This window comes from Lissotriton helveticus, chromosome 3_1 (assembly GCF_964261635.1).
Source record: "Lissotriton helveticus chromosome 3_1, aLisHel1.1, whole genome shotgun sequence".
Lineage (NCBI taxonomy): Eukaryota > Metazoa > Chordata > Amphibia > Caudata > Salamandridae > Lissotriton > Lissotriton helveticus.
In genome coordinates, this window is record NC_136061.1 from 346,958,289 (window position 1) to 347,102,467 (window position 144,179).

At 45.3% G+C, this 144,179-nt stretch overlaps 1 protein-coding gene across 2 annotated transcripts; it reads left to right on the forward strand.

Annotated features, from left to right (window-relative positions):
- The first annotated feature begins 8,732 nt into the window (after positions 1-8,732).
- On the forward strand, positions 8,733-70,074 carry LOC144824537 (uncharacterized). Of its 2 annotated transcripts, XM_078683595.1 has the most exons (5): positions 8,733-8,893; positions 9,123-9,474; positions 26,220-26,324; positions 66,103-66,172; positions 66,951-70,074. In XM_078683595.1, the coding sequence occupies exons 2-5, from the start codon at positions 9,175-9,177 to the stop codon at positions 67,247-67,249; spliced, it is 774 nt and encodes a 257-aa protein (XP_078539721.1). In that variant the 5' UTR covers positions 8,733-8,893; positions 9,123-9,174; the 3' UTR covers positions 67,250-70,074. The 2 variants fall into 2 exon arrangements, with proteins under 2 accessions (XP_078539721.1, XP_078539722.1); XM_078683596.1 differs by lacking the exon at positions 26,220-26,324 and having other exon boundaries at positions 8,759-8,893; positions 66,951-67,407.
- Positions 70,075-144,179: the final 74,105 nt, after the last annotated feature.

Sequence of the window (144,179 nt, forward strand, 5' to 3'; positions counted from 1 at the left end):
GCCCTCCTGCTGCCGTTCGCAAACCTGTTCTCCCTCGCACCCGGAGTCACCTCCTGGTGCCTGCACGACGTGGACACTGGGGACAGTCCTCCTGTCCGACACCGGGCGTACCGAGTACCGGATCGGGTACGTACATGCATCCAAGAAGAAGTCTCCAAGATGCTCGCCCTCGGGGTCATCGAACCTTCGGACAGTCCCTGGGCCAGCCCGGTCGTCCTGGTCCCCAAGGCCGCGGCCCCGGGCACCACACCTGAGCTCCGATTCTGCATCGACTATCGGGGGCTGAACGCGGTCACCCGAACCGACGCTCACCCTATCCCCCGAGCAGATGAACTAGTCGACCGCATGGGGGCAGCCCGCTACCTAAGCATCTTCGACCTGACAGCGGGCTACTGGCAGATCGGCCTCACCCCCAGGGCCCAAGAACGTTCCGCTTTCTCCACCCCGGATGGGCACTACCATTTCAGAGTGATGCCATTCGGCATGAAGAACGCTCCAGCCACTTTTCAAAGACTGGTGAACCAGGTATTGGCGGGCCTCGAAGAATTCAGCGCCGCCTACCTGGACGACATCGCGGTATACAGCCGCCACTGGACAGACCACCTCCACCACCTCCGAGAGGTCCTGCAGGCCCTCCAACAGGCCGGCCTCACCATAAAGGCCAGCAAGTGCCAAATCGGCCAGGGGTCCGTGACCTACCTCGGACACCAAGTGGGGAGGGGTCTGGTGGCCCCCCTCCAACTCAAGGTAGCTGCCATTCAGTCCTGGCAACCCCCCGAAACACAAACCGAGGTCCGAGCCTTCCTGGGGCTCACCGGATACTACCGGCGGTTCGTGAAGGACTATGGCAGCATTGTGGGGCCCCTCACGGAACTCACGTCTAAGAACCACCCAAAAAGAGTCAACTGGACTCCCGACTGTCAAGCGGCCTTCGAGAAGCTGAAGGCCGCCATGTGCACCGCTCCTGTGCTCCAGGCCCCCGACTACAGCCGCAAGTTCATCGTTCAGACCGATGCCTCCGACCATGGTATTGGGGCCGTCCTCTCCCAACTGAACCCCGAAGGAGTCGACCAACCAGTGGCCTTCATCAGCAGACGCCTACTGCCCCGAGAACAGCGCTGGAGCACCATTGAGCGAGAGGCCTTCGCAGTAGTATGGGCCCTCAAGAAGCTCCGGCCTTACCTCTTCGGAACCCACTTCCGGGTACAAACAGATCATCGGCCCCTGCAATGGCTCATGCAAATGCGGGGGGAGAACCCCAAACTATTGCGATGGTCCATCTCCCTGCAGGGGATGGACTTCACTGTAGAGCATCGCCCTGGTCAAGACCACGCCAACGCGGACGGCCTGTCCCGCTTTTTCCGCCTCGACGAGGAAAGTCCCCAAGAGGATGGGTGACTCTCCCCGCCTTCAGCTGGGGGGGACGCATGTTGGACAGGCCCCATGAAGGGCTCGCTCCCTCCCCGCATGACAGGGCCCTGGTACCGGCCTTCCAGGTACTACCCGCAGAAGCAACCCCCAACCCGTCCCCCATGGGACGTCTGCTCCCGGGAATCCCTGTGTCCCTGGCCTGGGCCACCGTCAGCAACCTTGTCCGGACCAGCCGCCATCTTAGACACTGCGCCACGAGGCCGCGTGGCCTCAGCTCGACCCCAACCCCGGGCCTGGCCAGGTCCCGACATCCTGGCACCACCATCCACCCAGGAGGTGAACGGACCACTTGGCAGGTCAATGGGAGTAAGAAGTGTCGATGGCTCTCTCCCGCCAGGTGCCGATCACCCCCAGCCTCCCCGGGCGCTGGCTCCACCCCCCTGCTGGGTGTCTGGACTCCCTCATCCCGGACCTCCCGACCTCCAAGAGCGAGGGTCCGGACATCAAAGAGCGCCAGACCTATAACTGAGGCAGCCCCAGAACAGGAAGGCAGTTGTATCCTGGAGTCAAGAGACACCGCGACGAACTCATCCTTGACGGACTGCTGGCGCTGCTGCAGCCCTGCCTTGTGAACTATTGTCCTGCCTGCTGGCGCTGCCGCGGCCTTCTGCAACCTTCATCCTCGTGGGACCTGCTGGCGCTGCCGCGGCCCGTTGCAACCTTCATCCTCGTGGGACCTGCTGGCGCTGCCGCGACCCGTTGTAACCTTCATCCTCGTGGGACCTGCTGGCGCTGCCGCGGCCCGTTGCAACCTTCATCCTCGTGGGACCTGCTGGCGCTGCCGCGGCCCGTTGCCACCTACGACCTCTTCGGGACCTGCTGGCGCTGCCGCGGTCTGACCCGTCCGAACACCGAGCTCGAGGATTGTGAGCTATCACCGTTCCACCGCCGTACCTACGGGTACCAAGACTGTCCCGCTACCCCCTTCCCTAATAGAGACTAGAATTGAGAGGATCATCGTGTCCTGATCTCATTGTATCGTACTACCTTACTTCAAGAACTGCCTATAAAAGGTGTTAATCTGATCTTCGTGTGGTGTCCATCTGTGGGGGGGAAGTTACTTGTCTGTACGATCGCTGGGGACGGCCCTCACCGGAGGCCTCTCCCCTTGTGCTCGGCCGACCCTCCAGGTCCCCGTCTAACAGTAGCACTAAAGAAATACTATTTTACGATCCAATACACTTTGTTGTGAATAGGCCCCAAAATTGAGCTGGGCAGGGCCGGACTGGCCGTAGCGGGCACCGGACAATCCCCCGGTGCACCGCATGGGTGGGGGCCAGTTTTGGGCCAGTGGGGGCGTTTTTGTTACAGAGCCGTTTTTGCAGCATAGCTGCAAAATCAGCCCTGTAACAAAATTGGCCGAAAACCGGCCCTGACAAAAAGCTCGGCGGTACCCCCAACCCCAACCCCGGGGGGCATTGGGAAGGGGGGGCGGCCAAGCACTTTGCCAGGGCCGGTTTTGATCCCCAGTCCGGACCTGGAGCTGGGTGAGCGACTGAAAGCTCTACGCAGGCTCGAGTCTGAAGCCTGGTTATGGCTCAGCTAGAAGTCCTGTTGGAACCTCAAGCCCATAATGCACAGAGCTTTCATGTGGCTTCTGCCTGCCTCCCTCACTCTCCCCAGGATGTAGCATTACAGTCAGAACTACTGACTGTGGAACTGGGGCTCAACTTCCTGTGATTGAGGGCAAATTACTTAATCTCCCTATGCCTATAAATAATACATGTGACCTTGTGTTGTGTAACTGGTGCTCATGTAAAGTGTTCCAATACCTTTGGGTTGAGTTTGTGCTATATTTTAAAAACTGCAGAACAATGCACTAAGACATAAAAACAAAGCAATAACATAAGGAAATACAAATAGATACCCATTTAATGGCTAATTTTTACAAAGTGAAACCAGAAGACCTGTATAAAAACCTGTGATAATTGTGTCATCTTAGTCAAATACATTATTTTGCCCAAACACTTTTTTTCTACATTATTGTGTATGAAAGCACTCTCAAATATGTGAGTTCAAACTACCAGGGGTAGTATTACATATACAGTGACATTTCCCTGTTTGCACCACCGCGCACCTTTTAATAGGTGCGCCATGGGCAAAATGGGAAAGGGTGCCATATTACAGTAAATGCCCTGGCACTACATGTGTGCCAACACTATCTGTATTACATTAGGGGACCCACATGCGTCTGCTGCCGCTTCTGTAATGTGAAAGTGCTCTGAGTGCACACAAAACAGCTGCACATGCCTGTTGGCCCCAGGGGCACTTTCTGTAATTTGGCCCCAGTTGTACAAAACTATCACTTTTAGTAAGTACTTCTCAGTGCAGAGATATAATGCGCCCTATTGATGTCAAAGCTTCCACATGTTAGAGAAATACACTTTTTGAATGCTAAAGAGACTATAATATTTTAAGTGATGCTTGTTGAACGATTGCCATAACAAATAGTTTCAGGGTTCGGCATGTACACAGGCTCTAAGATCTGAGCCAGACCCTTTGCTCGACTTTGGCTCTGCTCACCCTGTAAATTTGTTGGCTCGCCCACCTCTAACCCATAACATCTAACTCCCCATTAGTAAAAATGCAAAGAGGGCAAGTTGCTTCCCATTTGAATTGTACATGAAAATTCTCATTTTATTCCCATGTTTAGATGTTTTAGAGACAGCATTAAAAGTAAGTATGGGTGAATTTTGCGGATTTGCGGTCCGCAAATTCACGTGAAATTGCAAAATAATCCGCGAGTTCGCGAAACAATTCGCGAACTCGCAGATTTGCAGTTTTGCACAAATAGCACTTACTGATTAGCCAGTAGAAGTACTTTCTGTACTTCTACTGGCTAATCAGTAAGTGCTACCTCTTTGGGTAAATGTATAGTGCTTTTCCTACACTACAGCTGCGTAAAGTGCCAGAAGAGTTGTCTTTAGTGACCATGTGTGTGTTACTATACCATCGTGCCGCAGGGCGCAGGGGTCCCTGGAGTGAGCTGTCCATCATAGTGGGTAAATGGCGGGAAGACGGTTCACACAGTGGGCGGGGCCAAACAGCATGCAACAGTGGATATAGAGCAGGCCCACTTTTTGCTAAAATTATTAAAGACGCCCCGTCGGTTTTCCCGATTCTAGAAATACAAAACATGAAAGGTGACACTGCTGGTATCCAATTAGAAATAAACATTGCCTTTAAAAATTACTACGAGAAGTTATACGGGAAGCAGACAGAATTTGATGATGCAGATTTGGAGACCTTTTTTGACGATCTTCAACGCCCGCAATTATTAAATGACCAAAAGGTGGACCTAAAGAAGCCAGTTACTAGCATGGAAATGAAAGGGGCGATAAAAGCTCTGCCTCGTAATAAAGCACCAGGTAGTGATGGCCTGCCCATCGAATATTTATGCAACATACTCGTACTTACTGGCTCCTCACTTACAGCGGTTGTATCAAGCCTCATTTGATACTGGTACACTTCCCCTTCCCACGTTGCAAGCAACAGCGGTCTCTCTCCTAAAACCAGGCAGAGATAGTACAGTACTAAATCTTTAGTATGTTATTTTATTAGCTATTAGCTAATAGACTTTGTCAGTTTATTCCACAATTGGTACACATTGACCAATGCGGCTTTGTACCAGGCAGATGTACGGCTCTTAATATCAGGAGATTGCACCAAGTAATGACTCACACACTGGCAATACATCAAGCCTTTGACTCCCTACACTGGCAATACATGCTATACACTCTTTCGAGATTTGGCATACTGGAAGAATATGTAAATTGGGTGGGGCTACTGTACACAAACCCCATGTCGCGCGCACGTACAAGAGCACATATTTCGCAGCAATATAGCATAGCGCGCGGTACAAGGTTGCCCGCTGTCACCCTCATTATTTAACTTGGCTTTAGAGCCTCTCCTGCATAATCTCCGAAATCTGGCGTGACGCAATGGGATAACAATGGGAACTACTATACATTTCATCTCAGCGTATGCGGATGATTTAATATTATATCTCAAGAACCTAGATGAGGACTATAAACCCATACCTACTATTTTTGATACATTCCAAAGGCTTTCAGGTCTCTCCAAATGTGAACAAGTCCTATGCCTATTACTCCAAAGATGCGACACGTAAAGTCCCTATACTCTTTGGTAATTGGACGTTTCAGCCAGCACCTGTTACCTTCAAATATCTGGGAATTCAGATATACAGAGAAACAGTGGATATTTTAGACGGAAACTTAAACTGCGCTATAGCTGAGCTCAATCCCCAAATAAAATTCTGGACCTCCCTGCCCCTATCGGTGGCGGGTAGGGTAGCCATTGTCAAAATGGTGGTGCTTCCTAGGTTATTATACTACTTCACTAATTTACCCATGATCATCCCAGCGCAGGTATTTAAATGATTAGAATCCCTATTGATATAATTGATATGGGGGACGGGTCGCAGGCGAATTGGACTCGTGAAACTACAATTGGACATGAAACAAGGCAGAATGAAAGCTTATTGTTATGCAAGCCAATTACAATGGCTGGCATACTGGATTGCAGGCCGTAACGTACAAGAGATGTCTATGACTCGACAAACGTGGGAACGCGGAGGTTTGCATACACTCTTTATACCTAGCAAGATTCCTCAAACCGTGCCCCACTTACTTAGAGTTGCATTACTGTACTGGAGAAGTGCTTTACGGTACACGAAAATAATGGCCCATTATGCCCCTAATATTCCCCTTTTGGGAAACCCTTCCCAGTTAGGAACTGTTACAAATATAAGAATATTGGCTTGGGGACACGGGAGTGAACACAGTGGGCATTTTTTTCTACGCGGACGGTGCCCTGATGACACATGATGCATTTGTACCAGAACATGGGGTGCCTAATACACTGTTCCTTCTGCATGCAAACATTTCTCGCTTCATCCACACCACTTGGGTCCCAGAGGGTACAAAACCATTAACACACGCTCTACTCAATATGCAGTATTTGATGGGAAACTGTAGCCATTTGACAATATGGCTATACCGAGGGATTCCCACGGTTAGAGTGGTGTCACTTCAGCCCTTCCGTGACAAATGGACCATGGACCATGGACGTAGGTTGTGCACTTACCGATAAAAAATGGGATACACTGTTGGAATATCCAAGGAAAGTTTCCAGGAACCCTATATTTTAATTTATACAGCTCATGATTATCCAGAGGGCCTATTTGACTCCACACAGGCTGAATTCCATGTTTCCAGACATAGCAGATAGTTGTCCCCGTTGCCACTCAGCGAATGCGGAGTTGATACATATTTTGTGGAGTTGCCCCAGATTAAGACAATATTGGTCAGCAGCGTATAAAATACTAAATGACGTAGCCCCGATGCGAAACAATGACTCACTAGAATATTGCCTATTGGGGTTGGGACCAAGAGGAAAGAAGGGAGGCCCTATTAATAAATTTGCTAATCTGGCCCTAATCCTAGCTAAGCGAAACATTACTATGAGGTGGAAGACCGCTAAGCAGCCATCAGTACTAGAATGGTACAATGAAATGATTAGATCGGGTAGAACAGAAGGTGCTGAGCTAAAAAGGGAAGAACACAGGGGATCGCGTAAAAGACCCATCTCCATGGAATGGAATGCTATGTTGGAAGAATGTATAGCAATAGATGTACAAGCATATTGACAGAATTATTACAAGCTCACTTGAGCCCCTTACTGAAGTATCTTGCAAATTAGGCGATACTTGTGCATACAAAATTTCATGGGAAGTACATGAATATAGTGTATTGCTGGGGGTCATTCAGTTGTGGGAGTTCCTGGCAGAGTCTGTAGGGGCGGGGGGGGGTTGGGTGAACATAGTTGTTAGTTTTAGTGTTAGGTTACCAGGGATTATTATTACTGTAGGATATGCCCCATTGCATGTTCATTAGAAACAAGAACATATTGTACAATGACGGACAATAGGTGTTGAGATATGGCTACATGTTATTGCCAATGTTGATTAATGATGTGGTTGATTATGAGGCACGTTACACTATTTCTTTGATTGCACTTAACTTCCCTATGGGAACTAATATGCTGTCATGCAAGCGATACCAGCTAATGTCTCCTGGCTTGGTTTGTTATGTAAAATCAATAAAAATATGTTTTTTTTAAAAACTTAATGAAAGATAAAAAAGATACTTATTTACTGGCTGATTTGTACTGAGTGAAACTAGAAAATCTGGATAAATCGCAGCTTTGCTGCTTAAATTGTGTGATCTTTGGCAAATACTTTATTTCACCAAAACTGTTTTTTCTTCATTATCATGTATGAAAGCACATTAAAATATAAGTTTAGACTATCAGTTGTACAATACTAGCACTTTTAATAAGTACTTCTCAGTGCAGTGTTATACAGTGCCCTACTAATGTCAAAGCTTCCACCTGTTAAATACATATACTTTTTTTTAACTTTGAAGAGACTTTATCGAATTTAGGTGGTTTGTTGTATGATTCACATAACACATATTGTAAGGGCTCGGCTCGTGTATGGTCTCTAAGAACCGAGCCAGGCCCTTGTTTCGGCTCTGCTTTCCTCATTCATTTGGTGGCTCGCCTACCTTTAGAGCCTCATGGTCTGATGGGATCTGAAATACCTTCTATCTGGGTTTATGTCGTTATCTGGCACTGAATGTGCATGCTTTTTACAGTTTTTAGCAGTGGCATCAAACAATCTGCAGAATATAACAGCATTGTTTGTGATATTCTTTCCCACTTCTCTCCCACACTCCTGTCATCCCTTTTGTATGTTCGCTCCCACCCTCCTATTGTACGTGCTGCCCCCTCACACGCCATTAGAAAATAGTGCTATAACGCATAACATTTTTTTTCTAACGTTTAGCCATGCTGCACAGCCACGCTGCTGTAGATAATGGTTAACATACTTTGTCAAAGTCAATAGCTCTCGCATAGGCGAGACCTGTAGGCTTTGCCAATACTTTTTCATTTAACATGACACACATGCTAGTTATTTTAGTCTTAAGGCTGCTGTATGTTCTTTTTGAGGGATCATCCTTATTTTTTGGAAACATGTTGACACAGCGTGCACTCCATCTTGAACATTCTTACATCAGCTCCAGGGTACCTAAAAGGTTCGTTAAAGACATCTCACATGTAGCTCCCCAGCCTATTGATGCAAGCCGCAGAAATGTGCTTGCAATTTCCGCAGTACTCGATATGGTCGGCAGATGGTGGTATAGAACCGCAGATCTGCAAGGTATGTGGCTCCTCTTGTTCCCCGTGAGGTCTCATTCCTCCTCGTAGACGCCTTGCCTGGTTTCCTGTTTTGGTTTCACTTTAGTAGCTGTGGAGGCGCGTGTGTTGTGCAAGGCGGTACAAGGTGTACCAGGCTCTGAAGGGTCAGGAATGCAGTCACCTGTACTGGATTCGATGCGTCCAACACTGCTTGACGTTAGGAAGATCGCTCACTGAAAAGGTATTATTTGCTGCAGCAAGATGATTGAGTAAATTAGGCTGTGATTGTTCAGAAATTATTTTTAAAATGCAATGACCTGCAAACTTTTAGAATCAGGCTACAAAAAAGTAAACGAGATTGTTGTCAATTTTTTAATCAACAGTTTGCTGATTATACACATTTGCTTAATAAAACATATTTTTTATAAGGGTGGATAATGCTTACTGCTAATGAACTCTGCTTTGCACAGGACGGCAGTATACTCTCAGGGCTGCGCCAGGTGGGCGGAGGGGCTGCAGGGCATGGCCGAGGCAGCTGACCCCCTTCGCTGGCAGTCCCTAGAGGACCGGAAGCACTGCGGGCAGAACCTGTATTACCAGCTGTACCGGCAGACCATGGAGCACCTCCCTGGCGATGCCCACCGGTTCTGCGACCCCGAGCTGCCAGCACCCAGGAGGAAGGAGCTGATCCGCCTCCTCCGGGGCCTGGATGATGACTTCAGCTGCCAGCGCCTTCAGATCCTCTTCGCCTTCTCCGTGCCCAGCCCCGAGGCGCTACAGCTCATCTCAGATCTGGGCCTTCCACTGGTGTCTGCAGGAGCTGTGAGTTTCTACTGTTTCTTAAGTTCCATGGCTGACCCAAAATAATATCCACCAAATCTGCGATCGAAGTGCGTTAAAAGAAAAGTATGAGAACTGTGATCCTGCATGCAATGGGGGCGGGGCCAAAGGTGTGGCTAAAAAAAAAAAAATATTCTGGACGTGTTTTGGTCTTTCACCATCCGGTGTCAACATATAAAATGTCGTGCAGCTTAAATGAAAACAATGTTTTAAAACGTTTTTACTCAGTGGGAAATGCTCTATAGTATCTTATGAAACCTCAATTAGTTAATGCACTGAAGGTCTGTGTGTAGCCAGAGAGCCTCAGAATCACATTTTGGTTGGAGCAATGGAGAATAGTGACTTGTGTATTTTTGTGCTAGGAGGTCGCAGCCTCTGATAGAAAGCCCTGTGAATATGTAAGTCATTATGTTAAACTTGTATTACACACAGTATAAGCATAAGGCACTTTTCTCATACAGACAAATCCAAATGGAAGAAAAAACGATGTTAAAAATAGATCAGCTCATCAGGTAAGAACAATTAGTAAAAGAAAAGTACTAAACAGGCTTGTGCAAGGTACTCTTCTATAAACAGTGGTGTAATGAAAGACTTTCTTTTATTTTTGTAGAAAGTGCAAACCATGGTAAAATTCATCATGTTCTAGGCTGACTATTTGTAGTGACTACCTTAGCAAGAGGTAAAACCTTGAGAGCTGCCATATTACACACAGTATAAAAGAGACTGATACAAAATGTGCAAAAAGGTTTAAGATAAAATGATGCTTCCAAAATATAGATTTTAGTATTACCCAGACTGTATGTAATGCAAATTGTTTTTTACATATCTGTCCCTTCAACACCTCGTATGGGGTAGTAAGCTCTATATAAATACAATTACAATTAAAAGCACACCCTTCACAACTTAGTTGTTAACTCTACCACTACCACTGAAAAGAATAAATCTTAGTCATCACAATGCTTTCAGTGATTTGATCAATTAAAGCCAGTATCAACTCCCAATCATTTTTCAAATTTGCAGTTTACCCTTTACATGTGCAGATTAACTCGGTGTGGACATTCACATTTCTTTCAGGCAAGCAGGCACCCTGGCAGGAAGGCTTGTTTAGCTGTCTGCCTTGGCTTTGGTTTCACAATTCAAGCGACTGTACTGACACTTCAGCTGAAGCATTTCAGCTATCGAAATTAACCGTCCTAGGACGGTTGTCTTTTTACAGAGAGTAGGGGAATGATTTTTCATACATCAAAAAAGTATGGGCACCTCTTGCCCCTCTGATCCTACCCACTTTGACCTCTGCACTTAATACTTTTTACATACCTAATATTTTAGCAAACAAAAACAGTCAAAGATAGTTTTTACATTTAGCCAAGATCTGAAAGAAATATTCTGTATGCTATTTGTAATAGCCAAAGGCATGGAATTTTGATGATCTGCTTTTAGAGGCTCATCTAGATTTACAGGTAGTACAACCTTGCAAGGTCCATTCCCATTATGTGGATAGATAGATAACAATGTGCACACTACCACATCCCCTGTGTGTGCAGGCCACCCACAGATGGATTCTGGCAAGTCGGGGAACACTGAAATGCTACAGCCCTGGTCCTCAACCACTGTGCTCCTCTGGACTCTCCCTTTGCCCCTTGTCTTGTCACTGGCTCGTCCATTCCATGCCCAATGCCAAGGTCATGATCCTTGGTTTATGCCTCATTCTGAACTCACTTTAACACTTCAGGTCAACCTAGATGCCAGTATTTGTTTCTTTTATGTACGTCACCTTAAAACAATAATGGCCTACTTGACCTTCCTAAAAGAAAGTGGACAAGTTGGACTATTTTCAGTGGCCATGCCTACTGCCTGTCTGGTAGAAATATCATATGCACCACATTGGAGGAGGAATGTTTTATGTTAAGATGGGCCCTTGACAACAGAATATATCCCACACGGTGACTTCCATTGCCAGAGCCACCTTAAGGGAGAAACTGAGTGCAAGGAATTCCAGCTTTGTCTGTTCGGCATGTTGGAATTTCCATCAGCATAGGTGAGTACTAAAAAATGTATTCTTAAAGTGGCGATACATTGCCATGAACATCCTTACAAGTGTCCAAGACATGCTGGTACCGTTCTTCCACCATGTCAGGGACACTTGGCTGAGCACATTGTGAAACATCGGCATGCATTCAATGCAATCTTAGCTGAAGTTGCTGTGGCTTCGCATAGTGGTGGGACAGCCACCAAATATTGGGCTACTGATTAGGCATCATTTATGGTAGTGGAGTCAAGTGAGGTGCAGCTAACCAGAAGACTACTTTCTGCCTCATGATAGGTCACAGGCAATCAGAGGAGAGTGGACATTAATTCTACCATTGTTTGTAGAAGTCCCATAACTGTGCTCCTCTAAATCAGACCCAAAGTCACAAGCATGACTCCACTAACATCTTAGGTCCCCTACTGTGCATCTTTCTGAGGCCCCACAGGGTCTAAAGTAAGGGTTCTTAACCTTTTGACTTCTGTGGAACCCGGGGACCCCCACTGAGTCATTAGTGGAAGCTGGATATCCCAGCCTAGCATGATTTGAACTGCAAAAAAATTCACAAAAAATACAGAATCAAACATTCATCGAACAAATACACAAATTATGAAGTATGTAATTTAATTCACAAACAAATATAAAAATCAACATTTTAATTTTAATTGGAAGGTTGACACTTTTCTAAATTCAATTGAGGCCATTCATTGCCCAGACTATTCTGTTTGAAACACTTGCATTACTCCTACAAATCAATCTGAGGATCCTAAATAACTTTTTAGCTTCCAATTTCAAATTTCTTAACATTTACAGAATGTTGTATAATTTTATATTTTGCATCTTTATTTATATACATCTTATTAATCTGTTTAATATCATTTATCTTTCCAAGCAGTTGAGAGTTAGCTTTGCTGACCCAAGAGGGGTCCCTGGACCACAGGTTAAGAACCACTGGTCTAGAGTTCTGTGTCCCATCTCTTGCTGAGACTCCAGGAACAAGTCCACAAAACTGCATCCATTGCCTCTATGCACTGGTTCCCTGGTAAAAGGACATGCAGCTTAGATCTTTCTGCATTATGCCCTGGACCTACCTCCCTTCCCATGTAGCAGCTGGAACACATCACCGCTGTCAGACCCTTTGGCCCACCTGCTGTGCCTTTTGACATTTTAAAATGATGAAAGAAATGTATTTAAAGGCTTTGTGCATGACCGTCTCAATGGTTAACCCCAGTGGAGTACTCCAATCCCAGTGCAAGAAATGTATGTGGTACCTTAGGGCTACTAATAATGGCTGGTAATCCTGAATTTTCAAAAGGCACAGGCATAGGAAGGCAGAAGCAGGACTTTTCAGTTCCAGCATCAAGTTTCTACTTTGTTTCCTTGCCAGAGACTACTGAGGACTAGTCAGTCTTCAGGCAGACACTTTAAACACATCTGTTCTCGGCCAGGATCAATTGTGTGTAGCATTCCATCTCATTGCAACTCACTTATTTTCAGGTCAATCAATCAAAACATCTTTAATCAGCAGGGAGACCCGTAATATAAGTAGTTTAAAATTCATGCAACAACAAAAAAAATGAACATCAACGGCGACCAACATGTATCATATAGAACTTGAGTAAAAGCATTCCATGCATAGGTAAATAGTTTTAAAAAGTACAAGAATTGCATAGTGTTTCTTGAAAGTACGGCTGCCTTCAGCAACAAACGTATGCAATAACTGGTTTCATTGTCCGTTAAATCTTGCAGACACCTAAAAGCTTGTATTTATGATAATTTCCAAGCCTTAAGAAAGGTATTAAATACATTCTCGTAAATAATTGATAGTAACCACAGAAGAAATTAAAATGAATCCTAGTTTGCTTAGATACATTATTGCATGGGCAAACTCGTGAGCTCAAGTAGTGCTGGAAACCTCGCGAGAAGCAGAGGGAATATTTGAGGGTCCCTGCTCTAATTCAAATAGAAGCGAGCGCATCCAACTCTCGGTTCTATTCATCAGGTAATCAGTTGGCATAGCACCGAAATTAGCAAGTAAGTAATCCCCAATAGTGGGTTTCTATGATTCCTCATGCAACCTGATGCCTTGCAATTTTTCTAACAGGGCCTTTGCTTGCTTTCTGCTGGGTATCGCACCTGTAGCTGACTCAGAAGCAGCAAACCTTACACCAGTCTCTTTCAGTGACTTTTTTTAGTGTAGGACAGTCAACGAATAGAGAGCATTTAGTCACAGGCCAGGCAGTCAAAAAGTATCTTTCTAGTGAGTGAGGCTTCCACAATGCTCATAACAGAGAGCCACAACAGCTCAGGAGGAATGGTCACATAAATAATTTAATGCTAACTCCTTTTGGCAAATAAAATGTGAGGTTGATTCAGGTACCATTAATAAATGCCTGCAAAAACGACTTTCCTCCATTTGCAGTGGCTGCGGGTCACTAAAGCCCCATACTCCTGCCTCATAAGTAACAATAGGTGCACACTGAGCAGAATATATTTGTAGCAATGAGACCCGGGCCCTCCCTCCTGGTGATGATGGTAAGCTAAGGAGGGAACCTACTGCCTTCGAAAGTTTTATTCTATTCTGCACGATTTGGGATGTCCATGAACTGGAAGTGCTAAATTCAATCCCTAGATCTGTAAAAGTGCTGGTGTGCAGTAACATTTTCGGCCCTACAGTGATGGGTGAAGATCGTATGTGCTTTCGGCCGCAAGACATAGTAAACGATTTAGAGAAATTAGTCTTTAGATCCAATTTCTCCATCAAATCCACAAAGGAATTAACAAAAATACATAAGGCTTTCGGGGTGCGGGCCATAAAATACAGCATCATCCACATATAAAAGTACTGGAATGGATGTACCGTTTACCATGGGGACATCAGTGGTTCTATTTATAAGATCCGAGCTGAGGTTATTTATATATAAAATAAATAACAAAAGGGCAAGCACATACTCTAGACACACACCCCATCCAACATTAAAAATATCAGACAATTACTTATTTTCAGGTCTATTCAGTGCCATGAGGTCTTTACCATACAAATTGTGTGCTTTATGAAAATGCTAAAATTACATGGCAATTTGTTGTATGGCTGGGGTTTTAACCTCTCTATCTTATAAATAGTTTTGAAGGCAGTTCTAATGTCTGCTTCAGATATGTCCATTTATTTGAGAACGCCATCTTTTAGGCAGTTTTTGTGAGTCAGTAAGAAGCCTAGCAACAGCCGTTTTATAAAGTATCCCCCACCCCAATCATCACATTTATTTTACCAGAAAAGTGTCCGTATTGAGACCTTAGTCTCATTTGCTGATATTGTAAGAATCTTGTTTTTTAGATTGCCTGTTTCATTTGCATTCCTTCAAACACTACCAGGCCGTCTTCATTAAATGGCTCCTCAATGTGCCGAATATTTGTAGCTATAAATTGATTTGTAATCCTATTCTCATTCATTTTTTATAAATCCGCATTATACAAGACTGGCAAATGTTTGGTTAGGAATATATGCAGCTCACATATCTTAATGGCTTTTGTATAATGGCTCCATCTTTTAAAACTTTGTTTTTTTACGTTTTTAATTTTAAACTGGAATGGGTAATCCGATGTATCTGCTTCAGCAATTAGATATTCCTACTTGTTTTCACATATAGTGAATGAAGGTTCGGAAAATGAATCTCTGTCTTTTCATGTTTATATGATACCGTTAAAGCCAAAGACCAGCCTGATCGGTAAGTAAATATCCTTTATAGGAGGAAGTACTAAAAGCAACAGCTGCTGCTTCAGACCACAACCATCTACCCCAAGTCAACCGACGAATTTATGATAAAGTAATCCCATAACTCCAGAAAACCCCTTCCACCTTAATAGGGCAAAAGGCACAAGATGTTACATATACCCTAACAATTTTCTGAAAATTGTTGTAGTTGCTTCTAAAGCCAGAATAGGTTTCTCTGAGCACAGGGTATATGCTGATTAATCAATGACTGACTATGTATAGAGAAAAAAAGAAACTAGAAATATTGTGCAATGTTACCTAGTCATCTCCTCAAGGATGTAGAAATCTGCTAAAGTTTCATTTCGGGAAACGGAGGCACTCCACACAGACACTTGTTTCATGCAGGCTCTAAAACGTACCTCCCCCATATGTCTGAGATGTTGCTACACATACTACAAATTAACACAATTGAATCCGGACCTTTTTGCGCTACCAAACAGACAATATATTCTCTTTACCATTCTCTTCTGCATGTCCCTGTGCACTATTCATTATGGAGAGTGGACAATTAGGATATTCTGTTCTGTTGGGAGAAATCTGTGAAAATAGTATCAATCAACGATTTTAGAGTGAACATTCCCTTCCCTATTTTGTAAAGGCATCAGTTCAAATAAATATAAGTCTGTTCTGTAATGACTCTAGAGAAAGCCACAAAAAACAATTGATCTCCTGAAGAGGGCGGTAGGCTACCACCTTTACACTCGCTTATAACTTCCTATATTATCAATAGTAGTTCTAATCAATCCTTCTTGCACATTTATCCCACTTCCCACCTTTCTAATTATGCAGAAGATTTTTAGTTACCTGAGCAGCTTTGTTTTATTTGTGGCTATTAGTGTTTATGCCTAATTCTGTTAATTTGACAATTTGTATTTTAAGTATCTAATCCAGAGTGTCCAGCAAAGATCCAGAAAGGCCAGATATATTTTCAGAATAACCAATGACTGCGTAGATGAGTTCCATTGAAATTGACTGTATGTAAATATACTCTGAGTGGGTGGCCTTGGCTGAAGCCCCGGGCTGGCCCACCCAGCCCCTATTTACTACTTAGGCCTCATTGTGTTTGATAATCATCCAGCAAGGACATCGCCTTCAGCCACGCCACCGGACTCCACTGGGCGGACCACAGCTGCGTCCACTTCAGCTTCAAAAGGACCACAATCCACCACCAACAGCAAAAGGTTGCACGCAGAATCTGGAACAAGATCACAGCCGACCAGCTCGCAACTTCCCTGAGCAAGAACCCACCCACCAGCACAACGAACCCCAGCCAAGCGGCCACCAACCTCACGAAGTGGATCAGCAACTGCGCAGACGACCTCGCCCCTCTGAGGACCCCGCCTAGCAGACCCGGCAGCAAGAAAGCCCCATGGTTCACCGACGAACTCAAGAACTCGAAGAAGAACTGCAGAGCCCTTGAGAAAGCCTGGCGCAGAGACCCAACACCGGACAACATGACTGCCCTCAAGCTCGCCACCCGAAAACACCACCAACTGATCCACACCACCAAGAAAACTGCATTCAAGGAACGACTGGACAACAACGCACACAACAGCAAGGAACTCTTCCACATCGTCAAAGAGCTCTCCAACCCCAATGCCGGAAACAACAACATCACCCCTTCGCAAGACCTCTGCAACTCCCTCGCCTCCTACTTCCACAACAAGATCGCGGACATACACAACAGCTTCAGCACTCAACCGACGCACGCCACGACCAACCCACCGCCCCCCACCACCACCCTCCGCGCCTGGACCCCGATCAGCACCGTAGACACCGTCCGCACGATGAACTCCATCCACTCCGGATCTCCGACCGACCCTTGCCCTCACCACGTCTTCAACAAGGCCGACGCTGTCATCGCACCCCACCTGCGGGACATCATCAACACCTCCTTCAACACCGCCACCTTCCCGGAGAACTGGAAGCACGCCGAACTCAGCGCCCTACTAAAGAAGCCATCAGCCGACCCCTCCGACCTCAAGAACTACCGACCCATCTCGCTGCTCCCGTTCCCCGCTAAAGTCATCGAGAAGACCGTCAACAAGCAGCTGGCCGCCTTCCTCGAGACGAACGGATCCCTCGACCCCTCGCAGTCTGGCTTCCGGGCCAACCACAGCACCGAGACCGCCCTGATCGCAGCCACCGATGACATCCGAGCTCTGCTCAACAACGGAGAAACAGCGGCCCTCATCCTCCTAGACCTCTCCGCGGCCTTCGACACTGTCTGCCACCGTACCCTAGTACAGCGCCTCAGCAACGTCGGAATCCAGGACAAGGCACTGGAGTGGACCATCTCCTTCCTCTCCGGAAGGACACAGAGAGTCCGCCTCCCCCCGTTCAGATCAAAAGCCACCGAAGTCATCTGCGGCGTTCCTCAAGGCTCCTCGCTCAGCCCAAACCTCTTCAACGTCTACATGAGTCCCCTCGCAGCCATCGCACGCCAGCACAACCTCAACATCATCTCCTACGCCGACGACACCCAGCTGATCCTCTCCCTCACCAACGACCCCGCCACCACCAGAGCCGACCTACACGAAGGGATGAAAGAGGTAGCCGAATGGATGAAGAACAGCCGCCTGAAACTGAACTCGGACAAGACGGAAGTCCTCATCCTGGGATCCTCACCCTCCGCCTGGGACGACTCCTGGTGGCTCCCCGCCCTAGGCAGCGCACCCAAACCAACAGACCACGCACGCAACCTGGGCTTCATCCTGGACTCCTCCCTCTCCATGACCAGACAAGTCAACGCCGTCTCCTCGTCGTGCTTCAACATCCTACGCATGCTACGCAAGATCTTCCGGTGGATCCCCACCGAGACTAGGAAGACGGTCACCCAGGCCCTCGTCACCAGCCGACTGGACTACGGCAACTCCCTCTACGCCGGAACCACCGCCAAACTCCAGAAGAGCCTTCAGCGGATCCAGAACGCCTCAGCAAGACTCATCCTGGACATCCCCCGTCGCAACCACATCTCCGGACACCTGAGAGACCTGCACTGGCTCCCCGTCAACAAGAGAATCACCTTCCGTCTCCTCACCCACGCACACAAAGCCCTGCACAACCAAGGCCCAGGATACCTCAACAGCCGCCTCAATTTCTACGCTCCCAAACGCTAGCTTCGATAGACCGGCCACGCCCTCGCCGCCGTCCCCCGCATCCGAAGAGCCACCACAGGGGGAAGGTCCTTCTCCTACCTCGCCGCCAAGACCTGGAACTCCCTCCCGACCCACCTCCGCCGGACCCAGGACCACCTCGCCTTCAGGAGGCAGCTCAAGACCTGGCTGTTCGAGCAGTAGCGGACCCCCCCTCCCCAAGCGCCTTGAGACCCTCCGGGTGAGTAGCGCGCTATACAAATGCCTGATTTGATTTTGATTTGATTTGATAATTTAAATTATTACCTGCGGCTCGCACCCAGAGTAATCAGAGAATGACAAAGTCTTGCTGTCACGCTGCGCTCTCTGCTTGCAGTACAGCGTACTTTTGCGCTCTGCGAGGTGGTCCAGGAGCACTATAAGATGCCTGACTAATGCATTTAATTGTGGTGATGCGGCTACCAGCACTAAATGCGTTAGTCTAACGCCTAATACGTGGTACTTGGCAGGGCAGTGCATATCCTGAAAATCAGGCATCGATGTAGCTCTCATGAACCTACGTTAGACACCCCATTTCTGGCATAAAGGCTGATAACATTGAGCCCCCTAAATCTAATTCTACATAGATTACCCCAGGCCATGTGTCAGATGGCACCAACTGAGCAACAAACACAAGGCCAAAGTTAGAACATTGGTTCTGCAAAAAAGTTTGACTCTTAGTGAATGAACGAGTTGCTGTGGTGCAGTTGTGCGTTTATGAATGTGTTAGCGCTGATGTGAATTTGAAGCCAGAGCAAATGTAGTTTTTAGAAAACTATTGCCTACAAATGTGAAAGAATAAAAAAAATATATTAAAGTACAACTTTGAGCTTTGCAGTTTCACGTTTAGTTTTTTGGAGTGATTTGATTCCTTCTCAACACATAAACAAGCATGTTATTTATGCAGCACAATATCCTTGGTACAACAACATCAACTATTGCATGGCTAAACACTTGGGACCTTATAAACACTTATAAGGTCCCAAAGGCGAGACCTATTGGCTATGCCAATGCTTGTTCCTTTGGTTACTCTTCTCTCTATTCTACACGTTTTTCATCTTTATCTCTTTTTTCTCTTCTTTACTCCTTTCCATCTCTTTAACCTCTCCCCTCATATCCTTCCTTCCCCAATGTCTCTCCCTCTCTCTTCACCGGTCTCCCTCTCCTCTCTTTCTTGTCCTCGCTCCCCGTTCCCCATTTCCCTTCTTCTAGAGCTCCCTCCCGACTCCCCAATATCTGCCATGTTTCCCCCTCCCCCTGCTCTTCCCCCCTCTATCCACTTTTTGTCCGAATCATACTGTTCGTCGCCTCCACTCTCTGCCAGCCTCTCTCATTCGCCTCTTTTTTGTTCCCCACGTCTCCTTCTTTACCCCATGTCCCCTCTCTCGTTGGTTTTCATCCTATTCATCTTCCTTCTACCCCCCCGCCTCATGTCTTTTCTCTCTGCCTCTCCCCTCTTTTCCTCCATTCAGTCACTTCTCCTCACCCCTTCTCCCTTCGTTGCCCCTCTGTCTATCTCCCTTTCTCTCCCCCTCACCTTTCTCCCCCCTCGCTCCCCACTTCCTTTAAAAGTTGCATGCAGTCCCCTTCCTTTCTTATTTCCCGCCTTCAGTTTCCCTCCCCAGTCGCCATATCTCCAGTCCCCCCAACTCATGCCCCGTCCTCTAACTCTCTTTCTCTCTGCTCTCACCCTCCTCTCGTCTCCCTTCCCCTCTCAACTTTTCCTCTCGACACCCCTCTTTTCCCCATTCACCCTTCTCTCTCCCCTATTCCAAGCCACGTAAATTCCCTTTCTCTCTTCTTCCCACCTCTGAACCTCTCTCCAGCCCTTTCATTCTTGCCTCTTGTCCCAGTGAGAGGAACGCCACTTCCCCAGTCATACTTTTTACGCTGGATTTGCAGATCTGATGGGTGTGCATGTGTGTGAGGTGCGGCGAGGGGGGGCACTCACCGATCTGAATTATTATTATTGTAAAGCCTCATATAGCGCACTGTCAGCTACCACTGGTTTCCCAGCACTAGAATCTCTACGCACAGACTGTGTCTGGCATTACCTGCACCTTCGCAACACGTGTGCAATTTAAACCCCCTCCTGTTCTCTCTGCTGTTGCATCTCCAGCTGCAGGTCAGCACCTCCCTCACCCTCCCCAGTCCTTATGAAGGCAGAGAGATGGTGACAGGTCTACTGTCTGCCCAGATCCCTCGGCAGGAATCTGATAAACTCGTCTTGTGCTGGGGGATAAATATAAATAAATATCCATCTTATCTGGTCAAAAGTATTCACAGTTTCAACAACGAAAGCGACTAAATGACATAACGGAGACAGGAGACGGCCGGAACAATGAAACCTCAGAGAGGTCAGAAAGAGTGGATCTAACTGTTAACACTATGAAGGCACAAACACAGAATGAAGAAAAAACGTGGCCACATCAGGCTACTACGCCAGTAACTCTAGGGAATGATGAAAAGAAACTGGCTAAAGACTCTGGAGAGAGAAAAGGTCTAGCGATAACTCAGGAGAATATGACACCGCAACAAGAAGGTAGAGAAGAACTAATGATTGCACAGAAGAAGAACCTGCACCCACTGGAGATGCCCCTGCATTGTAACAGTGCAAAAAAGATGATCAATACGCCAAATGTTGTAGAAGATAGCATACAGGCAACACCATCCCGGAACGGTACACAAAGGATAACCAGGAATTCACTTAACGTGAGCCTCGACTACCTGAATGATAAAGTCGAAACTAGGAGACTGAACACCGTGAATACACCAAACCAGAACATGAGAGGAACAAGTCAGACTCAGACACAAATTAACAGCATGGCACGGGATATCCGGATCACCATGAAAACAATAGCAAAAATCCTAGAAATCACGACAGTTACACAATTGAAAGTTGACCGTATTCAAGAATTAATGCTGGAAACACCAGGACAAAGGAAAGAGAAGTCCATGCCAATGACAGATCGATATAATAGACTGGAAAGAATCTGGAAAATGAAGGAGAAGTCCATGCCACTGACAGACCGACATAATAGACCAGAAAGAAACCTCAAGTACATAACAGAAGAAGAAACACTTGCATTATTAAAGACATACGAGCCGCCAGATCAGGATGGAGGAGAAAAAATCAAAACAGTTCCGATCAACATTAATAGAACTTCGAAACAGAAATTAAGGAAACCAAACCTCAACAACCTACAACAAGTCCAGTTATCCACCAACATGAGGGAGAGAGATGAAAGCGCTACAAAAAATCAGTTGAAATGCTTACTGCTCAACTGCCGGTCCGCAGTAAAACACGCGTCAAACATTGCTGCATTCATTATGAACAAGGAAATTTACCTAGCAATCCTAACAGAAACATGGCTGGCGGAATCATCCTCTCCTTGCATAGATCTACTAGTGCCCCCACACTACAACATAGTGAGGCTAGATAGACCAAAGAAGAGAGGTGGCGGAATAGCCTGCATCCACCGATCAGAATTTGAAATAAAACAAATACAATCAGATCCTCAGGAATCTTATGAATATCTAGGTCTTAATATAAATTCAATAAACAATGAAAGATGCACCCTGCACGCTATGTACCACCCTCCAGGAAAGAATGAAATCTTCATAGATCAACTGATGGAGATTATAACTGATAACAATAACATTCAGTCTAATAACATATTCCTGGGCGACTTCAACTTGCACAAGGAAGACATGAAAGATAAACAGATCATCGCTCTAAAAGACTTCCTGAATGAACTAAACCTTTCCCAAGTCTGCACACAGCCAACGCACGCAAAAGGAGCCACACTGGACTGGATTTTATCTAGAAATAAGAACATAATTGTCCAATCAGTCACGCCGTGCGATTGGTCGGATCACCATGCCATTATCTTCCTGATTCCTACACAGGAGAGGAAAAAGAAAGCACAGCCCGTCAAACAAAAAAAGTGGATTCGGAATACGAAAGTACCAAACATGGAGCAATTAGTTGAATATTGTGAGAAAGATCTGAAGCTACCAAACAACATGAGGAATGTGAATGATCTAACGGAGCACTACACTAAATCTGTAGCAAACATAGTTAACACCACCATGCCACTAAAACTGAAAAGAGTCTCGGAAAAAGACAAGAACCCATGGTTTAACGAATCACTGAATGAGGATAGAAGGAAACTAAGAATGGCCGAAAGAAAATGGAGAGACCACCCATCAACACATGAGCTGAATTCACTCAGAAAAATCAGAAACGAATACAACAAAAAGATTCTTAGGGTCAAAAAAGAATACATTAGATTGGAACTAGACAACGCCAAAAATAGACCACGGAAACTATTTGAAATTCTAAAGCAGCAATCTAATAAATTAGCAAAATCGGCTCAAGAAACCACTAAAACGAAGTTAAGCTGTGAAGAATTCTCAAAGTTCTTCACCGAGAAGGCCACCAAGCTGGAAGTAGAGCTCAAGACGGCTGCAGAACATCTGCAAGGAAAACCACAAGATCTGACCATCGCCACAACTACACTCAACCACAACGAAGCGAAAAATAAAGCACATTGGGACACCTTCGAGAGGTATGATCAGACAGCCATCGCCAAAACTCTGGCGGATATCAAACCGAATAACCACTACAATGACCCACTCCCCGTCAAATGTCTACAAAAAGTAAACCACGTCATCGTCCCAATATGGACTAAAATAATCAACGCCTCCCCATCGCAAGGGATCCTTCCAGACTGCTTGAAAACGGGCCAAGTTGTCCCGATCATCAAGAAACCTACAATGGACCCAGCAGACCCTAACAACTTCCGCCCTGTTACCAATATTCCACTACTGGCCAAACTAATTGAGAAGTGCATACAGAACCAATTGAGCCAACACATCACAAAGTTCAAGTTGCTGGACGACTGTCAATCCGGATTCAGAGCAGGACACAGCACAGAAACTGCGATCCTGCACATTGTGGACGACGCAGTACAGGCCCTTGACTGCAATAGGACGTGTTTACTAGTCCTCCTTGACCTGTCAGCGGCCTTCGACACCGTAAATCATGAAAAATTGTTGGAAAGACTTCACAACAGGATGGGAATGTCAGGAACTGTGTTGAAATGGTTTGAATCATTCCTACATAACAGATCACAAAGATTCTGGGTCAACCAGATGCTATCCTCGTCATGCCCGAATTCAATCGGAGTCCCCCAAGGATCGACACTATCACCCTCACTTTTCAATTTGTACGTCGAACCCCTGGCAGAAATCCTACGAAAAGCTAACATAGCCTATCACATGTACGCGGACAACACGCAAGTATACTTAAAGTTAGAATCCCTGGAAGACGTAAAGTTAATGAATGGAGCACTGAAAATTACTTTAAGTTGGCTCACAAGTAATCACCTGAAGCTCAATGCACAAAAAACTGAATCCCTTTTAATTGCATCCGCAAAGAAGTATCTAGAGGCAAAAGAATGGACCAATCTGATCACAGCTCTAAACTGCACCCCGACGTTAGTGGACTCAGCGAAATCATTAGGGATCACTTTAGACAAGAACCTAGACATGAAAGCTCACATCAACTCAATGGCAAAGAATGCTCGCTTTCACTTGAACTACCTAAAGAAAATGAAACCATTCATCGCATCGGCAGACCTCAAACTAGCAACACAATCGTTAGTAATCTCAAGGATTGAATACGGTTGCACATCCCTAGCAAGCCTACCAAAAATCTCTACAGCCCCGCTGAAAGCATGCCTCAATGCGGCAGCTAGACTCATTACCGGATCGAAGAAATTTGACCACATCTCCCCGCATCTAAAAGCATTAAACTGGCTACCATACGAAGCCAGAATCCATTTCAAAATGGCATGTGTCACCCACAAAGCTCTTCACTTCAAAACACCTAAATACCTGGCCCAGAAGATTGAGCTGTCTGGAGGAGACAGACCAGTAAGGAGCGCTAATATGCTGATGCTGAAACCTCCTATATTCAGGAAAAAGAAAACGTATGACAGAGCGTTCACAGGGGCAGCCTCCAGAATATGGAATTCGCTCCCTCCAAGTATCAGAAAAATTACAGACACGACAAGGTTCAAAAGGGAAACTAAGATCTTCCTAATGAGCAAGTTCCTGACATAAGTTATTTCTGACCTAGTCGTCACCAAGAAACTGGAGGAGACTCAGTCCCCTGAGCCGGGAAGAAGAGTACACTAATAAAGAGCGATGATGAACGCGCTGTACAGGAATACTGACTATCCCATACAAATCTTTATTCATATGCCAGGAGTTTCTATTGACTTATGCCGACACTACCTCACCTCAACGAGGAATGTTTATATTTAGCTCGACAAGTGTTTACAGTATCTATACTCGTAACGTCTTGATATACGACATTTATGTACCTCATGTAATATTCATTGATAATGTTTATCTTATTCTAGTATATGACACCCTAGACTTATCTACCCCACGCAAGTTAGTAGCTTTAATGTTTTTTTTTATGTGAATCGCATATTTACAGAATGTATAACTGTATGTGAAGCGCTCTGATACCCATGGGTCACGTTCGCGCTATATAAAACTCTTTAAATAAATAAATTAAATAAATGTCAAGGTAAATTAGGATCACTGGTATCCTTTTTTCCTGCTAGAATGTTCTACTAGATGAGTAACGCAACCGATATTGTTAATGGTTTGCCGATCTCCTATAATTCCTAGCGGATCCTGAACAAAGCAGTTTAGGGAACAGGTCCTCTTAATATGTTTACCAAACATTGTGGACGTGGCCTAGCAATTCATGCGGGGCTGTTCCTATGGGACAGAACCATGGTTGATTCAGATATGGTTTGCCCTCTGTGTGGGCACAGTGAGAAAAAAAACAATGGACTTGAATGTGGGTGGATATATCTTGTTTAACTACCTCTGTTGATGTGTTTCCTTTGGTGCCTGTACTTTGCGGGAACTGTGCATGTAGTTAGCAATCTTGTGCATTCAGGTGTGTACCATCACCTGTATACTTTGAGTAATAGAAATCTTTGAAAACATTGTCTCCCTTCCTATGTCCCATGTCATTTAAACAGTGAGGTAACGCTTTGAGAGTGTTTAGTTGGAACTCTTATCACAAGATTCTACCCACTTTTTTTCCATGTCTAAGGGCTGGCTTGATGGTGCAGCTGTCCCAGACAATTGTGTGAGAATCATAAGGAGAGAGGCTCCACCCACATGTTGGAACTAGGAGTACATGTTTTGATTGGGCAGAATGTGTGTGCTTCCACAAAAAAGTGCTTGCCCTCTTCATAGGGGGTGATCATTTTATTTATTTCTCCAGCTGCCTAAACTTGAACTTTGAAGGGCACACACAACATTATAAATCTATTAAAGTGTCTTAGCTAACTAGATTACTTATGGAGTTTTTTTCTAGCATCAGTACAGATAGAAGGAGGGCAGTCATTAACCTAAATGGATTTTTAGGTCTGGCTCAGCAGTGAAACTGTCACCTGACCGTTTAACCCACACCACTATCATTCTACAGTTCTTTGCTTCCACACAAATATATATATCCATTCCCATGCTATCTACTTGTAATGCTTCACATTATCATACAGCATTCCTTTAAAGCCAGACTTACTGGCTATACCAATGTTTGTCTAGTAGTACGACTAGACATTCAGGTTTTTATCTTTTTGAAGTAGCTTCTGAAGGAAGTGAGTGTTGTTCCGAAGGCATCCCGGCTCATGTCTCTGAACGTCGATGGTATATTTTTTCACTGTTATAACATTTGCTGGTCTTATTGTCTTTTTTTCAGGGAACTGGTTACTGGGAGTTTCTGCTTCAGAACCGTGGTGTGGATGTGGTGGCATTCGATGAGAATAGCATTTATCCACAGGAAATGAGATACATTGAGATGTTGGTAAGAGGCATCATGAACTCATGTTTCGATTGTCCATACGGGTATAGATTAATAGCGATGTAAAGGGATAGATATTGCCAGGTCCCACATACTTACAATTCTTGTGTTTTCAACTGAGAGTTCTGGACCTTCTTACCAGCACTAGTAAACCTTTAGTACTGCGGTTAGTGCCGTCACCGATGAATTCACATGCCGATACAGGACGCTACCCGTGAAATCGTCTTTAAAGCGAGTGTACAACGCTGCTCCATTTAAGTGCTTCTTGAGAATTGGCCAACTGATGTGGTCCGTTTTCTCTAAATTCAAGTTTTCACTTCGATATCGTGCCCAACTATCATCTAATTAATGTGGCTACAGTTTCTCCATTTGTAAGTTTTCACTGCGATATCGTGCCCAACTGTCATCCAATTAATGTGGCTACAGTTTCTTCATTTCTAAGGTAGTATTTTCTGCAATGAAATATTCTGTCCTGATGATGGTCTACATGACGATTGCCCTCTAGACCGAAACGTCGACACTTCGTCCATCATCTCCAGTCACGTTGCTTAGGCACTAACATACGACCACTCTTTATTAATTAATTTTGGTTGTCTGTTTGATCCACCAGGAGTTGATGTTTTTTGTTATGAATTGTAGTGAAATTACTGTTTACCTCTGTTCATAACTATTGCTTGGATTTATTTCATGTTTTTGTCTTCCCGACCTTTTGAGTAAATATATATCTCTCTAAACTTCCATCTCTGTGTGTTCTATTGTTACCCTTCCACTGATTTATTTCATATGCACATTTAGTTTGATATCCTGTGGATTCTTTTGAGTGTGTTACTTTAGTACAACTCACGACTAAGTTTAATTATTGGTTGAAATATGTCCCTTGTAGCACACCTTGACTTTAACCATACAGTGCCCAAGCCTACAAGGGTTGATTGGGTTTCCCCTGCTTACAATACTTCTCAGTATCAACGCAGGCACTATGCATTCCATCCATACATGTAAGGTACTGCCTCACATTGTTTGGTGACGAATGACTGGTCTTCACTCCACATGCACCAAGGTCTTATGACTTACTGATTGGCTAACATTAATTGAGGAAAGGTTGCCTTAGCCCTTGTGCTACTGCTACATTTTGTAAGTGTCTGATTTATATTAGAAAATAAGGAGTGCCAATGAAGATATGTGACCTATTTCTTGTTTGAGACATATCGGTTTCAAGCTACAATTCTTAACACTCAGCATTTAGAGAAAATGTAAGCTGGATGTTTGGGTGTCAGCCGATTGTACGACTGAAGCTCAGGCCTTGGAGATTTGTGAGGGTAATCACTAAATATAACGAGTTGTACTCCACTAAAGGCTTCCATTTACATAATGCAGTGGGAGAGAAGTGAGAATCTCAGACGCCTCAAGAGAAGGCCTGGCACAGTAACTTCAGAAGCCTGGCTATGAACTAAACATGAGTTGGGCTGCTTGGGCCTCGTCATAAAGCCATTGCACACATGCACTTGCAAATGTCTTTATTGATGAGTGCAAATTCAGGTTTGGAATTGACAAAACATGAATTTGTATGGTTTATTCACAAGTAATATGTGCACCTGTATGGGGAGGAGTTGCCCCAAGGTAGAGATGTTTTTAAAAGTCCCACCCTGTGACCGGCAGGTAGGATGCATAGGAAGGAGTTTCTCCATAGAGAAGAGTATTTCCCTCTGTAGTAACTGGACACACAATTGCTTTAATATGCGGTCATTATCACTCTGCCAGTTTTACACTGTTTACAATTACGCTTGCAGAAATGGCTTCACATAACTGCAAATGGAAATTCCTAAAAGTTTTCAAGAAGTGCGTGCATGAATACTCGTGGAGACATTTGTGCATCTATTATTTGAGAAAATCTACTCTGAAACGTAGAAAAATCTACGCAGCCTTTGACACAGTGAACCAACATCTGCTAATCCAAAGACTTAGAAAGGCAGGAGTTGCAAGAACAGCGTTAAAATGGCTACAGTCCTTTTTAGAGGACAGATCTTTTGTAGTCTTTGAAAAGGAAATCACATCAAAGCGAATGCCCTTAGATGTGGGGCTCCCCAGGGATCTTACCTGAGCCCCACTCTATTTAATGATGAAACCCAGTTGGTGGTTTCGCTTAACCAACGGGATGAATCGGGCTCAGAGCTAGCCGTATGTCTTGAAAAGGTGTCGAGTAGGATGGACAGCTCTTGCCTGAAACTTAATGGAGCTAAGACTGAGCTGATGCTCTTGGGTAACTCAATGATGTTGAGCATAGGCTCATTCTGGCCTAGCTGTCTGGGGACACCACCTGTCCCAAGAAAATAAATTAAGAGTCTGGGTGTATGGCTGGACCGCAATCCTGATTTTTTTTAAGAGCAAGCACGTTAGGTTGCAGCCTGCTGCTTTGGGATTTTAAGAATGTTAAGAAAGATCCTTCCCTTGCTACCCTTAACTGCTGGAAGATTGCTGATCCAAGCATTGATTCTGCCATGCTTTGACTATGCTAATGCTTTATATCTGGGATCCCCACCCACTACTACCAAAAAATTGCAGGTAGTGCAAAACTCTGCAGCACGTGTGCTTATGGATACTTCCAAGCTCCTTTCAGCTAAGCCTGCGCTTGCATCGCTTCATTGGTTGCCCATTCATGAGAGAATTCAGTTCAAGGCTTTGTGTATTACACGCAAAGCTCTCTCAGGTAAAGGTCCACCCATCATCAGCTCCATTATTCAACCTTTTCGCTTGAATAGGTCTTTAAGGTCAGATCGTGAACAATTGGCGGTAGTTCCAAAAATAAGAAAAACATGAAGCGGTGGGCATCGCTTCTCGTACAATGCCGCTAAACTGTGGAATCTTCTGCCTCCGGGTATTCGCCTCGAACCAAATTACCTGACCTTTCGTAATCTGTTTAAAACTTACCTGTTCTCCTAATACTGTCTGTGGTTGAAGCTGCACTGCTACTAGCGCTGGGATGCCCCCGGGTAGCCATGCGCTTGAAATGCCTCTTCATTCATTCATCTATGAGTGTTGATGTTCACATTTCTTAGAGAACTAGCCCCCCCCCCTTTCTTAATGCAGTCTGAGGAGTCAGTAATTTTACTGGGCACTGTGCTGGTGTAGAAGCCAATGATCAAACTCTCATACTCCCTGGCATGCTTCCTCAAGGGCCAATGTGCTAATTTAGGCAGGTCATGCACTGTTTACTGTTTTTCTGAAACACGCCACCAGCTGCACTTACCACCTGCACTTTGGGGGATGGGTGAGGGGGTTAGATGATGTGGATGGAGTTGTCCTTTCACACTAACTTTACTCTTTATTGTGACAGACCTTAGAGACTGGCATAGCAAGGTCCTCAGTACAGCTTGGCTCCGACAGCCATGGCAAAACACTTTATTCTTGACCTCTGAGCAGCCTACACTCTTATGTCCCATAGGAAGAAAGAACACCGTCTCTTTGCATCTTAATAGAAAATAAACCTTTCAGCTCCATAACACATTGATCTGTGAATTGTTGTCTCATAAATGCGAGTGTATCTGTCCACCACACAATTTTTGATCTACAGTTTTGTTCTCGACCTCCCAGGGTCAGACTGGTACAGAAAACAGGCCTGGACACCAAAATTAAAGTGGCGATCCATTAGCGAATCAAACGGCTAAAAACATGGCCAACATTCTGCAAGCTGGAGACAATTTGAATTTTTAAAGACACACTGCACATATGTTCTGCAAGATATGGGAGACTGCATGCATTTTCATATATGCCAACTTTTCAAAACTTGGACGTGGGAGATTTTGAAAACAAATGTGGGAATTTATTCTCCCCAGTAGAGGTAATTTCAGGCGTGAGATAGTTTTTAAGAAAAGCAATGTGTGGCTTCAAACAGTCTTCTTCCTGATTCTGGTTTGTTGGTGTGGATGTATTTGTGAATGCTACAGGGACTGTTCGTGGTAATATCAGGGAAATCAACAGTAAAATACCAGTCCATAAAACAGGCAAAAAAACGCCACACACACGTTGATAATCGCTTCCGATACTACCAGATTGCCCTATCGGCTAGTCCAATCCTTCCTACTACATGGTTTTATAAACGATCAAATTATCTTGTAGTCCTGAGTCTCTTGCCCATTTCAATCCTTCGTGTCCATCTAGTAGCAGTCCAGTGAAATGCTTCTCAAAGCTTTTTAAACCAATGCATTGTGTGGCCAGTACCACACTTGTGGATGCAATACAGTCCACACGCAAGTGCTTCGAAAGCGCCAATTGGACAACTTCGTTCATGATTCTCGTTTTTTATAGAAGGATCAGACAAATGGAGCTCAATTGGGCCATTTTTTCGCACATCTTTGGCAACTTTTTTGTTGGGTCGTCATTGGCTGACCTCTTTTTTTTCTGTCTATGTTAAGTCATCTCTGCTCATTATGGTATGTATATTTGTACGGCGTATAACTCACCTGGGAGGGTGTTGTGGTGCTTAGCTGGCACTTAATCAGGTTTTTTATTAGCCTTTTTCAACAATACACAAATCAAAATCAAAATCAATGGTAGCCCACGCCAAAATGAAGACCTTATATTGTGCTGCTTGTGAAACAATTCTTGGATGCAAAATAAAAAAAACTGTCAGGTGTCGAGGGTGTCATGCAGTCTACGGTGATGCGTTGCGTTCAGTTTACTTAGTAGGGGGCACTGTTCATTCTCGAAAAACTTGGGTAAATTATGCCAACCTGGTTACACTGTAATTACCTGATTACAGTAGAGCCGGCGTCTCCGATTAGCTTGTGTGCTACCAGTAGCTCTCCAGCTCCTTATGAGTAGTTATGTGTGCAGCCCAGCAACCTACAATAGACATTTTTGCTTAGTCGAATTATTATTTGTATGGCAAAATTAAAAAGCATACATTTGAGATGAAAACGTGTGTTTTTGCAGAACTCACAAGCTGAAAAAAGTGTTTGAAATTTCAAAATATATTTAAAGCTATTATTTGAGTTGAAGAGATGTATTACTCCTGCTATTACCATGGCGCCGTGGGTACAGCTATGTATTAGCTATGTAGAGGGGAATTTACGGGTTGCCCTGCTTAATGCACTGATGTGATCGCTGCTGACAGTCTTGTTCGGGGGGCGACTCCTACATCACTGATAATAGTAGCTCGGGATGTGTTTCACCCCTGAAAAAGTTGGAGACCCCTGTTGTACTGGCTAATTTACTGCAGTACAGATGCTAGTACAGATCACATGGTGAGATCTAGTTTTTATTTTTCACATCTTCATGACAAACGTCCCAGCCTCTCTCTCACATCTGCAATTTAATTTTTTATATTTTTTATTTTTTATTTGCTTTCCTGCTTCATCTCAGAGACACTTTATTTAGATATACATAGTTTAAATTCACCATTAATTGGAATTACTGTTCTTTTTTAATTATATTTATGCCTCCAAGGACAAGGCCATTGGGGTTTTTCCATGTATTTGCTAAATGGAATACCTCTGTGGTGGCTATCTTGTACTTCTAATGATCCTGGACCATATGACCATGTACTGGGCAGAGTCCTACATGAATCCAAAGACAATAAAGAATTATGACGTGAATGGCAGGTATAGCCCAGCTACGAAGGACTATAAGGCTATTAAAACATTCTGTCACTAGAGGGCAGAATGTTCTAACAAATAAAATAAAGGCCTCTCGCAGGGGGTTTAAATCCCCTCGGGCTCCAAGAGGCCTTTGTAAAACAACATTGGAATGTTGCTTTTCGGCTTTTACCAGCCGTGCACGCTCGGAGCACTCCATTGTATTCAAAGGAGTGCGCAACATTCCAATGTTCTAATAAAGCATATTCCTACCTTAAAAAAGACCAGGACTGCGGGCAGCAGAGGGTAACATTTGTGTTGGCTGTGGCTGTCCTGAATGGGCCAAGCATTTTGGGACGGATTTAGAGTTTGCAGAGGGAGTTTACTATGTTGGGATGATGGAATGCCAAAAGACATTACCTCCACAATCCCAACAGACCTCTGCCCACCAAATGTTGAGCTATCTACGGGCCCCACGATCATCCTCGTACATTAACAGGAACCGCTGTCATGGCAGTTCCTGTCAGTGTAGAAAGCATTTTGGCAGCATCAGCCATGAGGGCCGGCCGCCAAACTTGCTTAAAGTTTTTTGTTCTTCAAATGTGGTTTGAAAAATAAAAAAAAATCCAAGGTCCCCATGCCTTTAGAGTTTTTTTCTTGAGTGCAGAGGTCATTTTGGATATTTTCCTAGAAAAAAACAGGAAACAAAGGCTTTACACTGTCCATCCTAAATAGGGCAGATGGTGTAATGCCCCTCTTCCAATGGCCCTTATGCTGCTGGACGTGTTCAATTGGCATAGCCAACGGGGTATCTACCAATGGAATACTTACGGTCTGCCCCTCACAAAATGAGGTGGGTGGACCAAACGTTTGGCGGGCAGACCACTCCATTGCGCTTGCAACAGAGTACTCTGACCGCCAAACTCTGGATCCGGCTCTTTGTCATTGATAAAAATCCATTGAAGAGGAATAATACAAGTGAAACCACGCTCATGCTGGTCTGCTGAAAAGAAATATTGTTGCCTGTGGTTTAGTGATTGTCATTATTTAACGTAGTTGTTTGCATTCCATTTGATATATAGTAGGTCACAAATAATGGATACAAATTTGGCACTGACATTGTGCGACCTGCTTGTCATTTTGCCTCTAATAGGTCACATGGCAAAGTGCCCATTCAGAGGGGGTTGCAAAACAACCTGCCTTGTAACAATAAATTAGTCAGGGAACTGTATGAGCACTGTGATTGCTTACATGCACATGGATTGGTGTCTTGCAAGGGACAGAAGAACTCCATCCATGCGTTTGAATACCACATTGTTTAATAGCAGCCTCTGTCTCTACGAGAGTCAAATTCTGCTTTAAACAAATGTGTCCTGTTTGTAAAGATGTCAGGGGAGGATACGCTGGTCCCCTGGCAACATAAGGCACCACAGGACTGGGCTCTATCATTCAGCATGACTTGCTGTGGAAGCGGATTTGGCAGATGTTGAAGGTTTCCTGGAAACGAAAGATAATGATGGAAGGCAACGGGCCTGGAGAGGTGGCATCAAGGTAATGTACAATAAAGTTTCTACAAAACGAAAATACATTGAAAAGGTTGGTGCAATGTAAAAGGATGTCACTAGAGGAGGGATATTGTATGTTTACTGGTGCACATTGTACATGTTTTCAAGCCACTGAAGGAGATATTGGGCTGTAATGTCTGTGCCTTTATAATCTGAGAAATTCCAGTTGAAGTATTCCTTAGGTATAGAAGATTGTCAATACATGAAATTGTCGAGCCTTTTCCTCCATGGGAAATTTAGCTAAGGCGTGGAGGAGTTCTGCTGGTCGACCGAAGATTAAGCTTCTGTGTTGCAGTGTTTGTCAGTGTCTATTGCATTTTTGCGAATTAGGAGGACTGTTGTGTGTTTTTTTCCCTGTTGGGCAAAGGGCCATTTTAAATAGGAAAAAATAAAGGATAAATAAAGGACTTGTTTATAGTCCTGTTTGAAATAACCAAAAGAGAATAATCATTCCCTGCTTTGTTGTACGGATTTTAGATGAAGGGCGGATAGCTAGGTCGACTCCTAGACTGGAAACTATTAGCCTAAACTTAGTAGCAATAGCTATAAAGCGATTTTCAACAAAGGTGAATGCAGAGGAAGGATAGCATGTGAAAGATATCTTATGCACGCCGGGCAAGCTTTGCTGGTGAAAACAATCACTGACAGTTTTTATTTTTAATTTTTTTTTTTATAAATCTTTTTTATTAAACATTCTCGACGTGAAGGTACAGATGCACAAAATCAGTAAATGAGTTACGGTGAAATCAAGTTACGTACAGATACAGTAGCAGAGTTCATTAAAAATCATGGGGATGGGGATCATCACCATAAGCATCACGCGGAGGGGTACATATATCGCCACGATATGCATTCCAGGGGGCCCAAACCTTGGACCATTTGCAGGGCATCCACAGGCCACATAAACTGTTTTTTCTCTTAGCATACTCCAGTCAAGATCTCGCTCCTAATCTGTGACCGTGGGTGGGTGTGGGGCTCCCCAGAGCTGTCCAATATTTCTCTTGGCAATCATGCATCCAAGCGTGACCCATTGCGCAGTAGAAGTGTTGCGGTCGGTAGGTTCCCAGATATTAAGGAGACACCTGGGCGCTTCCGGTTTTATTTCTACCCCCAACACTTCACTCATGATTATGTGTATTTTGCGCCAATATTCATGGATCTGTTTGCAGTGCCATACTATATGTATGAATGTACCCAATTGTGTGCATCCCCTCCTACAAGAGCCATCTGTCAGTCCACCTATGTGTACCAGCTGGGGACCAGTTATATATATTCTATGAAGGATCTTTAGTTGCACCAGTCTTAGTCGCGCCGAGATAGCAACTGTTTTGGGGGAGGAGACTGCTTACTGCCAAGTTTCATCATCTAACTCTATTCCATCCTCAGTCCATTTGTCTCGCAATTTCAATAGGGGGTTTTCAATGTTATTGAGGAGTTTTCGATATGTCAGGGAGATGCCCTTGTCAGGCAGGTGGCCATTAAGTAGTCTATCCTCTATGGGGAGGCATCTGGCCGTGTGGAGTCACCGGGAAATGCTGTTTGTAGCGAGTGTCTGATTTGTAGGTATCGATCGATCGATCTCAGAATCCGCCAGGGCATATTGAGTTTGGAGAGCGTTAAAGGGTTTCACACCCTCTGCACACCAAAGGTCCTTAACTTGGGAGATTCCTATTGGGTCCCATTTATCAAACCCCTTTGAGTTTCCCATGTATCCATGTTTTTGTGAGTTCCACAGAGGCGTTGCGAGAGTTAGCTTGTTTTGCCAGCCGAGTGATTTAGTTGCAGAGTGCTAGATTTTGACTGTGTGGTCAGTGGGGCCGTTGAGTGGGAATTTGCTTGGTATTGAGTATAGCGCCTGGGAGAAAGCCCAGTTGAGTAGAAGTCAATGATTCATAAGAAACCCTGGGTTGTCAGGGCGACCATATGTGAAATGATTGATAGCTGTTAGGTGCGCGGCCCAATAATAATTTTAATGTTGGGTAAGCCAATTCAGCCATCGTACCAGCTAAGTGTCAGCTTTTTCAGAGCTATACCCATTCTACCTCCCCATAGAAGGTCTCGCAGGAGCCCTTCAAGATCCTTAAAATACAAATTTGGGACAGGGTCGGCTGAATTCTGCAGGGCGTACAGGAAACGCGGCAGAGACATCATTTTAAATAGTGCAGCTTTGCCCAATAGTGAAAGCGGGAGTGACTTCCAATTTATTATGTCACTTCTAAGCCTTTGCATTGGGGGTATCAAATTACATGCGTACCGAACTGAGGAATCGAGAGAGATAAATATGCCTAAGTATTTGAAGCTTTCTGAGACTACTGGAATCGGGTAGTTTTGGGGTAACGGGGGGGGGGGGCTGGGGTTTCCCCCAGAGGACATATAGAAGTGATTTTGCCAATTGATGCGAAACACTGACTTTTTTTATTGTTGTTGTTTTTAAGTTTGCAAACATAGAAGGTCCTACAGCCATGGGAATCGAATCACATTACTTTCACCCGCCCAAATTTTAGAAGCACTTTGACTAAGAAAGTACAAGAATAAAGCATAGTTTGGACATTTTAGGTAAGAAGGTAAAGGACAAGAATAGTCATATGTTTCGATATCCTTAGCCTGATAATATTTTAATGTCTATTTCATCTGACATTAAATTCACGCGTAAAGGAGAGAGAGGTACATGCTACCTACATGGTGAGTATTTTGATGAGATTTTCATCTGGTCTGACAGAACTCTGTCTGTGTCCCTTGATACCGATGCGGCCCAACATGATTTTCAAAGGGAAAGCTGTTTCAGCTTCTCCTTTCTGAATCATGTACCAACCCAGCCAGGATGTTACTATCTGAAAATGGTTTGCAACTGCAATTACAGTTCCAAACCAGTGATACATGTCATTGTGAATAGCAATGAGGAATGGATACCCTATCACACCGTCCCCTAATTGCATTAAGGATGAGTTACAGAACCTCTTTTGTGGGTCATAGAAACGTCCTGAATTTGCAAAAGGAGTTTGTGCATCTACAAAAAAGGTATTTTGCAGTAAGGAGTCCTGTGGTTTTGTGAATCATAGGCTTTGGAGCAGCAAAATCCTTTTGTACATGAGGCCACATGGCGGACAGGGGCTACGGGCCTCCAACCATAATGGTTGTTTGCCACTGGTATGAGTGCTGACAGGTACACAGACAAGGCAGTTACAGCCTCTGGGCTGATGTCAGCTGTGATGTGTCTTCAGCATTTGCAGCCTCCATGACAGTTCAAGCTCAACTGCAGTGGCAATGCAGCTTATCTTTTCCGGCATCAGTTGTGGCTTGCAAACCCACAACAAATGCCAGTGGACATGCTAGCATCTGTGCTTCTAAAATCTTAGTCTGGTTCTCAAGTGTACCCCTTTCAGATGGCCATGGGGCCCAACCAAGGTCTTTTACTCCTTATGTCCCAGGCCCCAACCTGCTATGGATCCTGAGCAACTGTGCCAAGTATCCCTTCTGCACTTGACTCTCAGTGGTAACTGGATGAGCAGTCAAGCCCTCCTTAGGAGGGTGCGGATAAATGTAGGTACAGGTCGATATAGGACAGTGAACATAACTCTAACTCAAAGTGCAAATAGGACCATCAGTAAATCAATTTCCAGTCAAATACTTGCTTTAATAAGAAAAATGTATATTTTATTTCTAACAACACATGCAATGGAATAACAATATTCTTAAGCAGTAACACAGCTCCCTTGAGGTAGGGACGCTAGTAGTTGTCAGGCACATCCATGTCCCACCCTCTTTCTTGTAAGCGTGCTCGGGGTTATTCCCCATTCACTAATGGTTCTCAAGAGTTCCTCTTTGATTTTTCAGGAATTAGTCAAAAGAGTCTATATTTAGTAGCGAGCCCAACAAGCCCAGTTCACATCTAACCTTTGCCTGCAGCATGGGAAAGTTCAGTGTTGCAGCGAGTGTCCTTAGTGCGGACACCTGTGAGCTCTGATCTTGCTCAGAGAAGTCTGGCTGCTTGCAGTCCATTCAGCAGCACCGAGTGGCGCAGGCTGTCCTTCTTGAGCAGTGCTGCCAGCTTTTCCAGTTATCGTAGAATCTCCTGGCTCAGGAAGACACAGGAAGTCAGCGTACCCCAGCAGGAGGGGGCCTAATCCTTTCTTCCATTGTCGCCCGTGGCAGTCAAAAGCAGATCTCTTGTTATGGGGGCTCGACCTGCCAGGTACAAATTCAGTCTTTTGTCTCGGGTGATGGCCCAAACTTCTGAGATATGTAGGTACCAGCAGCCCGCCTAGCATACAGTCTTAAATCAGACACAGACTCCTCTGGTGTAAGACTCTTCTGGTGTAAACGCCTCCACCACCGTTGTTACGAGTCTCAGCACTCCTTCTGCAACAACTTCATTAGTGGATCCTCCACGCATATGGGGGTTACCGCAGCATGTCGATACAGGCTTAGCAAGACCCACACAGCGCTTTACACACAGCTCAGTCCATGGCGGTCCTCTCCTAACATACGAGGGTTGCCGAACTGACTTCACACGGGCAAATACCTGATTGGTGCACAGTCATTCCATCTCACCTCACTCAGGGAGTCCTCTTGACAGACCTCCCCACTGGACCTCTCTCCCTCCATAGCTCTCCGCTTACTCACAGGGCTGACTGGTCTTGGCAAGCAGGCTGGCTCTGGTGCTCCAGGGCAGGTGGTCTTAGTTTTCCTAGGTTATGTCCCTCACCCAGCAGGGAGACTAGCAGGCCTTTGACCCCAGTCCTGGTCACAGGCAGAAGACTTGCAGAGTTTTCCCTTCTCACATAGCTCGTCTGACAAAGTTTGGGGTCTCAACCTCCCCTTCTTATAGTCAATTTCCAGATATCAGATTGTGATTAAGGGTCCGAGTCTTTGAAGTTTTATGTTGTGGTTCTGCTTTTTTTGAAGTGTCTATTTCTCTTTTCTTCTTTCCCCTTGAAAGAATGTCTGTCACAGCAGGCAATACCCCAAAGCTGATTGGCCCACAACACAATTCATGGGATTGACCAGAGTTCACACCTGGATGTCCGCCTTAGTTATATATGCATCAAAAGGTTAACCCTAGGTTTCCAGTCCTAGTATGTATGATTCCCTTATCAGCCCCATCTCCTTACCTGAGATGTGTCCAGGCCCCTTCCATGTAATCTATCACTGAATCAAAGAGCAAGCTTAAGTGTATGAAAGGAAGTCTCCCTTACTCCAGTGTGTTGCACACAGCTCACAGGAATACAGCAGCGCACAAATCTGGGGGTATCCCTCTGCTCTTCATGTTTTCACCAGGCGGGTCTGGGCTTCCCAAAATGGAACCCAGGGTCCTCCGTAATGTACCAATTCAGGCACAAACACTCAGTGTACAGTCACAGCAAACTTACTGTCCAGCACTGTTACTGCCATGCATTGTACCATTACAAGTACACATACATTCAGTACACACATTCAGACTGTGCACACTGTTCAGCGCTGAAGCTTTTCAATACTGTATCAGGGTGTTTCATTTGCAAACACACAATCGGCCAGCACACACACTCACCATGTGTGATCTGTACAACACTTCACCCTTCATGTATTGTACTTCATGTTAGCACACATACACTCAGCATATCATTTAATTGCTCACGCACTGCACAGCACTACATCTTCCATGTCATGAATTTCTTGCAGGCATTCCTACAATGAGCACATGTCCTACACAGTATTGTACCCTTCCCAGGCACCCATAAATCCAGCGCGGAATCACTACTCTTGCACTGCACAGCACTTCACCTCTACCTGATGTAGTCAAGGGTGAGTTAAGCACACAGCACACTTTTTTTTTTAATGAGTGTGCTTGTAGGCCTCACTCCTGTGATACAGGGTAATAAGGTCCTGTTCACTATTACTGATTATTACTCGGTATACTGCCACCATCACAATTGTTCTACTTAACTCCTGGTGCATGTGGTAGCACCACAATGAGGGTATCGCTTTGGGCCTGGTCCAACAAGACCGCAATCCGCGAGACAGGCCTGTGTCATGGCACACGGGCATGATCGGTGTTTACCTCTGACAAAACAATCTGCATTAGGGATCCAGGAAACAGTCCAGTTTGGGACAAAGAGAAGCGGTGCATGCCTTTAACCATGCAGAGCACTTTTCCGTTTCCCACAGACTCCAAATGAAAGACATACTGGATAACGGCTCACCAATTGGCAGAGCAGAAGGGAATAAATGACATCACATTTTTAGACATAGAAGTGTGCTGGCCTGTGGTACTGTTTGTGTATATCTTTGCCACCTTAGATATGGCCACGCAAAGTCATGCCTTTATAGTCGGATGCGGTTGACACATTCTGCAGACCCGCAAATGGAAGGGATGGGAGTGTTATTCTGATGAATCTCCAACTTGATGAATGCTAAGTTGGAAGTTAACAAATGAAGAACTTGATGGTGAACAGGTTTGTGAACATGCTTGAACTGCGATCAGACCCAAGAACTCCATATTGAATTGGTAATGCTGGTACGCCATGGCAAAGCTGAGCATATGCCTGTGGCTTTGATATACTAGGATGTGAAAACATACATACTTTAAGTGCACTGACCACCACCAGTGGTTTTGCTGAACTGTTAAATGTGTGCCTTGATCAGAATCTTGAATATCTAGATTGACCTGCATTCAATAGACGGATGGTTGGAAGTTATCTGAGCCCCTAGGAAGTCTTTGTGATTTTGTGGGCATCCAATGAATCTGCGTCTCATCTGTTGAAGCGTTAAAAAAGGTAACTATACTTTTAGCATCAACTTTATAACTTTGTCATGAGCCCTTTAATATCAAAGGCTTCAGCCAAGCCTTGCACATCATGCATTGCTAGTGGTCATGGGATGCGCAGCAGTGTTGATCATCTACCAGGGCACCAGCCGTTTCTGCTGAGCCACCTTCTTGCCAAGTTGTAGAATGCATCTCTACTCATGAACATGCTTGGGTAGCAAAGGGGAAACCCATGCTATACGTTCATCCCAGTGCTTCCCACACTCACATGAATCTGCCAGAAGGAGGGACCAATGGAATTGTCCCCTCTAATTTGCCAGACGTTTTGCCTCAATATTCACATACAAAGATGAAACCTTGCTCCTTAAGGATGCAACTATTAACTCAAATACTGAGTTTGGGGGATGGTCTAAGTAACAGCCATTATGATGACCTTGGAAGCCCTCTGTTACTTGTCGCGCAACAGCGTACTCCAAAATGCACCACTGGCCACATAACACACCTCTACCACTCTCCCACGGAATGGGTGTGGCTGACTCGCTGTACTTGTTACTTGCACAACATTTGTATTTTTCACGATCCCATAGCGTGGATGGTAGCACCCCGCGCGGACAGCTGATCCAGTACCACTGGGGTGGCCTCCACGGTGCAGGGGCCTTGGACAGGATGGCCTTATACTGGCCGCTGAGGAGCGTGGTTCCATGCTCGCTTTCCAGGACGGGGACACCTACCTCTACATACGTCAGAGGCAGCTCTTCAGAGACTGTCGCCCCCTCGTGGCACAGAGCATGGGCTACCATCACTGGCTCGTTGTGGCAGGATACACAGTGTGAATGGGGCTCAACTGCTGCAAGCTGCCTGTGGTGCAGTGTGCACGGAGTGAGTCCAGGGTGTTGTGGTCTGTGGTATTGGCTATATATATGTAGTGTTGTGCGCGTGTCTTGTCTCGTGTGTATGTTAGCGCGTGGGTGTGTGTGCACGTGTAGTATGTATGGAATGTGATGAGTAGGGAACGTAGCGGGGAGAGACAGTTGCTGAGGGAGAAAGGTGGAGGTTGCTGTTGTGTTCGGTGTCGCTGTGTAACCTGTACTCCTGGATTAAAGAAGAAGTACGGAACTTGAATCAGCCTACGAGTCTTCCTTTCTACATATGGCGACGAGCGGGATTTGAAATTTGACAGCGGCACTGAGCACAATTCCGGAAAAAAAAAAAGGATTACTAAAGGATCACCGAATTATCTATCCTGGCATTTTTTTGGGCGTCTAGTCAACGGAAATCCTGTGCGGTAAACAACGCAACGTGTAATATTAATTTCCAGCAGCCCACCTGTTATCTGATGCCGTTGTGCTGTGCATTTTTTAAGTAACCTGCACGGGTGGAGTTGGAATCCGCGCGAGTGATTATCCGTGAGTGCTTCATTAATGCGGCTGGCTGTATGACGTGCTCTACATTCCCTTGAGCTTCCGTAGCAGCGCTACATCGTCATCACGTCTGGCAATACAACGTGGCAGCCATTTTTGAAGCTAACTAATGTATCCTAGCAACGGACAACACCGAGTGCCGATTCCAACGCTATTGGTCTTCTTCGTATATTAATTTGACAAGAAGCTCCAAGTAAGCATTATTGTGTAACTCAGTGTTCTTGAAAAAAATTTTTGACAACCTCTACACTTGGATTAAAAGAGACAGTTAAATTAAGTTTTGATGATGAACTCTGGTGAAATTTTTGCCCAAACTAATAACATCTACAATACAATATGAACATTGGTGAACTTTTTGCGCAAGCATCATATTTAGTGGGAATTTTTTTTTTCTTCTTTTTGGATAGTTTTCTGTTGTGTATTTTTTGTTTCCCTTTGATTCATCATAATGTCTTCAATTCTTCCACCGTCATTCTTCTTGGCAGAATCTGGCGAACCTCCCATAGCATGGGATTTATGGCTTGATATGTTTGAAGCTTATGTTGAGGTTTTAGCCGAAGAGGAATCTTCTCAAGAAAGGAAGGTGTCTTTACTTAAGCACAGACTCGGTGCAGTAGGGTTAAGGGAGTTTAAAAATTTACCTAAAATTGATGATGCTGGTGACATGGGTGTTTATCAGTGTGCTGTTAAACAAATGCAGGAGAGGTTTGGGAGGAAAATTAATGTAGTAATGGAGAGGTTTAAGTTTTACTCAAGAGCACAAAAAGTGGATGAATCAATTGATCAGTATGTTTCAGCTTTAAGGGGTTTAGCCGTTACGTGTGAGTTTGAGAGTATGACCTATGACCAAGTTCTACGTGACCAGATTCTTATGAAAACCAAATCTAAAAAGATCCAAGAGAAGTTATGGTCATCAGGGAGTACTTCATTAAAAAATGCCATTGAAGTAGCTAGGGGTGTAGAGATTTCGGACCAGTGTATTCGTGAAGTTAGAAATGAGAAAAATGATTCCGTGTCTGGTTCAGTTAATGAGATAAATAAGGGAGAAATATCCAAATCCAAAAATGATAATAAGTCATTAACTAACTACAATAATAAGAAAAGCAATGAGAAAAGTTATGAGAAGAGGAATGAGCAAAAGAAGTTCTTGTGTTATAGGTGTGGGTCTTCCAACCATTTAGCGAACTACAAATGGTGCCCTGCACTTGACAAAGTATGCACAAATTGTAAAAAGAAAGGTCATTTCACTAGAGTATGTCACAATTTTAGGGCTAAAATTAATTGCATTCAAGAAGATGATCAAGATGACATAAATTATATCCAAGAAGACGATACTTTTCAGGTTGTAGGTGAAATTTACAGTGTACATGATAAGTCTGTAAAGATGAAGGGCAAAGTTAAAGAGCTACCATCAACTGTTGTCAACATTGACGGTTTAGAAGTTAAGGTAATGGTAGACTCTTGTGCGTGGTACACCATTATGGGCATGGATCAATTTAAGTCACTTTGGCCGAAACGATTATTATTAGTTCAGGATGTACACCCTGGGGGCTATACTGGACATAAAATACCTTTGGAAGGATTCATATTAGCTAAAATTACTTTTGGACAAAATTCATGCCAAGGCAAAATATATATAGCTACCAAAGGTGCAACTATTTTAGGATGGCCACACATGTTTGATTTGGGCATGAAGATTGATCCTCGTTTAGAGTGCCCTGTTTATTCTATTCAAGATGATTGTCATGGAAAGAATGATTATTCATTTTTGAAGGAAAAATTTCCTGATGTTTTTTCAAATGGCATCGGCAAGATGAGTGGATTTAAACATAAAATTATTTTAAGAGAAGGCACATGTCCTGTGAAGCAAAAACTGAGAAATGTACCTATTAGTTATAGAGAAAAATTAGGTGAAATACTTAAAAAATTGTGCAAGGATGGAATTATTGAACCAGTTGAGAGTTCAGATTGGGTTTCGCCAGTCGTAATTTCTCTTAAATCCAATGGCGATTTGCGTTTATGTGTTGACCTGAGGTGTTTAAATGAAGCCATTTGGGTTGACACATTTCCCCTTCCAAATTTGCAAGAGCTTACATCTTCTGTTGGTGGATCTTCTTGGTTTTCCAAGATAGATTTGACAAATGCGTATCACCAAATTGTTTTAGATGATGATTCGACACATTGCACTGCTTTCATTACCACAGAGGGAATGTTTAGGTATAAACGTATGCCATTTGGCCTTGCAAGTGCGTCTGCAGTATTTCAAAGAGAGATGTGCAGGATCTTACAAGACATTAAAAATGCTAGAGTATTTCAGGATGATATTTTAATATATGGAAGCAACAAAGAATGTCATGATGAAAGTTTATATGCCGTTCTAAACGCACTGAGGAATAATGGACTGACTATCAAAAATGAGAAATGTGTGTTTGGGAAACCTGAAGTGGAATATTTAGGACACATTATATCCAAAGATGGTATCCGACCTAAAATTAGTCATGTTGATGCTATTCTAGCTGTTCCTGAACCTGCAAATAAGGAACAATTAATGTCGTTCCTGGGGTAAACAGAATTTTATTCACGTTTTGTTGAAATCTATGCCTCGAAAGTTGAACCATTGAGGTCAATGTTAAAGAGAGGTGTGGTGTTTAAATGGGGTGAGCATCAGAAAATGTGTTTTGAAAAATTGAAGAAAGAGATAGTTACAACGCCATGTTTGAAGCCATTTTTGCCAAATACTGAATGTATATTATCTGTTGATGCGTCTGGTTACGGCATTGGTGCTGTATTTTCTCAACATGTCAAATCAGAAAAGTGGGTGGTGGCGTATGCTTCACGCACGTTAACGAAATCAGAACGCAATTATTCCGTAATAGAGAAGGAGTTATTGGCTGCTTCATGGGCTGCTGAGAGATTTAGGATGTATGTGTGGGGGAGGAAATTCAGAATTTGTACCGATCACAAACCATTGGTTAATATTTTGAGGCCTGAAGGTGGGAAGAATTTGACTCCTAGATTAGCTCGTTTAGCTTCAAAATTACAAATGTTTAGTTTTGATATAGAATACATTCCCGGTAGAGATAATGTAGTTGCTGATGGACTTTCAAGATTACCTAATGAGGATTTAACAGGAAGTGAAACTAATGGTGATGGTGAAATAGCTTTCACCATCAAGGATGTATTTTTGATCAATGAAAAGGATGTTAATGGTATTGTTTCTGAGGTATCTTGGATGAACGAGATGGACAAGGATGTTGTTTTGAAAGAGGTTAAATAGTTCATAATTAGTGGGTGGCCAAGAGAATCCAGCTTACGTGGTGAGAGTGCTGCATTTTCGAAGATTAGAGAGGAGTTGTGTATTGTTAATGATATAGTCCTAAGAAGTGACAGAATTGTGCCTCCAGTCGGCTTAAGAGAGAATATCATCGAGAAGAGTCACATGGGGCACGGCGGGATGTCCAGCACTAAAAGAAGGGTTAAGGAGTGGTTTTGGTGGCCAGAGGTCGATTCTATGGTGGATAGATTAGTAAGGAACTGCAAGGTTTGTGGTGCCAGTGATAAGGTTGCAAAGCCATTGAATATGCCTTTAACCATGGTGAAATTACCTGAGTATCCATGGCAAAAGGTGGCAATTGATTTCATAGGTCCATTTTCAGCCATGTCTGCAAAAGATTGTTACGCTATTGTGTTGGTTGATTACTATTCGAAATGGCCCGAAGTAAGAATGGTAAGTGGGATGACTACGGAGGTGGTAATTGAGTTTTTGGAAGATGTGATTTCAAGAGAAGGTGTCCCAGAAATTTTAGTTTCGGATAATGGACCTCAGTTCGTGTCACAAAAGATGGAAGAATTTTTGATGGTAATGGGTATCAAGCACATCAAGTCATCGCTATATCATCCCGAAAGTAACAGTCAAGTTGAGCGCTTCAACAGGGTGGTTAAGGAAGTGATTGAATTGGCATTGAGCGCAGGCTTACCATGGAGGAAAGCTCTACTAGAGAGGCTAACTGCATATCGTGTTACTCCGCATTCAACCACAGGGAAGACACCTTTTGAGGTTTTGAGAGGTAGGAAACCATTTACTGGGTTAGTCCCTTGGTGGTTGAGAAAAAGGAATGATAGAATGCAGTGTAATAACAATGACATTGATAAAGAAATTAGATCTGAAGTTAAGAAATATCAGGATCGCAGTTTGCAATGTCGTGGAGGTAAATGTAATTGGCCTTCGGTGAAAATAGGTCAAATGGTTCGGGTAAAGAATCCTAGGATTGTGTTGAAGGGTGAAAGTGTATGGTCCAAACCCTTGAGAGTAATGAAAGTGTTTAGTGGTGCGGCAGAATTGGAAGATGGTAAGAGGTGGAATTTTCGACAATTAAGTTTTTGCAATGAGAGGGATGGTGCGGTAGGTTCACATTTTGATTCACATTCTGGAGGAGTTGATGAGGAGACGTGTAATGGGTATATGTTAGGTGATGATTTTGGATTAATGAAGGATGTGACGTCCACTGGTAACACAGTTGGTTGTAGTGCTGGGCGTGATACAGGAAATGATGTTAGAGACGTTGTTGAGGAGGTTTCATCTTATTCTAATATTGGCGTTGAAAGTGGTAACTTACGCCGTGGTAATAGAACAAGGAAGTTGCCAGCTCGGTTCTCTGATTTTAAGTTAGGGTAATCCTTGTGGTGGTGTCTCAAGTTATTGAGGAGGAGGGTGTGTGGTATTGGCTATATATATGTAGTGTTGTGCGCGTGTCTTGTCTCGTGTGTATGTTAGCGCGTGGGTGTGTGTGCACGTGTAGTATGTATGGAATGTGATGAGTAGGGAACGTAGCGGGGAGAGACAGTTGCTGAGGGAGAAAGGTGGAGGTTGCTGTTGTGTTCGGTGTCGCTGTGTAACCTGTACTCCTGGATTAAAGAAGAAGTACGGAACTTGAATCAGCCTACAAGTCTTCCTTTCTACATGGTCCATGTGAAGAAGTAAATAGTGTCCGAGAAACAGGTAAAATGGCAAGAAATTAAGTGGTGCACAACCCCTATTTGAGTGTGAAAGATGCATATTCCAACCCAGACCTGTCAGTGGACCAAGAAGGAACTGGTGGAGGTGTGCGCTGGTGCCTGCGAAATGGCGGTCCCCGAGCTGGTTATCAGAGCTGTTTATCCAGACCTTGGCGCAGCTGGGCTGTGCAGGGTGTGTTTCACATGGATAACCTCCCAGTTGCATAGCTGCATCGACAACCTCGCCGTGAGCATCTTTAAAGCGGTCTGTAGGTGTGACGAGTTTCACAACTGACGGAAATGGTGGAGATTAGCTAGAACCGCAGAATTAGGTTCATTCCGCTCCCACGCCCTGGTTTGCTCTTATTCCCAGCCTGTCGCCAAATGTCACCGGGAGAGAACGGAGGAAAAGAGGCGCTGCATCAGCGAATAAACCTCAGCAAACAGATGTCTCAGGACCTTGGCTGGTCTACCTATCGTCCTGGGATGAAGTATCTGGAGCGTGATGTTTCAAGCATGCACGTGGACCCAGGTCACTTTACTACACACGGCATCTCTCTCTGACAGGAACACAAGTGGAGAACTCCCACCAATGGCACTTAGCTCCGGTGAAACGTGCAAGGACATCTAATGTACGGGATGCCCTGTGTAAGGAAGCAATACGTTACTTCAGCCACTAGATGGCAGTGTACCCATGGATTGGGAAAAGTACAGCCTTCAACCCGAAATGTGTTATTCTATCTTTTTCCAGTGAGATAGGTTGTCGTTAGACAACTGCTCATTACTTACTAGTAATCTTCATTGCTCTTAGTCCAAAGCTTCCTTAGTGAAGCTCCTGCAAGAATGAGGCGAGTCTTCACCCTGGAGACAGGCAACCAACCCACTTGATCCCACAGAACATACATCCATTAAAAACGTATTGTTTATTTCTAAAATTGTTTTTAAAGTGTACCTTCCGTGAAGTTACTTGGGATTCTCTCAGTCTGATCATACCAACCACATGTTTTACGGGGCCAGATTTGGGCGTGAGGGCTGTGAGGCCAAAGCTTCACTGAGGTTTATGATGTGATCCTGGGAGCTCTCTGCTGCCTTTTATGCAGTGTTAATACTATGCAAATACCACATACATACATACATACATAAATACAAATATATGGCTGAGATGGTCAGCATGCCAATTCATCATCCCGGCAAGATAGGCCTCTGTCAACAAGAGTAGATTTAAATCCCAGAGCACAAATCCGCGTGGTTACTTGTGCTAATGTTGAACATCTTGTCCGTCCTGCTTGCTTGCCTGCTTGCCCTATTAGCTTTGGACACCTGGTAGATTTTGCATTTGAAGATCATTTGACTTGGTTGTATAGGGTAAAAGTCAGGAGAATCTTACAAATGACATTCACCTCTGTTCAAATGGACGGCTGGTAAACTTCATCTGACCACAGTTCGTATGTCGCATGATTCCTCAAATCTTTTCCTTGCAGACATCAGTGACGAGAACCAGGAGGGTAGAGAGGCAGAGGGTATCCAGTGAGAATATAGTCTAACACTTGCCACTAGAGGAGGGGCCTCCAGAATTCCTTATGGTAGAGATATCATGTCATGGGACACAGTATGGCACAAGAGAAGGCACACTTGGAAGAGATGGCACACAAGACAATGCAAATTACACCCTTTGGCACGCAAAACTACAATTACCAGAGTCAAAGTTGAGACTCCAACCACTAGATGACTGGTACACACACACACACACACACACTTGCTCCTAAGTCACTAGTGTCAGTCAGAGTAGATAGGCCTGGCTCACAATGAGCTCACTTGTTTGGCAGCAGCATTTTTGTGACTACTCACATTAGTTTGCACACAGCTTGACATCTTCTTGCACCTTCGTTTTTTCCCTCCTGTGTGGCTCCCTCAGTTTCCTTCTTCCCTCTCCTGTTGTGCCTTGTTATGTTCTTGCTTACCCTCTAGTTTACTTTGTATTTCCCACCCAATCTCCCTCCTACCCAGTCCTGCAGTGGTCTTCATCCTCAGCTCCTGTGATGAATTCATAGTACACACGGGGCTTGGTATAGCAGACCATCTGTATGCACCAGATAAGTACCAGTCTGTGGTATTAGTGTCTCCTAGTAATTTCTGTTCTATCACATGTATGTGGGGACCTAACCTTGATAAGTCTTGACTCAAGATGCTGTGCCTAGGAATCCAGTTGGGATCTTCCAAACAACCTTCAGGAGTCTCTCTCTCTCTCTCTCTCTCTCTCTCTCTCTCTCTCTCTCTCGCTCTCTCTCGCTCTCTCTCTCTCTCGCTCTCTCTCTCTCTCTCTCTTGCGCTCTCTCTCTCTCTCTCTCGCTCTCTCTCGCTCTCTCTCGCTCTCTCTAATCCTCAGGATTCATTCCCATACCTGACCTCATACAAGGGGATGTGTTGACCACTTGGAGGAGAGGGAGGGAGGGACTGGCTTCAACACCATCACACTCGCAGCACTAAATCCGTGAAAGCTTGCCAGACCACAAAAAGATGTAGCCTAAGGTCAATATAATACAGGTCATGGCACAAGCGATCAGCAAGATCCAAGGCAATCTTGAAGTTGCACACAAAGGGGTCGATTCCGATTCGGGAAAAACTGCTCCGAATAGCCGTTCGGAACATTTTTACCGTACGAATCGTACCCTGCAACATCCCGCGTACGTACGTCGAAGTACGATTCGTACCAGGAGCCGAACTCCGTACAAATCGTACAGAGCCCGTACGACTCGAATCCCTGTATGAGTTTCTGTCGGAACCCGCTGTATGCGACATCTGTACGGCTCGCGGCTGGTTTACACGACCCAGCAAGTACGATACGTGTCGGGTACGCACTGTACGACCTTTTTTTTACAGGAGCTGAAAACAGCTGTAAAAGCAGAGTTCGCGCCGAAACAGGTTCGGAACGCCCCCCCCCCCCGGTACTGTGCGTACCCCCCATGATCGCAGGGGTGCGCTTTGTACACCCAGCGTACATGGGGTACGGTGCGTGCCCCCCATGATCGCAGGGGTAGGCACCGTACCCCATGTACGCTGGGTGTACGGGGCATACCCCTGCAATCATGGGGAGTACGCACCGTACGGTGTGTATGTGATTGTGCGCTTTTCCGTACGAATCGCCCTTACCTGATGTGGACCATACGGATCGCGTCCTGATGCTCCGGTCCGGATCGTACTCGTCGGGTCGTACGGCGTGTGTACGAGTCGTACGGAGAGGGCTCCGAATACGATTCGTACGGACGTTTTTTTTTACTGGATCAGAATCAACCCCCAGGAGGATTCCTGCCTATTAGAGAAATTGAATCAGCCAATTAATTTGCCTGGGTCATCCAGTGAAGCTGAGTTACTCCCACTACTCCCCTAATCTACCAATATTGATTCTGGCTGGAGTAGCATAATGACCGCCATTGCAGTTGGGCCTCAGTATGTCTCCTCTGTTCTGGTGCCACCAAGATGGGTACGGGAGAGCTGTATCTCTTTCAATGCCAATTACATTTTCTTCCAAGGCCACAGGGATTTGCAAATGACCAAGCAAAAGTTTTTTTTATGTTGCCCTATTTGAGTAAAGATGCATTGCCTGGGCGACTCCTTTACTTTTAAATCAAAGCCCGTGGCTATTTAATTTTTGGACATTCATGCAGCAGTTTACTGCTATTTTTTGAGAAAGACAATGTTGAGCCTCTGCATGTGCAGCACCATTCGCAAAGGAAAAGAAGGCCTAGTATCTTATATGAGCCGGTACCAGCAGGTCACGGCATAAGCTGATTGGATGGATGAGGTAGTTATCAGCAGCCTTCTATCAAGACCTACAGGAAAGGACTAAAGGAGATCCTTTGTTTAGTTGTGAAACAACCCACTACCAGTAGAGCGTGTATCGATCTCATGCTACAGATTCATGCTCAACAGACGCAAAGACAACAATAAATATGACGGATCCCTGCTAAGGTGCTCATTCTCTCTTCTTAAACGCTCAAAAAGAATTCTAGCTCTGTAGAGGAATTGATTAAACTCAGAAATAATTATAAACCATTAACCACTGCAGAAAGGGAACTTGGAAGGCATGAAGGACTATGTGTGACCAATTTTCTAAGCCACCAAACATAAATCTTTCGCCAGCATCAACCCTATATGTATTGATCTTGGCAGGGGTACCTGAGCTAAGGAAGGGCCAGACAGAATCTCATCAAGAGTTAAAAAATAAAAGCGTTCACTGGTTAACTAACCATAGTGATTTTGGATACGTAAACCCAGAAGAGATTTTATCCACTAGAAGGGTGGGCTGGATTGGTGCACGTCACAAAGATATCCATGGTAATTGCATAGTTATTAATTTTAAAAATCCTGCAATTACAGAAAGAATTTTAGCATCAGTGTTAGGTTTCTTTTATCCTCCCAGAGCACCACAGTGGTATGAGCACTGCAATCAAACGAGATGGAGATCTCCAAACAGTAACTACTTCCCACAAAACACTGTCCAAAACTGGAGAAACCAGTCCAGCTTTAACATACCCACTGGAAACAGATTTAGCCCCCTTGAAGGGGTAGATTGACTGATGGTAAACCCAGTACTGGCATCGGAGGTTAGGCTGATAAACTTAGTCAATCCCTACAACGGGGTGCGTCGCTCTGAGCCCCATACCCCTAGACAGGAAGGTCTGGCTGGAGAGTACTCGAGCGGTTCCCGAACCAGCCCTTTAATAGGGGTCGGGTCTGCATTGCCAGCAGGCCCTCCTTGTCCTACAGTTGTGAGAAGTATTGATAAGGTAGATCCACAAGCAGCTTTACCATCAGGAACTAAGAACTTCCATCCCTGGGCTCTGAAAACGGGTAATAAGATATCAGTTAGTGAGGATATTACAAAAGTCTTATCCTGGAATATAGCAGGAATTAATAGTAAACTAGATGACCCGGAGTGGAGTTCATTTATTGCAGAACATGATATATGTATGCTACAGGAAACATGGGCAAGAGGAGAAGTCACTATGCAGGGGTTTGCCTCCTTCTATACTCCGTAAAGAAGGGGTGGTAACCCAATAAACCCTTGCGAGTTTGGGCAGATAATATATCACACAAAAAATTGCCAGCAAGGGATTTGTTTCACACTTTTGTATGCAGCATTCGGGATTTCTAATAAAAAGAGTTTTTAAATCCTAACTGTACACATCAGTTGCTGTATTGTATTTAAAAAGTCCAATTATTTAGGAAGGCACAGAAATCACAATGTAAGGATACCACACTAGCCAAACCAAAAGAGAAGAAGAAGAAGCAACACAAAGGAATTATGTAACACAATTGTTATTATTTTTTTGAAACAATTATAAGGGTTATTCATCAGTTGATAGAATGAAACATAAAAAATTCAAATGTACAAGGAAAACATTCATTGGTCCAACAGTACAAAAGAATACGTCCCAGCTGTTACATATGATGCAATGACTACTGCTAAATTCGCAGTAAGGCACTGAACGCAAGATGTCAATGCTAGCAGGAGTGGACGTGAAGGTCGACGTTTCGGTCTTATCAAGATTAATTACAAGACCATCATCAGGACAAATTTATAGGTATGAGCCGATGACCCTTGTAAAGGATAGAAGAGAAACCCGTTATAGCCAACTGTCACGTTTGAAAACATTTCATAAATTAGATTTCATTGGTGGCAGGATTTCACTGAACGACTTCAATGGGGTTTCTGGATCAAGATTCTATCTCTCTAGATCAACATTATATTCATGGAGGATCTCTAGAATATTTGTTCGTCTCTTCACTGAGGTCGAAAACAGACGTGCTTCTACCGGTCAATTCACGGAGAGGCTAATTGACCGGTAGAAGCACGTCTGTTTGAATTTTTTATGTTTCATTCTATCAACTGATGAATAACCCTTATAATTGTTTCAAAAAAATAATAACTGTGATACATAATTCCTTTGTGTTTCTTCTTCTTCTTCTCTTTTGGTTTGGCTAGTGTGGTAGCCTTACATTGTGATTTCTGTGCCGTCCTAAATAATTGGACTTTTTAAATGCAATACAGCAACTGATGTGTACAATTAGGATTTTAAAACTCTTTTTATTAGAAATCCCGAATGCTGCATACAAAAGTGTGAAACAAATCCCTTGCTGGCAATTTTTTTTTTGTGATATATCCTTCTATACTCCGGCAAACTCCGCTGGTGTAGGAAGTCCTTCGGGGGGATTAATCGTATGGGTAGGCATCCATCTAGGCTGCACGGCAGTTAAATTAGATACATCCTCTAGAGATATACTATATGTTCAATTGCAGTTTCCTCATCTTAGTCCCATCACATTATTTAACGTATATTCAAGACCTACACTTAGAGGAAAGGAGTCTACTACACTTGAGGAGCTTGATATAGTTTTATCTAGTACTCCTACAAATTACATGGTTATAATAGGAGGGGATTTCAACTGCCAGTACGAGCCCCTCGAGGGCTTGTATTGCGATAGCACTCCCAAGGAGGATCTTCTTTTTGAAATCCCGTTGCCCATTGGTGACCAAATGGACACCTTTGGTAATATGATGAATTGTCTTACCCTAAATCATTTACTTAGAGCATGCAACGGCAGATCGCCTTCTGAAACATCATGTACCTCCATGTTCCATAGCAAGGACCGAGCGTTTCTATTGGACTATATCCTCCTAAATACTAATCACTGGGATAGGATGCTTGATTTTAGAATCCTTCCCTGTGTTGATAGCGACCATGATGCATTAGTAGTCGACCTCCATACTGTATCCCCTAAGGTATCGCATTGTGTCGATTCCCCTGACGATCATGGGATAACTGTCTCAAATTGTAGGAGGCGAGTACGACGGGTTAATTTTATTCAATCGCAGGAAAATATGAGCACTCTCTATGATGCTCTATTACCTGTGTTTTTAGAAGTGTCTACCCTATATAATTCAAATAGGGATTTTATGGATAAAGAGGCGATTGGGCAAAACCTTGAAAAATATTTTTTTTTACTAGAATACTTTTTCCCAAGCAAACCAAAAAAACCTTGTAGGCCTGTGCCCCACCCGTGGTATAATACACTCTGTCGGAAAGCAAAAAGTGCATTGGTGGCCTCAATTAAATTAAAGGATCGCCCCCAAATGAAAAGCCTGAGAAGGGCTTGTAAGGAAGCTGTCCAGGGAGCTAAACATAGGTGGGAATTGGAAAACTGGGACCTACTTAAAACTTCTCTTGGGGAAAGAGACATGAGAACTTTCTGGGGAGTGGTAAACTCAGGCTCGACGGTACCAAGAAGAGCGCTAGAACCGACTTTAGGATAAGAGGTTTGGCGGGATCATTTTGAATCTTTGTAAAAGGAAAAAAAGGGAACTCAGAGTTGCCCCCATGCGACCAATATTCGGTTGACACCCTTGGTCCGACCATAACCCTACAGGAAGTAAAGGCTGCAATAGATAAAATAGCCCCAGGCAAAGCCCCAGGTCTGGATAAGATCCCTGGGGATCATTTTAGGAGCGAGCCAGCCATTTGTACCCCGTATCTCTGGGTCCTCTTTAATGCAATTCTGATGGGTATGAAGATCCCCACGAGTTGGGCTGGCGCAGAGATAATTCCAATTTTTAAAAAGGGTTCCCCTTTATTAGCAAGTAACTATAGGCCAATCAGTCTAATAGACATCCCACAAATTTTTTTTGCTCGAGTCCTACTACTCAGACTTCAATCCTGGATGGATGAGGAGAGTATTCTCTCTCCGCTCCAGGCAGGGTTCAAGGAGAAACTGTCAACCCTGGATCGAGTATTAAGATTACAACTACTCCACTGGAAGATGGTTTGTCTGGAGGGGGCAGTTTGTATCTAATATTTGTAGATCTGAGGTCAGCCTTTGACTTGGTGCCCAGGGAAAAATTATGGTCTGTCTTACTTGAGCTGGGGGCCCGGTGTATCTTATAGACCTCATCAGATGCCTGCATGATAACAACATTGCACTAATTAGATTCTACAGGGATGGTAAATTGTCATCACCTATATCAATTAAACGTGGTGTACGCCAGGGCTGTGTACTCGCTCCTACATTGTTCAGCCTTTATATTAACGGTCTAATCAACGCATTGTCGCAAGAAAGAGACCTTGATGCCCCCAAATTAGCTTCACGAAAGATCTCAGCTATGATGTTTGCCGATGACACACTCCTGGTGTCTAAATCTCCCATGGGGATTCAAAGGGTGTTGGACAGATTTCAGTTGTTCTGTGAAGAAAGAGGGCTTGAGATCAATCTCCAGAAAACACAATTCATGGTTTTCAATAAACCAAAGAGTACTCGCCCAAACCCTTTACTTAATGGTGATCCCTTGGAAAGAGTAACTGCGTTTATGTATCTCGGCATTACAATCACTGAAACCATGGACTGGGGGACACACATAGCAAAGTCAACCTTAAAATTAGCCCAGTCAACAGAGGGAATTTTGAAGGTCTTTAATAAATCAGACATGAGCGCCGTTAGCCCGGCGCTGGAAATTTATAAGGCACAGGCATGTGGGGGTGCAGAACTATGGGGCCACTGTAAGCCTAAATCATTATTGCAGATTGAGAACCAATATATTATGAATCTCTTTAGATTGCCATGTAGTACCCCTCTAGTTCCACTCCGTCTAGACCTGGGACTAGCGGAATTGGAGGTAGTGCTATGGCTCAGACCCCTCTTGTACTGGCGCCGACTATGGTCGACACCTGAACTCCTCTCATACAGAGAGGAATTGTCCGAAGTCCTGGAAATTAGGGGTGTTGCTAGACTTCCCTGGTTTTCCCATATTAAACATCTGTTAATTGACATGGGTCTGGGGGAATGTTGGTATGATCCAGAGGTAGCTTGCCCTCAAATTTCCCCAAAACACATTAAGGCCAAATATGAAAACTATAGAATGGCCCAGTTACATTCCAACTCCAACATAGGTAAATTAACCTCAAATTTTTTGGGAAATTAAGGACAATTCTGTTTTTGAAAGGGTTCTCGACCTGATTAAACCCCCGGCAGCCAGAAAACTTTATCTGCCTCTTCGCTGTTTTACAATAAAATGGAAAACGCAAAACGAGGACAGGTGTCCTGCTCGTAACCATCCTGGCGAATCTGAGCTTCATGTTTTCTTCGCATGCCCGGGTTATAGTAAAATGAGAAAAAGATGGTTGCTACAGATCTGCAGGAACCTGGGAAGTAGACGTTGCATTGAAGTGTTCAGGATATTGAAATATGATCTTAACACCTCAATTGTCTACTCAGTTGCGGGGTTTTTGTTTTCCATATGGTGTGCAAGAAGGGTCTTCCTTAAAACACTAAATGAGCCACCAGATTAGAACTAGTATTGGCAGGTCTAAATTTACTAATCGACAAAACCCCACCTAACAATATAACATCTAATTCAATTGTAGGGTTTTGCTCCTTAACTGTACCAACATCTTAGCTTGACCAGTTTAATTTTAAAAAGTACTATGCACTCAATATGAAATTTTCTATGGATTTGTGACATGCCCTTATTGCATACTAGCCACCCTATTTATACATTGCTTTTTTAAACCTCTTTGTAATCTTTATAAATGTTGCGAGTTTTTACTCAAATTCCTCTGGTGTGTTTTCGTAAATGAATGCTGTAAATTCTGTACTTTCTAGGCCATGTTGGGCGAAATAAAGTTACCTAAAAAATTTTTTTTTTTTAAAACTATGTGTTTATGGTTGAAACAGGCATTTTGTAAAGCAATTCCCCAACCTCTTGGGAATCTGCTGGAAGGGTGAACCATAGACTAGTTCTTTTCCGTTTCCAAGATAAGCCTCTAACACACAAGAATGCGGCAGACAACATGTGCAACTCCTGGTTTATTTTCTATCTGAAGGTGGACCATTTACTACTTTAGCTTTCACTGATTGTGGAAGTTCAGGGTGCTTGTTGGAGATTCGATTTCAACAAAGAAATGGTTCACCTAAACAACACAAGGAAGTTCCTGAACCTATCATAAGGACTGATGGAAAACCCCTGACTCCTGGAGAAGTGGTTACCAAACTCCCTCTAGGGGAATTCCATTAAATAATTAACTCTACAAAAACATTCAGTTTGGACTCATTGAAACCCCTGCCTTTGATGTGGTGTTAGGTACGCCTTGGTTAAGAAGACACAATCCCTCAATCCTTTGACTGCGTAAGGCAGACCATAACATTTTCATTGTAAATCTGCCTTCAGTACTGCTTTTCTAGGAAGGGCTTGGAAAGGGATCTTACTTTAATGTGCTGTGTAATACACAAAAATGTTGATCAAACATCAATAGCAGAAGAATAAAAAGATTTCCAGGAAGGACTTCTTCTTTAGAAGGGAAGCTGATCAATTACCAACTCATCGCTCATATATCAGTCCCATCGATTTGATACTCAGTGACAAGATTCTACCTGAGTGAATCCATCCACTAACAATGAAAGAAGATAAGATTCACCAAAAACCTGGGGATGGAGGTTCATTTGCTATTCCAGTTCACCGGCTTGGCCCCCAGTTTTCATCATCCTCTCGCTGGGGGGGCGGGGGAGATTTCGGTCTTCTATAGACAGCAGAGAACTCACTGCTGTAACTACTCGAAACAGATAGCCTTTATTGTTAATGTAAGTCCTCTTAAATCAAATGAAGTCAGCAAAGATCTTTTCAAAGATTGATCTTAGAGGAGCATACAAATTGGTACATATATTAGAAACGGGGATAAATGGAAGACTGTGTTCAACGCCACATATGGAGGCTATGAGCATTTAGTAATGACCTTTGGCTTATACAATGCATCTGCAACCTTTCAACATTACGTGAATTATATCTTTCAAGATTTATTGGACATATACGTCCTTATCTACCTTGATTATATTTTCAGAGTAGTTGAAAGAACATCACACGTTAAAGAGGTATTAAGAATCTTACGAGAACATTCACTCTTTGGTTAGTAAATGCTGCTTATTCGAAGGATCAGAGCTTGTGTTCTTTGGGTTATGGATTTTTCAAGAAGAAATACATATGTATGTGTATAAAAATCAAAGCTATGTGGGAGAGGCCGGTGCCAAGTATTGTGATGGGGATTCAGAGATACTTAGGATATTCCAGTTTTTATATACAGTTTATTCAAGACTTTTCAAAGATTGTACTCTCAGTTGATGAAAAAAAATCCTCTCTCAGCTGAGTTATAAATAGTTTCCTTTCTTCGGGTAAAATAACAAGAAGCATCTGTAACTCTTAAGAAAATATTTATAAATGCACCTCTTTGGAGGCATCTAGACTGTAGACTGCTCTTCATTGTTGAGACAGATGCATTTTCGCTATTAAAGTAGTTTTCCTGTCCCAAAAAGACCCGGCAACAGATTAAATTCATTCTGTAGCTTACTATTCCCGAACACTTCAATCCTCTGACGTTAACTATACCATTTACATGGAGCTATTAGTGATGAAAAAAAGTGTTGTCTCACTGGAGGCATATAATAACCATTTGGTCAAATAATAGAAATTTAAGGTATCTGAAGTTCATGAGATGTATGAACACCTGACGTGCCCGGTGGTCCTGGTTCTTTTCAAGATTTTATTATGGAGCACGCTAATGACAAGGAAATAGACCTAGTAAAGCTGACAAGTGGAAGAACGTCAACCCTTTAATAGTCCTCCCTCTATTCTGGCCACTTAAAACAAGCTACTCAAAGCTGTGTGAGGATTATTACAATTACTCTAAAAAAGCTATCAGAAAATTGATACGGAGCATTGGATTTCACAGGATGTTGATAAAAGAAAGAAACAACACAAACTACTGTAGTATAGTAACAGAATGTTTATTTCTGATAAAGATCTTCAACAGCAGATTTTACAGCGCGAGCATAATTAACCAGTAACAGGTCATCCTTGTATATGAAAAACACGAAAATGAATCTCTGCAGTTTTGGGATCAGATCTTAGAAAGGATGTTGATCATCTTAAGCACTGTATATGCTAAAGCAAAAAACTCAAGAAGGAAACCAGTGGGACTTCTACAGGCACTTCCCAATTACTATGATCTAGATGTCAATGGAATATTTCACAGATCTGCCAACATCAGCAGTAGATACAGTACTTTTAGCTGTAGTGGACTACTTTATGACAAATGCTCATTTAATTCCTCTTAACAGATTTTCTGCTGTCCATTCATTAGCCATTACCTTTCTAAAAGAGGTAGTGATATTACACGAACTCCCTAATGTTATTATCACTGATCAACAATCCCAGTTTATTGCAAAGTTTTGGAAGGTTTTACTATAATATTTAGTAGTAACACAGTGCATGTCTACAAGTTACCATTCCCACACTGATGGGCAGACAGAGAGGCAGAATCAGACTTTGGAGCAATAATACCTCAGATATTTTCAATGAATCATGCAGAATAATTAACACAATAGGTACCAATAATGGAACTTTTCTGTAATAATACACTGCACACTTCATTTCAATCGTCATATTTGGCCTCCAGCGTTTTCCACCTCCTCCTTTCCCTCAGAACAGTCACTTCAGCATCTAATAGTAGCTAAAACTAGGTATACAAACTTTACTGCCAGACATTGTTCTTCTTGTCCAACTGATTCCATTAAGGAGAAAGTATGGTTATCCACTGACTATCTCACCATTCCCGGGGTACATTTTATGTTTGTGCCTTGTTTACAGGTCCGTTCCCAATCCTTAAATTAGTGGATACAGCAGCAACAAAGCTTGCTTGTCCTAGTCACTGGAGGATTCATCCAGGTTTTCATGTGACTCACATTAAAAGATGCTTATACAAACAACCCAACCACTCTTCTCCCTACATTGATAGATGGAACATCAGAATATGAGGTAGAGACCATTCTAGATAGTACAGATATCAAATAATTAATTGGAACCAGCTTAATTCAGACATGCTCCAAAACTAATTTCAGAGTTTCACAAGAGGTGCCCATCAATACCAAAGGGGTGAAGCGACACATTTGACATGTATAACTAAAATTCCCAGAGTCAGAGTTGGAAGGTAGCTAGATTTCGAAGAACTGTTTTTATGCATAAGGTTGTCAAAATTATTAACATTGGCTGAGTTTCTTGCTTCATGTCTCGATACAGCATCATTCTAAGTATAACTTGCAAAGATGGCTCTTCAGTCCTTTTGTGAATGACTTGATGTCTGGGAACGTTCTTAATTTAATCGGAAGGACGTTCCACTTGGTCGCTGCAGAACCTGAGAAGGAAAACCTTAAAACTTATGGCATTTGGAACTTCCGTGTTTGTAGGTAGAAAGTGCTTGCTCGTGGATTCTCTTGGGCCAATTGAAATCATGAATGGGTTTGCCATGTAGCTCAGCGGTGTTCATGTGTGTTGTGCTTTGTTGTAGTACTGTCAAGACAAGGGAGAGCAATGGAAGTGAAAGAAATCCTATAACTTTCAATTCAGAGCTGTTCTTTGAGCTATACACATTTTGATGCATGATATCCCAACTTGTGACTTCTCCAACAACTTCACTAAATGACTCTGATGCCCAGTCATCACGTCCTTTAGAAGAAAAACCTTTGACAGGTCTGTATGGAAATATGCACCAAAAAGTTTCCTGTCTTTACCTGACACTAGCTTGGACTTCTCATTTATCATGACTCAGCTGTGAAGACACAAGTCTTGCATCTTTTGCTGCCTATGTGGATGAAGGAGATGGTTAGTTAATTGTCTAAATATGTGAACATTTTCATGCCACATTGATAACTACAAAAGGCGCTAATACCTTGGTAAAAATCAAAATCTGAAATGTGGAGTTCAATATCCACTCTTTGAAATGAAATAGCTGGTTTTGTATCGAAGAAGTGCATATGGGTAGCATTAATCAGTATGTGGAGAGCAATATCCTTTTTGTACATAGCGCTATGAAAACTCCTGTATCCATGGGATTATCACTTGTTAAATCATCATCTTGTATGGTCAGTACTCAGCAAACCTGTTCTTGCCTTTCAAATTAATTACTGGATGGGCGTCTGTAGTGGGCTTTCTTACCAGGGGAGGGATTGACGACTGCTCTGTGGAATCATCTTTCTGTGGAAAAATTAGCCCTGTGTCTTTCTCCACTAATAAGACTGCTGTGTACCGTAACACCTTACTACTCACTGAGCACTTAAGAAATAGTTTCTGCCAAAAATAATATTCTAGGTGCACAAACTTGCAAGCCATAATGTATCTGGCTCTCCTTACTTGTAGAGTCATAAGTCAAAGATGTAAGTCTTACTTTGTGGAACTACTGCAATTTACCCCACCATGATTCTCCCCCTTTGCCCCTTACCATAATCATGTCCTGGGGGGGGGCCGGAAGGCGGCAGTATAGAGTCAGTGATTGTTCTAAAAGAAGACCTCCAACCGCAGACCATCTGCCAGAGGGTCAACTGGAGCCCTAATTATAGAAAGCAGCTCAGAAGATGAGTGGGGAAAAAAAGATCTTACCCTCCCACCGAAGTACTGATTTTGCTTACTAACTAATTCTTCCTCCAGCTAAGTCCCAAATAGTTTGCATCTTGAGAATGGAACATGAAGCAAGACATTTTTTTCTCGAGACCCTGGTTTTCATGACTTCACCATATTTTCACAAATCACTGCTCCGGAGGCTGTTGCAGATTAAATGTATTCATTTAAGCTCATTGGGCGTATTTTCAGAAAGGAGGTTCCTGTCTCCAGTATTCTGCAATATATGTGTCAAAATGCTGCTGAAGTGAATTTCTTTAATCCAGTACTGATCTACTAAGCATATATATATTGCACCAGAGTAAGAAGTTAATGTTCATTTCACAGTCACCTCCGTCTCTCTGTCCACTGGACCAGATTGTCAGGCCTCTTCTGTTACTGTTCAATAGAGGGACAAACAGTTGGCCATCAAGAAGCCTACCTTGACGTGTGCAGAAGATTCTCTTAGTCCCATCTAATAGGTGCCTTGTCAATGTTTCAAACAAGCTTGTGGCTAAAGGTAAATAATCTTCCACTTGAGTGCGATTTTAGTGGAAAAATGTTGTTGTGCTGAGGACTTTTGTCAAGCATTGCAATTTCAGGTTATCCTGAGATCCTGGAGCACTTTTCCTTGTTGGAGGAAAGATTTCCCCAAGGATCGTGTTTCTAGGGGTCATAATCAGTAGAAGGAGTAGCATCTAGAGCCTGCCAGCATCTCTTGTGGGCAGGGGGTCCCTGTTTATTGCCCTGTAAAGCAAAAGCCATTGACTGATTTATAATATTGTGCAATTTCTCAGGCAGCGCATACTCTATTTTTGAGCCTCTTGGCATTCAGAGGCCGATGAGCTCATCAGGTGCTTCCTTTCAGTGCAGCATAGGGCTTTGCACCATCGTGTATGTTGACTATGATGATATCTTCATGTACCAAAGGTTTTTAACCCCTTGCCTGCTGTCATGATGTATATATGTGCCATAAATCGATAATTTCCGTAGGCCAACACACAATTGCGAAATTGCACAAATGTCAAGGGAAGTGCCTGGTCGGAGACATATTTGCACAAGCCAGAGGCAACATTTGGAACATACTTTAGCACCAGGCCTCACCGACACCCTGGCATGCACAGAGCCAAAAACCCTGCTACGGCGGGATTTGTGCTATTTGTTATTTTTGTGCAGCTGCCAATTCTGGGTTGCACCTAGATCGTGACACTCATGAGGCTGGGGACATTTGCAGGGCAGGCCATTCCTGTCCTAATAGTGGAGCACTACGCATTCGTCCTACCAGCCGACATACCCATGGTCACGGCATCATCAGACTTCTGTCTCTCTTGAGGAGCACTGTGTGGTCGATGGCGAAGTACAGGTTAGCAGGGTATGAACCAGGATCCAAGCTTGTGACCAACATAGCAGGGCCACCTACAAACAACACCCCATGACAAGGGTAGACCCTGCCCCACGTCTGTTAGAATATCGCTCTGGGTAGTAATCTGTCCTGTGCTTTCAGCACAAACCATTCTTTTTTTCCGGGTTGATCCACTAAAGTGAGATCACAGGTCCTGCACATGAGGTCATTCTGTATTATGGTGCTAAATCACATTTACGGTGTACATACAGTACATAATATAATGAATTAGGAGTCTTGGCTGGAGGTAGGTAAGGGCTTGGTAAGACCTGTCTCCAGCAGAAACTGATAACAAGCATTGGCAAATCAATAAGGCATCGCCTTTTGGCTTTGCCAATGCATACCTATTAACTTTGCCACACTTTTTACTGATGCTATTCAGCAGAGGCAGAAAGAAGAAAGAATGTTTAATGCTAATGTTCAAGAGCATTTGTTGAAAAAAAAGTGTGATGAAGTGTACAACACGTGCATGATCATGCATGCTCACAATTGCATCATGACGTTACAGCCTCCTAGCAACATGATACAGGCGTCCGCATGGGTCACCATGTATGCTCACTCATGCATTATGACCTGACTATCCATTTGTGAGAAAAGGAAACTTCTGAGTGGCGAGATAAATGGTGAATGGTGCAGTGAAGGAGGTGGGTAAAACAGCAATGACAAAAATAGCACAGCAAAGAAACAGACGAACTTTCAAAACAGAGAACATTGAGGCTGGGATGTGAGGGCGAAAGCAGAACGCAGGGCGGCAGATAGCAAGAAAACGTATACACTCCAATAGAGTGCGAAAGGGAGTAGTTCACTAAATGTGAGCAATGGACAGATGCAAGTCATTTAAAGCTATGCTGCAGAGGGGGGACAAACACAAGAATAGGAAGGCAAGCCATCGAATAAGAAGCAAGCAAATTAAATTAAGCAGAAAGCCAACCAGTGTTAAGAAGTGGGCTGACTCAAGTCCACTGTTAATACTGCTATTGTCCACAATAGGTCTTTGACAAAAGACAGCTAAAAGTTGTCTAAAGGTGAGACCTAAAAATGTGTGATTGAATCATCCTAGGTCACTTAATACAAGGCAGGGGAGATAGAATTTCAAAAGGAGTGATAAATACTTTTTAGTGAAGACCTTTTTTCGGTTTCAATGGAGGGCAAGCGAATTACCTGTTTCTGGGGAGAGACCTTGTTTCATACATGCAAAGCCTCAGACGAGACATATGAGGTGTTTTCGAAAGGTTACGTTGCTTTGTTAGAATAGGCTGGGTTCTCAATTCCTGGCGGACAAAAGATGTGTGACAATAAAAATGTCCTTGTGATTTATACACACCCCTCTTCTCTTGTGCTAATTTGTTGCTTTTTTCAGTGTTCAAATTAACCTTTTCTGACATCTTGGGTATGAAGGCATTTTCCAGATTTCATTCTCGTGATATTCTTTCCCTTGCCCCATGAAACTGTTTGTGGGAAATTTTAAACTCCAGTAAAGATATTAAGATAACTTAACACAGCCATATTTATTTCCTTATTTCTAGAATGGGATTTTTTTATACAAATGGCGCAAGGTATATCTTGTTCAATCAACCTCCCTGAACTAGGCAATTGTCAGCCATGTGCTTTTGAATAGTGTGAATAGTGACAGAACTGTCACAAAGATTCTTCCCTTATCTTTGCACAGTCAGGTTATTCATTTTACCAGTATTGCCCTCTTCTTCTTCACATATTGATCTGTAATTTAATTTTTATTAAAAATTGGCTCATATAAAATTCAAAAGAACTGTCCAAAATGAGGAAGAAATAAAGAATTACTATTGTTCTCCACTCCATAAATAGTATTTCAAATATGGTTTTGCTGCAATACATCACAGACACTGAGAGTAAAGCTTGAGTAATTAAAGCCTCTAGAAGGGTGATCATAAGCAACTGCCTTATAGTTTCAACAGGAGATCACTTCAGAGAAGATAGAAAGAAGAGGAAAAGCATATGGTGAAGAGCAGGAGTATATGCTGCCAGAATCAAGGAGACATAATTTATAAGTAGAGAGTCAGAGAAAAAGGGCTTGGAATTATTGATTACATCAGTATTAAGAGCTTGAGATTTTAGATGTTATTAGTAATACGCCACAACACATAGAATTACAAGATATATTACCAGAGTATAATAACCCACCAGTGGGCAAACCATCAATAAATAGGGTATTAATCAAGTAACTTCTTCCAGAATTATGAGTAGGGACTAGTTCAGAGAGTCAGGAAATCGAATTTCAGGCGAAAGAGGGTATTAAGGCATAGATGACTGACGATGTGAGTGAAGCATACGTTGTATGCAACATTAGCTGACACATAAATAAAACCAGACAGGAAGCATGTGATGAACAGTTGACTTGGGGTGTCGAGCCTCAGTTTTAAGTGAACTTTTTTAATGCTGCTGAAAATGGTGTCAAATCAAAAGCATTTGTATGCTTGAACTGTAGAAGCTTTGAAAACACCTTCATATGCATGCCACATTCTGGTTATTCCAATCATGAAAAATAAAGACATAAGTGAAACGAATGTTGAGACCCCTGAGGATGTGTTCAGCGTGTTTCCTCTGTGCATGTGTGCTGTATCATGGGAGACTCGATGACAGTGGAGGAAAGGGAGCAATGTTTCCTTTAGCTATAGTGATAGAGCAGCAACACTGGCAAAGCCACGCACGGTGAATTTTGTTGGTTATAAGTAACCCACAAAGACAGGGCTGAAGTGAAAACATCAGGCACCAAACAACCAAGCCTTAGACGCTCCAGAGCTGGGTAAAGTTCCCATCAGAACCTGGGGACTCCCAAAAGCTGTCCCTGTTAACCCTACCACCCCCAGCAATAACACAGCGTTATTCATATGCAGTAGACTAGGGAGCATATTTACAAGATAATGCCCTGGCGCTGCATGCCATCTTGCTGTGCTGAGCTGCGTTGTTAGGAAAGTCCAGGGATGCATCATATTTACACCAATGCGATGCATCCCTGTGCTTTCTTCTGCATTTGCGCACAATAGGCTACAAGTGCCAACGCAGGCGCCCTTGCACCCTGGTGCAATGGTGCCTACGTTGCAGGGATGATTATTTTTGTGCAGGAAGGAACACCTTCCTGCACAAATACAATCATTGATGCCACTTTCCTCCTTCTATGTGTGCTGCAGAATGCAGCACACAGAAAGAGGAAAAAACGAGTAGAAATAAAGGTATTTCTCCTCACTACGCCACTTTCATGCCTCCCTTGGGGAGGTGTTAGAATCTGACTCATTCATAGGTTTACGAAACCTTGTACATCTGGGAATGAGTCAAGTTCTATGGTGTTGCGTGGGACCACCCACAGCAACACCCCTCGGATGCCTCTTTCACTCAGAGTAATATGTGATAGGGTGCCATATTTACAAGGCCATGAAAATCCTCGCAGGGTGCCTTTGCGAGGCCTTGTAAATATGGGCCAGCACACTGTGCCACAGGAGCGTCAAAAAAAGTGACGCCCCAGTGGCACAATGTTCTTGTAAATATGCCCCTAGGGTGGAGCAGGAGCACCAACCAGATACAGGCATGGAGTATACATCCATGAGACTCATTAACGATCCCCATGTGTTTATCTCTACAGACCAGCGGGCCGGCTATCCTGGACCAGTACCCGGACCGAGCTCTGTTGCTCGCATGGCCAGATGCTGAAGGTACGCCTGTGCGCTTCTTTATAGGTGTGTAGTGGTGTAGTTATTGCATATTACTGCTTGCACGTGAAACAAATGAATTGAGCTGATCTTGGTTTAATGAAAATTGAAGTCTTCCTAAAGCGCCCCAAAGCATACACCATCTCAAGCAAGCAAAGAAACTGCACAGAGGCCAAGGGCGTCCATGAGATATTGAGTCGAAATTGAGGAGTGCACTGTTAACTTAATGGTAAACGTGGTTCCCCACATAAGAGAATGAATAGGCTTTAAATAGACTAAATACGTTTCTCAGTTGGGACCTATGAGAACTGTGTGACACTATGTAAAAGTACTATTATTGGTGTACCACTGACATCCATGAATAACACATGCTGCGAGTCATTCGACTCAACAAGGAAGAGTACAGCACGCAGGAAGCCTCATATGAGAGGTATGTTCCAGTGGGCGAGACTTGGGCATTGCAGCGAAGAGATAAACTGCTTGTTCCGTGTCTTCACCTTGTGCTGTTTTGACTGTCAATGTACCTTTTTCTTTATTCACATGGCACTCTCATGAAGGGCTTAGATTCAGGCATTTCCTGTGATGTAGATTTGGGGTATAAATCTATAGATCTAGCCATAAAAAGGGAATAGTGATCAAAGGATGCTTTGACTCATAGCTGGCGGTGAAAGCATCTCAGGGTCTTAATACTGTTTTTTGACTTCATATTCCAGCATCCTCTCTACTTCTCCTACCCTTCATGATTCCCAACTTTGATCTCCTTCCCTCTTTTACTTTTCAGAGTCCTCTTTATTCTCTCTGGACTGCCTTAGTTATTACAGAGGTGACACCATCTTACATGTGGGAGAGCTGCTGGGTGAGACCTTCTCTTCCAATCCCTGGGGCCAGTCTACCTCGCGTGACTTCCAGCTGGCCTTGGCCGATGACTTCTGCTGCGTGAGGCGCTTGGGGCTTCCTCACTGGCCCGGACACCGCGACTCCCTCAGCATCTGGAAGAGGAAGAATCCCCAGCCGGTGCTGTGCGATGGCGCCCACTTCCACTATGTGGACATCAGTCTATCTGGAGCCATTGATAGTTAGTCATGATGAGGGTATTATTCACAGATAATGCCCTAGGTATACATTATGCATTCCGAGGCATCATTAATTATCCATACTGGATGTGCAGTTTGTAGAAAAAGATATATTGTCTTTACATTTATTCTTTGAAACATAAATAAAACTGTCATTGTAACTAATCAGACTGTGTTCAAGATGGGCGTGTTTGGCGGTATCCATTAGGAACATCATACACCCTTCCCTCTGAGGGAATGAAGGACGATGCGTATGTGGGGTCTAAAATTAGGCTTTAAACTTTTCAGGCGCCATCAGTAATCACATCTCTCAACAGAGTCATTAGTACAGGTCTGATATAATGTCACCTAATCACATGAACTATTATCAAACAAAGCTGCTAAACTATATGGGACACCCCAGTCTACCATGAATGCTACACGCCATACAGGCGACAGAGGTGCACTATACCAATGCTGGCACATGACGCAGAATATGCATTTGCTTGTGGTAATACAGCTGAATCTAAGAGAAACAGGCAAATGGAGCAATTTGTTCAAAGTAACACGGCCTCAGCCACTGAGCGAGAATTTAATATCTTAAAATTGCTGAAGCCAAGTCGAGTTGTGTCATTTGAAAATTAAACATTCAAGCTGAATGATCAAATTACGTGTTAGGTATGATATTTCCAGAAGGCATCACCAACATATCTGGCTGGAAGTTCTTGGCATGCGTGGAGCACACTAGACACTTTCCTGGAGCAGACTTATGTGGCGCAGATGCTGTTACTCCAGGTAGTGTATTTCAGATGAAAACACACCATTCAGAGGATACAAACATTCTGACCCTCACCTTTAGGAATAATGGGATTGCTTGGGGTTGACAACCACTGTTGAAATGTCAGTAAGATGATCCCACATCTCTTAAACATGCTGCTAACTCCAGGGGATTTGCTTATTCCCTTGGAAGTAATGTTCACGTTTGCCCTTTTCTTTCAGCCGATAGTACACTAATCAGAGCAGACAATCACTCCAATTTTTACTCCTGGGATCATTGGAGGAAGCAACAAATCCACTCCATTCCTTCACCTGTGGAGCAGTACTATATGATTAGTAAAAACAAATTGTTTCAAACATTGCTAGGATACAAGGGCTACACACACCCTCACTTGTAGGATATCACATCGTCAGACAGCTACTCTAGTCTCCTTTTGCACTTGGTTTAGAAATGGAAATTAATCTATGGATATTGATCTGCTCTTCTACTTTTATATTGAGTTGATGGAATAGTCAATTTTTAATATTTGCATTGATGGGACTCAGTGGTTCCATAATTGTCTTATATATCCTATTGCTCTAGAGCCCACATTTTATTTGTGTTAGACTAAGGGCATATTACTACTTTGTCGGTCCTGCCGCCCACCAGATCAGGAGTTAAATTCTGGTCTGGTAGGCGGTCTAAGGCGGTGGTCTTTCAGGCTCATTGAAGAGCCTGTTATGCAGACCACCACTGTCAGAGCGCCGAGTGCATCTTCCTGCACGGTGTGGCATACATGACACACTGTGCGGGACCTGGGGTGCAAAACCGTGGGAGCAATACGTGTGCCCGTCCCCCTGCACGCAGGCCCAGGAGCAGCAGGGGTCCCTGTTAGGGCCCCCTTTATTGCCTCTCCGCCACCCTTTTCATGATGGAATCACTGCCCTGAAAAGGGCAGTAGACAGGCAACCCCTAATATGCTTGGCGGTGCCACAGCTGTACTGCCTTCATATTTGTGCTCCTGACTCCTGCATGACCGCTGTGGGATCCTTGATCCCCAGCGGTCCCTTGACAGTCGACCACTGCAATTGTTATGGTGTGGGCTGGCCCGCAGTGTGGTGGTGATAGGACCGCCACCAAGGGTTAGGACTGCCAAACTCATAAGGCCCCATGTGTTTAGTATAGCGACCAAACAAGGGCTCTAAAGATGTGCTAACAACTTATTCTGGTTCTCTCGGAAATCACTACACTTTTCCTACCCCCAGAACAGTCTTTGATCCATTGTGTATCTCTTAAAGGGTTACTGATCTACCATGTGTAAAACGTAGACAGCCGTAGATTTTTGGAGAGTGATCTTTATGACAGGTTTCTTTGTTTGCGGCAGCTTATAAGCAATCCAGAATCTAGGCAAATGTGAAGTGCATCATCTTGTTCACTCAGTTCTCTGGTCTTTGTTTTATGCTGAAATTGGACAATATGCAGCACAAAATAGGGAAATGCATTGTTCTGTGCTAAAGCAAGTGGGCCAGTCACAGTGTGTCAATGTATGTGTGTAAGGGGGGATTGAGAGGCCAAATGACCTCCCTGATAAGAAGAATTGAGTCTGCAGTCATGTATAATCTGAGAGACGGAAGGCAAATGTCTGTGGTGCTGGAGTCAAACTTGATCATTCAATACATATATTTTTCCATTATTTTAGTTGATCCATCCCTTCAGTATCCAATTATAAAATTAGACCGATAACAACCAATCACGATTAAGGCTCCATGTTTTCCATTTTTACAGATAGATACAGGCAAAAAAACATTTACGTTGCTGTCTGTATTTATTTTTTAAATGTGGATAAAAACGGAAATTGGTTGCTTTTGAGTGATTCTAAATGCTGTCAACCATGATTGCAAGGCCAATAACTGTGCAGATTAAACAGGCAAGGAGGTTTTTAAAAAAAAGGAATTTAAATAAAAAAGCCTTTAACAGCAGTTTAAGTCTAATATGGCATGTTTTGTTATGAGTGCATATTTTATCATCTGAAACCTGGCAGACGTTCAGGCACAAGTGTACATTAACTGGTTAAATAAATGTAGAAATATACACAATCCAGCTTCGTTTTTTCACAAAACCTCAAATAAATGTGGATAAATACAGATAAAAAGAGCATAAAATAAATATGGATAAATCCAGACAGAAATGTAAAAAACATTTTTTTTAAAAACGATAGCCCTAATTATGATTTATATTGCATTCTACTTCTGGCTCCTCCAGTAGTCTTTTCTCAAACTGTCTTATTACTAATGATGTGCAGAAGACAAGGAACAAACTTAAAAACAAGCATTCACAATGCAATAGGTCCCACATGTGTTAAAGTTGGCATTGAAAATGACAATGTTTTTTACTTTTGTTTTTTTATTTGCAGTGGAGTAATTATATTTGTGTAGCGCTATTGCCATTGGTATAAAAAAACAAAACTAAAAAACATTGTAGTTTTTAACATCAACAGCTTTCATTTGCAATACAATAGGCCTCTCATTCTCTGTTCCAAGACTGAATAGAAAAATATAAGAAAAGGACGACATTTGCACCCAAAGTGTTTCTTTATTTTTTGGGTCCATTTTACAAGGGGAACTATGCTGATAAGCAGTAAAATCAAGGTGTCTCTCTACAAGACATAATGCCCAACGTGTTATAAACTGTTAAAAATCTACATACAACCCAATACAATAGTGAAGTGTTTTAAGAAACAGTTGCAAGTTTTACGTTTTTTTCTCTTTAATAATACCGATTTGCCTAACCTGGCAAGCATGCTCTCATGTTTCTTTTAAACAGGAACAAACTGCTACTCCTGGGAGAATTGAGCATGACATATATCATAAAGAAAGCTAGAGGACTAAATAACCTCATGCCTGGTGCAACAGGGCCTGGTGAGCTCCATGTCAGCACACCATGTATTCTTTAAATAAAACGGAAGAAAACAAATGTACATAATATGTGTGTCGTAATATATGCAAGGCGTCAAACTGCAAATGCTGACAAACCATAAGAATAGTTTATAAATGTCTTTTACTGCCAATGGGAGAGAGACGCATACACAACCTTGCAGCAAAGCCCTTACCTCCTGCACAGCCATCCAAAGCCATGCTTGACGAGGGAACAGCTCAGCTTTTGAGATGGCCGCTGTATGGAACCCAGGTTTAGATGCACTGAAAGGCGGCACAGCACAGAAAAGGAAGCATGTGCATATGTGGGAGACAGGTTATCTGGTCCGAGAAGCCCAACATGAGCGTTAGACCCGTGCAAAATTGCCCTGTGAACTATACCTTTTTGTCACATGCAGTTGCGAGAGATGTATCCTGTCTGCAGCAGCAGGCAGGCAGGCAAAAGTCATAAGAAAATAGTGTAGACAGACTGTAAATAATGTAAACTCAGTAATGACACATGTAAAAGGACCAGTCCTCATTAAACGTGCAAAGTTCAAGCACTACTCCAGAATGGCCCCATGATATGGCCCGACAACGATTTTATAATTCAAAAGATAAGCTATAACCTTGCTTTAAACGAACGCCTTGAAAAAGCCTCAGCTTGCAAGCCAAGGGGGAAACACTTGTTGGCTGACCTATGTTATCCTGTTTGTTTCCTGGAATATATATATCCATTAAAAGTTTTTGTAGAACACATAAAAGAAGATTTGGAAATCAGTGATGTCAAGCTCTGCCACTTACTTATTGGAATTTAATCCCTATATCTAATACTCTCATTTGTTGCTCAGGAGAATTTAAAAGAAGGGCGGAGAGTGAGCGGAAGTACAAGTCCATACCTGAGTACAGCACGTCTCAAGACAGCACAACCGCTGGCTAGGGAGACCTAATGAATGCTTTCAGGGCTAACATCAAATTAGAAATGCTGCAGCAAGAGATTGTCCTAGGACCTATCAAGCTTCTCTATAAATATTAGAGCAGACCTAGGGCACATGGAAGGCAGGAAGAGCTAGCTTACCCCTAATGAAGATCTCTAACAAGTCTCCTTTCTCCAGCAGTGAGGCATGACCACCTACAAGCTTTTCATCTAACAATGTGTGGAGCATGAAAAGTACAACCTGCAGTAAAGTTATGTTGTGTTTGTTTTAAAGAGCATATAAGGTGGTGCCTCAGCACTAAAACATTGCTGGCCAAGCAATAACAGAACATAGCTTTGCACAGGAAAGATGTTTGGCTTGAGACAAGTACTGAAGGTAGTCCGGTCTACAGCTGCATGGGCAGCAGCGGCTCCTCCGCTATTGCAGAGGAGCGACGCCCCCACCCGGCCAGCTTCCTCGAAACGGCAGGAAAGGAAAAATAAAATAATAAACATGTTTTATTGTTGATTTATTTTTCCTTTCCTGCTGAATCTTTGGGGACGGGACCATGGGAAATGACAGGTGAAGGAGGAGTGGAAGTGCACTGTGACCAGTGCGCATGAAGGTTTGGCCGGCCGTCTCAGGCCGGCGAAACTGTCATGCGCACTGAAGCTCTCTCCAACCTGAGCTGCGTTGCTGGGTTATAGAGAGAGCAGGCACAGGCTCCCAGTCTCCGTGGGACCGCATATCCTCAGCGCTCAGGCCAAGTCTGATGCTGCTTTCATGACTTGAGTGCAGCGTCAGGATTGGCCACAGTGGAGTCTGAGAGCCGGTGCCTGCGAGAAGAGGAGCAGAAGAGCTTGACGGGGCCGTCTGCAGATACGTTTTTTTTTTAGTTTTGCCCCCGACCCCTTCCCCCTGCCCTACCACTCTTCCACAACACCAGCCACTACTGTGCATAGGTGATTAGAGGATGGATATTCCCTGCAAGGAGGCTACTAGAGAGTAGGCTGCATGATAAGCAATGCAGAGAGATGTATATATGTATACCAAATAGGCTGCCAGTACTGAGTAGTTCTAGAACACTCCCTTATCAGAGAGCCTTTCACGGGATTTTAGGAGTTCCATCTCAAGGTGGAATCCTGCTCATCCTTGGATGATGCTTCAAATATTATGTTCTGGTATGTTTCTAGGTTTGTGTAGTGTAACGTTCGTGGGGTGACATTGAGTATTTTTATCACGCGCAAAAGGTGCATCCATGGTTATGTTGAATTGCCAGGGACCTTGTTTCATGGGTGTAGGATTTTGTGTAGGAAGGTCTTTACCAGAGGGCTTTCCACATATCTTACGTCGGCAACATGTTTGTTCCTAGACAATTAGAGATATTCTGAGCATGCTATTGTTGGCTGGACATGTGAGTGATGTGTTGTTTTACGTCTGTTTTGTGTATGTCTCATTATTGGAGGCGTCTGTTGGTGTGCCTTGCCGAGTTTTAAAGTGAATGGAAGAACCTAGAATATTCTCTCTACTATGTTTTATTGTGTATGTTGTAGCATCGCACAATTGCTAGTGCAGTAAGTGTTGAATGATAGCCACATATATAGCACATCTGTGTCTAATTGGATGTATGTGAACTGTTGTGTCTACGTGTTCTCCAGCTTTGTAGAGTGAGATATTTATTATGTTCCACTGTGTTTCTGTGTGACATATTAGGGTGATATTGGTTAACATCGTAGAAGCCACCAAGGTGATGATCTGCTGTGATGGCTGTACTGGAAATTGTCCAATTAGTCCAGTTGTATGTTTGTGTGCGGAATACTTCGTGGCTAGTGCTTCTGAGAGCAATGTGACAGAAAACCATAAAGAATATCTTTTCTTTGTTGAATGTATGAAAAATGCCAGTTTTAATATGCTCTGTTAGACATTGGACTGTGCTAAGGGGATGACGCAACCTTGTATACTTTAAATTGCTTAGACAGGTTAGTTTGAATTTAGTTGCAACAAGCATTGCATAAAACCAATGACTAAGGGACTGATTACAATGGTGGCGGGATGTGTCCCGCCATGGCGTTTTCAGCGGTCCGACCGCCACCTCCCCTGCTTTCCTACTGCCCGATTACAATCTATGCGGTGAGACTGCCACAAGACCACTGCCACCGCGGACAATTCTGCTACTGGAGCAGAGGCGGCCCCATGGAGGCAGTCCCGTGCAGCTCACCTCCAGCCCAATCATAACCTGCCTTTCCGCTGACCTGTTCCTGGCGCCATGCGAGAGTCAACAGAAAAGCAGCTAATGAGGTAAAGTAATGGCTCATGGGGAATGTTCCCATGTGTGTAGCCGGTGCTCATGTAGTGCTCTCCAGTGCCGTCAGGTGTACACGATGTTTCACTTCCACATCACAATGCAAGGAAACTGGGTCCGACTGGCTGGAGGCACCACAGTATGGCCAGAATTTGCTTCTGGCTCATTCCCAGAGCCGAAGCATACTGCCACCATGACTCCGCTGCCCACAAACTGCTAGCCCAGACTCGTAATGCGCTGGTCAGTGTGCTGCCGACTTGACCGCTGTTTCGGGACTCCCGCCACCGCAGGCCGGTGGTAAGACCACCTAAGTAATAATCAGGCCCTAAATTATTAGTATTTTAAAATGAGAAAAGGACAGAAGAAAGGCAACGCTGGCAATGGAAAATCCAATGATACCTCATGGCTGTAAATGTACGGGGCATTTGTTTGGCAAATGCAGCCATGCTCTGCAGTGGAACACGTGTGAAACCATAGTAGTCCCATTGATAGCCACAGAGTGCCAGGGGACAAGAGCCACCTCCTGGCTTGGGTTAACTGGGTGGCATTGTGAGGGGTGAGTGAGGGCAGCGCAAAGGGTAGAGAGGTCCATGACTCAAAGAGTATGAGAGAAGCCCATGGGGTATTCTTGTAAGGACTGGTGGGTCCCTCAGTGAGGGACTAGGTGGATGCGAAGGGATGCTGAGGTATTAGAGGTGTTGCAAAACATGAGGGTCTTTTCGGTCTCCTTATCCAACTCAACAGCACAACCAACTAACAAAGATCTGTGTTCCTTCTACTAAGATACCCAACACGTGGAAGACTGTAAATGGGAGGAATGGACAGCATGGGCTAGGCAGGGGTTACAGTGAGAGAGGCACTTCAGAAGTTTTCTGATGAGGAAATTACTATTAGACTCATAAGCAGTGCTGAATTTGAGCCGGTGGTTTCCAGTGCACTTAATTGGTTTCCGGTGCTCGGCTACGGCACTTAATTGTCAACACGCACTTAGGACACTCTGCCACATGCTATTGCTGCTCCTCTAATTTAGAGATAAGCAGAACAAAGGTTGTTTATGAATACAATATTCATTAAAAATGACTAATACCTGCCTCCCCAGCCATTCCTTTGCATTTGGGGACCTGGAATAATCTGAACTGTCGCACTTGCAGGCGAGAGAGATGGTTAGTAGTTGTTTTGGCAGCAATGACAGGGGCGATGGGTGGTGCAAGCTGCAGTGGCCTCCTGGTCAGGGCCTGGCACGTATTATTTTACAAATTAAACACTGCTCATAAGGGAGAAAAAGTTGGGAAGTAAAGCCAGTGGGTATAGAACACACACCTTTTATACTGGTTATAGCCTCAGGAATACACATACTGTTGCATTATTATCATTCCCAAGAGTTGCCATCATCCGACCCATTGGCGCCATTCTCCAATGGATTATAGTCCACGTTAGCCCCAGGATAGGAGCCTGAGAGCAGGCCACTTCCAGTGCCAGTGGTGAAGACACAAGACCAGGCTCCCACGTGTGTGCGCGTTAGTGGCACTGGGTGTGGTATGTGGGTCTTATCCATTTCTGGTCATTGGGTATCAGAACTAAAGTGCCATGTCGTCTTGCATGGGCCTAGATTTACACAGACTGGAGAAGTAGTGGGACAGGCTGCCTGGGGCCTAGGAGCGGGCCGCCTGAGTTGCAGAATTTGGCTCTACTGCTTCTAGTTATGTTGCAACTGAGGTGCTGCTCCTCTGCTTCATGCAGGAGAAGAGAGCGCGGAGTGCTTGTCTATTGGTGTTTTTTTTTCGGGTCAGGGACTGTGTTCAATTATTCCCTTACCCTGTTTGGGAATTAGGGGAAATTGGGATAGTGAGTACGAACGGAAAGTTACCTAGTTACTCTCTGATCTTTGAGGATTTTTTGAAGGTGTGTATTGATTTACCCTCACACCTCCTGGTAAATTGTGAAATTGATGAAAATGCCTGGGTCTAACTGACCTAATTTGCTTCAGAAGAATTAATTGAGCTAGTGGTCATAGAGAAAGCCCTGCCTAAGGGGTCATATAGAACCTGCAGGAAATGTGTTGGAGAGGACAGTGTGGCCTGTAACTCGATTACTGGACGTCGGTTTTTCCAATATGTGACATGGAATTAATCAATTGTGCTAAGTACTGGCAGGTGAGAAGGAAATACCGCACACATCACACAGGCTTCTGTCAGCTAACGGCTGCTGGTGCCAGGATGCGGAAATGAAGCCAGTAACAAAGTTACCACCAGTTCTTCCCAAAATGTAATGGGCATCCTCTAAATAACGCAGTAATGGCTGGAGGTAATGCTATTACCGCCAACCCCATGACCGCACTACTTATAGATGCACTTATGGTCCTGTCCTTAGCCGTGCAGTCACCTGGTTTAATATTAAAGGAAAATTGGGGGTCGATTAGGATGGCGGACGGACAAAGTCCGCCCGCCATCCTGTCTGGGGCAGGTACCGTCCACCACAAGGGGGGAGGAACCGTTCCCCCAATTAGGATGCACCCGCCACAGTGGCGGGTGCATCCCGCATTTTTAACATTGCGGCGGACGGTGCATAAAGCTCCGGCCGCCGCAATGTGAAAAATGCATGTTGTGCGTTTCACAGCACAACATGACAGGCACCGCGTGGTGCTGGCCATGTTGTGCTGTGAAACGCAGTGGGGTACCATAGGTACCCCACATGTGCCCCCCCTTCACCCTGGGGACCCGCAACGGGCCCCCAAAGCAGGAACCGTATGCCTTTTTATGAAAGGCATTCCCCTCAGGCCATCCTAATATGGCTGGCGGTGTCTGATAGACACCGCCACCATATAAGAGCTTTTCCGCCATGGTCGCAAGCCGACGGCGGCGGAAAAGCGGCGGACGGTCTTCCCGTCCGCCACGATCCGCCCCGTGTGGCGCCGCGGCCAGGGCGACTGACGCTGGAATCTGGGGATCAGGGTTCAATCCCCAGCTCCGGCGGCAGGTTAGCCCAGCACCATGTGACTCTGGGCAATAGCTTGCTTAATCTTCCCGACGGCCCCCAGCGCCTAGAGACCCTTACGGGTGATTGTGCGCTTTACAAATGTGGATTATTATTATTATTATTATAATATGGCGGGGGGTAAAAAGGTGGCGAACGGGCAAGGATGGCGGACGGACCGCCACCGCCTGCATGGCGGTGGCGATCCACCCGCCATCCTAATGGACCCCTTGGTATTTATGTGACATTAAAAGAAATGTCAACAGGTGACGAAAGTCTACGTGCCTCGAGGATGACCTTGGGATAGACGGATTAGATTGAAACAGAGCTATTAGAGTACATTTGTACGTATTTGTAGTTTTATTTTTTTATTAAATATGGTGGAGTCGGGGTTCAACTAACCAGTTTAAGAGCAGCCACTGATGTTCTAACCAGAATGGCTCCCACGGGCCACCTTTTCCTTAAAGTGGCCAATGATGCAGTATACAAAGGTATGCGTGTGTGTGCGTGTTATAGGGAATGCAGGAATAGGCAAGCTATTAAAATGAAACAGTTTTCCAGCCAATTTTACAGCACACCGACTGCAGTTCAGGTAACCTTTGGCCATAATACGTAATTTGTGAACATTTTCCATTCCGAGTGAGTAGCCCGCCCAATTCTTTCACTCCAGTCACCAAGATCAGGCAAGTCCTGGACAAAGATGCACGTCAAAGGCGTCTCACAGACAAGGACCTGACACGAAACATGCCATCAAAGACGGTCTCATGCCTAGAACTTACAGGCCACTTACTCATCACTGCCTACCCCCAGGGAGGCTGGGGGCCATAAAATAAGATTGCTGTGTAGGGTGCTACTTAAAAAGCGATAAAAAAGAGAAAATCTAAAAGCTCGAAAACTTAAGAAGAGGGGGATTGAAGGAGTGCAGAGTTTTGTGATTTAGGGTACAGAGAAATGGGGAAGAAATATGAGTAAAATGAGAAGTATTTGGGGGGAGCAACAGCTTATAGAGGCAGTTCAAGTGGGCAGTCTGACAGGTGTGAGATAGCAGGGCTTCACAGACACTGGGAGCACGGTTTAAAGGGAGAAACTAGGCTATCGTAGTGGAAGTGTGAGGCTTATTTACAAGCCCCTTGTGCCGCCAGTACTTCACTATAACTGAGGCACCGGCAGCGCAATAGACTTCCCCATATTTACAGGCCATGTAAAGTCACCCTGCGTGACTTTTCATAACCTTGTAAATATGTTTCGCTTTCACGCATAACTCTGCGTGAAAGGGGCGTTCCATGGATGTTGCTGTGGGTGTTCCCACTCAATATCCATGGAACTTGACGCATTCCCAGATTTACTACATTTTGTAAAACTGGGAATGGGTCAGATTCCTCTGCCTTCCCAGGCAAAGCGTAGGAGGCACAATACTTTTATTTCTCCTTGTTTTTTTCTTCTTTGTGTGCGTGTTGCAGAACACAAATAGAAAGAGGAAAATACATTTAACCATTGTTTTAGTGCAGGAAAGTGTCCCTTCCTGCACAAACACAATCATCCCCTCAGCGGAGGCACTCTTGCAAAAGGATGCAAGTGTGTCTATGCTGGCGCACGGCTGCTGTTTGTGTACTGGCGCAGGGGAGAAGGACAGGAATGTGCCGGGTCTTGTAGATATGGCGCATTCCTGCTCTTTTATTTTGACGCAGAGCAGCAGGAAGGCTTGCTGCGCTACCGTTCGTCAAAATATTGTAAATGAGGCCCTTAACATGGGAAAAAGTGATATACCAGCAGTGCAAGGCGCTTGTAAATAAGCCCCTGTGTGTTTAGATACCATAAGATTTTCACTTATACTCTGACTGTGACCACTTTCCATACACAAACTACCAACAGGGAGATCAAGACTTGAAGGGACAGAAAAGCACGAACAGCAAACACCTAAATGTACCTGCCACCGGATCTATTTTACAAGGCTCCATAGGTGGCACACAAGCAATACAGTGGAGTAGCAACTCAATCCAAATTATCAAACATACAGATGGAGGCAATCGCTCCTGCTTAATTATGGGACGAGTAGCAAAGACTGGACCTGGCTCCCTCAAGCCTTGAATTCTAGTTCCTATTATTAATATTGGCTACTTGCCGAGCAACCATCCGGTACCAATAAAGATCACCACGGGCCACACCCAGCACAATAGCTCTACTGTGAGTAATATTAATATTGGCTACTTGCCGGGTAACCATCCAGTACCAATAAAGATCACCACCGGCCACATCCAGCACAATAGCTCCACTGTGAGTAATCAAACAATCAACATATTGTCTTGGAAAGTTGCCGGGATACATAAAGTTTTGCAAAGTCCAGGAGCAGTCACACTCCTAGCAGGAGCAGATATAATCTGTGCACAGGAAACATGGGCTACCTCTTCAACATCAATAGGGGACTACGCTGAATATTTCAAAGAAATAAAAAGGCCAATATTTTTGGGAGACCGTCAGGGGGCATCTCAACATATGTCAAGTATGCACTGAAAGTAAACTTTTCAGTAATACAGAATACAGCAGACATCTTTTTGGCTGGTATTCTGAAAGGCCTGATTACGATAGACGGCCCAACATCAATACTCCTAATCAATGTCTATTACAACCGCTACGGGCCGGGCTCAAACGACAAACTCAACCGGCTATTAAACGAGATTGAAACTCTACTACTACGGTATGCAGGCATGGACTCAATTATTCTGGACGATCTTAACATGCATGACATAGGGCAAATGATCCCCAAAAACCATCATAATGGAAGCACCAGAAGATTCAATGCCCTAATGCGGGTCTATAAGCTGGCAACGACACACTGTTTAACTACAAAAGATAACCCAACAGCATTGATACCTCCCACTTACAACAACCAGACAACAATCGATTACATTCTACTAAGTGAGAGCCTACAAAAATACATGTCAAACTATAAAGTCCACCCCCGGTTCGAAAGTGACCATGCTGCCCTTACCTTAGAGTTGTACATTAGTGCAAAAACACGGTATACTCTTCGCTGTATCGGAGCCACAAAGGGAGATGAGTTATACGGACTCCTTAGAAGAATCAAATGGGGACCATTTCCGACCCATAAGTTTGCCTTATGGAAACTAACATGGAAAGGCTGGCAGACTGGCCATAATGACAAGGGCAGAATAGGAGAATGGGGCTCACTCGTATATGATTTAGCCCACCAACTTCGAGGGAGCGATAATCAAAGATCCCATGTCAACTCCACTTATAAATTGGGATTCCAACCAGCAATCAAGAGATGCTCAAGAGAACTTAATTCCAAATGTAGAGCCTATCGACCAACCAGATCGGTGACTGCAAAAAAAGATTTAAAAGAAGCGGCAAAGAGTCATGCAACAGTGGTCTGGCAAGTAAAACGTGAACATACAGAGCAAAAATGGCTGAAGATTTTCGAGTTGCTTGCCCCCCGAAAGACCCACGAGTTTTGTCAATATATAAATAAGGTAATCCATGGAACTTCCAATAGAGAGAACTCACTTGATGCAAGTACTTGGTCAGCCCACGTAAAAACTCTATACCAACGATTCAAAGAAAAACCCAATTGAAATAACAACTCTCGGGGAACATCTAAATAAAATATTGATTGAACCCACGGACCCCCCAGCCGATGCCACACTTGCTGAAACAAAGGCACTAAGAACAATTTTGAAAAAAATACGCCACAATGGGGCCCCTGGACCAAATTGTGTGCCTGGCTCCCTCTTCCGAGAGGATATCAACTTTTGGGCTGAGAATCTGGGACAGTTGTATGCGGAGTGTAGGCTCTTGGCGGATGTCCCAGATTCCTGGAGGGGATCTCTATTACATCCAATCTATAAAAAAGGGCCAAGCATGGACCCTAAGAACTACCACATGATTGCCTTTTTGGACGTGGAGGGCAAGGCCTATGCAAGCACTCTCCTGATGGAACTAGTGGATTGGGTCAGTAAGGAGAATCTGCTTCCTTTTTATCAGACAGGGTTTCGTCTGGAAGGCTCCGCCTTAGATAATATCATAGCCCTATTATATTTAGTACAATAAACAATGGCTCGGGACAATCAGCCGCTTTTTGCCTGCTTTATTGATTATACAGCAGCCTTTGATGGGGTAGACCGAAACATTCTATGGAAGAAATTGGCCTGCTGGAATATCTGCCCGAAACTACTACAAGCCATCAGATCGCTGTATACTCAAACGTGGGTAAGAGTCAAACTCTTGTGCGAAACGGGCCACAGAAAAAAATCAGCACAGACCACGGGTTAAAGCAGGGCTGTGTTCTTGCCCCGCTGGTTTTTAATTTATACACTGCAGATCTGGGTAACGCACTGCATGGAGCAACTCTGGCGACTCCCAGGAGTGGGGGAACCAGAATCCACCTGATACAGTATGCAGACGAACAAAACTTTTTGGTTGGTGCACAGGCTTTATCGTGTTCAATTTGTGCTAATGTAGCGTGCTCCAGTGGTATCACTCTCTCCCCCTTAGAGTGTTGCAGATAAAGAATTGAAGCGTCCTCTGTGTAGAGGACGACCCACTGGGCACAACTTATTTCCGCTCTGGTGCGTGCAAAATTTGTGAAAATATTTGATCCAATCAAGGTGAAACTTTCATAAGTAGGGTGTTTATTTGAAGATAATTGTTGTCATTAACTTCCAAGTTAAATTCATATTGACGATTTTCACATGATTTTTATAATCCATAGATTTTTTTCAAAAAGAGCGGAAATAAGTTGTGCCCAGTGGGTCGTCCTCTACACAGAGGACGCTTCAATTCTTTATCTGCAACAGTATGCAGACGACCTGGTCCTCTTGGACCATACTAAAGTTGGCCTTCAAAAAGGCCTAACAGCACTAGCAGAGTATAATGCCAAAAACAAGCTGGTTGCAAACCCAACGAAATCTAAGATAGTGATCTTTGGCCGCCATCCGAAAAAGAAGTTAATGAAATGGAGTCTGGGACCATTAACATTATCCAGCACGGAATCGTACAATTATCTCGGAGTATGGCTCAGTGAAACAGGCTGGTCACAGGCTCATCGACACAAGCTCCAGCAGAAAGGCAAAATGGTTACTGACGCCATCTGTAAACTTAATGCCACCTTGGAAAGTCCAACAACCACGGCTATCCAACGAGTCTTGAGGGCAAAATTACTACCTTCCCTCAACTACGCTATACAGGCGTTCCCAGGCAAATTGGTGCAAGACCTTGAAAAGATCAACTGTGCAGCCTACAAAAAGCTATTTTGTCTTCTGTCGCGCACAAGGTACACTCTAATTTCCTTGGAATTTAACATTAACCGACAATCTTTGGAAGATCTGGCAAGTCTGGCAAAATACTTTTACCTAACCACTGTGGCCCCAGAGAATTCAATGAAGTTTGTTATAAACAAAATATTTAAAAACCCGGGCAACCCGTGGTCAACTGGTCTCGCCTCAGCCAATGACCTCTTGAAGCTAGCTACAGAGAACTGGGACCCCAATATAGTTAAGTATACAACTATTAAAACATCAATAAAAAAGCAAGTAGGATCATGCTCTCGAAAACTGGATATTGAAGCTTTGACAGCAAGAGGCTTTCACGAGACCCAAAGTTCTCTTTACACACTATATGGCCGCAAACCACACCTCGCATAGCCGGTGGGGAGGCAAGCCCTACAAAGGATTCTTGCAGCTAGACTGCATGTGCTTCCCTTAAACCACCTGTATCCTTCAGTGAAAGTAAGACCAGCGATTACAGAGTGTCGCCTGTGCCATTATAAGCGTGAAACACTGGCCCATGTCTTACTATGCTGTCCAGCCCTGATGTCAATCCGCCGAATCGATCTAAGGCCCATTATCCTCCAACTGGGCACGCGGATGGCAAAGGAGGCAGTCCTTCAGCTATATTTGCTGGACACGGTGAAGCACATGGCTAATTTTGCTAAATTCATCTATCATGCCCGACAAGCCCTAATGGACAGGTCAACCACGGCACAGCATGGAATTTATCTGGAGGAAGGCCTCACGCAGTCCGGCCCCTACTAAAAACTTGCCCGGGGCAGCCAAAGGAACAATATTTACTGCATCTTAAAAAATAAAACACCAAATGGTGGTTTTAAGGTTTATTCCCTATATATACATTATTATTTTATTCAATTTTAAACATCCTTTTTATATCGATTGCTCCACTTTTGTATTGATTTTTATTAATCACACAAATAAAGTGTTATTGTCATATTATATTTATCTATATTGTCACTTTCCATAAACACAGGACATCTCAGGCAAGTTGACCCATTGGCCATTAGCCAATTTACAGATCCTGATTTCACAATGACCGTACAGAACACCTCTTGCCACAGCGCTGTCTGCAAGGCACTCAAAACAAGAACTAATGCATGTCCACAAAAACAAAACAATCTTTTAAGAATGTGAGGGGCGCACATCATAATGAGAGAAAAGAAAAGATGGACTTCAGGGCTCGGACGTCCTGCTGGAAGAGTTGCATTTTATGATTTTAATAGTAATTGTGATTTCCTGTGATAATGTACACTATCCACATCTGTCCACCTCCAGCTATGTAAAAATGAAAGAATATTGTAGATCTGCAAACTAAATCATGCAAAGGTGTTTCTCGACTGAATATGATGGTACACTGGGTGTTCAGGAAAAGATGCATGTTTAAAAAAAATATATATTCCACTGTCAGTTTTCCTACTTTCATTAAAGAACACCAACTTTTTGGCATCAATGATTCACTTTATGGACTCAGATTTATGTTATCATCTAAGGGCAGCTTCACTTTTATCTTGACTTTGTCAGCCAGACGGATAATTTTTTAATCGAACCTCGTGGAATTTCAGGGGACGCCATGGATGAAGCAGTTTCTCTCCACGCCCTCCGCCCTAATGTGGCCTTTATTTTGGATGACTTCTTAACCTGTGTAGTATTGTAACTTCTCTGTACCCTCCCCTGAACACTAATCTGAACGATATAAACTCTACAATTGCTATCCCTTTTGACCCAAATATGTCCCCCCTAGGCCCTCCCTGCTACCATACTAAATAGGTTGTACATACCCCAACTCGTCAACCCGCAGAGCGCCTGTCGCCCAGATACAAAACTATATCAAAACACAGTAAGGGGGTACCACTGATACTATGTTGTACATGCAACCCTGTTGTAGTTTCTAGTGTTTCAGAATCTCTCATCATCAATTATGTATGCCTCCCTCCCTACCGGTAGGGAGCTGCTTATATTTGAAAAGCCCTGCCACCAACTCCTGCACTGGTTAATCTCGTGTTAGGTTCCCCCAATGTTCAGCTTGCTTCATCTTCTGTGGTGCCCGGTCCCGTCTCCCCCCCCTCCCGCCGCTCCCTGTAGGGATGATTATTCTCTACTTTTTTAGCCTCGGTCTGGATCACTTCAGCTATGCTTTGTTAATCCTTCTCTGTAACGGCTTCCATTATATTGCCCTTAAAGCCACTCCCACCCCTCGTCTGGGCGACAAAGGGCCAAGTCTTTCCGCCTGCCACAATTCTGAGTTTAGCTGGAAAGAGCATTATGTACTTCTCGCAGAGTTCCCTCTTCACAGCTTCGAAGCTCCTGCACAGTAGCTGCACATGTAGTATGAAGTCAGGAAAGATGCTGACTTGGGTGTTTTCGATATGGATCTCCCCTGTGGCTCTGGCTGCTTGTAGAATAGCATTGTGATCCCTATAATTAAAGATCTTTGCAATTATAGTCCTGGGGGGCCCTGGGTGGGGCGGCAGAACTGGGGCCCGGTGCACCCTCTCAATGGAGAAGAACTTAGTCTCTTGAGTCGCAGTTTATTCACTATGAAATCTTCCATGAAGAGCTAGACGCTAGGGCCCTCCACGCACTCTGGGACCCCCACCACTCTGATGTTATTTCTTCTGGCTCAGCCCTCTAGGTCTTCGAGTTTGGCCACCATTGTCGTGGTTTAGTGGGTTAGTGTCAGCACATGTGCTTCCAGTCGCTTTGTTGTTGACTAAAGTTAGGCGATCTGCTTTTCATCTGACATGACTTTCTCCCTTAATTTTGATGGGTCTGTTCTGATCAAGTTTACCTCTACAGTCACTGTTTCTATTTTTGGGTCAAGAGTGCCTTTCAGGACTTTTATGGCGGCTATAATGGCACCCGTCACCTCATTCTACTTGTGTGGGGTTTCGGGATTGCGTAGTTGTACATTTTATTTGTCTGTACAGCACTCTATCCTTTAGGTTTCACCATTGCTTTGGTTTTGCGATCTGCTTATATCTTCCTATGGAGGACTGCAACCTGGCTCCCCGGCCATCGGGGTGGTATTGTCATATTTTGGGAGTGGCGGAGGTTTCCCCTTATCTCTGCCCTTTGTTTTTCACTGGATTCTCCACTTTCCGAGGCCCCTTCATTAATTGGTGCCATTGGGGCCCACATTTCCCACCGTTTCACCTGCTGGGTCGCTTGTTTTGTGGTCTCTCACCTGGCACCCAGGTTCGCACTACTGTCCAGTAGGCCTAGATTCATTAGTAGCATAATTTGCACCTTGTCTTTCGGGCCTGTTACGTTAATTCAGGCCAGAGGGGAGGAAAAGGAAGAGGCTCCCGCCTCAATCCACGGTGTCCCAAGACCCAAGCACCCTAGCATCACAGCCGCGGCCTAGCACCCCCATCCATCAATTATGCTTACCTCTCAAGAGCCGTCACTGGCGATACCTACTCTTCGTCGCCTATCAATAGCCAGTCATATGTAGTGGGCCGAGGACTCTGCTGTGCTGTGCCAGCAAGGCCTCCCGGCTCGTGACCTGATACCACCTCTCTCACGGCCTCGCGGTTCCCAATTTCCACAGTGGGGGAGCCCTCCTCAGCAGCCGGTCTGAGCTGCTTCCATGTCTGCTCTTGGATATTCATAGGCCCGTCACAAACGCAGTCTGCTCCAGACCGTGGTGTCCCAGGTCCTCCAGTTGGTTAGTTCTGCCTGTCCAGCCCTTTTCTGCTGAATCGATCAGCAGTGTTCGTTCTCTCATCTCCTGTGGTGGGGGCAACTACCATGGTTGCCAAGGCTCCAGCTGGATTGGCCTCTCCTCCTCCACCAGTAGCCGGTAGTATCTTGTTTTGGGCCTCGCCTGCAATTCTTCCCACCGTGAGCAAGGGACTCCCCTCCGCCGCCTATGTAAGATCTAGGGCTGGTGATGCTCTGGCGATGAGATCGTTGGGCCGGCGGCTCCTCCAGTCCGCAAACCAGCCCCTAACCTCGCAGCACCTGCCTTTGCTCTGCTGCTTCTTCTTCCACTCCGGCCAGCCGCAGTTGCCCTCCAGTTTGTGGGCCCTGAAGTGTCTCCGGTGTTTGAAGCTTTCCTTTCCGACCTTCGATGTCTGAGATTTGCTTTGATTCCTGTATGGATAGCAGGGTTATTCTCCATTAAGTTTGGAGGTCAGCTACAGGGCGGCCATTTTTGCCCACGGTTAAGCCTCTCCCCTCACGCATGTTGTTTCTTGCCTACACTACAGACACCAATTGATCTGCATCTCATAAACATTCCTTGACCAATCCAGCAGGTTTTAGGGTACTGGAATCGACAGTAAATAGCAAGTGCAAGCTCTGTCTTTGCTAATTATACATATAAGAGGCATAATACCTTACCTATAAAGTATTTAATTTGCAAGTAGCTCTCTTGCGTTATGGCAAATAGCGCTGCACTTGTAGGGTTGAAAGCCATGGTAGCATATCTTATTAATTTAAGAGCAAATCTAAAAGGTTCTGCCTTGACAAGTTGGTGCATTGTTTGTTTTTGGCAAGCATATGCCACAAAAAGCAAAAGAAAATGTGCAGCTGCCTAAACTTGGAGGCCATGAGTTTGAAATACAAAAATGAATTAAAATAACGAACAATCTTATATAATTTTAATATAAAACATTGGTGCTTCCTAGCAGGCAGGCATTTTTATGAGCGCATTAGGAGAGGTTTTGAGTTTGCGCATTACAGGAAAACATGATTCTTATAGATGCAAAGAAAATGTATTATTTGTTTTGAAATACTGCTACATGAATACATAGTTTAACCCCTCCGCTGCGCCAAACGTTCCACGCAGGAAAGGATCAAGAAGGGAAAGTAAAAAGTATTGGCAAAGTAAAGTATTAACCCAGCAGTCTCAGAAGTGCACTTCTTTTTAAGCACATGTGCATGTGATCAGGAAAAATGCTTTCATCAGCAGTGTGAGAAGCAATGCTGAGGAGGATTGACTCATTACCCAAGGCTGTATGGTGTGGCAGACAGAAGCAACATGTGAATGACTGCTCAATAGTGCAAAGGATGAAGAGAGCTGACACAAAGATCGTCTATGTATGTACTTATGATTTTTTAATGTTGATATTTATGAATATCTTTGCTTACACAATGCTGGTTAAAAGCTAAAGCTGTATTCAGGGCAGACCTAATTAGGATGCTATATGGCTACATGATTGTGGATCGAATGCGGTTTCATGGGTTTCTGGTGTTGTTTTGATGAGGCTTGGCCAGAGGTTTATTTTAATTTTATTATTATTACAGTAATCTTACATAGTGATGAAATGGTCACCTCAGCTGATTCAGAGCCGGGTCCCTCAATGTAGCTGTAGGACATGTTTCTAAAAAGAAGATGTCAATCCAAAAAGAGAACGGGCCCCTCAAACCAAGGAGATGGACCACTGTTATTCAACAGTAAAAACAAGTCTCTTCTTGGGGCAACAAAGTGTTCTCACAATAACAACAATCTCAACGAACCAACCATCCACTCAACCTGTTTCAATCAAACTAGAACCACAATGATATAACAAGCATTTACAATGCAATGGTCTCGTCTTTGTTAAAGTTAGAGCTATTGGCATTGCTCATGACATTATTTTTGTTTTTAAAACATAAATAAATGGCATTGTCATTTACAATGCCAATAGCTTAATCTCTCGCAAATGCGGGACCTATTGCATTTGCACCCACAAACACACACAGAGCCACACACACACAGAGCCACACACACCCAGAGCCACACACACACACAAAGCCACACACAAAGCCACACACACAAACATAGAAACACACACACACACACAGAGCCACACACACACACACAGCCACACACACACACACACAGAGCCACACACACACAGACAGAGCCACACACACAGAGCCACACACACAGACAAAGCCACACACACGCACACACAGAGCCCAACACACACAGACAGAGCCCAACACACACAGACAGAGCCCAACACACACAGACAGAGCCCAACACACACACACACAGAGCCACACAGACAGAGCCACACAGAGCCACAAACACAGAGCGACACACACAGAGCCAGACACACACAGAGCCAGACACACACAGAGCCAGACACACACACATACAACACCAAGCCATCACCTTTCTTTGACGGTGACTGTTGCACTCTAATTTTCTGGTGGAAGGGCTCTCTCAAACAGTGGTCTAGCCACGTTTAACTTTTTTTTCAGGAAACAAAGTTCTAGTTAGAATCTGTGGCGGTATTTGTGTGGAGCGTCACTGCACGACAATGGAGGGCGCATCATACAACGCGAAATAAAAACAGGACTAAGCAGTCTACGCGGAGATTGCCCCCTAATAAACAAGTCAATTCGGTCAAGGAGTGTTGATAGTGCCCCACAAGTCTAGAACTTCTTCTGAATTATGCTGATGCTGCCTACCATAGTACATGTTAATACTGCCCATTCAAAAACTGGCAGCTCTGCCTCTGCTGATGAGTGTGCCCTCGGCCATCTTAAATATGTGCAGGCCTGTCGAACATCACAGTTATTGCTCATTTTTACATTTCCGCCGATGAGCGTTGGTGGTGTCCCCTCGTGTGTTTGCCAGATGTTGGTCCCGACCACTATACCGCACGCAGATCATGCCAATTATTTACATATGTGTTAGTTCAGCTGAGGGATTTTGAAGCCGGTACATTAAATGTGCGCAGGCATTGACTGTCCCATTAAATATACAACAGTCACTCTGAGGAGTGCTACGCTGCTGCCCCGGGGAAAATAAGGCAATCCAAGAACTGACACACCACATTTGTGGTTGTTCTGGCGAGGCATGTGGATACTCGGTGTGTGAGTTTTGGGGGTGATGAGCAGCGATTTGACTGGTGACCTGCCTGCGTATGAGGTGCTGTATGGTGCGCTCTGCATGAGGTGAGGTATGGTGTGCTCTGTGTGTAGTGATGTATGGTGTGCTCGCGGCTCGGCTGGATCAGGTAGCAGGTGACCTCACCCCAGACTGCACATCAGTACTCAAGGAAGAGCGCGTATAGGAGCATATGCACTGTGGATGGGTCTGTGAAAGGCAAGTCAACCAGAAGTAAATGGAAATGTGGATATGAGAGCAAGGAAACAGGGTCACCCACAAGAGAGGAGGGGGCGGGTGGAGGGGGTGGTTAGAGGGCTTCTGCTCACTCCCACGAGGACAGAAAGTGAGGAACAGGCGCATAGGCTAACCTACCAGCTTAGGGGGTGGGAGTGGGGAGGGCCGTCAGTAAACTTAATGGAGCATCACCACTCAGCAATAGTTGTGCTTCCAGGGTAAACTGAACGGAACATCACAATAAAACCCCCCCGGTCCCACACATTGTGTTATCGACCGGACCTGTAATGGGGCATCCCAGGAACAAGCATAGACTGCGAGCCATTATTGGCGAACACTCAGGATGCTAGTCAAGTACGAAGCGGGAATTCGGCCACACAAAAAAAAAACACCCGGAGATCATTACCTCAATTCCTGGAAACGTTTTCCACCGGTCAATCCCCTATATGCAATGGGCATGAGTTTAAGTCTACGCAATCCCGCCCCTTACTTCCGCCTGCTAACCAATCCGATAGCATGCCCAGCATAACTCTACAAAGCCTATTTTAAATAAGTGAGAAACACCGTCGCCATCTTTGATTGAACAACCAGGCCGACCCGTAGTGGGCAAACCCTCGCAAGCATGGCCAACACCATCCAAACGTACACATTAAATCGCCTAATCAGTTTTAAAAAAAAATCGGTTTCCTTGTTTTGGGATAGCATTTGTACATTTAAACATATGGTTCACGTACATGATCGTGTTCTGAACTGTAGACAAATGGGCATTTTTAGATGATGATTTTTCAGGCTGTAAAATACACGGGGGAATCGGGGACTGTAGGGAGTAAGGTTGGAGGCTGGAATATGAGGAAAAACGGGGAGGGTGGGCTCGGCGGCGGCTGCGCTGCTAGAGGAGGGAAAGGAAAGGCTCTGGGGAGGCTCTGGTGCAGAAAGTAAAATGGAACCATGTGCGAGTGCGCTGGCAGGCTCTGTGCTCGATGGAGGATCCTAGTGAGTGGCCGGTCCCTAAGCCCCGTCTTTTTTGGATTGGGTGGCGTGTTTTGCAATGATGAAATCACAGAGAGAGAGAGAAATGAAAAAACACCTCCCCTTCCACCCCCCGAGTCCGACAAAGACGGGGCTTAAACGGACAGACGCCCCTCTCCTCCAATGGCTGGCCTCCGTTTAGGAAGCCAGCCAATGGAGAAGAGGGGCGGGTTCAAGCCCCACTATGAGAAACATAAAGTCTCGGAGCGAGGCTGCACAAGCGCAGCCTACGCAGGCCGAGACCTAAAAAGGATAAGAAGTCTTTAAGGATATCTTCATAGACACTAAATACAAATTCATATACTTTCAATATTCATGTATGACATAATCTAGTATTAAAAACACCCTCATACAGAATAAAAACAGCACAATACAGTGATACTTTTGAAATTCGGCGTAATAGTTGAATTCTAATGCACATGTATATATGAAAATTTAAACCAATACAAAAACAGAGGGATAAACACATAGGACAACAAACACTTCTCTGTTGTAACAGCACTGATACGTTCAAAACATTATTACCGATATATGATATACTGTAAAGGTCACCATCTACTATATCAGGATATTTGTACAGATTTGGTAAATCAGTGCGTTGACTCGTTTCAGGGGACTCTCACATATTTAGCCACCTTCTTCAGGATAAAACATATTATATCCCAAACAAAATATAATAAACGTATAAAACCAATATATCTCTTCCTTAATCACTTGTTTGGGCTTATAGCCATTATTAGAACCACTGAAGCTATGTGTCATTATTTCTTATTTCTGCCAGAGACCAACCACTGATTCACGAGGTTCTCTTGGCGACAGTGTTCTCACTGTATGGGATAACTCTCCCACTTTAGTTCTGTGTCTGTCCCATCAGATGTTCAAGGGAATATAATCCTCCTTCTTGTTATGGCCCTCGCCTGTCAGTGTGTGGTGCAGATTGTTTGTTTAAAAAGGGCAGCTTGTTTCCTCAAAATCCAAGCCGCGTGTATGCCAGCATTTGTCATTAATTTAAATTTAAAACTGACAAGGAGCATGATGCATTGTTTTCCTACCCAGAATCCCCTGCAAGCCTCAAATTTAGCAAAACTAAATACTGGGTGTTAGGATATTATTGCCAGAACAGTGATCCCACACAGAAATGCAAGAAAAATTTGATTTTATTTAGCTAAATTTAAGGTTTACAGATGATTCTGAGCAGGAAAATGTTGGGGGGTCCATGCAAGCCACACATCTCTGGACTCCTCCAGGTGTCTAGTTTTCAGAAATGTCTGGGTTTGGTTGGTTTCCCTAGATGGCCGCCGAGCCCAAGACCAAAAAAGCATATGACCCCCTTGCAAAACCAGGTTATTTTGTGATAATTTTGATGTCCCGACAATATGTTTTAGGCCCTTGCCATCCACACAAGTGAGGTACCATTTTTATTAGGAGACCTGGGGTAACATCGGCAGCCTGGTGATCCCACCACTTTCTCACTCGGAAATGTGGGAAAAATGCGATTTATTTCATCTAAATTTGGCGTTTGCAGGGGATTTGGGGTACGAAGACATTAGGGAGTCCACTCAAGCCACACATCCCTGGACTCCCCTAGGTGTCTAGTTTTCAGAAATGTCTGGGGATTGGTAGGTTTCCCTAGATGGCCGCCGAGCCCAAGATCAAAAACGCAGGTGACTCCCTCGCAAAACAAGGTCTTTTGTAATCGATAATTTTGAATACTCCGCAGTACATTTTGGGCCGTTTCCTGTCACGGGCACTAGGTCTACCCATACAACTGAGGTACCAGTTTTATCGGTGGAGACTTGGGGGAATGCTGAGTTGATGGAAGTTTGTTGCTCCCTTTAGATTCCAGAACTTTCCATCACAGAAATATGAGGAACATTTGTTTTTCCCCCAAAGTTTGAGGTTTGCAGGGGATTCTGCATAACAGAACCTGGTGAGAGCCATACAAGTCACCCCATACTGGATTCCCCAGGGTGTCTAGTTTTTAAAAGTATACACGGTTGCTAGGTTTCTCCTGGTGCCATGTGTCCAAGTTGTGTTTTGGGTCAATTCCTGTCATGGGCACTAAGTCTACCCACACAAGTGAGGTACCATTTTTAGGTCTCACTAAAGCCATCCCGTTAGGGATGCTTTGGCGAGATTAAAGTAAGGGCTTTGAAAAGTGCATGCAAAGTGCGGATCGGGTACAGTGCATGTGAGCACAACCACGCGCATTGTGCACAGCTCCCATTTGCCACCAGACACTCCCACTTCGTGCGCGCGCGCAGCGATCCGTCTCTGCTGCCACATGCATTCAGCTCACCAGGCTGCACACCCCCTTATATGCTCACTCGGCAATGTCCCTCCCACCCATCCTTTGATCTCCGCCGCAAGTTCTCACAGGCTCCTCTCCGCCCCCTTCCTTTAATGGCCTTCCCCCTCCCCAGCACAGAGCGCGCATCGCTTGTTTTTTTGCATCGGCTAATTTTCTTTGTTCATGTTGCCTTTGCTCCTGCTCCTGTCCCCTCCCGTTGTCTGAAAGAGCTGTGGCAATATACAGAAGATGGACTCCTTTCTTTGTGTCAGGGGAAAACAGGCATAGCAACCAGAGCGAAAGTGCTGGACTCGTACCCCATCCCTTCTTGCATTTCATTGCTCAACCAAGAAGGGGTGCATGCGTGTCTTGAAAAACGGAGCAACCCTGTTCCTAGCTTGCCCCTTTATCTTCTGTGTGAACTTATATCCTAGACCATCTATGTTATGTCACGATCCATAGCATACTTACTAGATTGACTATCTTCAACAGGGTGGAACTAAATCAAGTTGGCTGGGTAAACTAACTAACCGATTAACCTCGCCAGTTTTCCGCTATAATTTTTTTGCTTTTAGCCCGACAAAGCTTACGTTTGAAATTGAGTTTGTAATTTAGCTTCTCACTTTACTGCTTTGCTTGTCTTTTAGTGTAGATAAGACACGGCTCTTAACGATGACATCTGGGCTTGTGTGTTCATTGAAATAGCAGACTGCCAGTATAAAGTGTTCTTGTTTACAGTCGTTACCTGAACAAAACATCGGCTGTGCTCCCACTCCCAGCATCTAGACTACTAAGTCCCTTCCTACCCTTCCTCTCTCACAAAACAGGAAGAGAACCTTTCTTTGGGCCTGCCTTTGCCACTCCGGGCCCGCTCCCATTTTAGTTTGCCTGCTGTCCCCAGGTTACGCTTGGTCACACTCTGTGATCTCGCCTCAGGAAACGGGCCTATTCAGTTCATGTGTTTTATTTCCCACAGCGTCCGCCGGCCACCGCTAACCTCACCATCTGCCCACCCCCTTTCCCAGTTCCTATTTCCTTTCCCAGTTAGAGACACTATGGCGCAAATCAGACCGAATTCCACGGTGCATGTTGACACTCACCCCACATTCTTTGTAGCATTTTATATGCAAGGTGAATATCACTTAGTATTACTGCGGCAGCGGTACCATTGTATGAATGCCTACGGTGACTGCCCACATTATACTGTTGGATGGCAATGTCTGTCGCTCTAGTGGGCTATGTTTGTAAAACTCAATAAAAACATAAACTATCTATACTACTATTATAAAGAGAGAACTGTGTCCTTTGAGCCAGGTAAACTCGAAAAGTACACCACCTATCGCAACACCCAATACAGCGTTGGAAAGGGGGGGTCCAGTAGATGGACATAGGCTATAAAAAAATAAAAATAAACCTTATTTAAAAAATAAACAATAAAAAAAAAGTAGACCCTAAGTAGCGCCGGACGTGTGTGCTAACAACGTGCGTGCTGACATCATCGGAGGACAAGAACGCGAGTAGGAGCGGACAACAGCGCGGGGAGGAGCGGAAAACTTAGCCAGACTGGAGGGAATGAGGTACGTGAACCGCGGGGAAGAGCGGTGAAGTAAGGCGGACTGGAGCGGAATTGAGGACAATAGCGCATGGAGGAGCGGAGAACGTAGCAAGACTGCAGCGCCATGAGGTATGTGAAACGCGAGGAGGAGCGGTGAAGTACGCGGGGAGGAGCGGTAAGTGAGGTGGAATGGAGCGGGATAGCGGACTGCAGCGGGGCGTGTATACTGGCTTGGTGTAGTAGGGAGCGGTGAAGTGAGGCGGACTGGAGCGGGATAGCAAAATAAATGATAGGTTTTAAAACGGCTTTCACATTTGGTGCAGACATTTAAGTGAGAGTAGTGGGGGGCGGTGAAGTGAGGCGGACTGGAGCGGGGGCCTGGGTTTGTGCGACTGGGAGCAAGCGCTGAGGTAAGGTGCACGCAAGCCTGAAATGCTGCCCCCAGCCCCCTTCTGCCCCGGGCAACGCTGGGGCGGGCTGCTAGTATATATATGTATTGTTCCAATTTTATGGGACAGTCCAAATGATGTGGTATTTAAATTCATTTTTGAGAACTATGTACAGTGTGCTTACATTAGCAAAATTTATTTTGCAGTTTGTATATAAATAGTATCGGACAGTGGAAATGTTTTTTAAATGTATTATATATTTTTCACATATTTCCGCCAAAATTATAGTGTTCTGAAATTGTGACATTATTTAAGGTCTGAATTTATGACACATACTATGTACATAATCTTTTGCTGCTTTTTGCACATCGTGTATTATACAACAGGGATTAGCCTTTGATTGAAAAGAGTCTATAGTCTTTTCTCCATGAAATTTATTCTGGAGTAAGAGCATGTGACTGAGAGATAACCAATCACTGTTCAACCAACCACGCACTTGCACTTTAAATTCTGCCTTCCTCCACTTTTGCGTCATGTGACCAAGGCCTCTGGGTAGGCCGAAACGTTATGTCGAGGTGGGCCTTCCAAACAACTGAATAAAATTACTGCTCACCTGCACTTGGGTCTTCCTCTCTTCTTCTGCGCCGATGGAATCCGTCACTGGGCTCTGGTGAGAGAAAGCTGAGATCGTAGCTATATATATATATATATATATATATATATATATATATATATATATAGGTTCTATACCAAGAGAACAGCGAAATACTTAGCACAGGACACAGGATTACATTGCATCACGTGCTAGCTATTGGTACATTGTGGATATTTACAAAAGTGAGGAAATGAAACATCACAGTTTGACCATCAGGTGAGCAGTCAAGCATTCACAGGATTACTGAAGAATTGCATTTTTTTTTGCAGAGTAGGGGGTGGGGTGGTGTTCCGGTTGGCCATATGTTATGTGCAGATTGGGTGATTTACCTTAAAGAGCAGTTTTTGTTTCAAGGACAAATGTGTCCTCTCACACACTGCCCCCTCACATACTGCCCCCTCACACACTGCCCCCTCACACACTGCCCACTCACACAGATCACTCACACACTGCCCCCTCACACACTGCCCCCTCACACACTGCCCCCTCATATACTGCCCTCTCACACCGCCCACACACACAACCCAACACACATAAACACTACCACACACATGCAAAACCCCCCCCACACACAACCCCTCACACACACATACACACACAACCCCACACACACACATACCCACACACACACACACACCATACACATACAACACCACACACACACAACCACACACGCACAACCCCGCACACACACACACTTCCACACACACAACCACACACACACACACAACCCCCCCCCACACACATACCCACACACACAACCACACACAACCCCACACACACACACAACCACACACACAACCCCACACATGCACAACCCCACACACACAACCAGACACCAGGATAGCAAAACACAGCATAGCAAAACAAAACATAGCATAGCATAACAAAACATAGTATAGCATAACAAAACACAAAAAACATAGCATAACAAAACATAGCGTAGTACAACAAAACATAGCATAACATAACAAAACATAGCATAACAAAGCATAGCATAGCAAAACACAACAAAACATAGCATAGAATCACAAAACATTGTACAGCATAACAAAACAAAGCATAGCATAGCAAAGCATAGCATAACAAAACAAAACATAGGATAGCAAAACAAAACATAGCATAGCATACAGCATCACTCAGCACCACCACAGCATCACTCAGGGGCACCACAACATCACTATGCGCTACCACAGCATCACTGAATGCCACAGCATCACTCGGTCGCCACCACAACATCACTCAGCGCCACCTCTGCATCAAGCTGTGCAACCATTCAACAACAACTGGTTCAAATATGTTCTCTCAATGTTTCAAGCTTTATTACAAATGGCACAAAAAGATGTTAATATTTCACTTCTGTTCTTGGATTTTCATCACAATAAAATACACTGAACATAATCTTCACAAAAGTTATTTACAAAACTTTAAGCTATTGCCATTATAAATTACAATAACTTTTATTTAAGTATTAATTATTTAAAAAAATTAAAAGCCATTGTTATTTGTAATATCAATACATGTAAGTCACGTAAATACAACACGTATTGCATTACAAATGCTATAGGTGTCACATTTGTGAAAGTTATAACTATTGGCATTGTAAATGACAAAGCTATTAATTTCGCTATTTTCAAAACCAACACATAAATAAAAATGTGTCATTTACAATTCTAATAGCTCAAACTTTCCTAATACGAGACCTATTGCATTGCAAATGCTTGTTATCAGGAGACTTGGGGAAATGCCGGGTGGGTGTAAGTTTGTGTATCAGGGCAGATTACAGAACTTTCCATCACAGAAATGTGAGGAAAATGTTTTTTTTTTTTTTACAAAGTTTGAGGTTTGCAAGTGATTCTGGGTAACAGAACCTGATGAGAGCCACACAAGTTACCCCATCCTGCATTTCCCACAATGTCTTGTTTTAAAAAATGTAAAGGGTTGCTAGGTTTCCTTAGGTGCCGGCAAAACAGGGGTCCAAAATCCACAGCTAGACACGTTAGGAAAAAAGGGTCAGTTTTCACTGGAGAAATGTGATGTGTCCAAGTTGTGTTTTGGGCCATTTCCTATCATGGGTACTAGGCCTACCCACACAAGTGAGGTACCATTTGTATCAAGAAATTTTGGGGAATGCTGGGTGGATGGAAATGTGTGGATCCGCACAGATTCCAGAACGTTCTATCACAGAAATGTGTTTGTTTTTTTACAAAGTTTATGGTTTGCAAGGGATTTTGGTAACAGAACCTGGTGGGAGCCACACAAGTCACCATATCGTTGATTTCCCTGGGTGTCTAATTTTAAAAAATATATAGGTTTGCAAGGTTTCCTTAAGTGCCGGCTAAGCCAGGGTCCAAAATCCACAGTTAAGCACATTGCCAAAAAAGGGTCAATTTTCACAGAAAAAATGTGATGTGGCCACGTTGCGTTTTGGGCCGTTTCCTGTCACAGGCACAAGGCCTACTTATATAAGTGAGGTACCATTTTCATTGGAAGACTTGGGGGAATGCTGGGTGGGTGGAAATGTGTGGATCCGCGCAGGTTCCAGAACTTTCCATCACAGAAATGTGAGGAAAATGTGTTTTTTGTTTTACTATTCGGAGTTTGCAAGGGTTTCTGGATAATAGAACCTGGTGAGAGGCACACAAGTCAGCCCATCCTGGATTCCCCTTGGTGTCTAGTTTTCAAACATGTACAGGGTTGCTAGGTTTCCCTAGGTGCCGGCTGCACTAGGGGCCAAAACCCACAGCTAGGCACACTGCAAAAAAAATAATCTGTGCTTAATGCACTTTTGCCGCCCTGGGTGGGGAGATGGTGGGCGCCTAGTTGGCTCTCTGCCCCACCCCAGGCTATTGCCCCCAAAGTCTGTCTCATTTTTGAAGGGGTGGGGGCATTGTCATGCCCGTTCAGGGCTGCCCCTATCCCTGAACTTTAAAAAAAAAAAAAAATCTCTGGTGTCTAATGGGCTTTTTGCTCCCCGGTAGGCAGATAATGGGCTATTGCCCCCATCTACCTTCCGGGGCAGAAAGACTGTGACAATTGTTTTTGTGGTGGGGGCCTAGGCATGACATTTTGGGCAGCCCCCACCCTACGTACAAAAAAATAATACTAATTCCTGGTGCCTAATCCCTTCAGGTGCTGCTAACCCATCTGCCTCGTGAGGGGAGGGGAGGCAGAAAGGCTGTGGCATTTTTTTGGGGGTGGCATTGGCATGCCCATTCTGGGCAGCTCACAATCCTGAACTTTGGGGGGAAAATCCATGGTGCGTAGTGGGCATTCTGCCCCTGCTGGGGGCAGATGAGGGGCTATTGCCACATCTGCCTCGGGAGGGGGTGGAAGAAAACCTGTGGCAATTGTTTTGGGGGCATTGGCAGGCCTATTCTGGGCATCCCCCACCCTGGGAATAAATAAAAAAAATAATCCCTGGTGCCTAGTGGGTTTTCTGTTCCGCCCCTTTCTGCCTTCTGGGGGGGGGGAGACTTTTACCTTTTTTGGGGGGAAAGGTTATTATTATTATTATTATTAAATCGGTTTTGTATAGCGCCCGGTTACCCTAGAGCATCCCTGCGCTTTTGCCAACTAGCGACATCCTGAATAACAGAAACCAGGAAAATAAAAATTAACAGAAGAGGAGGGTCTTAAGTTGTTTTCGGAACCGCAGGAGGCATGGTTCCGCGCGAAGGACTAGGGGTAGGGCGTTCCAGAGAATGGAAACGTTGGTGGGGGCATTGGCATCCCCATTCTGGGCAGCCCCCACCCCTCACCTAAAAAAAGAATCCCTGATGTCTAGGGTGTTTTCTGCACCCCCCCCCCCATAATGGGGGCTACTGCCCCATCTGCCCCCGAGGGGGACAGAAAGACTGAATATGCCACTTTTATGGGGGGGGGGCACAAGCCCATGCCCAAGGGGCCGCTCCCCCCTCCCTGGTGCCTAGTGGGTGGATCCCTGCTTGGGCATACCCCTCCTGGGGAGAACCCCAAGCAGGGATCCACTAGGGAAGGGTACCATTGGAATGGGAGATTCTCCCCTTTGCAACTATACCTCTCCCTTGTAATTTGTTGCTCGTGGGGGCGGAGACAGCCCCAAAAGCACCAAAACAATTAAACTGAAACTATGTTTCAGTTTCAGTTTCAATGTAATGACATCAGCGCACCATGCACGCAATCGTCATTACATTGAAAAAAGAAAGCATCGGAGGTTGGGTAAGCTCTTCCCCACCTCCCGAGTCAAAAATAATAAAACGGAAATCCCTCTGCTGCCGGCGGCAGAGGGAATTTGTGCGCCTGTTCACATATGGAATGGTTCCGTCATTAGCACAGGAGCACTTGTGCTCATGACGGAACCATTCTGTCTTGAGCACCGAAGTGGTTACAGACTGGCTTTTTAAGATTTGATCTTCTAGGTGATGACTTTGGTCTTGGTGGAGCAGTTCTCTTTCTCCATCAGCGTTGGGATGCCTGAAGTTTACCATGCACTTTATAAATCCCCTAGCATAGCATAACGTGTAAACAAATACCCGGAAAAGGCTGTCCTGGCGCTATAAAGGGAAAGCAGCATAGTGACAACAATAGCTATTCTTGTATGGTCATATGTATTGGACCAAATTATCATAGTTGCAGTTTTACACAAGAAAAATGATATAGGAATTAAATAATTATGCTGCGACCTAGCAATAAAACTGGAGAATTGATCATAGCAGTAAGTTCACTCATTTCCTAGTGGACCTACAAGCTCAATTGCTTTGTGGGTGATCCTGGGGAGACACACTGTTATAAAGCTACCCCTTCCTGGGTGCGCCTGTTCTCCATGGACTATACTGGTCAATCGCAGAATAGCCTGTGTTGAGATCCACTTGCCCTCCAGAAATCTTTCCAGCTCATGATACACCTTTGAGAAACAAGGGTTGTGACAGATGAATCCTCACATTTAGTGGATGACCCTGCTATGAAAATAACTAACAATTATTCAAGAGAGCAACCATGCTTTCTCCATTAAAACCAATAGAACCGAAACTGAAAGAGGACAGTTTTCTTTCCCTTAGTAATGTCCTTTGCCACTATGCACCTATTTCAAAAACAGTTGTCTGGGAAAGCCTGCAGAGTCTTCTTACTATGACCTGCGGGAGAAGAACTTCAATCTGAGACAGGGACTGAGATGAGGACATCATTCAGTCATACTGTACCGGCCCAGTAGTCAAGATGTTGCTGCGGCTTGCTGCTTTTTGAGGAATCGAGAGCATCATCTCTGCCGTGGAGCTGCTCCGTTGCCTTCACAAATTGAGAGATGCAAGCCTGCCTACGCATCCCGTCACCATCCCGTGCATGCAGGGTGCCTGTACCGCCCATTCTCCAACTTCAGAGGGATCAGGAGGCTGTCTGCCATCACAACCCTGGTGGGGTGCATGGGTCTGCTGGTCCTAAGAGAATCATCTTTATTGACTGTACACTCCTAGAAAACTGAAGTGAAGACTAGTCCTAAACTGATCAGTTTCCAGTTGGGATTGATGGTCCCAGAGACTGCAGCGGGTGCTCCTGTTCTATTGGTGACCGCCCCCCATCAGAAACTCTTAACTTTATATCCCGATATACAAGCCCCTAAAATAAAAGGCAGATTTTGGACTCCATTGCAGGAACTGGTCCACTACTTCCATCTGTCTCCTTGGGCATACGGACCTGTAAGTTCCTTAATTGGTACCTGAATTCCAGCAGAGCAGGCAGTACAACTAATTAGGCAGTCACTAGACATTACCCCCAGCGGCATCGGGAACATCTAAGATTTTGTTGGGTCAGATACTAAATGGTGGCTGATGGATTTCTGGCTTTTTGACTCTGACCCTGGACTATGTTTAGGGATGGCACTTTCAATTCCACCCTTTGATACTGTGAGTGTTATCTGGGCCAGAGTTGGGCTCAGAGCAGGCCCGGACTGTCCGTTGCAGGCACCGGGCAATCCCCCGGTGCGCCGCAAGGGTGGGTGCAGATTTTGGGCCCCTGGAGGCCGTTTTTGTTACAGGGCCGTTTTTGCAGCAATGCGGCCCTGTAACAAAATCGGCCGAAAACCGGCCCTGGCAAAGAGCTTGGTCGCACCACCAAAGGCCCCCCTTTCCCGGAGGGGGAGGTGGGTGGCTGAGCACTTTGCCAGGGCCGGTTTTGGTTCCCAGTCCGGCCCTGGCTCAGAGACCCTGGATGTGCAGCCCTTATCTGCACTTTAAACACTTTTGCATGAGTTTATGTCCTGCTAAAAATTAGTGACCTGAACATTACCCGAATTCCCCTAGTCGGGCAGCAACAACCCCAATAGAATAAAATTGGTCGTACTACGTGTCTGCTGAAATATAGCTCCGAACACCAACGCCAGTAAGGTGTCAATCGCAAAGAAAAGGGAATTTACTATTCTCTAAATGCATCTCCTTTCAATTTTAGAAATAGGCTCACATACAAAGCGCTTCAATGTCTCATCAGGGATAGTAAACGCTATATAAATACAATTTACAATTCCAATTAAATAAAGATATTCACTGTCAGAGGAATGGACAGTTCAATGGTAGTGTGTCAGTGACTGGGTAATTGACTATGTAAAGAAGTGCAATATATAAAGAAAATTACTGGTGAGGGTGCAATGAAGGTTAAGAGTATAGCATGAGCATGTACAGAGTACTACAGACTCAAAATACAAGCTATAAGAACACGATAAGAAACTGAAAAGGAAAAGCAGTTGCAAAAGTAACTGCTACCATAATTATCCAACAAATTATAACTTATAACTCTTAAATTCACATAACATATCTTTTTCGAGGGTTGTCCATTACCAGCACTGTACAGACAAAATATTAGCCATCAACAAATGAACAGGCACGGAATAACTGAAGAGATCTGTGGCACATTACTTGACAATTTGGGCGCCTTTAATATAGTCCATCACTGCAAATCCCAAATACCTATAAAATATGGCTGCTCCTTTATATCTCACAAAGATCCTCACACATGGGATGATAAAAATGCCCACCCCAAACAGATGTCTCCACTTCTCTCTCCCTCCAACCAGGTCAGGCCACGACTATACACAGAATCTCGGATTGGACAGCCCAGTGCAGTAACCAACAATGGATACTATATCATATGAAGGAAAGCACCTGCAGAGCTGTTGAAAGCTACCAGGATACTGAAAACCAAGATACTGAAAAAAGATAAAACTGCGGGCCTGTCCCTCACACTTCTTCATCTAACACACTGCTATGGACTGCGTCCCCTAATGCGATAACCGCAGTGGTGTACAGGGCCGGACTGGCCATAGCGGGCACCGGGCACTACCCTGGTGAGCCGCATGGGTGGGGGCCGGTTTTGGGCCCCTGGCGAACGATTTTGCTAGGGCTTTTAGCTGCAAAATCGTCCCTGTACCACAATCAGCCGAAAACCAGCCCTGGCAAAGAGCTCGGCGGCACCCAGAACTCCAAACCCCCCCCCCCCGAGTGGGGAGGGGGGCTGGCCGAGCACTTTGCCAGGGCCGGTTGTGCTTCCCAGTCCGGCCCTGGTGGCGTGGCAAGGTCAAGTGGTACCCAGTGCATAAAATGTATTATCCCCCGCCGCTTGACAAATGGCAAAAATATGTGTTTAAAACTCATCTTTTTTGTCACCACCCTCAGTGATGACACCCGGGGCGGCCCGCACACACCGCACCCCCCTTCCTATGTAACTGGACAACCGCACTTTGGTGATCATCACTCACCACATAGAAACACTTCCCACACGGAATCAAAACAAAGACAACATCCTTCATATAGACAAGCGCTTTAGAGCCCCACATGGGGGTAGTAGTAAGCGCTGCATACATGCTTCAATACAGACAAGTATTCAGGGGCGGCTGGTGACATTTGAAAGTGGTGGGGCGTAAACTAATTTGCATATTGCACCGCAGCGAGCGAGCCCGAACCACCTTGCATCCATCCATACATCATTCATGCATCCACCCATCCATCCACCCACCCACCCATCCTGCATCCATACATCATTCATTCATTCATGCATCCACCCATCCATCCATCCATCCTGCATCCATCATTCATGCATCCACCCACCCATCCATCCTGCATCCATCATTCATTCATGCATCCACCCATCCATCCATCCTGCATCCATCATTCATTCATGCATCCACCCATCCATCCTGCATCCATCATTCATTCATGCATCCACCCATCCATCCACCCATCCATCATCCATCCTGCATCCATTCCTGCATCCATTCAAAGTGAATGGGTGCCGCTGCGCCGACTTTTGCCATTACAAGAAATATTAATGTTGTTAAATAACCCGGAAACCAATTTGAAACTAATCCTCTGAAACCTCTCTGGTCAGTGGTCACCCATAAAAACCTCATCACTGTTACAGTGAAAATGTGGCGTCTAGGATGCAACGTTTATTAATTCCCAGCAGTCGGGAAAAGGTGGCAGCACTTACGTTTAATCTTGGAGTATAACTATATGTCGACTCGCCACATATCGTACCTTGTGTGCACCCACACGCGTTTCACACCCTAAGCATATGCAAATGACCCCCTGACCCGTCACGGCTGGCATGAAGGGGCGAGAGTTAATTTAATGAATAGAATTTACCATGCATCTCCTCTGGTCCTGCGAACTAACTTCTCCCCGCTCTTTTCTTTTGCCGCTCAACAGGAAACTAACTGCAGTGCCAAATCAGGAGATTGGATGCGACGGGGGGAGAGGGAGGGGGCTGGCATTTGATAGGGCATGGGGCGACATAACGAAAAACACGTCACCGCCCCAACATGAGCCTATCTTTAGACGCCTGCACTAAAGTAGGCATGCGCAGCATACCTAATGGGTCGTGAATGTGAGTGAGGGGCAACGCTCCTCACTCACATGCGCAGTCAGATGGCCCATCTTCTGGACTCATAATATAACTAGGGGAGCATGTCACTCAGTCAAGGAAGTGACGTATTCTTGATAGCAATGCCTCCCAGCCCTGAACACTGAGTCGAGACGGCCAGTTCCACATACTGAGCCCGGTGACCCTTCTGTGCCTGGGATGGCCGGCCCGCTGGCCATGCACTTGGGCCCTGCTTGTAGGCGGTCAGTACCCGGCCCTTTCCCACGACCCCGCTTGACATTGCCCTGCATGCTCAGACTCCTGGAGCGGGGTCTCTCACCTGCCTCAGGTGTACACCGCCCCTTCCTCCCGCCTCCTGCCCCCAGCTTCGCGGACATGAAAGCGCTTCTCATGGCGAGAGGCCGCCGTGGACAGCATCGGCATTCAGCCCCTGGAGAGGGCAGTGCAGCGGCGGAGGCACTGGCTGGCGGGGATTGCCGGGCCCGAGGGCGCTGACCTCGGCTGCAGGATGCGAATGTAAAGACCATGGGACCCTGTGATGCAAGTCGTAGACCTGTCTCGCGAGATTTACGGCTCTCTCTGAAGTGCTCCTTCGCCACTGTAATGAGTCCTGGAATGCAGGGGAGGAGACGGAGATGTCTGCGCTGATGACACATTTCAGCAAATTACTTTTTATGAACTATTTTCCCCAGGCCTCGGGATCTGAAGTGGCACGGGCGGAGCACTCCGGCTTCGATGGGGGTTCTCTCGCAAGGCCATGGTCTCAAACGGGAAAATGTCACTAAGTTCCCATTTTCTGAAGACGATGGTTCCATTCCCCTTCCTTCCCCAGGGCTGGCTACCTTTGGGCAAAGAGCAAACTTTAGTAATTTCCCCTTCTGTTCTATAATTGTCATTTAACTACACGGTTTTCTGTAGCGCTTAAGCAAAATTACTGCTTTAAAAGGGCTATATTCAATCAGTCCTTTATTTACTGTTCATTGGAAACTCACACGCATGTTGCTAAAGTCACTTCGCATGATGAAAGTTACACACGAAGTCCACAAAATACAATTCGCAATACTAAATCCCAGCATCATATTGTAAAAAGAATGGATTTTGGGTGCTTTCTGACAAGAATGATATACCGGACTGATTGGAAGATGACATCAGAGTGAAATGAATCTGTGAAAGTCTGGGGGCTCCCGCCCTGTGTTTTAGTCTAGGCTGCTGTAGCTCCCAGGGCACACACAGTTCTTTACCTGATGTGTGCTGATCTGCGCTGATCTGCCCTGGAGATGGGGCCTCAAAGACAGCCCCATACAACGTATTTCGCAGGTCACACCAAGGCTGAATTGCTGGCGGGAAATGTATTCTTTTATGATTTGAAAACTCATTTACTTATAGAGATCACTGCAGGTGGTCTCTGTGTAAGCAGACAGACACAGGGCTGAATCCTGGTTGGTGCACTGGAGAATAGGGATATGCATTTATTCTTCAAAGAAGTCTGTAAATATGCACATAATTATTTTAAAATTGTATTACGCACAGCATAAGGCTGCTGCAAACTGTGCAAATAGATTTGGGCCCTCATTATGAGATTGGCGAATGGGATGGGGTATTATCCACACATGGTAAATACCACTACTCCAGAGTGAGGTATTTTCTACATGCAGTAAATACCTACTATTTCCAGTTTTTATAAGGAAAATAGGGCAGAATCGGTTTCAACACATTTAGCATGTTTTGCCTTTTTTTCTGGGCCTTTCCCCCCAATATATTTAGGCAGGGATGACCTGACAGAATTTATCTGGGGAAAGCTGTAGGTGAGTGATAATTCTGAACTCGTAATTCTGATCTTTATGATTAAGATAAAACAAGTGTGTTAAAAATATATATATTTTTTGGTTATAGGTAATCAGACTGTATCCAGATACGTTTTCATTAACCCCTTCAGTGCTGCGCGAATTCCTCTGCGGTGCTGAAGGTTCTAAAGAACCTATGGACTCATGACGGAACGGTTCCGTCATGAGCACAGGCCAACCGACGCTCATGACGGAACTGTTCCGTCATGAGCACCGAAGGGGTTAAAGAACACACTGCAGAACTCAGCTGATAACAGCCAAGTTCAACCCCCTGCTGAAGAAACTGTCCACTGATCCAACAGACTTCGAGAATTTCAGACCCATCTCCCTGCTCCCCTTCCCAGCCAAGGTCATCGAGAAGGTCATCAACCGCCAACTCTCGGAATTCATCGAAGCCAACCACGTCCTGGACTCCTTTCAATCTGGCTTCCGAAGCAACCACAGCACCAACACTGCCCTCCTCGCCGCCTACAATGACATCTGCTTCCTCCTCGACCGGGAGAAACAGCAGTCCTCATCCTCCTGGACTTCTCAGCTGCCTTCAGCAGCATCTCTCACTGCACCTTGAGCACGAGACTCCACTACGCTGGCATCCATGACAAAGCCCTGGACTGGATCAGTTCCTTCCTCACCGGTAGAACACAGCGAGTCAGACTACCACCCTTCCTCTCAGAACCCATGGAGATTGGCTGCAGAGTCCCCCAGGGCTCCTCCCTTAGCCCCAACCTCTTCAACGTCTACATGGCCCCTCTCGCAGCCATAGTCAGAAACCATGGATTCAACATTGTCTCCTATGCTGATGACACCCAGCGGATCCTCTCCCTCACCAATGAACCTCCAATTACCAGAAACAACTTCCACAATGGGATGAAGGCAGTCACTACCGGAATGAGAGACATCTGCCTCAAACTCAACTCGAATAAGACCGAAGTGGGGACCAACACATCCGTTAGGGAAGAATCCTGCTGGCCCGCTGTGTTAGAAACCCCATCACACCCACGGACCACGTACAAAACCTCTGCATCAAACTGGACTCCTCGGTCATGATGAACCGCCAGATCAATGGCGTCTCCTCATCATGCTGCCACACTCTGCGCCTGCTTTGAAAGACCTTCAGATGGATCCCCACTGAGGCTAGAATGACGGTCACCCACGCACTCATCAGCACAGACTCAGGCTCTAACGATAGCTCTGCCTCATTTTTTGGAGTGTTAGCTGCACCTCATTTGGTTTACCTATTTGCTCTCCCCCATCCAGCCTCGCCCGAGGTTTGGGTCTTGTTGCGCCCCAGCATATTGCTGTTTGTCACCTCCATGTAAATGTATGGGGAGAAGGTCAAGTACATTGCAGCCATAAAGAATTCCATGATCAGCCTTTAACTTTACCTTATGACCGTATTCTGTTTACCCTGACGAGAGCAGTAGTGTCGGGGAGTGAAGCCCGACACTGGCAGGCAGCGGTGTCGGCACACAGCTGAGGAGGATGTCCACTCCATCTCTCAGGGCCAGTATTAGATACAGTGTATCCTATGCACCCCTTCTAGCCCAAATATTGCCCATTCTAAGACCCCCCCACCCTCATAAAGTCCCTTCCATTGTGTATAGCAGATACTTTTTTGATTCTTATACTGAGACTATAGCTGAAGATTTACCTCACAATTATTACAAGCCACACCAATCACTCAAAATGTAGCCGTGCAGTGGGTGCTCTGTCCTACTGACATGGAAGGGGTTGAAAGTACAAAACATATTTAACATGGGACTGCTTTTATTTCAAATATGAAGATTTGTTTCCAGTAAATGGAAACATTATTTCTGTGGGAATAGGGTGAGCCTAAGGAGCTTGTAGTGTATACCTCGTGTTGGAACCCCACATGTGTCAATGAGTGAAGACCATTTTTTGCAAACAACTAGTAAAGCAGCAGTAAAGGGGCAATAAGACTGAGAATGATGGGTCACGGTAAGGGGCTGATTTTATATAGCACATTCTGCAAATTCAATTTTCTGTAAGGGCTTCCGTGTTGGAAGTGCTGTCATGACAAAGTGCAAATCCATAACTGTGCTTCTGCACCTTTTTTCCCTCCAGTTCCCTACTCCAATGCATTTTCCTCCCTTTTCCATCTGTTTTTCGGCTCTCCCACCTCTTCTTCCCTTTCTTCCTCACCTATTCCTTTCCCTTTATCTTTCTCCTGCTACTTTTCATTGCTTCTCCAAATTGCTTACTCACCATTCTCCTTGTATGTCCTTGCTACCCCCGCCCTCTTTTTCCCTATCAATCTTTAACTGTCTCTCAAAGCTCCCTTGTATCCATCTCTCTCCTCTGCTTCTCCATGCTCTCATTTACCCATCACATTCACACCTTTCCCCAATTTTCCCAACCTGTTTCTTCATTTTGTCTCCTCTTGTTCTCTCTCTCTTTCACATCAAGAGTCCCATTCAGACTAGTGTTCTTGTTATAAATGCGACAAGTCACTTTACAATTCTTATCGTGACTTCCTCAGACTTGTATCCTTTTCTCTCCATCTCGATTTACTTTCTAGTCTCCATGCCTCTCTCCCTCTCCCCGCATCCCTCTACTCGCTTCATTTCCTATGTATCCCTCCTTCTACCTTTACCCAGCTCTCAAATCTTCCATCTATTTTCCCCAGCTCTCTCTCTCTCTCCTCCATATTATTCCCATTTCTCACACTGTCACTCCCTTCTCCTTCATACGCCTACTTTTTTTCTGCCTCTTTCTCTCTTTTTCCAATTCTCTTATCCTGAGACCGACAGAGCCATTCTTTTCAATTTACTAATTACATTTGCATAGTAATTTCGCTAAAGTGTTTAACAATAAAATACAGCATTACAGCAATGCATAGGAACAATGCAAATTTAGACACTAGAGTTAGTGGTGAGATGGCTGCCATTTAGGAGAGAACCAAATTAGTAAAGAGTGGGTTTTGAATGTAAAGAGTTGTCACCTACAAGAGGAAAGTAGTTCCTGTGTTTAGTACTCAATAGAGACAAGCCACAAATTGGCATTGGTCACAGGGTTGACTATGCTCAGGACGGAGCCGAAGGGCGCAAGATGGAACATAGGGTAGCAAAGCAATGCTCGGAAGTGTCAATTCCATTAAAACATTTGAAGGTGATATACAGAAGAATAAAATAGGCAAGAGTAAAAAGAAAATGACTGAAACGTTGTAAGAGAGGATGTGAAGGAAGTAGGAGGTAGTAAAGGGGAGAGGAGACAGATATAGAGTTATGCATTGAGTTGAGAGGGGCAAGAGAGTCCAATATAAATCAAAGAGGAGTATTCAAGGTGGTACTAAATAAGAGAAAAGATGAGAATAGTAGTACTTTCAAAGGAGAGTAGTGAGCAAATATGACAAAGATTGGAAACAACACAAGAAAGCACAAGAGGAGATATGTTCAGAAAAAGATTTAAGAAGATGAAAACAATGCCAAAACCTACAGCCATTGAGGAGATAAATAGGGGTAAAGAATATAAACTTTGAAAAAGGGCTCTATGTTGAGATGAGGAAGTTGGAAGATCTCGAGAGCTGACAACTGACATATGGTTGGGGTCAGAGTAAGTGAAGGAGGAAAAACAAGCATTGGCATAGCCAATAGGTCTCGCTTTTGGGACCTTATAAGTATTTAGTTATGCAGCAGAATATCCTTAGCGCAACAACACTAACTGTTGCATGGCTAAACACTTATAAGGTCCCAAATGTGAGACCTATTGGCTATGCCAATGCTTGTTTGAAGAGCAAGCAGTGGTCCATGGGACCACTGCCTGCTTAGCATGCATTCACAAAGATTATGCGAACCTAATTGAATTTGGTGGTAAAAAGCGAATGTTTTGAAACCCTTTTCAGGTCACAAAACATTCATACATACCCTTGTGATTCGGTATTATAGAGTGATGCCCTGAACACACCCCTACCTAATACCGAATGGCAAAACCCAAATTGCAAATCGTTAACAAGTTACCAAATCACAATTTGGGCTTTGTACATCCCAAAATGCGTTTTGCCTGTTGCAAACGGCCCGATTCTGCGAATTGGGCCGTTTGCGACCGGAACATTGCTTCGTACATGTGGCCATTGATTGCATTGGTTGCCAGATCGCTTCATGTCAATGAGGTACCATGTTTGTAGTACTAGACTTTTATTTCACAAACCAATGCATTCTGTAAGTTGTGTTCTCAATTTGCTTTAAATTGAATAGATTTTGAACTAAAATACCTGGCAACAATGATTTAATATTTATTATTTAGGATGTGGCCTAACAGCCAGAGCTGCCAACTTTAGATCTGGGGAACCAGGTTCAAATCTTGGCGGCTCAACATCCTGTGATTCTGAACAAATCACTGAGTCCAGTGCTTACCAAAAACGAATGTAAATGGTGCTCATGTAAAGCCTCTAATACCTTTGGGTCGAGCTCCTGCTATATATAAAACTTCAAAATAAAAGAAACATAAGGACACGAAACATGGTGCCATGCTGGCATGGAACAACATGGCAACGTTAGGAAGTATGTTCATGATGGTATGGGCCACTCATATGTGCATGCTTTGAACCCGCCTCTGGTACAATATCTGGTATGCTTAGCTTTGGCACAATATTCTGAGAAGCATACACCCATGCCACTGTTTTGTGGGATACAAGCCAATTGGAGAGAAGTATGACAAGACACTTTTATTGATGGAGAGGACTTTTGAGGGGAGTTTTGGTTTGTGACAAAGAGGTTCTTGTGCATTGTTTCTGACAATCACATGTTGTCGGTGTTTTGCAAGGCCTGGGACAAGCCTCACAGTAGAAGAAGCAGAGAGAGTAAGACACGTCCCTTTAACAGGCAACTCTGGAGTCTGGCGCCACCTAGCGTTGGAACTGCCATAGCTTCCTCACGATACATTACCTGACCAGGCCTGATGTGCTTTCATTTATATAAATATATGCTGAGGTGACACAGCAGGCCCTGAGCAAAGAACCCACTGTTTTACCCCCCGGCCCCCTCCCCCCCTCCCGCAATGGTCCTGGGTGCCAGAGATGACTTCAGCTGCAATCTAGTTTTGTTTTTTCTTTTGTTTGTTTTTTGTTGGTTGTGGAGGGAGGAAGAAAGCCGTAGCTTGCAGGGGACGGGGTGCTAAGTCTGGAACAGGTTGACTGACTTTTAACACTGTGCATATGTACTAAGAAGCCCAGCTTGCAAACCCCTTCTGACTAAAAATGCCCGACTGGCTCACTCTTGACAGTTTGGCTGCCTGCTGGCAATGGAGAACGTACCCAGCACGGATGTTAAGATGGTTGACTCTGTGGTGGGCACCACCTACGTCACGATGTTTATAGTGCTGAGTTTTTCACGTCAGTAAACACTGCATTCTGGGAGATGTAGTCTTAGTTTACTTACTTGAACCCTTTGGGCCCACACACGTGATAATGATGGGTAAAATAAAGTCCAGGGCTGAAAGCAGCAACTGAGGATGAGCAAAGGATTGTAAAGAAACCCTGCAAGAGGTTGTTGGGCCCACTGTGATGACGCCACACTGTGTGCGTGCGCCTGAGAGGTGCACTCTCAGCCTCCCGTGCAGGTTTGACCTCAGTGGTGCATGTGTTTACATCCACAGGCTCGTGCTATCAGGAGTCGTGCACGTAGTGTCTAAGTGTGTACAGATGAGCACGAAGGGTGGAGACACTGACAGTAGGTGGGAGGAGAGGCCGCTGGCAGTCGGTTCTCTTCCTTACTCGCTTGGCAGCCAGCAGCTGGGACTCTTCACATGGGGCCTGTGTGAAAATCCATCAGGGGTGTTTCCTAGGAGAGATGCCATACGTGCCAGAGACAGACAGAGACAGAGACTAGCACCGATAGTAGGCACAGACACTCGCAACTTCACGGTCTTAATTTATTGTTCGTGTTCTCATTTAAAAAGCAAATTGCACAAGAAAATAGCTTTGGTGTCAAGAAACCCCACCGGTAGTGTGTACATAAACTTTCTGAAAGCAGGATATGGTGGGAAGGCCCCTGTTTCAGGCCAAGAAAAAGAGTTAAATAAATTATAAACAGCCAGGAGGCACCAAGTCGTGTGACTTCAACCAGTCCTGGGTTTTTGCCAAGAGCAAGTTGCATTCTTAAATATGGTTTTATTTTGAATGTTATCAACTGAAAAATCCCAGGATGCATAGTTCTTTTGACTAAACAAATGAGAAGTGTGAAGGTCTAACACAGAGCCTGAGACTAGTCGGCAGATAGGAAGCAAATCTAAACAAAGACAAGCATTGGCCGCGCGGCCGTGAAAGTAAAAGCGATGTATGCTTGTATGAGCGGCCTGCTGCAGTATAGAGAGGCGGGGGGTGGGGGGAGAGTGGAGGCCAGCAAAGTTACACGATCTGTGGTGAAAGCTGGCGGCTGCGTACGTGCGCGTGAACGCAAGCGCTAGGCCGTGTGGCAGCACTTTGAAAAAGCCCAAATTAAATGCCTCGCCAGACCAACGCATGCACTGGGTCAGGTGAGACCTAAAAAGGATCTGGCCAGAGAGTCTAAAAGCAGACATTATAGAGGCTCAAGGGGATATGTATACAGAAAGATAAGTGGGCTGTAGAACGAATCCTGAGGGACAACCTAGGGAAGGGGGTGAAAGCAGGGGTGACTCCTCCGGAATGGCAGAGTAGCATCACCCCACAGCACGCGCCAGCAGACAATAAATAAAATAGTAATAACGCAATGTTATTATCATTCTATTTATGCTGTCTGAGCCCAGCAATAGAAAAATAAGGGCGGGGCCAGGCATGTCAGGAAGGAGTAAAGTGAACTCATAAGTGCACATGTGTGTTTGGCCGGCCGCCAGAGGCCGGCCAAACATGCATGTGCACTTATGTTTCTCCAACCTGGCTGTGTTACACAGCTGGGTTGGAGAAATAGCACAGACTCCAATGCCTCGTCTGAGTGGCACACAAGGTCGCTCACATCAATTCTGGCACTGCTCTCTTGTGAAAGTAGTGCCTGGAATGGGTGCAGAGCCTGTATCCTGAGGGCCCATCCTCTTCTGGCCGTCGGCCACCCAGAGGAACAGAGATGCAGGCGTCAGCGAGAGCAGAGCAGGGCAGCAGGTAAGTGTTATTTTTATTTAATTCTTATATTTTATTTCTCCCTCCTCAACCTGCCACCCTTAGACCATCCTAAACCCAGCTCATGCATCCACCCGTGTCGACCTATGTTCTGGATACCTTGTCATGTAAAAACAGGGCTGTGGTAAGGGGCAATGGCGCCGCCTGGTCCACCTCAATGGCCACATGCGGTTGTAAAGGTGTTGGGTGGAGCCAGTAGTATAGATATTGCCCCTGGGGACAGAATGCATAAAAAGACATCTCTGGCGCACCCAGACAGCCCTGGGTGAGCGGTAGAGTTAGATTCTCTCATGAGATGCAGGGCTGTTTACCCACCCAGGTCAGTGTAAGATTTGAGTGCAGATGGCTCAAAATTTGAGCAGTGAGAGGGATGGGTATATTGAGGAAGGGGTATAGAAATTTTGGAAGTATGATCATTTTTGCTATTGCTATCTGCCCAGAGACAGACAGTGGCGGACAGGACCATACTGGGATTCTGTTCCCAAGCCAATACATGACTTCTGCCATGATTAGCCCTCCAAAGTTTGCAGCTGAGCCAGATCCCTAGATATTGGACTGGTGCAGATGCCCATTTAAATGGGTATGCCATGGCGAAAAAAACCGGTGCAGTTCGTAAGAGGAAATATACAGATTTTGACCAATTAATTAGTATACCTAAGAGGCCGCCAATCAGATAATCTTGCGAGTCAATTGGGCCAGGTTTACCTGTGGTTCGTGAATGTAAAGTAACCAATCCACTCATCACTAACACAACCCAAATCCAGACACACACTCCGCGCTCTAATTACTCCTAACAGACCCCTTTTTGTCACTAGCAAACCTCTACTCAGCCTTCCATAATTTCTCCAAACAACACCCTCCTCTTCTTTCTACCACAATAACACAACCGCACAACACTCACACTCCACTGCACCACTAATATTACCACTTGCAGCAATCAAGTCTAAGACAAACACTCTTAACTCTACTTCATCCCCTCTAGCACACAACATACACTCTACTCACAAACACATCACATTACAACTTCCACTAAGAAACAATACTATACTAATACATCCATCTCATAAAGTAAACACATCAGCACCTCCTTTCACTACTCCTCAAAAACAAAATATAACACGCACACCAGCACAACAAAATCTCTCAAACACAACACCTCATTATAATTTCCATCACAAACTACAAACATACACCCACCTTTCAGACTACACAAATGAACAAACTCCCATGCCAAGCTTTCTCTCTTCCACCCCACCTAACACATATACAACAACACAACAACTCTCTTTTAACCGCCTCTCATTCATTAGACACATTTGAACCTTTGTACATGAGCCACATGCTGCACCTCCACCCCCTAACTCATACACCTTCTGCCCTAAACAGCAAATAAAATAAGCAACATGCCAGACATCACAACTCTGCTTCTCCTTATCTACTGCATAACAAGGTTGCACTATAAAACAACACAGCACACCAACTCACTCTCAGTTACAGTCTCCACCATCTACACACGCAGACCAATCAAAATGCCTTCATAGCCTGCTGGACGAGGAACATGATACAGAACAGCTAAACGATTGCTATCGTCATACAGCTTATACCAACACTAAGGACACACCTGCTGCAGGCCCACAAAATACTGCTCACTATTCTACAAAACAAAATTACACTATCACCAAAGTACATTCACTAAACTGTCTACTAAAAAATGCTTGATCGCTCTCTAAAAAACAAACATCACATCTATGACCTTCTCACTGAAACAAAAACCTGACATACTCTTCGTTACTGAATCATAGTTGATAGATGATAGATGATATGGCTCCAGTCCTGCATGAAGCTGTTCCACTAGACTATCAAACAATTACCCAAAATCGTATAGGCAAAAAAAGGAGGTGGCCTGGTTGTTGAGTTCAGACAAACATTACATATCACTAAAGCTGATGACAGATCTGCCACAAACCCACACACATCGCTGGACTCATCTTAGATGTCATTTTTGCAATTACAAAACTAGTTACCATTTCAAACAATGACTCCGATCACATGGTCAGACCATCATTTGCTTGCTTTCCAACATAAAACAACGCTAACCAATGCACCTAAAACCACATTACGTGCATCCACCTATCGACCGTGAAACAAACTCAATTTGGAACACTTAGAAACACAATTAACATCCAGTACATATCTAGACATAATAAATTCTGTTTAAAAACTATGTGAGTGGTTACAGGTAGCTTTTGATATCCTGATACTACTAAAAACCACACAACAGAACAAAAGATAACAAGCACCTTTGATAAATACAGAAATAAAAGAGATAAAACATCAAATTAGAAAGCTGCACCGTGACTGGCTCAAAACAAACACCAATCCAGACAATTAACAGATAATACAAGTCAGCTATCAAAAAATACTAAGAAAATATACTATAAAGACAGAATTCAAAATGCTAAATGTGCAAATAAAGAAGTCTATCAAATGTTCAATGAATTTTATTAACCAATTTGCCTAGAAGGAGCTCATCCCATTACTCAAGATTTCACAGACATACTGGCAAATCATTACACAGCCAAAGCAGACACGTTGGACTCATACTTAAAATAAAGACAAAGAACCAGCGCTGTCCCTTTTCTATAACAACAATTCAAAAATACTCTAACCCAGCCTCTCTGTTCCTTCCAACACATTTCACACAATGAATTTTTGGACCTGGTCAAAGCAAGCTGGCCTGCCGACAGCCCTTCCGACCCATGTCCAGCACAAACCTTCAGGACAATTTTTCTAACAACCTCTGCTGCCACTCCAGTAAGGCAAATCATCATCAATTCCATAACTACCGCAATATTTCCAGAAGAACTCAAAAAGTCCTACATATGCCCATTACTGAAGAAAACAAACTTGGACCCGCTGAACCCTGACAACTACAGACGGATTACAAATGGACCTTTCCTGGGCAAACTGATAAAAAGAGAAGCATTCGCCCAGATGTCACAATTCATTGAAGATAATGCTGTACTTCCAAACTTCCAAACTGGATTTCATCCAGGAAGAGGCATAGAATCTGCCCTTCTTGCCATCTGGGATGACCTGAAGAACAAGGTGGGCCCCAATGAGGTTGCTGCGCTACTTCTTTTGGACATCTCAGCTGCCTTTGACACGGTTGACCACTCTGATACAAAGACTCTACTAAGCCGGCTTAGAGGGGACTAGATCACATCCTACCTTCGCACCAGAACTAATGTCATCCATACACCACCTTTTTAGTCCAAACCGTACTTCACAAAAGCAGGGGTCCCTCAAGGCTCCATCATCTCGGCCATGCTTTTCAACATCTACATTAAGTCATTACCGGCACTGATAAATCAATTTCACCTCACATGGTATAACTATGCAGATGACACCCAAATACTCCTTCAACTGGAATGCCCCAAAGGCATCAGAAACACGCTAATTTTCAGTTCTGTCAGAGCTGTGGATCAATGGATGACATGGAGCCCTCTCAAATTGAATGCTTCCAAAACAGAAATACTCACATGTGGCGCTTAACAACATGACCCGCTCTCCGCGTGGCCTGATGATCTGGGAACACCAACTAATGTATCGAAGGAAGTAAGAAACCTCAGAATGACCATGGACTCCTAGCTATCAATGAATGCCCAAGTGGACAAACTAGCAAGATCAAGCTTTGTTACTATAAAACTCTGCGACAAATCTTCCCCCATTTGGGATTTCCACACAAGGTCCAGGCTACCATCTCACATGTTCTATCCAAACTCGATTATGCCAATAACCTCTACCATGGATCACCTTAAACGACCATGAAAAGACTGCAACGGATTCCGAACTTGGCTGCCAGACTACTCACACATGTAAAACTGCATGATCACATCTCCCCTGCCTTGAAAGACCTGCATTGGTTATTGGTTGCCAAAAGACCAACGTTCAAGCTGCTTTGTGTCACCCACAAACGATACATAAAACAGGACCACTCTTCATCAGGAATAAAATCACCCAACACATTCAACAAAGGAACCTCTGCTCTAGAGTGGCACCTCGCCTCAAAATCCCAACGTACAAGAAATAAACCATGGGTGGCACATCGTTCTCTCTTCAAGCAGCCAAACTATGGAACTCTTTACCCCCAACATAGGATCCACGGATAACCACCTTATCTTCAGAAAACTACTCAAGAATTGGCTCTTCCCCACATAACCACCAAACGTAAACAGAAATATACAGCATATCCCTCTGTATGTAAGCATTTATTTGTATTATAGATATGTACCTATATATGTGTATTTCTTTGTATAAACTTGTAGAATAATTGTTTTAAAAATATATAGATATTCATTAGTTCAGCTTAACAAATGTGCATATTACTGATAGTTACATTATTTTATATTTTTAACATGTATATAAATGACTGCAAAAATAAATAAATCTTTTATCATAACTTTATATACATTTGCTTCACTATTAAATTAAAAAAATATATAAATAAATAAAATACATTTAAAGTACAACAGCACTTGATAGACGTAGTTTATTTAATGCATCTTTAATCTACATATACTACCTTCCTTCATGCATCTATATACCTTCGATGTGCTTATGGATCTATATATTTATTACTTTTTTTTCTAATTCAGCATAACCAATGCACTACCCTACTTCTCACCCCATACCACTCTAAATATATACTCTACCTCCACTCTCTCATTCATCCCAAACCTCATACTACTACTGTGATCCCCAAAAGGATTCTCCCCTACTCTACCCCTCCTTGCATCATCACATACCTCTTTTACTATTCTGATCTCCCAAAACAAGCCTTTCTAAACCCTTCCCTCTGAGTGTTACCCCTCCACCTCCTTTAACTCATCTCAAGTCTCCACCTACTGCTATGAGCTACAAAACAAAAATCCCCTTCCAAAAGAAAGATTTCTAAATGCTTCCTTCTTCTATCCCTCAACTATCCTTTTCAATTCAAATAACAGACTTACATGTCCACCACTCAAACTAATTTCATATTTCACTATACTAATTCACCGCTAATCCTTTATGGATTCCCGGAGTAGCTTGCTACTTGTTGAAAAAGCATTTCAACGACTTGTCAGGGGTAGTAAGTTCTATATAAAGGCAATTACAATACAATACAATACTGAATGAGCCAAGGTGGCAGTGTAAAGTTTGTTATAGAAGCCGGTCATGGTATCAAGCAGAGCTTTAGGAGAGATTTGAAGGATCTGTTGGTCATCTAGCAATTCTACCACATATGTAGAGGCCTGTGGCCCATGCAGCTATTTGCAAGGTTCTTTCCTGGCCGATCACCCTCTCTGTAGCGACGGGTTGTTGCTTCGTGATCCTGGTAGTCATGAGGGGCCTAGTGACAGAATTTAGTTTATTTATCGCTGATTTCAGCCATTGATACAGTATTTCTGGAGCGGTAATACTTAAGAGCTCAGATTTCTCACTCTATCAGAGCAAGTATTCCCCATATGGCTTTTAAGACTCCGAATTGCTTTGCGAGGCATTCGCTGCAAATAATCACTTTGAAGGCTTCCCAGAGTGTGGAGAGAGGCTCGACTGGGCCCTCATTGTGTGTGAAGTACTCCAATATCTCTTTGCGAATCACTTCATGGAATACTGAATCTTGCAGTGCCGTGAGGGGCAGGTGCCGGGAGAAAGCACGGGTAGCTCATTCAGGAGCTCCATCAGAACAGGGGTATGATGGAGAGAGTGTACGGGGTAGTTGTTATATTTTAGTGACCCCGGTCTGGGTATCCCGAGAAGTCAACCAATAATCTATCCAGGACCATGCGTTGTCAAATGCTGTGACGCAGGTGCTTCTGTCTGTGTGCTATGTGGATGTCACAAGACATCCTGTAGATACTTATCGTGGATGATAGTATTGCATGTTAATGCTTCATTAGGATGAGGGCGTCTAGATGTTCCTGACCTTTCAAACCAGTCGTCTAGTGTAACTTTGAAATCTCCTCCCCATTTTATAGCCCCAGGACCTAGGCTGGACATTAGCCTCCATACCTCAAAAAAGAAGTTTGGGTCGTAATTATTAGGGCAGTATGTAGTGGCCAATATACAAAGGTAGGCGGTAAACTCGGCTCTGCTGGCAGACATTTTGAATTTTGCCACTCCGCTGCTCTGCTTGGAGCATGGAGTTCAGCACACTTCACCATCCGCCGCGTAGCGGAGTTTACCCGCCCTCTACCACCAAGTTGCTACACCTAATATGGTTCCTATGGCTAGTACATTCAACTAATGTACTCTAGTTGTGCTGATGTGGGATTCAAGACCGAAACCTTCAGAGCCAATCGCGAGGCGCACACGCTGCGCAGCAACTCACTCAAACTGAACGGGGAGAAGACCGAAGTCCTGGTCTTTGGGGGAAACACTAACATCTGGATGACCGAGTGGTGGCCCCCTTCGTTGGGAGTCTGCCCTATACCCACAGATTCTGTTAAGAATCTGGGAGTAATTATTTTATTGACCGTGATCTCTCATTGGTACAGCAGGTCAATAGAACAGTGGCTACCTGCTGGGGCATTATTAAAATTCTCCGTAAAATCAAGCACTATTTGTACCCGCAGGCCCGCAAGCAGGTCGTTGTTGCACTGGTGGCTTTGCGACTTGACTATTGTAACGCCCTTTACGCTGGTGCTAATAAAGGCCTTGTGCAGCGTTTACAGACAGTCCAGAACGCAGCGGCCAAATTTGTACTGGAGGCTCCTAGACTATCCTCCGCCACGGCTGCCAGGAAAACGTTACACTGGCTCCCCATTGAGTCTAGGATCGTTTTTAAGACACTCTGTATGACCTATGGAGCGCTTAACGGTAACGGGGCTGGGGGGGGTGAGGAAATTGCTCCATCCTTATGCACCGGAGAGAGCTCTCCGCTCCTCAACAAAGAGTCTGCTGGTGGTCCCTCGCGTTCGTAGAACCAAATGGGGCGGGAAGGCGTTCTCAACAGTAGCTCCCAAATTGTGGAACAGCCTTCCTCTTGAAATTAAATCCCAACCGTCCGTCCAGAATTTTCGGAAAGCCCTAAAAATGTGGCTATTTTCCAAGGCGTATCCATAGCGCTGGTTAACTGGTTATTTTGATCTTTTGTTAGGCGCCTTGATGCTTCTGGGCTTAGTAGCGCGATGCAAGACCTTTTTCATTTCATTTTCATTTCATTTCATTTCATGTTAGACTTCTCCTTTGCACAGTCTGACTGCGGCGGTGTGTTGGAGGCAAATTTAAATCACAGTATAAGGCAGCACAACATGCTTAGATGCAGGGGCTGCGGCTGTTCCGCCTGCCTGTAAAGGCCTGGGACTGATGCCCATATGTTGTTTGTGTCTTTATGACCGCCATAAGAGATATCAAAAACAACAATTATATCTAGGAGTCAAAAAACAGAAGAACTCACTGTGAAAACAAGGCTTAACATGGAAAAACAATAAGTTTGTGAACTTAAGGTGGAGACCCAAGTATGCTCCCAAGTGTGACACCAATATGTGAGCTAAAGCACGGGGGCATGGGTGAATTTTCCCATCAGTAGCCACTCTGTACCGCCCTTGTTGACATCATTTGGGTTCTCCTTGCCCAGGAGGAAAAGGGAAAAAGGTACGAAGTTTTGTAGATGTTATTTTAAATATAAGTGGTGACTGAAAAAAGCAGTGCGAAATAAAAATGTGAGTGAAGAATCAATTAAAATTAGATAATACTGAGTAGATATGAAACTTTAATTTTTCTTCTCAGTTTTCCAAATCTAAAAGGTAAACTGCAGAACCAGATTTAACAAAATATCTGTGAGCAATGACCATCAATTTTAATTGATTCTTCACTCACATTTTTATTTCGCACTGCTTTTTTCAGTCGCCACTTATATTTAAAATAACATCTACAAAACTTCGTACTGACATCACATCACGTCAAAGGCTTTTGGAGCAGCATTAAATAACATCAATAGGCTGTTTTCCTTTTTCCCTTTTCCTCCTGGGCAAGGAGAACCCAAATGATGTCAACAAGGGTGGTGTCACACTTGGGAGCATACTTGGGTCTCCACCTAAAGTTCACAAACTTATTGTTTTTCCATGTTGAGGCCTTGTTTTCACAGTGAGTTCTTCTGTTTTTTGACTCCTAGATATAATTGTTGTTTTTGATGTTTAAGTTGGAGCATATATCTAGTTTGGGTCGTTAAATTTGCCATTGGACCCTCTTTTCTAATTGAGGTTGTCGCCATAAGAGATAGCCAGCATCATGCCTGGTTCGACCACTGCCCACCACTGACACAAGAGGTTAAAAAAAACGCCGCAATGCCTGCTCCCCTGGGATTATTCACCATGAGCGAGGAAGACGAGCAGCAGAAGAACAGGAATTCCAGGAGGCTGAAAAGTAAGGGTTGTAGCGGGCTGCACGGGGTGGAATGTTCCACTGCAGACCGTGCACCGGCTGTATGGGAACAGCAGCCGACAGCGCAATTGCTTCCTTTGAGCCCACTCGTTAATTGAGTTGTAACCTTTGTCCATGCATGGTGATGGAAGCACAAGATATCTGTGGGATATTTGACAGTTACCTGTAGCATAAATGGAATAATGGAAAGGACAATGTCGCTAATGTACAGAATTGACATTGCAGCTCATGTGAGCTGCACACTCCACTAATGTGTTTGATATCATTTACTGTGTGTGTGCTCCTAACTTCAGGTTCAGCTTTATTGCCTTTGCTGCAAAACCATAACGCAAACATTTAGGCAACATAACTATTCGGGTTTGGGGTAAAGGAGGTGGGATAGCAGGTTCGCTTCGCACGCCTGCAATGTTGCTACAGTTCCACACTGAAGACGCCGCCATGGTGCTTTTTTCGAGCATCATGGGCGGCCCGTAATAAACATCAGTGCAGCTTCAGCTTGTGGCGACTGCAGGACGCCCTGCGGTGTCGGGCTGAAAGAGACCACGCATGATTGGATGGGGGTGCTGGACTGTTTTTTTATGCTGTTGGTTGGGAGTTGGTGCCAGCGGAACTTCACGGAATTACGCGGAGTTTTCATTCAATACCATGAAATTCCGTGAAGTGTTGGACTCTGCGAGCTCCGCCCACCCCTACCAATATCACAGGGTGTCTATGTAGGGTACCGGCTAGCAGCATGTATCGGCCATTGTCAGTGCATATTACTCATCCCTTTTGCCACTGCAGAACGTTATGCGGAAGTATAGTGACGCCCCTACTATAATTGGAATATAGGGACATGTGTGTCTCTCCGCACCATCTTGCATGGTAACCGGGTGCAAAGGATTGAGTTAGGCGAAGCTCTCGAAGAAAACAAATATGTGAGATATGCGTGTTCTAAGCAAGTTTTTCTACAATCATTGAGGCTGCATGTGTTCCAGGTATGGCATTTGGTTGAGGTCATATCGCTATGAAGCAGCGGCGCTGGGGTTGGACAAAAGGGTGTCTTAGGGTGGGACACCCATGAAAGGAGGTAAGTAAATTAGCAGATCGTCCTGGGAAACAAAGGGAAAAACAATGCAACTCTAAACAACAGAGAAAAAACAACACCCAATTAAACCCACCACCAACTCCAACCCATCCCAACATCCTATTAGCGAAACAATTACCAGTTCCGGAAGATCCCCTCTATGCCGTTTTATTTATTTTACATTTTTTCCAAAGAGGACTCACCAGCTGCAGTTTCTTGCTAGGCCACGGCTTTCTTATATTTTCATTTACCTCGTACACCACCTTGAGACGCAAAATGGCACAATTTCGATTACACAAAGTAACGCATTACTTTTCTAACAAAGCCACACAAAAAAGGATTTTACGTCGAGGCTGCGCCAAAAAAGTGACGCAATCCCAACTGAAAATCTTTGAAAATCTGGGCCTGAGTGAGAGAGCAAGGAAACACATGCACTCCCATTGAATGCTAAAAACAAAAGAAACATTTGTTTTGTAAATATAAGCAGTGAAAGGACAGCATTCGTCCAATGAAAATGACTTTTAAGAAGCTATGCTCCGAGAGAGGGACAAGCAAAAGAAGAGCAAGGCAAGCTATTGAATAAGAAACATGTAAATGAGAGTTAAAAGAAACCCAACAAATGATAAGCAAGGGGCCGACCCAAAGCCCACTGCAATAGTGGTATTATCCACAATAGGTCTTTCCACAACAAACAGCTGAAGCTGCTTTAGGTAAGACGTAAAAAGTGCTCATCTGTTGTTTTTATTAATAAGCAGACACTTTGAGGTGTGAAATTATTTTAGAAAGAAATAGAACATGCCAGACTCGGATTGCAACTAGCATTGGCTGAATTAGGCTTGTCATTTCGAATGCTGGCCCAGATAGATAGCTTCTTTCAAATGGTCTCGCGTGCATCAAATGTGCCTTGATAATGACTGCTCAAACGAACCCTTTAACCTCTAGAGGGCAGTATGCTGCAGCTGTACCTTTCGTAAGACAGCCTAAAAGAACCCCGAGCTGGCAGCTCCCCGATGCAAAACACAGAAGGGACGACAGATCAATCGGAAAAGGGCAACAACCGTACCATCCAAAAAATAAGCTAACACAATCAAAATAAATTACATGGTTGTCCGTGTTATAGCAATAGAGCACGCTAGAATCTCTGCTTGTTATGTCTGCCTCTTACCCATCGAGTCGGATAGCTTTAAAAGGGCTAACAAAGAAGAACTAGAAGAAGCAGAGAATCCATTGTATCCCACAAAGAAACCAATGGACAAATCTTACCACTTCCTAAACCTATTTGACAGCACGTTGTTGCTCACTGTGTCAAATCGGTAGACCAACAATGACTCTAAAGTACCCCGAATGGAACAAAATACATGTACAAAACCCTTACGTGCATGCAGTTAACTGGATGTCGTGCAGTTTGATAAATGTCGAAAGAATTAAGGAGCTCCCTGCTTAAATGGCTGGGCTGGCGTAGCAGCGGCATAAACTCTTTTATTAAAAATGTACAATTATCGATTAATATCCATTTTTAGGTAAATGTTAATCATTTGCCAACCACATGAAAAATGGGGAGCTTATATAATTTAGTTTCATTATCCGTCAAGAAGCGCTTGTAGTCCTAGGATTGCTTCAAGGAACTGCTAACGCGTTTTCCTGTGAGACTGTGGCAGACAGGCCTATAGAGGAGAGGGCGCCATGAAAAGCAAGTTGAAGGGGTGAGACCTCCAGCTCAAGTGAGGCAGAAACCAAATTAGTTGGAACCTGCCCAGCAACTTTATTTGTTGCATTATTAATTTACTTGCTCTTACATTTCGATCACCATTGTCCCATCGCTCACCTTGATTTTCCCCCTAGGGTACCTGATCTCTGCCTTTTTGACTGACTTTGTATTAATAATAATAATAATAATAATAATCATCATCAATACTTGTACAGCGCAAACATATCACCCCTTAAGGTTTCAAGGCGATGGAGGCCGACGGGAAGATTAGGTGAGCTATTGTCACTTGATGCTGATCGAACTGTGATTGCCAAACTCTGCAGTCAGCCACTCTGGCCGCTGCACCACACCTGTACCTTCTGGGGCTGTATTACAGTAAGTGCACGGGAGCGAAACGGTCCCCCAGGGCACATTAATATTACAGAAGGGGACGCAGTCTTGCGCGTCCCCTTCAGTAATACTGATGGTGCTGGCGCACTTAAAGCGTCATCGCTACCTTCAGGGGTATTTGCTCATTTGCTTTGGGGCGTGCCCTATGCAAATGAGGGAATTCTTTGCCTCTGCGCCTGTGCCATATTACAGACGCGGATGAAAAGGCAAAGAAGCTCTCTGGGGGCGCACTCACCGTGCACCATTTAGGGGTGCGCTCACAGTGCGCCACCTGCTAGGTGGGGTGCTGTGAGAGAGCCCCATGAGAGCAGCCTCTGAAGGGAGAAAAGGGGTCCTATGGACCCCCACACATCCCCTTGCAGGTGGGTGCAGTCACTGATTGCACCCATCTGCAAGGGGATATCTAATCCCTTCAAAAGGGCAGGCGGCAACCTCCTGCACTGTGAAAACATGGAGCGGCTGCAAGCAGCCAATCCGTGTCTTCACATGAATGCGCTGCCCTGGGGGCAGCGCATTCATCATAATATGGCGCACTTTCATTGTTTGTGCCTGGTGCACCTTTTAAAAGGGGGAAACATCCTTTACAACGCAACTTTTACCACGCAGTGCCTTTACGACGCAACTTTTACAACGCAAACCATTACAACGCATTGCGCTGGGGGGCGCTCTAGGATAGGGAATAGGTTTAATTTACTATCCAACACCTTCCCTACTATCCATGGGGACTGGAGTTGGAATAGTAAATTAAACAATTCACTATCCAGCGCCCCAAAGCACTATGCGTTGTAAAGGCATGCGTTGTAAATACCGCGTTGTAAAGGCATGCGTGGTAAAAGCATGCGTTGTAATGTCATACATCCTTTAAAAGGTGCTCTCGGCGCAAGCAGTGAAAATACGTAAGGGCCCCAGGAATGCTTAGCCAGCCATCATCTTCTGCCTGAACTCAACAGTGCATTTTTAGCCCCAACCTTTCAAAGGGAAATATTGGGAGATGACTGTTGAGGTAGTTCATATACCAGTTTAAGAGGATGGGTTTCAACACTTGCTTTATGGAACTGGAAAGTTAAAAGTAGTCCAAGGTAAGAATGGACAAGATCTGTTTTTTCAGATTTTGGAGTAAATGAAAACTGAAAGTAAGAAATAGTTACTATTTTTTATTTTATTTATGGGTTATTCTTTGAGATTCCACATCATCCTCTCAGTTTAACCTGCAGCATCTGGTTTTGTTGATGCTGCGTTCATTCTTTGATCAACATATCTATAATTGCTTTGGATTGATGCAGGTTTCATGATGGTTGACGGGGGGAGTGCGAGTGACTCCCGCTCCCCTCCCTCCCCCGATTGCAGAAGCTGAGGAGTGAGGCCGAGACCGAGATCGGGCAGCCCCCCTTTTCCGCGTTGTCCCACCTGACTTCCACCGGTTGTAAACATCGCTTGGCCAGAGCAGAGGGCCTGAGGTGACAAGTGTGTGAAGCCAAGACCTATCAGAGCCAGTCTACGAGTACAGGGGAAGGTGGACGCGGTGGACCCCTTGCTTTCACTGGCCCTCTTTCACTTGCAGTGGGAGCCCTGGTCCAAGCACCGCCTGAGAGCCCTTAGACCATGTGAACAAATGGCGAGCAAAGCGGATACTGATAAGAACCAGCCCAGGATTACCAAAGGGATGAGGCAGATCCAGACTAATAAATTAGACCGCTATACACTGCCCAAAGGCTTTCCGATGGACCAGCAACACGCCCTTAAAACGGGGGGAGATTCTGTGAGCCCCACTTCAGAGCTGACCCTACAAGGTGTTATGGCTGCCATAGATGGGGTCAAGTCATCTTTAGAGCACAAAATGGAATCCCAGGAACACAAACTGGACACCGTATCCATAGAAGTGCACCTCATGCGGGCAGATCTCACTAAGGTAAACGAAAAAGTCAAGTCCTTAGATATAAAGACAGCCAGCCTGACAGATGATGTGTCACAGCTCCTGCAGGAAGTACGTGATCTTAAGTCTTTCTGTGAGATGGCCGAATGTAAGCTAGACGACTATGAAGGGAGATCTAGTCGCAATAACATCCGCATCCTGGGAGTGCCCGTATAATCAGAAGAGCCTGCGCCTGACCTGTTTGTGGAAGACCTTATTTTAAAACACCTAAAGCCCAAGGGCCTGGGAAAATTCTTCACCATAGAACAAGCTCACAGGGTCTCGGGTGGGCGACCCAAGCCCGGAGCGCCACCGCGCCCGCTGATTGCACGGTCCTAAACTTTAGAGACAGAGACGCTATCCTGCAATCCGCCCGAGCGACGCCCCCCCTGCGCTACGAGAATGCCACTCTCTCTTTCTTTCCTGACTTCACACAGTTGGTACAGAGACAATGCAGGACCTTCCTCGCCGTCAAGAAGAAACTCAGGGACAAGGGACTTAGATACACCATTATGTATGTGGAGGTTGAGGGAGAAAAGGGGGTGGTGATGAACAGAGTGTCTGAATTAAGCAGACCGCTCTTACCCAGTCCAAAGATCAGGGCTTGATCCATCACCGTTATTTAGCTCACTGCCCCATCCCAGCTCAGAACCTGGCTATATGCAAATTAGTCTGTCCCTGGCCCAGTGCATCATGGGAACAGGGCAGACCAAACTACCAAGCCAATTCTTCACCAGAAAGGATACAAGCTACCGGGGACCGGTTTCTGGCATTTCAGCCTCGTCGGCCCGGCTTGCTTGAATCCTGATGGAGCAGTGAGCAAGGGACTCATGTCTGAGTATACCCTGCCACACCTATAGTGGCCAAAAACGATTCAGAAAAGGGGGTGGTGATGAACAGAGTGTCTGAATTAAGCAGACCACTCTTACCCAGTCCAAAGATCAGGGCTTGATCCATCACCGTTATTTAGCTCACTGCCCCATCCCAGCTCAGAACCTGGCTATATGCAAATTAGTCTGTCCCTGGCCCAGTGCATCATGAGAACAGGGCAGACCAAACTACCAAGCCAATTCTTCACCAGAAAGGATACAAGCTACCGGGGACCGGTTTCTGGCATTTCAGCCTCGTCGGCCCGGCTTGCTTGAATCCTGATGGAGCAGTGAGCAAGGGACTCATGTCTGAGTATACCCTGCCACACCTATAGTGGCCAAAAACGATTCAGAAAAGGGGGTGGTGATGAACAGAGTGTCTGAATTAAGCAGACCACTCTTACCCAGTCCAAAGATCAGGGCTTGATCCATCACCGTTATTTAGCTCACTGCCCCATCCCAGCTCAGAACCTGGCTATATGCAAATTAGTCTGTCCCTGGCCCAGTGCATCATGAGAACAGGGCAGACCAAACTACCAAGCCAATTCTTCACCAGAAAGGATACAAGCTACCGGGGACCGGTTTCTGGCATTTCAGCCTCGTCGGCCCGGCTTGCTTGAATCCTGATGGAGCAGTGAGCAAGGGACTCATGTCTGAGTATACCCTGCCACACCTATAGTGGCCAAAAACGATTCAGAAAAGGGGGTGGTGATGAACAGAGTGTCTGAATTAAGCAGACCACTCTTACCCAGTCCAAAGATCAGGGCTTGATCCATCACCGTTATTTAGCTCACTGCCCCATCCCAGTTCAGAACCTGGCTATATGCAAATTAGTCTGTCCCTGGCCCAGTGCATCATGGGAACAGGGCAGACCAAACTACCAAGCCAATTCTTCACCAGAAAGGATACAAGCTACCAGGGACCGGTTTCTGGCATTTCAGCCTCGTCGGCCCGGCTTGCTTGAATCCTGATGGAGCAGTGAGCAAGGGACTCATGTCTGAGTATACCCTGCCACACCTATAGTGGCCAAAAATGATTCAGAAAAGGGGGTGGTGATGAACAGAGTGTCTGAATTAAGCAGACCACTCTTACCCAGTCCAAAGATCAGGACTTGATCCATCACCGTTATTTAGCTCACTGTCCCATCCCAGCTCAGAACCTGGCTATATGCAAATTAGTCTGTCCCTGGCCCAGTGCATCATGGGAACAGGGCAGACCAAACTACCAAGCCAATTCTTCACCAGAAAGGATACAAGCTACCGGGGACCGGTTTCTGGCATTTCAGCCTCGTCGGCCCGGCTTGCTTGAATCCTGATGGAGCAGTGAGCAAGGGACTCATGTCTGAGTATACCCTGCCACACCTATAGTGGCCAAAAACGATTCAGAAAAGGGGGTGGTGATGAACAGAGTGTCTGAATTAAGCAGACCACTCTTACCCAGTCCAAAGATCAGGGCTTGATCCATCACCGTTATTTAGCTCACTGCCCCATCCCAGCTCAGAACCTGGCTATATGCAAATTAGTCTGTCCCTGGCCCAGTGCATCATGGGAACAGGGCAGACCAAACTACCAAGCCAATTCTTCACCAGAAAGGATACAAGCTACCGGGGACCGGTTTCTGGCATTTCAGCCTTGTCGGCCCGGCTTGCTTGAATCCTGATGGAGCAGTGAGCAAGGGACTCATGTCTGAGTATACCTTGCCACACCTATAGTGGCCAAAAACGATTCAGAAAAGGGGGTGGTGATGAACAGAGTGTCTGAATTAAGCAGACCACTCTTACCCAGTCCAAAGATCAGGGCTTGATCCATCACCGTTATTTAGCTCACTGCCCCATCCCAGCTCAGAACCTGGCTATATGCAAATTAGTCTGTCCCTGGCCCAGTGCATCATGGGAACAGGGCAGACCAAACTACCAAGCCAATTCTTCACCAGAAAGGATACAAGCTACCGGGGACCGGTTTCTGGCCTTTCAGCCTCGTCGGCCCGGCTTGCTTGAATCCTGATGGAGCAGTGAGCAAGGGACTCATGTCTGAGTATACCCTGCCACACCTATAGTGGCCAAAAACGATTCAGAAAAGGGGGTGGTCATGAACAGAGTGTCTGAATTAAGCAGACCACTCTTACCCAGTCCAAAGATCAGGGCTTGATCCATCACCGTTATTTAGCTCACTGCCCCATCCCAGCTCAGAACCTGGCTATATGCAAATTAGTCTGTCCCTGGCCCAGTGCATCATGGGAACAGGGCAGACCAAACTACCCAGCCAATTCTTCACCAGAAAGGATACAAGCTACCGGGGACCGGTTTCTGGCATTTCAGCCTCGTCGGCCCGGCTTGCTTGAATCCTGATGGAGCAGTGAGCAAGGGACTCATGTCTGAGTATACCCTGCCACACCTATAGTGGCCAAAAACGATTCAGAAAAGGGGGTGGTGATGAACAGAGTGTCTGAATTAAGCAGACCACTCTTACCCAGTCCAAAGATCAGGGCTTGATCCATCACCGTTATTTAGCTCACTGCCCCATCCCAGCTCAGAACCTGGCTATATGCAAATTAGTCTGTCCCTGGCCCAGTGCATCATGGGAACAGGGCAGACCAAACTACCAAGCCAATTCTTCACCAGAAAGGATACAAGCTACCGGGGACCGGTTTCTGGCATTTCAGCCTCGTCGGCCCGGCTTGCTTGAATCCTGATGGAGCAGTGAGCAAGGGACTCATGTCTGAGTATACCCTGCCACATCTATAGTGGCCAAAAACGATTCAGAAAAGGGGGTGGTGATGAACAGAGTGTCTGAATTAAGCAGACCACTCTTACCCAGTCCAAAGATCAGGGCTTGATCCATCACCGTTATTTAGCTCACTGCCCCATCCCAGCTCAGAACCTGGCTATATGCAAATTAGTCTGTCCCTGGCCCAGTGCATCATGGGAACAGGGCAGACCAAACTACCAAGCCAATTCTTCACCAGAAAGGATACAAGCTACCGGGGACCGGTTTCTGGCATTTCAGCCTCGTCGGCCCGGCTTGCTTGAATCCTGATGGAGCAGTGAGCAAGGGACTCATGTCTGAGTATACCCTGCCACACCTATAGTATAGTGAATCATTTTGTCCACCATAAGCGTGGAAGGGTATACTCAGATGTGAGTCCCTTGCTCATTGCACCATCAGGATTCAAGCAAGCCGGGCCGACGACGCCTGAAATGGCAGAAACCGGTCCCCGGAAGCTTGTTTCCTTCCCAGTATAAGAATTGGCTTGGTAGTTTGGTTTGCCCTGTTCCCATCATGCACTGGGACAGGAACAGACTAATTTGCATATAGCCAAGTTCTGAGCTGGGATGGTGCAGTGAGCTAAAAAACGGTGATGGATCAAGCCCTGATCTTTGGACTGGGTAAGAGTGGTCTGCTTAATTCAGGCACTCTGTTCATCACCACCCCCTTTTCTGAATCATTTTGTCCACCATAAGCGTGGAAGGGTATACTCAGATGTGAGTCCCTTGCTCATTGCACCATCAGGATTCAAGCAAGCCGGGCCGACGACGCCTGAAATGGCAGAAACCGGTCCCCGGAAGCTTGTTTCCTTCCCAGTATAAGAATTGGCTTGGTAGTTTGGTTTGCCCTGTTCTCATCATGCACTGGGACAGGAACAGACTAATTTGCATATAGCCAAGTTCTGAGCTGGGATGGTGCAGTGAGCTAAAAAACGGTGATGGATCAAGCCCTGATCTTTGGACTGGGTAAGAGTGGTCTGCTTAATTCAGGCACTCTGTTCATCACCACCCCCTTTTCTGAATCATGAGGTTGAGGGGAGAGCGTGGTTCTTTGACAATCCTGAAGTGGCATCTGACTGGCTGGGCAGTCGACTCGGCTATGGATCTGGGGGCTGCGACCGAGGTGAAGAACAAGCATTACAGGAACAGGACTGAGAACCGGCGAATAGACTCATGGACTACGTGAACATGGTCAGGTATAAGGGTCATAGAACCCTGAGGTTGGACATAAGGTCTTGACATATTGCCGCTGTGAGAAGTTGGCCTGATGTGCAGTGCTCACTATTCTAGTGATCACTATATATCAGTCCAAACAACCCTTATTGATGATTGGTTGTAAGTCAACCTTATAGACCAGCTATCCTAGTAGCATGGATACGAGCAGTCTAAGGCTAAGACTCTAGAGGGCGTGTTAAGCCAGCTGTTTTACCATCACATTACCCCTTGAACACCCAGTGAAAGGACACCACACAAGTTGTTATGAAAATAAACAGTGTATTTATTTATAACAAGACTACCCTGGCTCTTTATGAGACAGGGAGCTAAGCACACAACAAAACTCTTACGAAAATACTTTTAAGTTAGCACGTTACACAAATGCCCGAGGGGCACGAAAAACCATATACGCTAAAAGTGGAATGCGAATTACTAGCAGGTAAGTAACAGTTCTAATAGGCTTTGGAATCGCTAGGACTGGACTAGGGAATCGTTAGATTACTACTAGGAGGCCCAGGGGACTCGGGTGCAGAGTGTGCACTCTCACGCGGGATGCGGGACAAAGTCTATGGAAGCTAGAATTCACAAAGTTAGTGTTCACGGGCGAACCCGACCTGGTAGGGAGAAAACGACAGTGGATCCTGACCCTTGGATAGTGAGGCTATGCTGGGACACCGGAGTGCCAAAGTTACCTAGCCCAGGGGCTGCAGCTGCATAGGTCTGAAAAGACGTCGGGGATCTCGTTGCCGGACCAGGCGCCTGGAAGGAAGAAGTTGCTGGCAGGCGACCAGTGAAGAAAAGTTCGATGGATCCAAGCCTGGATCAAGGAAGAAGAAAACCTGAAAGCAGAGGGGACCAAGTTCTTGAATCACTAGCCAGTGATTAAGTGGGCACCAGGATGGCACCGGGCGAAGTCACCGCAGTCAGGTGAGTGGGCGCTGCTGGGCTCTGCAGTCTCTCGGACCAGGAGGCGTTGTCGGCGACCAGGATGGAGGTGCGAGCTGTCCCACGAAGGATGAAGTCGTCGGCGTCGAAGTTACCCAGGAGTGGGCAACAAGCCTTGGCTAATTCAAGCCCACGCGGTGGACTCAAAATGGCGTCTTGAGTGGACCAGGAGGGTCCGGGGTGCTCCTCTTCTGGAAGGGAGCAAGGGCCAGTCTGGAGCAACCAGACCAGCAGCAGAAATGTCGTCGGGCGTCGTCAGGAAGGCCACAAGCCAACGGGCTAGTAGCCAAACAACGCGTTGAGCAGCGGAAAGCAGAAGGGCCCCACGCAGATCGTGGAGATGCTGGGGGGCTGCTCTTCGGTGCTGGAGCTGCTCAGGGTGGGGGCTTCTCGGACCCCAAAGCACTCACCAGGAATTCACTCGGCGGGCTTGCTGGAAAGAAGTCGTGCAGTCTTGCAGATGGCCGGTCCCTTGAGGTCTCGTCGCACCCACGGTTCTCAGCTGGGCTGTAGAGGTGGGTAGAGGTCAGAGGTGCCAGGGAAGCCGGTTCTCGTCGAGCTGGGCAGTCGGATTCCGGAGGAAGGACTTGCAGCAGACCGCAGTGTTCTTAGATGGTGCCTGCGGATGCAGGGTGACTACTCCTTAGTCACAAGGGAGAAATCTTAGGAAGAAGTCTTGAGTTCCTTTCGCAGAAAGTAGTTTCAGGATTCAAAGATGATCTGATTTGGAAGGGGGCCAGTCTCTACCTTTATCCTGTAAAAAGGGGCTGGCACGCGACTAAGTCCTGCCCTATGGGTGGGACTAGGAGGGGGGTGGTTACACCCACTTCCTTGGCGGGCTTTTCCCCAGCACAGGGTCTGGAGTGACCCTGGAACTGGTTCCAGCCAGCCTATGCACAGTGAGCACCGGGGTGCCACGTGCAGTCACCTTCCTCTAAAGCCCTGCCTACCTACAATACACAAAACCCTGTCTGGGACGGTGCTGGCACCGCCCCTGGCAGGAAACCCTTTGTCCTTATCTCCTGCTCTGGGAGGACTCCCAGCAGCAGGAGGGCAGACTTGTGTCTCGGTGGCAGCATCCATTTTGTGGATGCTAAGGCTCTGTCTGACTTTTAACCGGGTTATAGGTTACATGCATGTCGTGTCCCTCTAGAAGGGTGGAATGCTAACCCCGTCGCCAGAATTGGCGAGGGGTTAGTATTCCAATTCGTATGACACCTTACTCGACATGTTTTGATAAAGCGATACCAGAGTTGGCACATAACCGCGAGGATTATAATGCACTTAAGAGTATATGGTATGCGATATCATGGAAACGGCTAAGGGATGGATCCCGAAAGCCGCAGACAGGCTCAGCTCATGCTAGAGCACCATCTCACACGATTCCAAGCACTCTGCCTTCAGGATTGTTAAGGCCTGCTATAGGAGTGACTGATAGGAGATCTGTGTGTCCATTTTTAGGGTTAGATATAGGTATACTATATCTAAAGCAAAGGGTGAGTACACCACCTTGCCCCAGCTGTCGTGCAGCCAGTTGTGTCAGTTTTAGTTAGTCAATCCAGGGGTGGCATAATACATGCTTCAGCCCCTGGGAGACTTCTGGGTGCACCTCAGCCCTGGGTACAGGGACTTGGAGAGGGCCCAGTGCCAATTCAGTACCTGAGTACAATTTGGATAGAGAGAACAGCTAGGCTGTGGGTCTGATTAGCAGGCCCACAGCCAGGGAAAGTCGTAAACCAGTGCAGCAAAAAGCAAAAATCTGGGTGATCATAGGATTGCAGACCCTACTCTCCTACATGACCCCCCCCAAACTTTGGGACAATAAACTAACCTTGACCAGGTGAGTCTTCTTGCTCTAAGTGGAAATACCTGGAGAGCCCATCAGCATTGCTGTGATCAGTCCCAGGTCTATGCTCCACTGTAAAATCCATCCCCTGTAGGGAAATGGACCACCTAAGCAGTTTGGGGTTTTCACCCTTCATCTGATTTAGCCACAAGAGGGGCTTATGGTCTGTCTGAATGGTGAAGTGAGTGCCAAACAAGTAGGCCCTCAGCTTCTTCAGGGCCCAGACCACAGCAAAGGCCTCCCTCTCAATAGCTGACCAATTTTTCTCTCTGGGTGTCAACCTCCTACTAATGAAAGCAATAGGCTGATCATTACCATCAAAATTCAGTTGAGACAGAACAGCTCCCACACCCAACTCAGAAGCATCTGTTTGGACAATGAATGGCTTGGAGTAATCTGGACTCTTGAGGATAGGTGCTGTGCACATGGCCTGCTTTAGGTCATTGAATGCTTTCTGACAGCTTGCTGTCCACTGAACTTTCTTTGGCATCTTTTTGCTTGTCAGGTCATTAAGGGGGGTCACTATGGACCCATAATTTCTGACAAACTTCCTATAGTACCCAGTCAGGCCCAAGAAAGCTCGAACCTGAGTCTGGGTGATTGGAGGAGTCCAGTCCTTGATGGCCTGTATCTTACTCTCCAGTGGCTGAACCTGGCCTCCACCTACAAGGTGGCCCAGGTATACAACCTGTGACTGCCCTATCTGGCACTTTGTGGCCTTGATAGTGAGGCCTGCCTTTTGCAGGGCCTCTAACACTTTCCTCAGGTGGACCAGGTGATCCTCCCAGGTGGAGCTAAAGACAGCAATATCGTCAAGATAAGCTGCACAGAAGTCATCCAGCCCAGTGAGGACTTGATTCACCAACCTTTGGAAGGTGGCAGGTGCATTTTTCAGTCCAAAGTGCATTACCACAAATTGATAATGCCCTCCAGGGGTAGAAAATGCTGTCTTAGGTTTGGCTTCCTCAGCTAACCTGATTTGCCAATACCCAGCTGTCAAATCAAATGTGCTTAAGAAGTTGGCAGAAGCCAATCTATCTATAAGCTCATCTGCTCTTGGTATTGGGTGGGCATCAGTCTTAGTGACTGCATTGAGGCCTCTGTAGTCTACGCAAAACCTCATCTCTCTCTTACCACCCTGGGTGTGAGGCTTTGGCACTAGAACTACTGGGCTAGCCCAAGGGCTATCTGAGGGCTCAATGACTCCCAGTTCCAACATTTTCTGCACTTCAGTTTTGATGCAGTCTCTAACATGATCAGGCTGCCTGTAGATTTTACTCTTGACAGGCAGACTGTCTCCAGTGTCAACATCATGGGTACACCAATCAGTTTGGCTGGGTGTCAGAGAGAACATATGTCGAAAGGATTGCAGAACTTGCCTGCAATCCTGTTGCTGATGTTCAGTGAGGCTGCCACAAAAGACAACACCATCAACTGACCCATCATCAGGATTCTGAGTGAGCAGGTCTGGGAGAGGGTCACTCTCTTCCTCCTGTCCCTCATCTGTGGCCATGAGCAAGCTCATGTCCTTCCTGTCAACATATGCCTTGAGCCTGTTAACATGGAGCACTCTGAGAGGGCTCCTGGGAGTTCCAAGGTCCACCAAGTAGGTAACCTCTCCCTTTTGCTCAATGATGGTGTGGGGCCCAGACCATTTGTCTTTCAGAGCTGCTGGGGCCACTGGCTCCAGCACCCACACCTTCTGTCCTGGCTGGTACACAGTCAGTACAGCCTTTTGGTCATGCCAAGCTTTTTGAAGTTCCTGGCTGGCCTCAAGGTTTTTAGATGCCTTCTCCAAATACTCAGCCATCCTGGAGCGGAGACCAAGTACATAGTCCACTATGTTGGTTGCAGGCTTTTTGAGAGGTCTCTCCCATCCTTCCTTCACCAAACACAGGGGTCCTCTTACAGGATGCCCATACAGAAGCTCAAAAGGGCTGTAGCCAACCCCCTTCTGTGGGACCTCTCTGTAAGCAAACAAGAGGCAGGGGATCAGGACATCCCATCTTCTCCTAAGAGTTTCAGGTAGTCCATGAATCATCCCTTTCAGGGTCCTGTTGAATCTCTCAACAAGCCCATTGCATTGTGGATGATAGGGTGTGGTGAACTTGTAGTTCACACCACACTCTTTCCACATGGCAGTCAGATATCCTGACATGAAGTTCGTACCTCTGTCAGAAACGACCTCCTTAGGGAAACCCACTCTGGAGAACACTCCAACTAGGGCTCTTGCCACTACAGGGGCTGTAGTGGTCCTAAGGGGAATAGCCTCAGGATACCTGGTGGCATGGTCCACCACCACCAGTATAAACTTGTGTCCTGATGCTGTCTGGGGTTCCATTGGACCAACAATGTCAATCCCCACTCTTTCAAAGGGAACCCCCACCACAGGTAGTGGTATGAGGGGGGCCTTTGTTGTGCCACCTGACTTACCACTGGCTTGGCAAGTGACACATGAGCGACAAAACTCCTTGGTATTCTCATTCATATGGGGCCAGTGAAAGTGTGAGACAAGCCTGTCCCAAGTCTTTGTCTGACCTAAATGACCTGCAAGGGGAATCTCATGGGCCAAGGTGAGAAGGAAACCTCTCAGAGACAAGGGGATGACCAGCCTCCTGGTTGCACCAGGCTTGGGGTCTCTTGACTCAGAGTACAGGAGTCCATCTTCCCAGTATACCCTGTGGGCACCTGTGGCATTCCCTGCAGCCTCAGCAGCAGCCTGCTGTCTGAGGGGTTCAAGGGAAGGGCAGCTCAACTGTTCCTTCCCCAGGTCTGCTCTGGAGGGTCCCCCTGAGCCCAGAAACTCAACTTGATCAAGTTCAAGCTCTTTAGGCTCAGTTTCCCTCAGCTCTTCTAGATCAGCCTCCTCAGAGACTTGATCCTCAACCTGGGGCAAGGGGGAAGGCAAAGCCTTACCCTTACTGCTCTTCTTCTTGGAAGGTGTCTGGTCCATAATTTCAGGATCCAGCACCTGTTCAGTGGGGCATCTTCTGGCCTGTGACCTAGTCACAGCAAGCACATGTGCTGGCAAGCCTAACATCTCCATGTGAGTCCTCTGCTCCACTTCTGACCATTGTGATGACTCCAAATCATTGCCCAACAAACAATCAACTGGGAGGTCTGAACTGACTACAACTTTCTTTTGTCCCTTCACTCCACCCCAGGAGAAAGCCACAATTGCCACACTATGACTAGTAGTGACATTGCTGGCATTGGTCACCAGGAAATCAGTACCTGGCATGATCTGTCCAGGGTCCACAAAGTTAGGTGTCACCATGGTGACACTGGCACAAGTGTCCCTATAGGCCTGAGCCATCTTGCCATTAATCAAAGGTGTCTGCCTGTATTTGCCCAAAGTATTGGGACTTATTTCAGGGGACATATCCATATCCCCTGTACAGACAAGGACAGCCTGAGTGAGTGTGCCAACTAAGTTGTCAGACCCCTCAGTACCCAAGGTTAACCCAACTAATGCCTTGGGAGCGACACTACCACTACTGACTGTACTAGGGGGTGCAGTTGCTTTAGGAGCTGTAGTGGCAGGAGTTTGTCCTCCTCTTTTGGTGCACTCACTAAACCAGTGAGATTTACTTTTGCAGTACTGGCACCACCTTTTTGACTGGCCTTCTTGAGTCTTCTTCTTCTGGGAAGCCTGACCCCCACCCTCTTTGGTTTGTTGGGGACCTGGTGAAGACTTCTGGTCATTTTGCTCATTCTTAACATTACCCTTCTGGTCTGCTTTCTTCTGACCACCCTGGTTCTGGTTCTGGTTCTGCTTGATCCTTGTCCTGACCCATTTGTCTGCCTTCTTTCCCAATTCTTGGGGAGAGGTCAGATCTGAATCAACAAGGTGCTGGTGCAGCAACTGGTTCTGACAATTGTTCAAAATTTGTTCTCTCATCATTAGATTATACAATCCTGTGTAATCTGTAACCTTGCTACCCAGCAACCAGCCCTCCAAAGCCTTAGTGGCACAATCCACAAAATCAGACCAGTCCTGAGACTGAGTTTTCTGGGTGTCTCTGAACAGCAACCTGTACTGCTCAGTGGTTAAACCAAACCCATCAACCAGTGTATTCTTCAGGACCTGGTAATTGTTAGCATCCTCCACTCTTGTAGTGAGGAGCTTATCTCTACCTTTACCATCAAAGGAGAGCCACAGTATAGCTGCCCACTGACTCTGGGGAATGCCCTGCACAGTGCAGGCCCTCTCCAGAGCAGCCATCCATTTCTGGATATCATCCCCTTGCTTAAAGGGGGGCACTATTTTAGTCAGGTGTTTAGTATCTAAACCCTTCTCTCTATCTCTTGGGAGATTGCTGCCACCAGTGGGAGCTAGCCCACTCATCTGCTGCTCTCTTGCCAGGGCAAGCTTCTCTTTGGCCAGGGCAATTTCTTCCCTTTCAATCCTCAGTTCAGCTTGTCTCATCCTAGCTTCATGCTCCTTTCTCTGAGGGGAAGTAAATCTCCTCGGTGGAGGATTCCTTCTCCCCTGAGAAGAGGCATTAGAGTGCAGAGATCTATTGGAGTCCCTAGAAAGAGATCTATCTCTCCTAACTCCAAGGTTAGGCCCACTTCGGGTCAGTACTGGGGGGCCCCCAGATCCTAGCCCAAGTAAGTCTAAGTTGGTCCTAGTTAGCCTTCTGACTACCTCAAGACCCTTGTCTACCTCATCCCCAGAGAGTACCTCCTGATCCTCCTCCTCAACTGCTGAATCAGTGTTGTGGAGATCTGGATCCCCAGAGGTTCCCTCTAAGGCTGGCATGTTCTCATGTAACTGAGTAAGCTTTCTGGCATCATATGTCTCTAAGAGACCTATCAGAAAGGAAGTGGTGGGGTTAGACCCCTGCTTCAGTTTTCTGGAGACACAGATCTGTCTCATCTCATGGAAACTGAGAGCTGCATATCTTGAAGTGACCTGTGGAGGGTCAACACTGACCAGGGGAGTCTCAGTAGAGTCCCCCTGAGTCGACATGCTTTTCTAGTGAGGTGTAAGTGGTGCACTTACCTACACTATATGTTTGCCTACTGATCCCTTGCTAGAGTTGTAGTTTAGGGTGTGCTAGGCCCTAGGAGCTACAACAGCTGGTTCAGTAGAACTCAGAGTATTCTAAGCTAAGTTATATGTACCTTTAGTACTTATGTGATCTTTCACAAGATATTCTTAGGATATGTGTGGTAAAACAACAGCAAGCTCAAATCCCACCCGCTGCCACCAATGTGAGAAGTTGGCCTGATGTGCAGTGCTCACTATTCTAGTGATCACTATATATCAGTCCAAACAACCCTTATTGATGATTGGTTGTAAGTCAACCTTATAGACCAGCTATCCTAGTAGCATGGATACGAGCAGTCTAAGGCTAAGACTCTAGAGGGCGTGTTAAGCCAGCTGTTTTACCATCACATTACCCCTTGAACACCCAGTGAAAGGACACCACACAAGTTGTTATGAAAATAAACAGTGTATTTATTTATAACAAGACTACCCTGGCTCTTTATGAGACAGGGAGCTAAGCACACAACAAAACTCTTACGAAAATACTTTTAAGTTAGCACGTTACACAAATGCCCGAGGGGCACGAAAAACCATATACGCTAAAAGTGGAATGCGAATTACTAGCAGGTAAGTAACAGTTCTAATAGGCTTTGGAATCGCTAGGACTGGACTAGGGAATCGTTAGATTACTACTAGGAGGCCCAGGGGACTCGGGTGCAGAGTGTGCACTCTCACGCGGGATGCGGGACAAAGTCTATGGAAGCTAGAATTCACAAAGTTAGTGTTCACGGGCGAACCCGACCTGGTAGGGAGAAAACGACAGTGGATCCTGACCCTTGGATAGTGAGGCTATGCTGGGACACCGGAGTGCCGAAGTTACCTAGCCCAGGGGCTGCAGCTGCATAGGTCTGAAAAGACGTCGGGGATCTCGTTGCCGGACCAGGCGCCTGGAAGGAAGAAGTTGCTGGCAGGCGACCAGTGAAGAAAAGTTCGATGGATCCAAGCCTGGATCAAGGAAGAAGAAAACCTGAAAGCAGAGGGGACCAAGTTCTTGAATCACTAGCCAGTGATTAAGTGGGCACCAGGATGGCACCGGGCGAAGTCACCGCAGTCAGGTGAGTGGGCGCTGCTGGGCTCTGCAGTCTCTCGGACCAGGAGGCGTTGTCGGCGACCAGGATGGAGGTGCGAGCTGTCCCACGAAGGATGAAGTCGTCGGCGTCGAAGTTACCCAGGAGTGGGCAACAAGCCTTGGCTAATTCAAGCCCACGCGGTGGACTCAAAATGGCGTCTTGAGTGGACCAGGAGGGTCCGGGGTGCTCCTCTTCTGGAAGGGAGCAAGGGCCAGTCTGGAGCAACCAGACCAGCAGCAGAAATGTCGTCGGGCGTCGTCAGGAAGGCCACAAGCCAACGGGCTAGTAGCCAAACAACGCGGTGAGCAGCGGAAAGCAGAAGGGCCCCACGCAGATCGTGGAGATGCTGGGGGGCTGCTCTTCGGTGCTGGAGCTGCTCAGGGTGGGGGCTTCTCGGACCCCAAAGCACTCACCAGGAATTCACTCGGCGGGCTTGCTGGAAAGAAGTCGTGCAGTCTTGCAGATGGCCGGTCCCTTGAGGTCTCGTCGCACCCACGGTTCTCAGCTGGGCTGTAGAGGTGGGTAGAGGTCAGAGGTGCCAGGGAAGCCGGTTCTCGTCGAGCTGGGCAGTCGGATTCCGGAGGAAGGACTTGCAGCAGACCGCAGTGTTCTTAGATGGTGCCTGCGGATGCAGGGTGACTACTCCTTAGTCACAAGGGAGAAATCTTAGGAAGAAGTCTTGAGTTCCTTTCGCAGAAAGTAGTTTCAGGATTCAAAGATGATCTGATTTGGAAGGGGGCCAGTCTCTACCTTTATCCTGTAAAAAGGGGCTGGCACGCGACTAAGTCCTGCCCTATGGGTGGGACTAGGAGGGGGGTGGTTACACCCACTTCCTTGGCGGGCTTTTCCCCAGCACAGGGTCTGGAGTGACCCTGGAACTGGTTCCAGCCAGCCTATGCACAGTGAGCACCGGGGTGCCACGTGCAGTCACCTTCCTCTAAAGCCCTGCCTACCTACAATACACAAAACCCTGTCTGGGACGGTGCTGGCACCGCCCCTGGCAGGAAACCCTTTGTCCTTATCTCCTGCTCTGGGAGGACTCCCAGCAGCAGGAGGGCAGACTTGTGTCTCGGTGGCAGCATCCATTTTGTGGATGCTAAGGCTCTGTCTGACTTTTAACCGGGTTATAGGTTACATGCATGTCGTGTCCCTCTAGAAGGGTGGAATGCTAACCCCGTCGCCAGAATTGGCGAGGGGTTAGTATTCCAATTCGTATGACACCTTACTCGACATGTTTTGATAAAGCGATACCAGAGTTGGCACATAACCGCGAGGATTATAATGCACTTAAGAGTATATGGTATGCGATATCATGGAAACGGCTAAGGGATGGATCCCGAAAGCCGCAGACAGGCTCAGCTCATGCTAGAGCACCATCTCACACGATTCCAAGCACTCTGCCTTCAGGATTGTTAAGGCCTGCTATAGGAGTGACTGATAGGAGATCTGTGTGTCCATTTTTAGGGTTAGATATAGGTATACTATATCTAAAGCAAAGGGTGAGTACACCACCTTGCCCCAGCTGTCGTGCAGCCAGTTGTGTCAGTTTTAGTTAGTCAATCCAGGGGTGGCATAATACATGCTTCAGCCCCTGGGAGACTTCTGGGTGCACCTCAGCCCTGGGTACAGGGACTTGGAGAGGGCCCAGTGCCAATTCAGTACCTGAGTACAATTTGGATAGAGAGAACAGCTAGGCTGTGGGTCTGATTAGCAGGCCCACAGCCAGGGAAAGTCGTAAACCAGTGCAGCAAAAAGCAAAAATCTGGGTGATCATAGGATTGCAGACCCTACTCTCCTACAGCCGCATATCAGCAAAGCACTATAGGACATTAAGGGGACAATTTACTGTTGAAGTGGTGGGTTTGGGGGCGGAGGGGCGGAGTGTTGGCCTTCCTCCTCGTTACTACCTTTGATTATTCTCTAGGATTAGTGTATAGGGTGACAGGCACTCTGCCCGTTTGTGATGGGCGGGCCCAGCGAGCAGGCATGCAGGGAGAGGAGGAGTTGGGGGGGTGTAATATTTCTTAAATTTGAATTGTTTAAAGAATTGATTTCTTCAACACCATCAAAGAGAAAAGCAGTGCTAGAGCGACTTCCACGGAGAAACAATAATGAGTGGTAAACAGGGGTCAGAGTCCTCAGTTGGAATGCAAATGGACTGGGGGATAAAATCAAGCATGGCATGGTCAGCCAGTTTATTAGGAGGCACACCCCAGATGTGATCCTTGTACAGGAAACACACCGAGTCGGAAACAAATGCACGGCCTTGCATAGAGGAGGGTATAAGACAGTGGCACACGCGGGATTCACCTCTGGGTCATGAGGGGTGGGCATACTAATCAAGAATTCATTCCCTTTCACAATACAGGCCACATGGTCAGACATACAGGGTAGATATATAGGGGTTTCAAACCAATAGGAAGGGAAGACAGCTACATTCGTCTCAATCTACATCCCGCCTGGCCTACAGACAGACACATTCAAATACCTGGGCTCGATTTTCTTGACATTTCCACTGGGAATCCTGATAATGGGAGGAGGCTTTAACGCAGTGATGGCCAGGGAACTGGACTGACATCCGCCACGTGCCATTGGGCCCGCTCAGAGATGGCTGCCAGAATTTTTAGAAACTGTGGGATTGGTGGATGGGTGGCGGACGCACAACCCAGACAGGACACAATTCACACACGTATCGGGTGCACACCGCTGTCTGTCACGCATAGATTATATCCTTGTCCCGGCGGCACAGGCCCATGCTATCCATGAGATTTGTTATTTAGGGTGGGGCATTTCAGATCACTCCCCTGTGTGCCTGAGAATGGAATTAGATCACATGAGCATTGGCAGAGTAGCCACCATTAATCCGTGGTATTTGAAAGATCCGACCACCCGGAAGAACATTGTCAAAGCTACTGATAATTATTTCCAAGACAACGAGGGCACGGTCGATTCCACACAGACACCATGGGAGGCGTCCAAACAGTCATCCAGGGAGAAATGCTCTCCCTGATTGAGGGGAAAAAGAGGGAAAGACAGGCGGATCTTGAAAGAGCAGAGGAAGACGTGTTGAAGTCAGAAGAAGAGTTAGCCCGAGCAGTAACCCCTGAGAGCCTTCAGCTCCTAAAGTTGAGGCAAGATGAGTTCAATAGCATCGCCAAAGATAGAGCCAGGGCGCAGAGTAGAGAGGTCCAGGGCAGAGTATATGAACATGGGGATAAGGCATGAAAGTTGATAGCGTGGCTAGACAGAAGGGAGTGGGCGTCGCGACTGGTGCCCGAGGTGCAGGGAGATGACTCCAGTCCAATAACAGATCCGCAGGCCATAGCAGACACATTTGCAGACTATTACCACATGGTGTATAGTACGACTGGCAGGTTCTCAGAAGAGGAAAATAATGAGCTGCTCAGTGATATAAGACTTCCCACACTATCAGACGAAAATAGAGACTACCTGGAATACCCGATGAAGGATGATGAGTTGGCGCAGGCTATCAGGGGTGTGAATTCGGGAAAAGCTGCGGGCTCAATGGTATCCCCATTGAATTATATAAACTGAGACCTAATAAACTGGCCCCCTACATCCGTTCTATGTTGACGGAGAGTAGAGATAAGGGAATGCTCCCATATGACCAACGTGTGGCCAACATAGTAGTCATATATAAAGAAGGCAAACCCAGAACCAGCTGCGCATCCTATAGGTCAATATTGCTTCTAAATGTGGAGCCCAAAGTCCTTGCGAAA

Bases quoted from the DNA above. Each gene is read 5' to 3' on its own strand.
- LOC144824537 (XM_078683595.1), top strand. From the start codon at position 9,175: ATGGCCGAGGCAGCTGACCCCCTTCGCTGGCAGTCCCTAGAGGACCGG. The intron at 9,475-26,219 runs GTGAGTTTCTAC...TCTTTTTTTCAG, and splicing joins CACTGGTGTCTGCAGGAGCT to GGAACTGGTTACTGGGAGTT. The intron at 66,173-66,950 runs GTACGCCTGTGC...TTTACTTTTCAG, and splicing joins CGCATGGCCAGATGCTGAAG to AGTCCTCTTTATTCTCTCTG.